The 119659-nt window shown below is 41.1% G+C and overlaps 3 protein-coding genes across 10 annotated transcripts; 1 reads left to right on the forward strand and 2 right to left on the reverse strand.

The window, feature by feature from the left end:
- Positions 1 to 24858: 24858 nt before the first annotated feature.
- Positions 24859 to 41568, reverse strand: MEIG1 (meiosis/spermiogenesis associated 1). Of its 2 annotated transcripts, none has more exons than XM_006065996.3 (3): positions 41341 to 41568; positions 29331 to 29497; positions 24859 to 25177 (listed from the first exon to the last, which is right to left on the reverse strand). In XM_006065996.3, exons 1-3 carry the CDS (start codon positions 41378 to 41380, stop codon positions 25049 to 25051), a joined length of 336 nt encoding a protein of 111 aa, XP_006066058.1. In that variant the 5' UTR covers positions 41381 to 41568; the 3' UTR covers positions 24859 to 25048. The 2 variants fall into 2 exon arrangements, with proteins under 2 accessions (XP_006066058.1, XP_044784041.1); XM_044928106.1 differs by lacking the exon at positions 41341 to 41568 and adding an exon at positions 34062 to 34118.
- A 7197-nt stretch (positions 41569 to 48765) lies between these two features.
- Positions 48766 to 85038, forward strand: DCLRE1C (DNA cross-link repair 1C). Of its 4 annotated transcripts, XM_006065997.4 has the most exons (15): positions 48767 to 49296; positions 58448 to 58499; positions 61036 to 61120; positions 63846 to 63905; positions 65597 to 65652; positions 66858 to 66959; positions 67357 to 67429; positions 67575 to 67715; positions 68134 to 68235; positions 71651 to 71752; positions 74689 to 74825; positions 75810 to 75864; positions 79194 to 79282; positions 79772 to 79866; positions 82155 to 85038. In XM_006065997.4, the coding sequence occupies exons 1-15, from the start codon at positions 49188 to 49190 to the stop codon at positions 83129 to 83131; spliced, it is 2235 nt and encodes a 744-aa protein (XP_006066059.3). In that variant the 5' UTR covers positions 48767 to 49187; the 3' UTR covers positions 83132 to 85038. The 4 variants fall into 4 exon arrangements, with proteins under 4 accessions (XP_006066060.3, XP_006066059.3, XP_006066061.3 ...); XM_006065998.4 differs by lacking the exon at positions 63846 to 63905 and having other exon boundaries at positions 48766 to 49296; XM_006065999.4 differs by lacking the exon at positions 68134 to 68235 and having other exon boundaries at positions 48769 to 49296.
- Positions 85039 to 87637: 2599 nt separating this feature from the next.
- On the reverse strand, positions 87638 to 110389 carry SUV39H2 (SUV39H2 histone lysine methyltransferase). Of its 4 annotated transcripts, none has more exons than XM_006066001.3 (6): positions 110191 to 110389; positions 107353 to 107498; positions 92981 to 93652; positions 90926 to 91072; positions 89139 to 89268; positions 87638 to 88312 (listed from the first exon to the last, which is right to left on the reverse strand). In XM_006066001.3, the coding sequence occupies exons 1-6, from the start codon at positions 110219 to 110221 to the stop codon at positions 88206 to 88208; spliced, it is 1233 nt and encodes a 410-aa protein (XP_006066063.1). In that variant the 5' UTR covers positions 110222 to 110389; the 3' UTR covers positions 87638 to 88205. The 4 variants fall into 4 exon arrangements, with proteins under 4 accessions (XP_006066063.1, XP_006066067.1, XP_006066064.1 ...); XM_006066005.3 differs by lacking the exon at positions 110191 to 110389 and adding an exon at positions 109804 to 110169; XM_006066002.3 differs by lacking the exon at positions 107353 to 107498 and having other exon boundaries at positions 110191 to 110385.
- Between the last annotated feature and the right edge of the window lie 9270 nt (positions 110390 to 119659).

The following is a 119659-nucleotide window of genomic DNA, read 5'->3' on the forward strand; positions in this document are numbered from 1 at the left end:
CCCACACACAGCAACAAAGACCCACTGTAATCAAAAATAAATAAAAATTAAAAACTTACTCAATAGACATTTTTTTGACATGTCAATTGAGTAAATGTCAATTTACTCAGTTGACATTTTACTTTGATAGATATCACTGACGTCCTGGGTCATTTCTCAACATTTGGAGTTATCCTCAGACAAAAGTAATAGTGACTCTGTCCTCAAGAAAAAACAATAGAAGCATCTATTTGACTGAAATCCTGGAGGAGAGAAGAGAGGGATGAGGTAGGGACAATATTCAAGAGACAGTGGCTTAGATTTTCCCAGAACTGATACATAATACCAGTCCAAAGAGTAAAGATGCCCAGCACATTCTGAGCAGAATAGACTACAAAGAAAGAAATGTATGTAATGATGAAACTGGAAAACAAAGACAAGGGGCAAATATTAAAATCCCAGAGGATGAGGGGATGGACTATAATCTGGAAGGAACAGCAGAGTGAAAAGCTAGAAGAGAGCCTAATCTCAAGTGCTAAAAGAAAAATTGCTCAATTGGGATTTTCAGAACAACTCTCAAGCAGGGAAAATCATAAGAATCAGGCTTGAGAGAGATCAAAATGTGGAGCAGAGGGATGTAAAACTCACCTACCCCCAAGTCTACACAATGTTGGAAAGACGGTCTCTGCAATGAGAAAACTGAACAACTACATGTAAAGAAATGAAACTAGATCATTCTTTAACTCCATACACAAAAATATGCTCAAAATGGATTCAAGGCCTAAATGTGAGACTGAACACTATAAAACTCCTGGAGGAAAACATAGGCAAAACACTTTGACATAAAGTGTAGCAACATCTTTTTTGACCTGTCTTCCAGAATAATGGAAATAAAAAACAAAAATAAACAAATAGGATCTACTTAAAACCTTTTGCACAACAACTCAAACAATAAATAGAATAGAAAAACAACCCACAGATTGGAAGAAAGTATTTGCAAATGATGCAACCAGTAAGGGATTAGTCTCCAAAATCTGCCAACAGCTCCAAGCCAGGCTTCAGCAATATGTGAACTGTGAACTTCCACATTTTCAAGCTGGTTTTAGAAAAGGCAGAGGAACCAGAGATCAAATTGCCAACATCCATTAGATTATCAAAAAAGCAAGAGAGTTCCAGAAAAAGATTTATTTCTGCTTTATTGACTATGCCAAAGCCTTTGACTGTGTGGATCACAATAAACTGTGGAAAATTCTGAAAGAGTTGGGCATACCAGACCACCTGACCTGCCTCTTGAGAAAGCAACAGTTAGAACTGGACATGGAACAACAGACTGGTTCCAAATAGGAAAAGGAGTATGTCAAGGCTGTATATTGCCACCCTACTTATTTAACTTATATGCAGAGTACATCATGAGAAATGCTGGGCTGGAGGAAGCACAAGCTGGAATCAAGATTGCTGGGAGAAATATCAGTAACTTCAGCTATGCAGATGACAACACCCTTATGGCAGAAAGTGAAAAAGAACCAAAGAGCCTCTTGATGGAGGTGAAGAGGAGAGTGAAAAAGTTGGCTTAAAGCTCAACATCCAGAAAACTAAGATCATGGCATCCGGTCCCATCACATCATGGTAAATAGATGGGGAAACAGTGGAAACAGTGGTTGACTTTATTTTTCTGGGCTCCAAAATCACTGCAGGTGGTGACTGCAGCCATGAAATTAAAAGACGCTTACTCCTTGGAAGGAAAGTTATGACCAACTTAGACAGCATATTCAAAAGCAGAGACATTACTTTGCTAACAAAGGTCCATCTAGTTAAGGCTTTGGTTTTTCCAGTAGTCATGTATGGATGTGGGAGTTGGACTATAAAGAAAGCTGAGCGCAGAAGAATTGATGCTTTTGAACTGTGGTGTTGGAGAGGACTCTTGAGAGTCCCTTGGACTGCAAGGAGATCCAACCAGTCCATCCTAAAGGAAATCAGTCCTGAATATTCATTGGAAGGACTGATGCTGAAGCTGAAACTGCAATACTTTGGCTACCTGATGCAAAGAGCTGACTCATTTGAAAAGACCCTGATGCTGGGAAAGATTGAGGGCAGGAGGAGAAGGGGATGACAGAGGATAAGATGGTTGGATGGCATCACTGACTCAGTGGACATGGGTTTGGGTGGACTCCGGGAGTTGTTGATGGAGAGGGAGGCCTGGCGTGCTGCAGTTCATGGGGTCACAAAGAGTCAAACACAACTGAGCAACTGAACTCAACATGATACTTAACAGCCTCAAAAGAAACAACCCACTCAAAAAATGAGCAGAAAGCATAAATAGACAACATTTCTCCAGAGAAGATATACAGATGGCCAATAGCACGTGAAAAGACGTTCAAGATCACTAATTATTAGAGAAAAGTAAATCAAAACTACAATGAGATATCACCTCACACCAGCCAGAAAGGCTATCATCAAAAAAGCCACCATCAATCAATGCTAGAGAGGGTATGGAGAAAAGGGAGCCCTCCTACACTTTTGTAAATTGCCAGTTTCCAGTTTAGCAAGTTGCATAGCATGGCCAAAACAAACAAACAAACAAACAAATAATGATAGCAAAACCCAGATGTGGAACAATTCCTATTGAAAGCTAACTAGAAACTAGAAGGACTCCTGTAACAAGGCTGTAAGAAAGATACACACATAACTGGGTAAAACAGGAAGAAAAGCATTGGGTCAGGACCTGTGCCCCTTGAAGGGGGTAAGAGGAAAAGGGGGATTGGACGTGTGGACGCTGCCCCAGGGAGTGAGCAGGTCGAGGCTCAGACTGAGCATCCCAGTCCTGAGGTCCTATGTGGAGAAGACAAGTCCCCTTGCCTGGTTGCAGAATTGCTGGCACAGGTTAAAAGGCTGGAGCAGCCCAGACACCACTCAATAGTGCACAGGTGCTGGCTGGCGCCCAGGTAAGGTGGGGAGAGGTCTTCCCCAACTACCTCGCTGTGTTCCCCAGCCTGCATGGAGCAAGTGTAACAACACGCATATCAGGCAAAATAGACTAAAACAAAATCTATAACAAAAGGCAAAGAAAGGCATTATAAGAAAATCAATACAAGAAGAGGATATTACACTCCTTTACATATACACACCTAATACAGGAGCACCTAGCATATAAAGCAAATACTAACAGACATGAAGGGAGAAATTAACAATAGCATAGTAATAGTAGTGTGTTATTAGTATATCATTATAATAATACAATGGTAGTATATTATTATAAAAACACAATAGTAGCATGTTAGTAGTATAGTATTATTGTAATAATGCAATAATACCCTCTGACATCAATGAACAGATCGTCCAGACAGAAAATCAGGCAACAGTAGTCTTAAGTGACACGGTACAGCAGTTGGACTTGATCTATAGGATATTGCATCCAAAATCAGCAGAAAACATATTCTTCTCTTTTTTTTTTCTAAAATTTTATTTATTTATTTTTGGCCTGTGTGGGGCTTTCTTTAGTTGTGGTGAGCAGGGGCTACTTCCTAGTTGCAGTGCGTAGGCTTCAGTAGTTGCGGCATCCATGCTCTAGAGCACAGGTTCAATAGTTTCAGTGTGTAGGCTTCTGTAGTTGTGGCATCTGTGCTCTAGAGCACAGGTTCAATAGTTTCAGTGTGTAGGCTTAAGTTGTTCCACAGCAAATGGGATCTTCCTAGATCAGGGACTGTACCCATGTCTCCTGCATTGGCAGGCAGATTCTTTATCACTGAGCCACCAGGCAAGTCCTCAACACTACTAATAACTGCTGCTGCTGCTGCTGCTAAGTCGCTTCAGTCATGTCTGACTCTGTGCAGCCCCATAGACGGCAGCCCACCAGGCTCCTCTGTCCCTGGGATTCTCCAGGCAAGAATACTGAGTGGGTTGCCATTTCCTTATCCAATGCATGCATGCATGCAAAGTCGCTTCAGTCATGTCCGACTCTGTGCAACCCCATGGACAGCAGCCCCCAGGCTCCTCTGTCTAGAGACATGCAAACCAAAGCAACAGCGCAATACCACCTCATACCTGTTAGTATGGCTGTCATCAAAAAGTCTACACATAATAAATGTCAGTGAGGACGTGGAGAAAAGGGATCCCTTGTACACTGTTGGTGGAAATGTAAATTGGCGCAACCACAGTGGAAAACAGTACAGAGTTTTGTCCATAGAGCTACCATATGATCCAGTGTATATATTTAGAAAAAATGAAAACACTAATATGAAAAGCTGCATCCAACCCAGTGCTTATAGCAGTACTGTTTACAGTATCCAAGACATGGGGGCAACCTAAGTGCCCATCAACAGATGAATGGATAAAGAAGGTATAATGTAGAGCTAGATGGGCTTCCCTGGTGACTCAGACAGTAAAGAATCTGCCTGCAATGCAGGAGACCTGGGTTTGATTTCTGGGTTGGAAAGATCCCCTGAAAAAGGGAATACTTACTCCAGTATTCTTGCCTGGAGAATTCCGTGGACAGAGGAACCTGGCAGGCTACAGTCCATGGGGTCCCAAAGAGTTGGACATGACTGAGCAACTAACAGTTTGACTTCATATATATAGATATCACAATGGAATATTACTTAGCCATAAAGATGAATGAAATTCATGTTGCAATTTGCAGCAACACAAGTAGACCTAAAGATTATAAAATAAGTCAGACAGAAAAAGAAAAATACTGTATGATATCACTTATATTATAGAATCTAAAAAATAATACAAATGAGTGTATATTCAAAACAGAAATAGACCCATACATATAGAAAAAACTTGGGGTTACCAAAGGGAGAGGAAAAGGAGGGGAACAAATTAAGGGTCTAGTGTTAAGAGGGAGAAGGCAATGGCACCCCACTCCAGTACACTTGCCTGGAAAATCCCATGGATGGAGGAGCCTGGTAGGCTGCAGTCCATGGGGTCACTAGGAGTCAGACACGACTGAGCGACTTCCCTTTCACTTTTCACTTTCATGCATTGGAGAAGGAAATGGCAACCCACTCCAGTGTCCTTGCCTGGAGAATCCCAGGAACAGGGGAGCCTGGTGGGCTGCCTCTCTGGGGTCTCACAGAGTCGGACACGACTGAAGCGACTTAGCAGCAGCAGTAGCAGCAGTGTTAAGAGATACAGACAACTAAGTATAAAGTAGAAAGCAACAAGGATGTATTGTATAGCAGAGGGGATTATAGCCATGGTCTTGTGCTAAAAATGGAGTATAATCTGCAAAAATACTGAATCACTCAACTGTACACCTGAAAATAATATAATATTGTAAATCAACTATACTTCAATAAGCAAAAGAAGCAGGGCAAAATAAAAACATTTTCAAGTGTCTTTTCTCAGTTTGCCACCCAGAAAACATTCTCTAAATGAAACTTTAAAGAAAATATATACTTTGTGCGGAAAGTAAGTGACTGCAGATGGGAGAGTTGAGATGCAAAAAGAAATTTTAAAAGACAATGGTAAATAAGTGAGCCAAGGTAAATAAATATTAGTTGCATAAGACAGTAACTAATTTCTAATTGGCCTTAAATATATATGGAATTAAAATATTGAGCAAAAATAATGTATATGTCAGGAGCAAGTAAAGGGATTTCTTTTTATCTTTGAGGTTTTATTAAATTTAAACTGCATGTTTTAATTTCTAAGGCAAGTTTCTTAAAAGAATAGAAACATACCATATGCCACCCAAACTGGAAGAGAGGAATGTTTACTGAATCAAAAAGAGAAAAGTGAGGAAAAACATAGAACAGGTAAAACAAAGAGAAAACACAATACAGGATAGCAGATTTAAACCCCAAATATCACTGACTGTGTTTTTAGAAATATTTTTACTTGTTTGACTGTGCCAGGTTTTAGTTGTAGCACACAGGATCTTTAGTTGTGGCATGCGAACTCTTAGTTGAGGTATGTGAGATCTAGTTCCACCATCACCCTGCACTGGGGGCGAGAAGTCTTGGCCATTAAACCACCAGAGAAGTCCCAGTTTTATATTACATATTAATGAGCTAAATTCTCTAAGTATGATGCAAAATTGTCAGGTTGGATGAAAAAGTACTCCAGCTATAATGCTGGGTATATAAGATGTATCTAAGAAGATATCATTCTTAAGATTTTAAAATAATTTCAAGTGTAAAATAGTCAATGCCAGGCTCTGCCACAGAGGAAACAAGTTCTGAAACATATTGGCTACCAGCTAGGCAATGGAAAAGAAGGCATGGGGAAAGGAGTGACGGAGAACAAGGCAGAAAGACCAACAGGTGCCTTATCCCCAGAGGTGAGGTGGTGCACGGTCATTCAGAAATCGAAAGGATTTGTGCATGGATGGAAAGCGGAGCATGGATGGAAGGTGGAGACAGGTTGTGGCCAACCTTGTGAGCAAGAAATCTAAGGAATCTGGGACTTGGTCTTAAGAACAAAGAGAATGCATGAGAAGATACAGTGATCTGCGTCACTGCTCAGGATGATGGCTCTGGTAACAAGAGAATGTTATCACAGCAAAGAGAATGTTAGGAGGCCCTTGTAATAATCCAGGAGAGAAAGGATGATGACTTGGGCTAACATCCTGACATTAAGAAACACAGAACAGTTATTAAGGGCCAGGCATCACTCATACTTGTAGTGTCTTTTATTGTATTTGTTAATTTATTTATTTGTCTGTGCCGGGTCTTAGTTGCAGCACATGGGATTTTTTTTTTTTTTTTTTAGTAATTTTATTTATTTAGCTTAGGCTCTGTTGGGTCTTCATTGCTGCGAGGGCTTTTCTCTAGTTCTGGTGAGCAGGGGCTACTCTCTAGTTGCGGCGCACAGGCTTCTCATTGTGGTGGCTTCTCTGGTTGCACAGCACAGGCACGGGCTCTAGGTGCATGGGCTCAGAGTCACAGCTCCCTGGCTCTAGAGCACAAGCTCAGTAGTTGTGGCACATGGGATTAGTTGCTCCGTGGCAAGCGGGATCTTCCTGGATCAGGTATCAAACCTGTGTCTCCTACATTGGCAGGCAGATTCTTTACCACTGAGCCACCAGGTAAGCCCAGCACACAGGATCTTAATTGGAGTTTGCAGGATCTAGATCCTTGACTGGGGATTGAACCTGGGCCCCCTGCATTAGAAGCTCAAAGTCTTAGCTACCAGACCATCAGGGACATCCTGTATTAAGTCTTTTAATTTTTAAAATTATGTGAACATTCTTCCCCCCACATGATGAAGGTATTATTATTATAAAACATTATTTTCATTATCATAAAGTATAATATAAACTTATTTATAAATTTATTATATAAATTTATTTATATATTTATTATAACACATCTATATTATTATATATTTCTTATTTATTATATAATTTATTATACAAATTTATTTTATATAATATGAGTACAAATACAATAATATATAAATATAAATATGTATATAAATATATATTTATTATTATATATTTGTACATTATTATTTATTATATAAATTTATAATATATTATAAAATATATTTGTTTTTATGTTTGCATATATGTCTCTACACACACACACACACACACACACACATATACATATAGTCCCCAACCAGGGATTGAACCCACACCCCGCATTAGAAGCACAGAGCCCTAACTCACTGGACCACCAGGGAATTCTGAAGGTATTATTATTACCTATATTTTGAAGATAAAGAAACTAAAGCACAGAGAGGTTCAGTGACTAGAAGACATATGTTGGCAAGGAGTAGACCCAGCTAGTCTGGCTTGAGAAGCTCTTAAAGCCCAGTGCCTGCCACCACTGTGGGTTGTGCGCCATGGCAGCCTCCTTCCCTGGCATCTGTGGGATCTGGTGCTTTATTAGACATGGTGAGTGTGGAAGAGCTATAAATAGCATGACTCCCAGCTTTCTGACTTAGGCAATGGATAGGGTATGTGGCAGTCTTGAGATGGAAAACAGGAGGGGAGGACTGTGGGGAAAGGCAAGGTGTTTAGTTTCAGATTGTTAAGGTTAAGTGTTAGTCGCTCAGTCGTGTCTGACTCTTTGTGACCCCATGGGCTGTAGCTCACCAGGCTCCTCTGTCCATAGGATTCTCCAGGCAAGAATGCTGGAGTGGGTTGCCATGCCCTCTTCCAGGGGATCTTCATGACTCAGAGATCAAACCTGGGTCCTGCATTGCCATTCCCAAGGTGGACTCCAGTAGGGCCAGAGGAGCCTGGCAGACTATAATCCATGGGGTCTCAAAGACTCTAAACGGACTCAACAGCAACATCTGTGAGGCACCCATGGAGGGATTTCCAGAGAGTATTCGGCCACAGGGATCTGGATCTCAGGAGTGTGTCTGGGAGTAGATTTGGGGATTGTCTGCATCCAGGGGAGGGCAAGAGAAGGCCTGGGAGAGGACGGAAAACGGGTCTCCACCGGGAGTGGAGATGGGGGAGGGGTCAGAGGCTGCCCCTCAAATCAGACATGTACTGCAGACCCTCTTTCTAGAAGATATGCCCCTGCCTATTTTTTCTCATGCCTATTCATTGTATTGGTGCCTGGTGCCCTTGTGGGAGTGGGGGATGGGGTGTGGACCCCTCCGTCAAGCATTCAGAGATTCTCAGAGGGTCAGTGGGTTTCAGGTTAAGAGTAACAAGAACATGGGTGAGGACAGAGCCCTGGCTGTACTTGTGTTGAAGTGGCTGGCAGACAGAGAAGCCTGGATGGGGAAACCAGGAAAATGGGAGAGAAAGTGAGCAAGAAGTCACTCAGGCAGAGATACAGTAGCCTGGGCCCAGCCTCTGGTCAGTGTGTGGGCACAATCTCAGAAGGAATATGTAGGCCAAAAGTCTCAAAAAAAAAAACACACACACACACACACACCTACAAGCCCAGATTTATAGGGAGATATTTAAGACTCCAGCTTTTTTTCTTTTTTTTTTTAATGAGCTGCCCATTTTGCCAGAGTGTGGAGGTGAGCGGGGGAGGGGAGTCATGCTACAGACATTTGGCAAATTCTCTAAAAATCTGACCTTCAAAGTCATCACCACATTCCCTCTTAGTTACTGTTAGTACTTCCTGTGTTTTCTCCTGAAATCTCTCCAATTCAAGTCAGGTTGCCAGAGCTTCACACCTGTTTGCACCAAAGGGCTAGGGTGTCCGTCTCCTGATCCATCCAAACCACAGATTTGGACTTTGGCTCTCTGCCTTGGCTGTACAGAGGACATCTCCAAGAAGTCTTGTTCCCAGGCAAAGTTGCTGTCAGAGTAAAGACCAGCACATACACTGAAGAGGCCACTGAAGTTCAGTGCCTCCCAAATGCAGAGACTCAGCTCAGGAGCTTCGGGCTTGCAGGACTCTCATACCATTTCTTTGCCCCACTCAGCTTCTCCACTGTCTGTGGAGAGCTCAGGAGAAATGAGTTGTGTCTTGTTGAAGAGGCCACCAGGGTATGACATCTTCCTGTGTAGAACTCCCTGCCCAAACAGTCACAATGACAGCTAGTAATGTATCACTTTTTCTTTCTCTTTTAAAAAATATTTATTTTTATTTATCTATTTATTTGGCTGCAGTGGGTCTTAGTTACAACACGTATAGGATCTTTTAGTTGTGGCTCTAATTCCCTGACCAGGGATTGAACCCCGGGCTCCCTGCGTTGGGAGCACAGAGTCTTAGCCACTGGACTGTGAAGGAAGTCCCATGTATCCACTTTTTCTAATCATAATTCTTAGGGGATCTGACATCTCAGGAAATAGCTGAGACCATAATTAAATAGACAGGAATGTGACTTAAATGTACAGTTAATGAGCCTCTGGACCAGCCTCTAAAAAGGTCCACCTGCAGTGTTTCCTAGTGGCCTCCTCCTTCCAGCCGACACCACTGTGGTGAGTAGGAGTTTCAGCTTCTTGTAGCATCTAGGCCACCCTGAGGCCATGGGCAAACCACATACTTCTGTGGGCCTGAATTCCTCCCACTGCCTTACTTGGATGGGTGTGAGATCTGAGGATGGTGTGAACAGGAAAGGAAGGGGTGCTGGGCCATGTGTTCTCCGAGGCTTGTGTTAGTCCTAACATTCTTTGATTTGATGACTTTCCAAGTTGGAAAATGGTATGCATGTGTGCATGCTAAGTTGCTGCAGTTGTGTCCTACTCTTTGTGACCCTATGGACTGTAGCCCTCCAGGCTCCTCTGTCCATGGGATTCTCCATGCAAGAATATTGGAGTGAGTTGCCATGCCCTCTTCCCGGGGATCTTCCTGACCCAGAGACTGAACCTGCGGCTCTTAAGTCTCCTGCATTGGCAGATGGGTTCTTTACCACTAGTGCCATCTGGGATGCAAAGTGCTTGTGTTTCTTCCATCTCACAGGGGCAGTTCTACCTCTGCACTTCCTCCTGGGGTCCCAACACAGCCCCACAGAAAGAAAGGATGAGACACTTTTGAAGGGAAAGAAAAAGTGGGCACCAAAGATGATGCTGTTCCCAGGATTTGGAATGTCACAGACCTAAGAGACCATGCTTTCTCTGGTCTGTGGCTTTTTTTTCTCTCCTGTTGCTTTTCCACGTTCCCAGGCTGGTGCCTTCCCCTGCTGCTTTTCCTCCTGGCTCCTGCTGCTGCTGCGTCACTTCAGTCGTGTCCGACTCTTTGTGACTCCATGGACGGCAGCCCACCAGGCTCCTCCATCCCTGGGATTCTCCAGGCAAGAACACTGGAGTGGGTTGCCATTTCCTTCTCCAATGCATGAAAGTGAAAAGTGAAAGTGAAGTCGCTCAGTCGTGTCTGACTCTTCATGACCCCATGGACTGCAGTCTACCAGGCTCCTCCATCCATGGGATTTCTGGCTCCTACTCAACTACTACTTTTGGGAAGTTCGGTGAAGGACCTTAGCTTTTTATCTTTCAGGGCTTCCCACTGGGAAACTGATTCTGCAGTCTCAGATACCCTGCGATTTCAGCAATGGCCAAAGTGGACTCCCAAGATGATGACTCATTAGTCTATGGTGGATAGTATCTGCAAGACCAAGACGGCAGGTCCACAGACTGCTTCCAGCCTCAGTGCACTCTGCCAGGGGCTAGTTTTCCTTTGTCACCCTTAGACCCCAGAATGGCCTTGACTTTCTCCCCTCACTGCATCTTCTTTTGGAATCCCTTGCCCATCACAGAAGTTCTAATAATGTTGAACTTCAAAAAGGGTGCACTAAGTGCGGGCGGCTGCGACCGGCTCACTAAGCGCGGCCGAGAGGAGCTACCCCACATCCGAGGTCAGGGGCAGAAGCCGGGAGACCCATACCCGAAGGGTGGCAGCCAAGAGGAGTTACCCCACGTCCGAGGTCAGGGGCAGCGGCCGAGAGTGCCAGGCTGCGACGGCGCGGGAACGGCCGAGAGGAGCTACCCAAGTCTGAGGTCAGGGGTGGCGGCCAGGAGGAGCAACCCCATGATGTCCAAGGAGCGGTGGCTGCGCGGGCGCAGGAGGGCCTAGAGGAGCTATCCCATGTTGAAGGTCAGGAAGGGCGGCAGTGAGGAGATACCCCTCCTTCAAGGTAAGGAGCAGCAGCTGCGAGTATGAAACCATACTCACAGAAAACTAGTCAATCTAATCACACTAGGACCACAGCCTTGTCTAACTCAATGAAACTAAGCCATGCCTGTGGGGCAACCCAAGACAGGCGGGGTCATGGTGGAGAGATCTGACAGAATGTGGTCCACTGGAGAAGAGAATGGCAAACCACTTCACTATTCTTGCCTTGAGAACCCCATGAACAGTATGAAAAGGCAAAATGATAGGATACTGAAAGAGGAACTCCCCAGGTCAGTAGGTGCCCAATATGCTACTGGAGATCAGTGGAGAAATAACTCCAGAAAGAATGAAGGGATGGAGCCAAACAAAAAGAATACCCAGCTGTGGATGTGACTGGTGATAGCAGCAAGGTCTGATGCTGTAAACAGCAATATTGCATAGGAACCTGGAATGTCAGGTCCATGAATCAAGGCAAATTGGAAGTGGTCAAACAAGAGATGGCAAGGGTGAATGTCCACATTCTAGGAATCAGCGAACTAAAATGGACTGGAATGGGTGAATTTAACTCAAATGACCATTATATCTACTACTGTGGGCAGCAATCCCTCAGAAGAAATGGAGTGGCCATCATGGTCAACAAAAGAGTCCAAAATGCAGTACTTGGATGCCATCTCAAAAACGACAGAATGAATCTGTTCGTTTCCAAGGCAAACCATTCAATATCACAGTAATCCAAGTCTATGCCCCAACCAGTAATGCTGAAGAAGCTGAAGTGGAACAGTTCTATGAAGACCTACAAGACCTTTCAGAACTAACACCCAAAAAAGATGTCCTTTTCATTATAGAGGACTGGAATGCAAAAGTAGGAAGTCAAGAAACACCTGGAGTAACAGGCAAATTTGGCCTTGGAATATGGAATGAAGCAGGGCAAAGACTGATAGAGTTTTGCCAAGAAAATGCACTAGTTATAGCAAACACCCTCTTCCAACAACACAAGAGAAGACTCTACACATGGACATCACCAGATGGTCAACACTGAAATCAGATTGATTATATTCTTTGCAGCCAAAGATGGAAAAGCTCTATACAGTCAACAAAACAAGACCAGGAGCTGACTGTGGCTCAGATCATGAACTCCTTATTACCAAATTCAGACTTAAATTGAAGAAAGTAGGGAAAACCACTAGACCATTCAGGTATGATCTAAATCAAATCCCTTATGATTATACAGTGGAAGTGAGAAGTAGATTTAAGGGACTAGGTCTGATAGATAGAGTGCCTGATGAACTATGGAATGAGGTTCATGACACTGTACAGGAGACAGGGATCAAGACCATCCCCATGGAAAAGAAATACAAAAAAGCAAAATGGCTGTCTGGGGAGGCCTTACAAATAGCTGTGAAAAGAAGAGAAGTGAAAAGCAAAGGAGAAAAGGAAAGATATGAACATCTGAATTTAGAGTTCCAAAGAATAGCAAGAAGAGATAACAAAGCCTTCTTCAACGATCAATGCAAAGAAATAGAGGAAAACAACAGAATGGGAAAGACTAGAGATCTCTTCAAGAAAATTAGAGATACCAAGGGAACATTTCATGCAAAGATGGGCTCGATAAAGGACAGAAATGGTATGGACCTAACAGAAGCAAAAGATACTAAGAAGAGGTGGCAAGATTACACAGAAGAACTGTTCAAAAAAGATCTTCACGACCCAGATAATCACGATGGTGTGATCACTCATCTAGAGCCAGACATCCTGGAATGTGAAGTCAAGTGGGCCTTAGAAAACATCACTATGAACAAAGCTAGTGGAGGTGATGGAATTCCAGTTGAGCTATTCCAAATCCCGAAAGATGATGCTGTGAAAGTGCCACACTCAATATGCCAGCAAATCTGGAAAACTCAGCAGTGGCCACAGGACTGGAAAAGGTCAGTTTTCATTCCAATCCCAAAGAAAAGCAATGCCAAAGAATGCTCAAACTACTGCACAATTGCACTCATCTCACATGCTAGTAAAGTAATGCTCAAAATTCTCCAAGCCAGGCTTCAGCAATATGTGAACCGTAAACTTCCTGATGTTCAAGCTGGTTTTAGAAAAGGCAGAGGTGACAAGTCTTGGTTTAATGTATGGTTATTTTCATGGGGAGGGAAATAACTCAGAGTAGAATTTCTGGGTCATGTAATATGTATTTAATTTTATTTGAAACTGCTGGACTGTTTTCCAAAGTTGTTGTACCATTTTCCCTTTTAATCAGTGATATATGAGAATATAAGTTGATGCACATCTTTGGCCATAAAAAAAAAAAAAAAAGAAAAGGCAGAGGAACCAGAGATCAAATTGCCGACATCTGCTGGATCATGGAAAAAGCAAGAGAGTTCCAGAAAAACATCTATTTCTGCTTTCTTGACTATGCCAAAGCCTTTGACTGTGTGGATCACAATAAACTGTGGAAAATTCTGAAAAAGATGGGAATACCAGACCACCTGACCTGCCTCTTGAGAAACCAGTATGCAGGTCAGGAAGCAACAGTTAGAACTGGACATGAAACAACAGATTGGTTCCAAATAGGAAAAGGAGTACGTCAAGGCTGTATATTGTCACCCTGCTTATTTAACTTATATGCAGAGTACATCATGAGAAATGCTGGACTGGAAGAAACACAAGCTGGAATCAAGATTGCCAAGAGAAATCTCAATAACCTCAGATATGCAGATGACACCACCCTTATGGCAGAAAGTGAAGAGGAACTAAAAAGCCTCTTGATGAAAGTGAAAGTGGAGAGTGAAAAAGTTGGCTTAAAGCTCAACATTCAGAAAACGAAGATCATGGCATCTGGTCCCATCACTTCATGGGAAATAGATGGGGAAACTGTGGAAACAGGTCAGACTTTATTTTGGGGGGCTCCAAAATCCCTGCAGATGGTGATTGCAGCCATGAAATTAAAAGATGCTTACTCCTTGGAAGGAAAGTTATGACCAACCTAGATAGCATATTCAAAAGCAGAGACATTACTTTGCCAACAAAGGTTCGTCTAGTCAAGGCTATGGTTTTTGTGGTCATGTATGGATGCGAGAGTTGGACTGTGAAGAAAACTGAGTGCCGAAGAATCGATGCTTTTGAACTGTGGCGTTGGAGAAGACTCTTGAGAGTCCCTTGGACTGCAAGGAGATCCAACCAGTCCATTCTGAAGGAGATCAGCCCTGGAATTTCTTTGGAAGGAATGATGCTAAAGCTGAAACTCCAGTACTTTGGCCACCTCGTGCGAAGAGTTGACTCATTGGAAAAGACTCTGATGCTGGGAGGGATTGGGGGCAGGAGGAGAAGGGGATGACAGAGGATGAGATGGCTGGATGGCATCACTGACTCGATGGACGTGAGTCTGGGTGAACTCCAGGAGTTGGTGATGGACAGGGAGGCCTGGCGTGCAGCAATTCATGGGGTCGCAAAGAGTTGGACACGACTGAGCGACTGAACTGAACTGAACTTCCCTCTCTTCCTAAATGCTTCTTTGGCTCCTGTAAAAATGTCTTCACCTCTTTCTCCACTAGCAGTTCCAGGTAAGGATTAGTGGGAGAGACAACCTTCTTTGAGTTAGAAATCGTAACTAACAGGGAGGGCTGTTCATGGGCTTTGTTAAAGAGCCAGCAGGCTCCCACCTCCAGTAGCTTTCTTCAAGCATCCACCTTACCAGTCCCTGTCTGTCTGTCTTTCTCCTTTACTATCTCCACACCTCTCCCTTCCCCCAACCTTCTCTTCTTTTCTTCCTCATTCTCTACCTCTTTCTTTCTATGCATATGTATTGATAAAGAAAGGAGACTGCCATGCCTCTATAAACCTAGATTTTTACTCATGAAAGGATTTGGCCTTTTCCATCACCCATTATCTTGATTAAGCATGTCTAGAAATCTGAATTTACGGACCTTAAAAATTAAGGAACCACAGAGTTCTAGCAGTTATTCTTGCTAAATCCGAAATCCAAAGTCATGAAAATTGCTCAACGAATCAGTATGTTCCTTCCTTGATAGATCAGAATGAAGAAATCTGTTTTTCACACAAGATAGAGAGGGAGAGCAGGATTTAGTTTCTGCTTCTCTGAATTTAAGAATATACTGACCTTATACCTTCTGAGAACTACTTCAAAAATCCCTTCTTCTGCCAGAAATGTCAATAGTGAGAAGCCTAATGCATCTGGCATTTGAACAGCAAGTCATAAATTTCTCTGTTAGGATTGTTTCACTTGCAGAGTATATTTGTGTTCTTGTCGCGCATCATGCTAAGATTTCCGCAAACTGCCTGTTAATGTCTGGTCAATAAGGCAACACAGGAAAGATGCTGCTGCTGCTGCTAAGTCGCTTCAGTCGTGTCCGATTCTTCGCGACCCCATTGACTGCAGCCTACCAGGCTCCTCCGTCCATGGGATTTTCCAGGCAAGAGTATCGGAGTGGGGTGCCATTGCCTTCTCCGAAAGATGCTAAGCAGTATCTATATGGCCCTCACGGCAGTTTTCATTCAACTGTTTTCATCCTTGTTTTATAGATTATGTGCAATAACAAAAGGAACTTTGTAAACTAAATCATCCTGTGAAAGATATAACGAGGTAACCAAACTTAAAATACCTTTTCTTCAATTGTAAAGGTCTAGGTAGCTATCGTTTAGAATGAATAGAAAGGTATGGTGAGGGCTTTGAAGCCAAGGTTCCTGGTTCATGTTCTTACTCTATCCTTTAACCAGCTCTGTGACATGGAGCCAGTTACTGCATCTCTCTGTGCCATACAGGGTTATAATGAGAATTTGTGAGTCTCAAATTTTATCTGTTGTCCTTTTGATTAGAAAGAAATACCATATATTATGAACCTTGTAAGATATCTTGTATTTGAGCTCAAAAACATAGGTGACTTAACTTTTCCTACTCAAAATAATTTCCTAAATGTTGTTTATTTTTTATATTATTTCTTTATTTGTGGCTGTGCTGGGTCTCTGTTGCCGCGTGCGGGTGTTCTCTAGCTGCAGAGAGCAGGGACTACTATCTTATTGTGGTGCATGGCTTCTCACTGTGGTTACCTTCTCTTGTTGCAGCTCAGGCTTTAGAACGCATGAGGTCAATAGTTGTGGCACACAGCCTTAGTTGCCCCACAGCATGTGAGATCTTCCCAGACCAGGGATTGAACCCATGTTCTCTACATTGGCAGATGGATTCTTAACCACTGGACCATCGGGGAAGTCCCTAAATATTGTTTAATAAACATGAATCGGTTTCAAATGAAAAAAAGAAAAATAAATGTATTGCAAGTTTCCATTTCAGATTCCACTCGCATTCCATTTTCCAATGGATCCAGTTTATTCTGGTAATAAATTATTCCTACCTTTGTATCATAGGGCTCTATTTAAGTTGTAACAACTTTTGTTAGTTATTAGTCATTAGTAGTAGTCTTAGCAGTTTGTTTAGTATTCATATTATTCATTCATTTGTCCACTAGTGGCTCAGTTGGTAAAGAATTTGCCTGAAGTACAGGTGACCTGGGCTTGACCCCTGAGTCAGAAGATCCCCTGGAGAAGGAAATGGCAACCCACTCCAGTACTCTTGCCTGGAGAATTCTATGGACAGAGGTGCCTGGTGGGCTACAGCCCATGGGATTGCAAAAAGCTGGACATGAGTATGCAATTAACTTTCACTTTTACCCATCCTTACTAGAACTTCAATGCGAAGACACACAAAGATGGATGAACACTGGCAGTTCTGCCTCCTTGAGCTCATGTCTTGTAGAGCAGCAAGAGGAGTGAAAAAACAGACCTTTTGCAACAGTGTGTGACAAGTGCTAAAATAAAAGATGTCTGTTACTTAGGTGTCAGGGAAAGGACACCTACCCCAGACTGAGGGGAGTGGGAACTATGAGAAGAGGCTTCCTCTGAAATGTGACCCAGTTGAGCAAAGAGAGAAGAGTGGAAGCCAGCTAGGAAAAAAGCATCAGTCTAGCTTGTGGGGAGAGCAGCAGGCAGCCAATGAGATGCCTTAACAGTCTGAAAAAAAGGTCAATTAGGTGTGGAAATTGGAAGCTTTCAGAGAAGATGCCCAGGGAATAAGCAGTAACAAGGTTATGAAGGTCCATGGAGAACTTTGAGTAGCATTTATACTTCATCTTAAGAATGATAGAGAATTTCCAAGTGTTTGTGGTTTAGAAAGTTCACTCTGGCTATGGTAAGGATGATGGGCTGGAACGGGCAAGAGTGGAGGCTGGGAAATCAGTATGGAAGTTGTTGTGATGATGCAGAAAGAGTAGGTGCCTAGGGTGGCAACATGGACACAGAACTTCTAGGGAGCTCAGAGAAATGTCTTGTTTGGGAAGAATCCATAGGACCTGGGGGCCAAGGAAGATCATAGAATCTAAATTGACTTTCAAAACTCTCCTACATTGTTGGTGCAGCCACAATGGAGAACAGAATGGAGGCTCCTCAAAACACTAAAACACTAAAAATCGAGCTACCATATGATCCAGCAACCCCACTCCTAGGCATATATCCGGACAAAACTGTAATTCAAAAAGGTACATGCACCCCAATACCCAAGACATGGAAACAATCTATACATCCATTGACAGATGAAGGGATAAATATGTGGTCCATATATGCAGTGGAATACTACTCAGTCATTAAAAGAATGAGATAAGGCCATTTGCAGCAACACGGATACAACTAGAGATTCCCATGCTAAGTGAGGTAGTCAGGAAGAAAAAGACAAATATCGTGTGATATCACTTACATATGAAATCTAAAATATGGTGCAAATGAACCTGTCTATAAAACAGAAATAGACTTACAGACATAGAAAACAGATGTGTGGTTGCCAAGGCAGGGAGGAAAAGAGAGAGGGATGGAGTGCAAGTTTGAGGCTGGTAGATGCAAACTATTACATTTAGATAAATGACAAGATCCTACTGTATAGAACAGGGAACTATATCTAGTTTCCTGGGGTAAACCATAGTGGGAAAGAATTTTTTAAATGTATGTATGTGTATAACTGAGTCACTTTGCTGTACAGTGAAGATTGACATATTATTGTAAATCAATTATATTTCAATTTAAAAAATACATTTTTGAGCTTAAAATATAAATTAAAATAAACTGATCCTCAACTGTGGGACCTGGACAAATGAATGTTTCTGAGAGGAAAGCAGGAACACATTTTTGAAGTAACATTCAAATGATGTATTAATAAGTCCCTGAAGAGCCACTCATACCAAAGCAAAAGAAGGTGGGCTTGTTTTTGATTCCCTTTCAATTAAGATAATCACAAGGAAACAAGTCCGTAAATAAACCATAGGAAGACTCTTTGGGTCACCCAATGATCCTTCCTGTCTGTCTTTAGGATTTTTCTTGTGCCCCTGATAAAACTTCGGGGTGATCCACACTGCCGATGAGTCTCAGAGCTCCTCTGAGAGCTTGTGAGCCCAACTCCTAGAACTACAAAGAAGGGAGGAACCATGTCTCAACACTGGGTTCAGCAAAGCCTGCGGGCAGGGCTGAGGTTGTGAGGATGTGCACAGACCCTGGGATGGAAGAAGGGCACTTGGTCCAGGTGGCAGGGTTGCCAACATAGCCTAAAAGCCACATTTACAAGTGCTCTAGGAAGATGAGGCTGGAGACAAAGAGAATGACCCTCCTCCATACTCATGGTGATCCTCAGCTTCTCAAGTATTATCATCCATAGCTGAGTGCTTGCTGGAGTCACCTTTAGCCCAGAAAGGTGTCTGCCAGTTGTAGGCCCATCACGGCTGTACAACCTGGTTGCATGTTCTCCTGTAGAGAAATGAACCCTGTTGGATTTACTTACATCATCTTTGTCCACCTAAATCTCTCATCAGTGGCATTTCTCAGTATGGTAATTGTTGGCACCATCCTTTCTTTATTCATTTAATAAATATTAACTGAGTACTTATCACATATCAGTGCTTCGGGTACAAACACAAGCTGTTATTGTTGCTCCCCAAGGAGCCACCTAACCCAATTTGAAATTTATTTGGCAAGACACATGCAGGTACAGGGAGTACCTATTACAGGTTTGGGCATTCTGTACCTATGACTAGATCTATTCTGATCAGATTTTAGTCCTTCAAGATTCAGCTCATGTCCCAAACTCTCTAAAATAGCTTCTCCTAATTTCTGCAGCCCACAGTATTTTTTTTTTTTCCTACCCATGCTTTGGCATCAAATGATGTGCTGCTGGGCCCTGTTACTCGGTTCATCATGAGTTTATCTCCTTGACTGGATGGTGGGTCCCTGGTGGGAAGGTTGTATTAGTCAGGGTTCTTCGAAGAAATAGGACCAACAGGAAATATAAAGAATATCCTATATGGGGTTGACTCAGGTGTCTATGGACCCTGACAAGTCCCAAGCTCTACAGTCCGCAAGCTGGAAACCCAGGAAAGTGAATGGTATAACTTTCAATCTGAAAACCAGCAGGTTCAGGGTCTAAGAAGAGCTGAAATTTCACTTCAAGTCAGGACAGAAAAAGACCATTGTCCCAACTCACGTGGTTAGGCAGAAGGAGTTTCCCTGTCATGCCAGAGAGAGTCAGCCTTTTGGTTCTATTCTATTTTATCCCATTCTATAAAAGTAGGGCATGGAGGTCGCAGTTAAGAGTTCCAAGCATCTGCTCTAATTGGCCTGATGGGGGCATGTCTGGGAATCTGGGCCCCAGATGGTGATCTCTCTGGAGGACCCTGATTAAAATTGGAGTGTGGCTGACTGGGCCCAAGCAGTGGTTTCCAGCATTTTTGACTTGATACATAGGTCAGGAAGAAGTACATTTCATACTGTAACTCATCCATGTGTGCTCTTTAATTTTTAAAACTTTATTTTTATTGGAGGATAATTGCTTTACAATGTTGTGTTGGTTTCTGCTGTACAACAAAGTGAATCAGCTATATGTATACATCTATCCCCTCCCTCTCTCACCCTCCCTCTCACCATCCCCCCATCCCAATCCCTCTAGGTTGCCACACAACACTGGGCTGAGCTCCCTGTGCTATCATCAGCTTACTAGCTATCTATTTGTGCATGGCAGTGTCCATATGTCAATCCCAGTCTATCAATTCATCCCACCCTCCCCTTCCCCCACCATGGCCACGTGTCCATTTTCTATGTCTGTGTCTCTGTTCCTGCCCTGCAAATAGGTTCATCTGTACCATTTTTCTAGATGCCACCTTTATGTGTTAATATTAATATATGGTATTTGGTTTTCTCTTTATTTATTTTTTGATTGGAGGATAGTTGCTTTACAATATGCTGGTTTCTGCCAAAAAACAATGCAAATGAGTCATAATTATATATATATACACCCCCTCCCTTTTGAGCCTCCCTCCCCTCCCCAATACCCCCCCTCCAGATCATCACAAGACACCAGGCTGGGCTCCCTGTTTTATATAGCAGATCCCCACTGCTGTTGTTTAGCCACTAAGTTGTGTCCTACTCTTTGCCACCCTAGGACTGTAGCCCACCAGACTCCTCTGTCCATGGATTTTCCAGGCAAGTATACTGAAGTGGGTTGCCATTTTCTTCTCCAGAGGATCTTCCTGACCCAGGGACCAAATCCAAGTCTCCTTGCATCATCTGCATTGCAGGTGGATTCTTTACCACTGAGCCACATGTGATATTGGTCCTGAGAAAAAAGTCAGTTGGCCTAGTGTTCAACCAACATAATGCCACAAAAAAGCCTGAAAACCTTAAATTCATACTCTACTACTATTTTAAATGACCCAAGTTTGTTCCCTTTTATGGCTGAGTAATATTCCAACCAGCAGCTTCTTGACAGGCATCACCGAGTACAATTTAATGGCAGAAACCAAACAGTTCTCTGGTTCCCAAGAAAGATCCCCCGACAGTACTCATTCCTACCGGAGATGCTGGACCACAGCTGCACCATCTGGCCCTCTTGCAGCTTCAGGCTGAAACTGGCAATTGTGTGTTAGAAAAGCTATTCCCCACTGTCCATTATGAAACAGGACTGGGCTTCTCTTGGCAGGGAGGCAGTTTCCACCACGGACCAAGGTGTGTGGGCTGAGTCCCACTACAGAACAGGTACCCTACTACGAGTAATTGTGAATGCTGCTCTCTAGCACCATGGTGGTAAGCTGGCACCAGCACTTATGAAGTGACCAAGAAGAAAGTGGCTTTTGCATTTGTTAAGATTGGCACCATCTTGAGCTTACCATAAGGCATATGCAGAAAGTGCCAGCCATGTGGACTCTGTGAACCAAAACTGCATGTCATAGTCCCTAGGGCCATGTTTGTAAAGTGAGTCTTGTGGCAGAGGTCCTGTAGCAGTTAGAACCTTCAAGCTAATTACTAAGAGGATTCCAGACAAAACCTGCCGGAGCAACTTCTTTGGATTGAATTTTTTTTTAAAGTCTGGCCTCACTCCAAACTTTTTGAAGTCATGTGGGATCTTAGTTCTCCAACCAGGGATTGAACCAACGACCCCTACACTGAAAGGTAGAGCCTTAACACCTGGACCACCAGGGAAGTCCCCCTTGGATTGAACCTTAACCTGAAACAAAATGTCAGAAATGGCAGGCCATGGATGGTTCAAGACTATGGATGTTACTGGCTTTATCTATGCTGTGTCAATGTCTGTTTCCTGATGCTGCTGTAATAAATCACCATAAACTGGTGTGTAGAACAACATGAGTTTATTCTCTTACAGGACTAGAAACCAGAAGTCTAAAAGGGGTCTTATTTGGCAAAACCAAGTGGTTTGCAGAGCTGTGTTTCTTTTGGAGACTCTAGGAGGGGAGAATCAATTTTTGGCCTTTTCTAGCTTCTAGGGGCTTGAGAATCCCAGGGACGGGGGAGCCTGGTGGGCTGCCATCTATGGGGTCACACCGAGTCGGACACGACTGAAGCGACTTAGCAGCAGCAGCAGGGCCTTTATGTGGTTTTGGGGGGGCTTTTGGCTTCTGCCTTCTCTCTCTCAGACCTCTGCTTCTTTCATCACATCTCCTCTGACTCTGCGGAGAAGGCAATGGCACCCCACTCCAGGACTCTTGCTTGGAAAATCCCATGGATGGAGGAGCCTGGTAGGCTGCAGTCCATGGGGTTGCTAAGAGTCGGACACGACTGAGCGACTTCACTTTTAATTTTCACTTTCCTGCATTGGAGAAGGAAATGGCAACCCACTCCAGTGTTCTTGCCTTGAGAATCCCAGGGATGGGGGAGCCTGGTGGGCTGCCATCTATGGGGTCACACAGAGTCAGACACGACTGAAGTGACTTAGCAGCAGCAGCAGCCTCTGACTCTGACTTGCCTGTCTGCCCTCTTTAAGGACCTGGGTGATTTCATGGGGTCTGCTGAGGTTTTCCAGGTTAATGTCCCTATATCAAGTCCTCTATTTAATCACATCTGCAGGGTTTCTTTAGCCAGGTAAGGTGCTATACCCACAGGTTCCAGGGTTAAGGATGTGGCTGTCTTTGGGGTCAATTATTCTACTGGTAAAGTTTTTAAAAAGCATGATCAGGTTCAGAAGACCTCCTATGCTCAGCACCTAGTGGTCTGTCAAATCTGGAAAATGATAGCCTGTGATCCTAACCAGAGAGGTACAGAAACATGACTTGAAACAAGTGGTAAATAAGATGACACCAGGCAGCATGTGAAAGGCATACAAGAGGCTTGCTCGTCTGTTTATCCTTTCCATCATGTATTTGTTCTGAAAAGGCACAACTTTGAGGAAAACTAATGGAGCTTCATGAGGAAACATAATTCTGCAAAAGGGGACCTGGAGTTGAATGAATTGATAAATATGAGCTTAAGAGAGTCAGTTCCTGGGTAGGTTGATAAGAAGTCTGGGGTCCCCAAGGAGGAGATAGGAGTCTGAAGTTCTCAAGGAGGAGAAAAGGACACATTTTTTTTCTATATTGCTTTGTCATAGTTAATATAACATTGTATCCTGCTTGAGGACATGTTTCTCCTTCTTGAGAACGTTCTGACTAATTCTGTCATCATAAAATGTATATTATGGGAGTGGGTCTGATAAGACCTTTACAACCTTGAGACATTCTTTTCATTTACAGTAATAACCAATTGAAAAATTATATAGCTCCCTTGCTAAGACTAGCAAGGGGACCACTCTCTGTCCCTCTTCTGATGTCTATGTCAGAAGCTTTCTCTGTCCCCTTTTATACTTTAAGAAAACTGCTACATATAAGCTCTTGAGTGATCAAGCCTGGTCCCTGGTCCCAAGCTAAATCTTCTTCAGAGATCCAACGTATCCAACATTGTTCACCGGTAAGCTATCAAGCTCATGACGTGAAATCTATTTAATGGTCAGAACTTATCAATGGGGACACATAAAGCTAAGTTGCTTTATTTGTGTCTGACTCTTCCGCAACCCCGTGGACTGTAGCCCACCAGGCTCCTCCGTCCAGGGGATCCCAGGCAAGAATACTGGAGTGGGTTGCGATGCCCTGCTTCAGGGTATCTTCCCAATCCCAGAATTGAACCCAGGTGTCCTGCATTTCAGGTGGATTCTTTACCATCTGAGCCACTAGGGAAGCCCAGTGACAAAAATTTACAATAAAAGGCTATCTTTCATCTATTTAAATTCAAAGTCCTCAGGACTCACTGATGTGGGGGCACTTCTTAAGTCTCCCAGGATGATAGCCTTCCTTGTACTTGGGCTGTTTCTGCAGTGATTAAAGGAAGCACTGGAACATATTTTCTGTGGTGGTGATTCAAGGGTGACCCAGAAGCTGACCCAGGACAAGGTTTCAAGTCCAAGGAAGTGACTCAGATTCCTCAGATCCAGGACCAGCAGGGCAGTGGGAGAAGGGGTGAGGAAGGGAGATAACCAATTGCCTATGTCATCCAGTGAGATACTGTGGCATGTGACTGGAGATTAACCTCAGGAGATTAACGTTCCTCTAGAGGAAGCAGGTGGCTGGCACCTGTCTGCCCCAGGCACCATCATTTCTTGGCAATTCAGTGAAAAGCAAAGGAATCTAGAGGCAAGAGAAAGCTCCTGGGCCACAAAATGCAGATCTGGCAGTTCAAAGTGATGGTCTAGTGAAGTGGTAAAGGCTGGGGCGCTGGGGGTGGGCCTAACCTCTACACAACCACTTGAGTGGTTTCCTGGGGGGGGAGGTGCTTTCTCTTCCCCTGCACAGCTGTTAACATTACCACAGTTAAAACAGGAAGAACCACGATGCACGATACTGGATGCTTGGGGCTGGTGCACTGGGACGACCCAGAGGGATGGAATGGGGAGGGAGGAGGGAGGGGGGTTCGGGATGGGGAACACATATATACCTGTGGCGGATTCATTTTGATATTTGGCAAAACTAATACAGTTATGTAAAGTCTAAAAATAAAATAAAATTAAAAAAAAAAAAACACAGGAAGAACCAGACTGAGGCAGGCATCAGTGGCATGCTACTGCAGTTATATTTTAGAACAAAAGGTGATGATTACCAGAGACCAACTTTTGGTGTCTCAAAACATTCCATCGGAGTCTGCACTTGGGGGTATTTTGTAAAGTGACACTTACATGATGTCAAATGAAACAACAGATTTTTTTAAAAGATCACGGCAAGTAATACTGAGAAGAAAGTCTAGTAAGCATAAATTTTCACTTTGTGGACTTCCTTGTCATCGCACTCCCTCTGTTTGTTGTAGTAATAGAAAGTATTGTCCCTTCTCTGAAGCTTCTTCACATATCCTGTCTCTGGCCAACGATCTACCTGTACATCCAAAACCAAAACACAAATATTGTAATGGTCCTTCCATATAATTGTTCACTATCAAACATTTAAAAGTGCAAGTCACATCAAACACAGCTCTTAGTGATGTCTTACACTTGTAGACACATAGACACACACACATAAAAAACACATATACAACACACTTGTCTTACATTGTAACCTTATACTGAAGGACAACTAGTTCAAAGCTTCTCCTAGATCCCAATTTCTAGATTTAAGTTTCTACTCTGCAGCCAAGATAAAACATTCAGAATAGTCTAAACTTTATTCTTATATATACAAATGATTTTAGGCATTATTACTTACTAACTTCTGAAAATAATACCTAAGGAGGGAATTAGGGCTAGGCCCAGGCAACAGGAAGAAGCTAGACTGGATGTCTCTAAAGGTGAATGTGTATTTCATGTCCATATTTCACATGCACACCTTGAAGCTCATTTTCATAGAAATTTGAGGTCATGAACAGAGTCTTCAGCAACCTCTTCTTAGCTTCTCCACCTTAGTCTTTCTCATTTGCCATATTAGTTTGCTTACTTGATTGTTTGGCTTGATTCAGTTTGGACCTTTTTTTCCCCTTCCTCTGTGAATTCACATTATACCTTCTTGCTCAGGCCAGTGCATTTCTGCTCTGGTTAAATATGTTGCTTCTGGATGGTGTGATGTCTACTCCATCACTGTCAAAACCCAATTATTTGGATTTTGTGTTCATGGCATTCAAAACCAAGTCTTGTTCTTCAACATCATCTCTACTGGCAGCCACTCATTCTCCAGACTTATAAATCACAACTTCCAAACTGGAGTACAAAAGCTCCATGAATATAAATAAATATACATCTTTTATTTTCTAACAATGTATTTTTGCTTTCTCCTGTCATCTCATTTATTTAGGAGTTAGCAAGAATGGGTAGCAGCCTATCTGATGAACCCTGGCAGGCTCTCTGACAGGTACAGCACAGAGAAAAGCAATGCTTTCCATCACTTAGGTCAAGCCTGCTTGACTTCGTGGTTTCCATTACCCTCAGTGGAGAAAGAAAGAAGTTCTCAAGACATCATTGCGGCTCTCTTTCTCTTGAGGCCAACAGCAGGTTCTCTCATTTACTAGGGTCCCCCAACCACCTCATTCAGTGAAGCGGTAGACTGCCACTGCTTTAGAATTACCCACTGCACTTCATGTGGAGTGAGGAAGGGGGGCCCAGGCTGAGCAGCTGTGGCCACTTCTCCCGCTGACACTTTGAGGTAAGACCAGCAGGACAAGAGCCCTGACTGGGGCAGAAGACAAAGCGACCCCATTTTTCTCATTCTTGTGGTCAAGGGGATTTCCCAGCTGGACACATGTACAGAGGAGGTCATCAGTCTCAGAAGGAGACAGAAGAGGGAGGAGCCACCAGCTCACAGTATGTCCTGCCAACCTCTCAGACATCTTTGCACTGGAATCCATCTTGAGTGAGAGATGCACACACATCTACCACGAAGGACCTTGAGTCAGACCAAATGTGGGCACAAAAAAGGTGGCTAGTCAGAGATAACCCAGGCGACTGCCCCCCATATCAGCGATCTAAGCCACCCCTATTGGGTACAGCTCACTCTGAGCCCGCCTGGGTGTTCCTCTACAGGTTCTTTGCTTCCAATAAACACTTTATGTGCTTCACAGTCTCTGTGCTGAATTTTTCTTCAAGGAAGACAAGGACCAAGGTCCTGCTTCCAGCTGCCTTGTCCTTGGAAATCAGGAGGGGTCTCCAAGTAGCTATATTGGTTTTGTCTCATCAACCTCTAGGCTTTTTTCCCTTCTATAACCCTTTGCTCTTTCATAATTTTTCCTTCTTGGTTTTCTACCCATCACTCCCATTCAACCTAGGAAAACTTCATTCCTTAGAGAGTGGTGGTTGGGGATGGGGTTGGGGGGTTGATATAGTCTTCAAGTCAGCTCTCCTTGGGCAGGAAATCAGTCAGTACTGATAGTGTCTATAAGGACATGTACTTCAGATAAGAACAAAGACCACCACTCAAGCCCTTCAGACCACTGCCAATCAAAGCAAGCCTTTGGGTATCATCCTGTCCATCCTCTACAGCCCACTGCAAATGACTCTTGAGGAACAAAGCCCTTTTGGAAGATTGTCTCTAAAGGAAGAAATTTTTATCTTCCTCTAATTTTGGGGGGAGGGGCATATATTTTCACTCACGTAGGTTTTCACTATTTGTCACTCTTAATCTTCCACTCCAAGATACAAGAATAATAAGAGCTATCATTCACCAAACACCATTCATTCAATTAATGAATGAGCACCACAAAATCAGGTATTTCCAATGCTTGATTTCATTTAATTTCTGAGACATTTTTCCAAAGCAGGCCCTTTTACACTTGAGCTCAGCAAGGTAAGCATTAACCTTGTTCAGGGTTACACAGCCAAGGAGGAGAGCCAGGATGCAAAGCCTGGGCAGACTGATCTCACAGTCTGTACTCTTTCCACTTACCCACTAAATTTCCTGAGGTCAGGCACTTGATTTTATCTTTATCTTTTTAAAGCTTCTGGCACAGAAACTGGTACAAGGCAGGTACCCAAAAAATATACACAGAAGTGAAATACAAAATGTCTCTGTAATTGTCAAGTCATTCAATGGCTAAAGGTGCTCTTCCCTTCATTATACCCACATACACACACAAATCCCTCAGGTGCTTTTCGGGGACTTCCTCTTGGAAGGCGTTCTTCATATTCCCTTAAATCTGATCTTATCTCTGAGCTCAGTCCCAACAGTTTCTGGAATGGTGGTGTAGGTGCGGGAGTGCCTGTATGTCCCTGGGTCTTATGTACCTTTCAGGGGCATCCCAGTGTGAAGGCAAGGTATATGGAGCTTATTTCTGACCTACAGTAAAATGTTAATGCTTGTGCTTTGCCTATTTAAAAGCCACAGATAATAAAGTAATGAAAACTCCCTTTTGGTAATGTGGACCAAAGTGTAAAATGCTACTAGAATTGAAAAAAAATGGATATGGGATGGTCACAGTCATCAGTCAAATCCTCATTTGGTCAGTATTTTAAATTTTATACCTCATCACTGCTAATACTCTCTATTAAGTTAATATCCATTAAACAAAAGAGTCTATTACACTTTAGCTCTGTGTCGCCTTCATCGTTTTTTTCTGTCTAGTTTTTTAGGAAATGTGGAGTGTAGATCAACAAGTAGAATGAAGAAAGAAAAAGAATAAGGGGATCTGAAAAACCTGCCCATGAATGAGTCTCTGAAAAATAGTTAATAATAATAAAACAATTTGAAAATAAACAATAAACACTTTGTGGTAATATCAACTCCAAAACCTAATATACATTTATGAATACTATATCATATTCTATAATATTCCTCAAAACTCAGTCTCCCCATATTCAGTAGAATAAATGAATTTTTAAAAACACATAATAAACTAGGGCCATATCTAGATTTTGTCTAGTCTTTGAAAAGCAAAACCATGTCTCCACTCTCTCAAGAAAGCCTGGAGTATACAGCCAAAGTCAGGAGATTTTGTTGCCTAAGACAGAATTTGGTAGATCAACTGATAAAGAATCTACCTGCAATGCAAGAGAACCAGTTTGATCCCTGGATTGGGAAGATCCCCTGGAGGAGGGCATGGCAACCTACTCCAGTATTCTTGCCTGGAGAATTGCCATGGACAGAAAGGCTGGCAGGCTACAGTCCATGGTGTTGCAAAGAGTCAGATATGACTGAGCGACTAAGCATATAATTTGCAGTTGAAATAAAAAAATACAGAAAGGAAAAAAACCTGAATATCTGATAAGAGAACTTATCTTATCAGAGCCCTCACCATAGTGAGAGAAAGAGACTCTGGCTTTTATGGCCTACCATAAAGGATTTGTCTGTCACAGCACAGTTGCTCAGTAAAAGCTAGAAAATTCTTAATGTTTCTGTGCTGAGACCGCTTGCTGCAGTCTACCTGACAATCATTCTTCTGAACCTTAGTCTCTTTATCAATAAAATCAAGGGGTTGGGGTAGAATTCCCTTTCAGTATTCTCTAGTGCTTTATTGGTGGTGGGTTTTCTGTTTGTTTTTATTTTTTAGTGCTTTTCACCCTCTAACAAATTCATCTGGGGTTCAGATTTGTAGAGGCATAAATCTTACCATAGAAACTTGCTTCACTTGTTTATATTCAATTTCATCTCGATATCCTGCTTGTTGAAATCTGTACAGATTTTCTATCTCTTCTGACCATTTTTTGGCACGACTTATTGATTTTGGTTTCACGTCAGAATTAGCCATGGCTACACAGGTCTTCTTACTAAGTATTTCTGAAGGATGTTAAAAAAAAAGTTTATTAGATAACACAGTAGTGACAGTTTGGGAAACCCCTTTAAGAATGAACCAAACCAGATTTTTTAAAAATTAGAGTTAAGAATCCCATTAAATATGTTAGCTTTTTGAACATTCAATTCAAAAAGTAAGAAGGATTCATGTTCTATTTTGGAAATAAAGTCAATCCTGGAGTGATGTCTTAAATGGTGCAGACTGATTCTGGCATTTCAAGTAATAGTTTACACATTTCTGAAATCCTTTTCTTATTTTTGTTTTTAATTTTATTTATTTATGTTTTTGGCTGTGCTAGGTCTTCTTTGCTGCGCGGGCTTTTCTCTAGTTGCAGTGCAGGCTTCTCATTGCTGGGGCATCTTTTATTGTAGAGCATGGTCTCTAGGGTGTACAGGCTTCAGTAGCTGCAGCACGTAGGTTTAGTAATTGTGGCTCCCAGGTGACTCAATAGCTGTGGTGCACCAGATTAGCTGCTCCGAGGCACATGGAATCTTCCCAGATTAGGGATTGAACCTGTGTCTCCTGCACAGACAAGTGGATTCTTACCACTGAGCCACCAGGGAAGCCACCCCTCACTCTCTTATTTTTAACTGCTCAGGAGATTGCCAAAGTATCCTACCATCATTTCATTTAATCATATTCAAATTTTTATCTCCCTCTTTTTCCCTAAAGAGGGAATGTAAGATCAGTCTTCCTTTTCTTCTTATGGGGAAGCAATGGTTTCCTCCTTTTTCTTTTCTTAACTGTTCGGAAACATGCCACTCACTGCAGGCCAGTAACTCAGGTCACTGTGCTCTGGTGTGAGAAGATGGACTATCTATGCAGTTGGTAAAAGCTATCTCTCTGTCCTGGTACTGAGATCACTGAGTTTAAAACAACTTAGGAGCAAGACAGCTAATATGGCAGAGGGATAGGAAGGGGGAGACCACTTTCTCCCCCACAAATTCATAGAAAGAACATTTGAACGCTGAGCAAATTCCACAAAACAACTTATGAATGCTGGCAGAGGACATTAGGCACCCAGAAAGGCAGCCCGTTGTCTTCGAAAGGAGGTAGAAAAAAATATAAAAGATAAAAAGAGAGACAAAAGAGGTAGGAACGGAGATCCGTCCAGGAAGGGAGTCTTAAAAAAGAGAGAAGTTTCCAAACACCAGTAAACATTCTCACCAGGGAGTCTGTGGCGAGCCTTGGAACCTCAGAGGGCAACATAACCGGAAGGAAAAATAAATAAATAATTAAAACCCACAGATTACATGCCTAACGGCAACTACCAGCAGAGAAGCAGCGCAGACACCCCCATCTGCCACTAGCAAGTGGGGACTGGACAGGGAGGTGGGGGCTGCATTGCTTAGGGTAAGGACTGGGCCTGAGTGCCCCAAGGGCAATCTGAGAGAACTAACTAGAGATAGCAACCCAAACTGTGGGATAGCTATCCCGTGAAAAGCCCTAACCTAAGACACTGCCAGGCCTGCTCACAGAACAAAGGACTGAGCAGAGCTAGCCCACTGTGGACCAGCCCATCCCCCACCGGAGACAAGCAGGCGAGGGCAGCCAGAGCTGGAAGAGGGCAATCGTGGCCCCAGAGAGGCATCATCTACCAACCTACAAGCAGGCTTCGTTGCTAACCAACACTTCTTGGGATTCTGGATGGTCGACATCCACCGGGAGGGTCGCAGCCAGAGATCAGCTCCCCAGAAGAGACACATGGCACACCTGAGAAGGCGCGCCAGTTGTACACCCAGGAAACTGAGCAGCAGGGATGGGGGAGGCAATAAGTCAAAGCCCCCAATTGGGGCAACTGCGCTCACCAAGCACCTGGTTACCTGAGCTGCTCAGACCTGGGAAGGACACAAAATGAAGGCTCAACCAAGTCTGTGCCTTTGTGGAGTACCCAAGAACCTATTTCTGAGCAGCTTAGACCTGGAAAATGCATGCAACCCAGGGCCTGCCTCAGACAGTTCCCAGCAGAGCAACCTAGAGCCTGAACGGTATAGACTGGGAAAGCTCACATGCTATGAGCGGGGGCAAAGCCAGTGTGGCCGAGACACTGTGAGCACTCCTCACACATGCCAGTGGTATTTGTTTGCAGTGTTCCTCTCTCCCTGCAGCACGACTGAACAAGTGAGACTAAATAAGTGACCACCACCGCCCCCTTGTGTCAGGGTGTAAATTAGACACTGAAGAGGCCAGCAAACAGAAGAAGCTAAAATGAACAGAGGGAATCGCTTTGGAAGTGACAGGTGCAATAGATTAAAACCCTGCAGTTAGCAACGACTACGTAGGAAGGGGCCTATAGATCTTGAGAAGTATAAGCTGGGTCAAGGAACTATCAATAACCTCAGATATGCAGATGACACCACCCTTATGGCAGAAAGTGAAGAGGAACTAAAAAGCCTCTTGATGAAAGTGAAAGTGGAGAGTGAAAAAGTTGGCTTAAAGCTCAACATTCAGAAAACGAAGATCATGGCATCTGGCCCCATCACTTCATGGGAAATAGATGGGGAAACAGTGGAAACAGTGTCAGACTTTATTTTTCGGGGCTCCAGAATCACTGCAGATGGTGACTGCAGCCATGAAATTAAAAGACGCTTACTCCTTGGAAGGAAAGTTATGACCAACCTAGACAACATATTCAAAAGCAGAGACATTACTTTGCCAACAAAGGTTCGTCTAGTCAAGGCTATGGTTTTTCCTGTGGTCATGTATGGATGTGAGAGTTGGACTGTGAAGAAGGCTGAGCGCCAAAGACTTGATGCTTTTGAACTGTGGTGTTGGAGAAGACTCTTGAGAGTCCCTTGGACTGCAAGGGGATCCAACCAGTCCATTCTGAAGGAGATCAGCCCTGGGATTTCTTTGGAAGGAATGATGCTAAAGCTGAAACTCCAGTACTTTGGCCACCTCATGTGAAGAGTTGACTCATTGGAAAAGACTCTGATGCTGGGAGGGATTGGGGGCAGGAGGAGAAGGGGATGACAGAGGATGAGATGGCTGGATGGCATCTGACTTGATGGACGTGAGTCTGAGTGAACTTTGGGAGTTGGTGATGGACAGGGAGGCCTGGCGTTCTGTGATTCATGGGGTCGCAAAGAGTCGGACACGACTGAGTGACTGAACTAAACTGAACTGAACTGAAGGAATTATCTGAAAATGAACTGACCCCACACTGTCCACAACACCACCAGAGAAAGTTCTAGATATATTTTTACTACTATCATTTTTTAATTAAAACTTTTTTTTTACTTTTTAAGTCCTCTATTACTCCTTTAATTTTCATTTTTATAACCTACTATTACTTTGCAAAAAAAGACCCTATTTTTAAAGCAAACTTCATATATATATATATATTTTATAATTTCTGTGACTTTGTTTTTTTTCTTTAATATTGTATTTTTGAGAATCTAACCTCTACTCTAGATTTTTAATCTTTGCTTTTGGTATTTGTTATCAATTTTGTACCTCTAAGAACCCAATCTTCAGTACCCATTTTTACTTGGGAGCAAGATTACTGGCTGGATTGCTCTCTCCCCCTTTGGACTCTTCTTTTTCTCCACCAGGTCGCCTCTATCTCTTCCCTCCCCCTTCTTTTCTGTACTCAACTCTGTGAATCTCGTTGTGTGTTCTGGGCTGTGGAGAACACTTAGGGAACTGATTACTGCCTAGATCTCTCTCCTTTTGATTCCCCCTTTTATCCTCCTGGCCACCTCTGTCTCCTTCCTCTCTCTTCTTTTCTCTTTGTATAACGCCGTGAACATCTCTGAGGGGGTCCAGATTGTGGAAAGCACATAGGGAAGTGATTACTGGCTAGCTTGCTCCCACCCTTTTTGATTCCCCCTCTTCTCCTCCTGGCCACCTCCATCTCCCTCCTCCCTCCTCTCTTCCCCATGTAACTCTGTGTGCCTCTCCGGGTGTCCCTCACTGTGGAGAAACTTCTCATCATTAACCTGGATGTTTTACCATCGGTGCTGTATAGATGGAGACGTCTTGAGGCTACTGTAAGAATAAGACTGAAAACCAGAGGCAGGAGGCTTAAGTCCAAATCCTGAGAACACCAGAGAATTCCTGACTCCAGGGAACATTAATCAATAGGAGCTCATCAAACACCTCCATACCTACACTGAAACGAAGCACCACCCCAAGGGCCAAACAAGTTCCAGAGAAAGACACACCACACAAATTCTCCAGCAACACAGGAACATAGCCCTGAGCTTCAATATACAGGATTCCCAAAGGCACACCAAACCCACTGACATCTCATAACTCATTACTGGACACTTCATTGCACTCCAGAGAGAAGAAATCCAGCTCCACCCACCAGAACACTGACACAAGCTTCCCTAACCAGGAAACCTTGACAAGCTACCTGTCCAACTCCACCCACAGTGAGGAATCTCCAAAAAAAAGAGGAACCACAAACTGCCAGGATACAGAAAGGCCACCCCAAACACAGCAATATAAACAAGATGAAAAGGCAGAGAAATATCCAGCAGGTAATGGAACAGGATAAATGCCCACCAAACCAAACAAAAGAGGAAGAGATAGGGAATCTACCTGATAAAGAATTCCAAATAATGATAGTGAAAATGATCCAAAATCTTGAAAACAAAATGGAGTTACAGATAAACAGCCTGGAGACAAGGATCCAGAAGATGCAAGAAAGGTTTAACAGGGACCTAGAAGAAATAAAAAAGAGTCAATATATAGTGAATAATGCAATAAATGAGATCAAAAACACTCTGGAGTGAACCAACAGTAGAATAATGGAGGCATAAGATAGGATAAGTGAGGTAGAAGATCGAATGGTAGAAATAAAGGAAACAGAGAGGAAAAAAAAGAATTAAAAGAAATGAGGACAACCTCAGAGACCTCTGGGACAATGTTAAATGCTCCAACATTCAAGTCATAGGAGTCCCAGAAGAAGACAAAAAGAAAGACCATGAGAAAATACTTGAGGAGATAATAGTTGAAAACTTCCCTAAAATGGGGAAGGAAATAATCACCCAAGTCCAAGAAACCCAGAGAGTCACAAACAGGATAAACTCAAGGTGAAACACTTCAAGACATATATTAATCAAATTAACAAAGATCAAACACAAAGAACAAATATTAAAAGCAGCAAGGGAAAAACAACAAATAACACACAAGGGGATTCCCATAAGGATAACAGCTGATCTTTCAATAGAAACTCTTCAGGCCAGAAGGGAATGGCAGGACATACTTAAAGTGATGAAAGAAAATAACCTACAGTCCAGATTACTGTACTCAGCAAAGATCTCATAGAAATATGAAGGAGAAATCAAAAGCTTTACAGACAAGCAAAAGCTGAGAGAATTCAACACCACCAAACCAGCTATCCAACAAATGCTAAAGGATCTTCTCTAGACAGGAAACACAGAAAGGGTGTATAAACTTCGAACCCCAAACAATAAAGTAAGTGGCAATGGGATCATGCTTATCAATAATTACTTTAAATGTAAATGGGTTGAATGCCCCAACCAAAAGACAAAGACTGGCTGAATGGATACAAAACAAGACCCCGATATATGTTGTCTACAAGAGATCCACCTCGAAACAAGGGACACAGAGACTGAAAGTGAAGGGCTGGAAAAAGATATTTCACACAAATAGAGACCAAAAGAAAGCAGGAATAGCAATACTCATATCAGATAAAATAGACTTTAAAACAAAGGCTGTGAAAAGAGACAAAGAAGGACACTACCTAACGATCAAAGGATCGATCAGTCCAAGAAGAATATATAACAATTATAAATATATATATGCACCCAACATAAGAGCACCACAATATGTAAGACAAATGCTAACAAGTATGAAAGGGGAAATTAACAATAACACAATAGTAGTGGGAGACTTTAATACCCCACTCACATCTATGGATAGATCAACTAAACAGAAAATTAACAAGGAAACACAGACTTTAAATGATACAATAGACCAGTAAGACCTAATTGATATCTATAGGACATCTCACCCCAAAACAATGAATTTCACCTTTTTCTCAAGCGCACATGGAACATTCTCCAGGATAGATCATATCCTGGGCCATAAATCTAGCCTTGGTAGATTAAAAAAAATACTGAAATCATTCCAAGCATCTTTTCTGACCACAATGCAGTAAGATTAGATGTCAATTACAGAAGAAAAAGTATTAAAAATTCCAACATATGGAGGCTGAACAACACGCTGCTGAATAACCAACAAATCATAGAAGAAATAAAGAAATCAAAATATGCATAGAAATGAATGAAAATGAAAACACAACAACCCAAAACCTATGGGACACTGCAAAAGCAGTGCTAAGGGGAAGGTTCATAGCAATACAGGCTTACCGCAAAAAAAAAAAAAAAAAAAAAAAGTCAAATAAATAACCTAACTCTACACCTAAAGCAACTAGAAAAGAAAGAAATGAAGAACCCCAGGGTTAGTAGAAGGAAAGAAATCTTAAAAATTAGGGCAAAAATAAATGCAAAAGAAACAAAAGAGACCATAGCAAAAATCAACAAAGCTGATTCTTTGAGAAGATAAATAAAATTGACAAACCATTAGCCAGACTCATCAAGAAACAAAGGGAGAAAAATCAACTCAACAAAATTAAAAGTGAAATGGGGAGATCACAACAGACAACACAGAAATACAAAGGATCATAAGAGACTACTATCAGCAACTATATGCCAATAAAATGGACAACTTGGAAGAAATGGACAAATTATTAGAAAAGTACAACTTTCCAAAACTGAACCAGGAGGAAATAGAAAATCTTAACAGACCCATCACAAGCATGGAAATTGAAACTGTAATCAGAAATCTTCCAGCAAACAAAAGTCCAGGACCAGACAGCTTCACATATGAATTCTACCAAAAATTTAGAGAAGAGCTAACACCTATCCTACTCAAACTCTTCCAGAAAACTGCAGAGGAAGGTAAACTTCCAAACTCATTCTATGAGGCCACCATCACCCTAATACCAAAACTTGACAAAGATGCCACAAAAAAAGAAAACTACAGGCCAATATCACTGATGAACATAGATGCAAAAATCCTTAACAAAATTCTAGCAAACAGAATCCAACAATATATTTAAAAGATCATTCATCATGACCAAGTGGGCTTTATCCCAGGGATGCAAGGATTCTTCAATATCCACAAATCAATCAATGTAACACACTACATTAACAAATTGAAAAATAAAAGCCATATGATTATCTCAATAGATACAGAGAAAGCCTTTGACAAAACTCAACATCCATTTATGAGAAAAACTCTCCAGAAAGCAGGAATAGAAGGAACATACCTCAACATAATAAAAGCTATATATGACAAACCCTCAGCAAACATTATCCTCAATGGTGAAAAATTGAAAGCATTTCCCCTAAAGTCAGGAACAAGACAAGGGTGCCCACTCTCACCACTACTATTCAACATAGTTTTGGAAGTTTTGGCCACAACCATCAGAGAAGAAAAAGAAATAAAAGGAATCCAGATTGGAAAAGAAGAAATAAAACTCTCACTGTTTGCAGATGACATGATCCTCTACATAGAAAACCCTAAAGACTCCACCAGAAAATTACTAGAGCTAATCAATGAATATAGTAGATTTGCAGGGTATAAAATCAACACACAGAAATCCCTTGCATTCCTACACACTAACAATGAAAAAACAAAGAGAAATTAAGGAAACAATTCCATTCACCATTGCAACAAAAAGAATAAAATACTTAGGAATATATCTACCTAAAGAAACAAAAGACCTATATATAGAAAACTATAAAACACTGGTGAAATAAATCAAAGAGGACACAAATAGATGGAGAAATATACCATGTTCATGGATTGGAAGAATCAATATAGTGAAAATGAGTATACTACCCAAAGCAATCTATACATTCAATGCAATCCCTATCAAGCTACCAACAGTATTTTTCACAGAGCTAGAACAAATAATTTCACAATTTGTATGGAAATACAAAAAACCTTGAATAGCCAAAGCAATCTTGAGAAAGAAGAATGGAACTGGAGCAATCAAATTGCCTGACCTCAGGCTCTACTACAAAGCCATAGTCATCAAGACAGTATGGTACTGGCACAAAGACAGAAATATCGATCAATGGAACAAAATAGAAAGCCCAGAGATAAATCCACACACCTATGGGCACCTTATCTTTGACAAAGGAGGCAAGAATATACAATGGAGAAAAGACAATCTCTTTAACAAGTGGTGCTGGGAAAACTGGTCAACCACTTGTAAAAGAATGAAACTAGAACACTTTCTAACACCATACACAAAAATAAACCCAAAATGATTAAAGATCTAAACGTAAGACCAGAAACTATAAAACTCCTAGAGGAAAACATAGGCAAAACACTCTCCCACATAAATCACAGCAGGATCCCCTATGACCCACCTCCCAGAATATTGGAAATAAAAGCAGCAATAAACAAATGGGACCTAATTAAACTTAAAAGCTTCTGCACAACAAAGGAAACTATAAGCACGGTGAAAAGACAGCCTTCAGAATGGGAGAAAATAATAGCAAACAAAGTAACTGACAAAGAATTAATCTCAAAAATATACAAGCGACTCCTACAGCTCAATTCCAGAAAAATAAAAGACCTAATCAAAAAATGAGCCAAAGAACTAAACAGACATTTCTCCAAAGAAGACATACAGAGGGCTAACAAACACATGAAAAGATGCTCAGCATCGCTCATTATCAGAGAAATGCAAATCAAAACCACAATGAGGTACCATTTCACACCAGTCAGAATGGCTGCTATCCAAAAGTCTACAAGCAATAAATGCTGGAGAGGGTGTGCAGAAAAGGGAACCCTCTTACGCTGTTGGTGGGAATGAAATCTCGTACAGCCACTATGGAGAACAGTGTGGAGATTCCTTAAAAAACTGGAAATAGAACTTCCATATGACACAGCAATCCCACTGCTGGCCATACACACTGAGGAAACCAAAATTGAAAGAGACACATGTACCCCACTGTTCATCGCAGCACTGTTTATAATAGCCAGGACATGGAAGCAACCTAGATGTCCATCAGCAGATGAATGGATAAGAAAGCTGTGGTACATATACACAATGGAGCATTACTCAGCCATTAAAAAGAATACATTTGAATCAGTTCTAATGAGGTGGATGAAACTGGAGCCTATTATACAGAGTGAAGTAAGCCAGAAAGAAAAACACCAATACAGTATACTAATGCACATATATGGAATTTATAAAGATGGTAACGATAACCCTGTATGTGAGACAGCAAAAGAGACACAGATGTATAGAACAGTCTTTTGGACTCTGTGGGGGAGGATGAGGGTGGGATGGTTTGGGAGAATGGCATTGAAACATGTATAATATCATATGTGAAACGAATCACCAGTCCAGGTTCGAAGCATGATACAGGGTACTCGGGGCTAGTGCATTGGGATGACCCAGAGGGATGGGATGGGGAGGGAGGTGAGAGGGGAGTTCAGGATGGGGAACACATGTACACCCGTGGTGGATTCATGTCAGTATATGGCAAAACCAATACAATATTGTAAAGTAATTAGCCTCCAATTAAAATAAATAAATTTATATTAAAAATTTTTTAAATAAAAAAACAGTTTCTGAAATTAAATTTTCAACTCGTTTAAGTAACTGTATAGTCATCAAACTTGTATAGCCAATTTTTCAAAGACATAATCTTGCACTTGTTTTCTCAGCTACTTCTTATTACCCAAAAATATCATTCATTTAATATTTATTATATATAAGATGAGAGTGAAAAAGCTGGGTTAAAATTCAACATTCAAAAAACCAAGATCATGGCATCCAGTCCCATCACTTCATGGCAAAAAGATAGTGAAAAATCGAAAGAGTGGCAGATTTTATTTTAGTGGGCTCCAAAATTACTGCAGCCTGAAGTTAAAAGTCGCTTGCTTCTTGGAAGAAAAGCTATGACCAACCTAGACAGCATATTAAAAAGCAGAGGCGTCACAAAGGTCCATATAGTCAAAGTTATGTATGGTTCTTCCAGTAGTCATGTGCGCATGTGAGAGTTGGACCATAAAGAAAGTTGAATGCCCAAGAATTAATGCTTTCGAACTGTGGTGCTGGAGAAGACTCTTGAGAGCCCCTTGGACAGCAAGGAGATCAAACCAGTCAATCAATCCTAAAGGAAATCAACCCTGAATACTCATTGGAAGGACTGAAGCGGAAGCTCCAATACTTTGGCTGCCTGATGTGAAGAGCTGACTCATTGGAAAAGACCCTGATGCTGGGAAAGATTGAGGGCAGGTGGAGAAGGGGGCAACAAAGGATGAAATGGTTGGATGTCATCACTGATTCAATGGACATGAGTTTGAGCAAACTCTGGGAGATAGAGAAGGACAGAGAAGCCTGGTGTGCGGCAAACCACAGGGCATAAAGAGTCAGACATGACTTAGTGACCAAACAGTGAACAGTAATATTTTATAGTACATATTATATATGTATATTACATTTTAATATAATTATTATGTATCAGTATATATTATAGTCATTTATGAAAATAGTGCCCAGAATTTTCACCATGATTCCTTGAATTCATTTTTCTATTTCAGTATGGTTCTATTAGCTGAAATACATTAAAATCAGACCTAATAAAGTAGATCCTGTAAGTGAATTTGTATTTCAGTTATAATAATGAATGCTTATGATGTTAAAGCCAAGTGGAGTCTTTACCACTGTGCCACCTGCAAAACCTTCTTACAGCTTTCTATTTACTAAAAACAGAATGAAACTAAAAATAGGAAAAAATCAACTTAAAATTCCTTAAAGATTTCAGTGATTCTCAGAAATTCAGTGACTGCACTAATTCTGCTGGTAACTTTAGCACTTTGTAAGTTTTAATGATAGCTGTAGCAAAAAATTACTGATATGAAGTACTTTTTACCTCTGTAATACTAAGTTGTATCTGTAGACACAGGAAATGGCAATGCCTCCCTACTATGCAAAGATCAGGTTTTATTAAACAGTATTAGGATTTACATGGGTATTGAAAAATCCAACTGATATTAATTCCCTGACAATCTGAGGCTCAGATCTAACAGAAGAAGCATTTGATGTACTGTCAAACTCCTTTCTGTGCAAACATCTGTCACCTTCTTCTCGCTTTTAAAAGTGCTTTTACTTTTCAAACTCCAAGAGTCATCAGTAAGGCTAATCTCCCATTTTTTTTTTTTTTGCCCATTTTATTTTTTTCTGTTCCTAGACAAGGCAGGATACGGCAGAAGGGCCCTTTAACTAGTAAGTCACTTGATAACCTCTAAATTTCTCACAGTTCCCAAAGTTGTTGGTGTTCAGTTGAACAACAAAACTGGTTCCCAGAGTCCAAGCCTTGGTGGTCCATCGTCCAGGTGTGCTGTGTACCTCTTCAGCATAAAGCCCCTCCTTTCGGGGACCCTGCAAGGTGACTAATGTGACTTCTCTGGTCCCTCAAACTTTTTTTTTTTCCCTGCCAGAAATCAGCAATCACGTCTGTAAGGCAAAATCTGCCTAGAGAAGGCTGGGATGGAGAAAGTGTCCTCAACACTGGGGATCAAATGGTCGCCCTGCAGGAGGAACTCAGAAAGGAGCCCCAGAATCGCGACCCCTAAAGACAAAGGGGGCACAGGGCCGCCTGGAAACCACGGAGAGTTGAAATTAAAGACCCTTCCATAAAAAGAGGAAACGAGAAAATAGAGGAGGGAGGCGGACAAATCTCAGGTACCCTGAAGAAGAAGGGGTGGACTCTGGATGGCTTCGGAGAGGGCGCACCCATCCCTCCGCAATGGGGCCTCTCACCCTTGGGTCCTGCTCGCAGGGGTAACCCTCGCTCAGCCATCCTTGAGAGGCCGGGGCGCCCCGCCCAGGGGCTTGCAAGCGAGCCCAGCTGTGCTCGTGCTCTCCACTCGGGATCCGGGATCCGTGGCCAGGGCTGGGCCAGCCAGAGGCCAACTGTCACGGCCTTGGCAACGCTTCCTTTACTTGGCAACGCCTTTAGCAGCTTACTTAGGCCCCTTTGTACTCACTCAGGCCCCACCCACTGTGAACGGGCCTGTGTGCGCAAGCGCGTGGGGGCGGGGCCCAGTTTGGAGCTTGAAAGCGGGTCTCTGGATGGAGCCTTACAGTTGTCTCAACCCCCCTTAGAGGTGGAGAGAGGACTGTGTCACTTGCCACTGCATCAGTCACAGATAGCATTCCCTTAAAAAGCTGATCAAGGTATAGAGGCCACTGGGCTTCAGGTCCCTGATGCTAAATATCTCCTATCTGTCCCACCTCTTAAATTAACCAATCCATAGAGCTGAGCATAGAAGTGAAATCGCTCAGTCGTGTCTGACTCTTTGTGACCCCATGGACTGTAGCCTATCAGGCTCTTCCGTTCATGGGATTTTCCAGGCAAGAGTGCTGGAGTGGATTGCCATTTCCTTCTCCAGGGGATCTTCCCAACCCAGGAATCGAACCCAGGTCTCCTGCATTGCAGGCAGACGCTTTACCATCTGAGCCACCAGTAAACCTATGATAAATGACATCTATAGCTTTAATTATTTTTTCCAACATTACCTTCATTATTGTATTTAAAATACTGCCTCTTTACTTACAGCTCTCAAATTTATTTCCTTAATCCAGATCTCTAAACTCCAAGGTATATATGGCATCCATGTGTGTGAAAGTCGCTCAGTTGTGTCTGACTCTTTGCTACCCCATGGCCTATACAGTTCATGGAATTCTCTAGGCTAGAATACTGGAGTGGGTAGCCTTTCCCTTCTCCAGGGGATCTTCCCAACCCAGGGATCAAACCCAGGTCTCCCACATGGCAGGCGGATTCTTTACCAGCTGAGCCACAAGAAAAGCTCTATTCAACATCCATATGGTTGTCCAAAACTACTACCCTCCAAACACCCATGCTTAATTCTTCCCCTTCCATGGTCTCCCACTTTCAGTAAGTGGTCACTAGAGTCCATTTTCTCTTGCTATTTGTCAGCAACATATCCATCCATCTGCAAAATCTGTTGGCTTTACTGCTTCCATCCAGCCCAAGCAACCATCACTTTTACCCTTCTGGTTATTACAGTAGTGCCCAACAGGATTCTCTTGTCCTCTGCAGTCTATTCTCGGCAAAACAATAGACTTGATCTTATAAAATTATGTCATTTCTCTTCTCCTAATCCTGCAATGATTTCCCATTTTTCAGAGTAAAAACCACCAAAGCCCAGCAAGATTTGCACTCAATCACTCCTCCCTTGTTCTGTAGCTCTGGATCACACTGCTCAGCACCAGTGACCTGGCTGTTCATCTCCTAGCCCCCACAGTAAGGATTTAGTCGTAGCTGCCTCCTTCCATTTATCCCCTTGGCTCACTTCCTTGTCTTCAGTTGTTAATATCTCAATTCACCCATTTTCATCCAGCTAGCTCTCTCTTTCCATCGTGTTCTCTAGTCCTCTTACTATGTTCTAGTGTTTCTTTTTTCTGCAAGTCTGATCACCTCCTAATATACTATTTTTATATTGCTTCTTTTTTCCTTTTCTTAGCGTAATGTTTTTTATATTGGTTGTTTCTTTTAAAAAAAGTATTGAAGTATAGTTGCTTTACAATATTGTGTTAGTTTTTACTGTACAGCAAAGTGAACCAGCTATGAAAGTGAAAGTGTTAGTCTCTCAGTCATGTCTGACCCTTTGTGACCCCATGGAATGTAACCCACCAGGCTCCTCTGTCCGTGGAATTCTCCAGGCAAGACTACTGAAATGGGTTGACATTCCCTTCTCCAGGGGGTCTTCCCAACCCAGAGTTGAATCCAGGTCTCCTGCCTTGCAGGCAGATTCTTGACCATCTGATCCACCAGAGAACATATACATATATCTCCTCATTTTTGGATTTCCTTCCCATTTAGGTCACCTTGGAGCACTGAGCAGAATTTCCTGTGCTATACAGTAGGTTCTTGTTAGTTATCTATTTTTCACATTGTATCAGTAGTGTATATGTGTCAATCCCAATCTCCCAATTCATTCCACCCCCATTGCCTGTTTATATTTTAGTATTTATCTTTCACCCAAATGTAGTTTCCATCGAGAGAGATATTGTTAACTAAATTCCAAGAACAGTGCCTAGCACTAAGTAGGTACTAAAACAGCATATTCGGAATAAATGTATTTCACCACCACTGCTACTGTGTGGAAGCAGTATAGCATGGTGGCTAGGAGATACATTCATCTGTTGATTCCATGTCTTGGCAATTGTAAATAATGCTGCTGGATGCTTATTCCTTTGAAGAAAAGCTATGACCAACCTAGATAGCATGTTAAAAAGGAGAGACATTACTTTGTCAACAAAGGTCCATCTAGTCAAAGCTATGGTTTTTCCAGTCGTCATGTATGGTTGTGAGAGTTGGTCCATAAAGATGACTGAGCACTGAAGAACTGATGCTTTTGAACTGTGGTGTTGGCGAAGACTCTTGAGAGTCCCTTGGACTGCAAGGAGATAAAACCAGTCAATCCTAAAGAAAATCAATCCTGAATATTCATTGAAAGGACTGATGCTGAAGCTCCAATACTTTGGCCGATTTGAAGAGCTGACTCATTGGAAAAGACCCTGATGCTGGGAAATATGGAAGGCAGGAGAAGGGGACAACAGAGGATGAGATGTTTGGATGGATCACCAACTTGATGTACATGAGTTTGAGTAAGGTCTGGGAGATGGTGAAGGACAGTATGCTACAGTCCATGGGGTCACAGTGAGTTGGACACAACTGAGCGGCTGAATGACAACAATGAACATTGGTTAATTCTTTTTGAATTAATGGGTTTCTTTTTTGATATGTACCCACGAGTGGAACTGATGGGTCATATGGTATTTTGGATATTGAGAAACTTCCATACTGTTTTACACAGTGGCTACACCAACTTGTATTTCCATCAATAGTGTACAAGGGGTCTCTGTTCTCTACGTCTTCACCAGTATTTGTTATTTGTGTTCTTTTTGATGATAGTCATCCTGACAGGTGTAAGGTGCTATCTCATTTTAGTATTAATTTGCATTTCTCTGTTGATTAGTGATGCTGAGTATCTTTTCAAGTCCCTGTTGGTCATCTGTATGTCTTCTTTGGAAGAATGTCTATTCAGGTCTTCTACCCATTTTTAAACTGGGTTGTTTGGGGGAGGTTGCTGTTAATTGTATGAGCTGTTTATGTATTTTGGATATTAACCCCTTATGTTGTTGTTTAGTCTCTAAGTCATGTTTGACTCTTTTGAGATTACCATGGGCTGTATAAGTCATATTACTTGCAAATATTTTCTCCCATTTGGTAGGTTATCTTTTGGTCTTGTCACTGGCTATCTTTGCTGTGCAATAGTTTTTAAGTTTAATTAGGTGCCATATGTTTATTTTGCTTTTATTTCCTTTGCTTTAGGAGCAGACCTCCAAAAAAATATTGCTATAATTTATGTCAGAGTATTACACCTGTGTTTTCTTCTAAGAGTTTTATGGTTTCTGTTCTTACATTTAGGTCCTTAATCCATATTGAGTTATCTTTGTATATGACATTGTAAAAGAATGAAATTAGAACCTTTTCTATGTAGCTGTCTGGTTTTTCCAATACCACTTTTGAAGAGACTGTCTTTTCTCCATTAGATATACTTGCTTCCCTTGCTGTAGATTAATTGACCATACGTGCATGGGTTTATTTCTGGGATTTCTATCCTGTTGCACTGATGTATGAGTCTGTTCTTGTGCCAGTGTCATATTGTTTTGATGATTGTAGCTTTGTAGTCCAGTCTGAAGTCAGGAAGTGTTATTCCTCCAACTCTGTTCTTTTTTCCTCAATATTGTTGGCTATCAGAGTCTTTTGTGTTTCCATATACATTTTAAAATTATTTGTTATAGTTCTGTGAAAAATGCTCTTGTTATTTTGATAGGATTGTGTTGAATCTTACATTGGAAATGTGGAATCTTAACCACTGGACCACCAGGGAAACCTCATAGCTAGGTAGTGTCTTCTTAATCAGTCGGCTCCTATAGAGAAGGAATATCCCTACCAATCTTGTTTACATTCTCCTATGTGAGTGAGTGAAAGTCACTCAGTTGTGTCGGACTCTTTGCTACCCCATAGACTATACAGTCCATGGAATTCTCCAGGCCAGGATTCTGGAGTGAGTAGCTAGCTGTTCCCTTCTCCAGGGGATCTTCCCAATGCAGGGATAGAACCCAGGTCTCTCACATTGCAGGTGGATTCTTTACCAGCTGAGCCACCAGGGAAGCCCTATATACTCTCTAATTTTTTTTTCAAATCTATTGAGCTATAATTGAAATGCAATAAATAGCACATATTTAGCAGCATGTAATTCAATAGGTTTTGGCATATATATATATATATACCCTTGAAATCATGACCACATTGAGTTAATGAACTTGTTTCCTTGTGTACAAAGTTGACTGTTGATTGCTTTCTGTCACTTTAGATCAGTTTACATTTTTCTATAATTTTATATAAATAGCATAATGTAGTATGTACTCTTCTTTTGTCTGGCTTCCTTTGCTCAGCAAAATTATTTTGAGACTCATCCCTTTTGTTTTGTTGTATTAATAGCTCATTCTTTTTCTCTTCCAATTGTATTGTGATATAATTTATATATAACATTGCATAAGTTTAAGGTGAACAACATAATGTCTTGAAACATGTGTATGCTGCACCAACATGATCACTACAATAAATCTAGCTAACCATCCATCACCTCATATAGTTAGTTTTTTTTCTTGTGATGAAAACTTTTAATATCCACTTCTTCAGTAACTCTCAAGTATACACTGGGCTTCCCTGGTGCCTCAGATGCTAAAGAATCTGCTTGCAATGCGGTAGACCTGGGTTTGATCCCTGGGTTGTGAAGATCCCCTGGAAGTGGGCATGGCAACCCACTCCAGTATTCTTGCCTGAAGAATCCCCATGGATAGAGGAGCCTGGTGGGCAGGCTACAGTCCATGGGGTCGCAAAGAGCTGGACACGACTGAGCAACTAAGCACAAGTATCCACTACAGTATTGTCAATTGTAGTTGCTATGCTGCACATTCCATTCCATGACTTTTTCATCTTATAACTGGAAGTTTGTAGCTTTTGACCACTTTCACTTATCTCTCCCACACCCTTCACCCTTCTCTGGCAACCACCAATCTGTTCTTTGTTTCCAAGAGTTGGATTTCTTTAGATTCCACATATCAGTGAGATCATATAGTAGTAGATGCCCACTAAATAATAATGGCTAATATTTATTGGAAGCTTCCCTCGTAGCTCAGATGGTAAAGAATCTGCCTGCAATGGAGACCCAGGTTGGATCTCTGAGTCAGGAAGATCCTCTGGAGAAGGGAATGGCAGCCCACTCCAGTATTCTTGCCTGGAGAATCCCATGGACAGAAGAGCTTGGTGGGCTACAGTCCATGGGGTCGCACAGAGTTGGATACGACTGAGTGTCTATTATTTATTGAGCTCTTAGCATTTTCCAGGGCCTTGTGTGGGCTTTATTGTTATCTCCATTTTAAGATGATAAAACTGAGTTTCAGAGACGTTACCTTAACCAGGATTACATAAATAGTAGTGACTCAGATGAAATGCTAATCAGGGCCTGTATTTTCTTTTCTAAGAATAGCATAGAACATAGTATGTGTATAATGCAAGTTATTTATATTGTCAGCTGAAAAAAAAGCACAACATAAATATATGGCTCGCTCATCTTAAGAGTACACATTACATGCCTCTGGGCTATGCTTATCCATCTTCACTATTTTCTATCCTATCCTCTTTTTATTCTCTCTATTTGTCTTTATTCTCTTGTACTGTATCCATTGTTGAAAGAGAATAGGATAAACAAAGGGACAAATAAAAAAATAAGAATATGAGCCATATCAAGACCTGTGGTCAGGAGCTTCATTCTCAGAAGTAAACACACTGGATTCTGCATATATCAGGCTCAGTGCAAGATCTGGTTTTAGGTATAGACAGCCTAGCCACAGTGACACCCTCTTTTATCCTATGACAAGCCATCTCATACCAAATCAAATGTGTTGGTAATATATACTAGCAGAGTATTTTACTCAGAGTAGTGACAATGGTGTGTACTCCTCCCCCCTCCTCTCCCCTTTCTCTTCTTACTCTTCCTCTCCTCCTCCTCCTCCTCAGCACTTCATCAGAATCTGTATTTGAATAGAACTGACTGCCAGGGCTGCAGAAATATGCTAATATTCCCTGCGGGTGACATTCTGATTCTTGATTTCCCTGGTTAGAACGAATTGTTACTGGAATTACTCCTACGTTACCTTGTGTCTCTGTGGAAGCATTTATGTACCATGTTCTACAAAGGTCTATCTCCAAATTGATTGAAAATGACTCGTAGGCACATCTTAGTCATCTCTGTCATCATGGCAGGGCTTGTACGGTGCTAGCACAAAGTAGTAGCTTGCACAACGCTGAGCACAACTCACAGGTGTTGGAGTTGTGATTAAAATAATACTGTGGTGTCTAAGGAGACTTGCTACAAAGGGGGTGCAGGTAATGCTATTGCGACTATTTGGTGAATGTTAATATTTTCACAAGACTTCTCTAATGGCTCAGCGATAAAGAATCCACCTGCAGTGCAGGAGACAAAAGAGTCATGGGTTCCATCCCTGGTTCGGGAAGATCCCCTGGAGGAGGAAATGGCAACCCACTCCAGTATTCTTGCCTGGAAAATCCTATGGACAGAGGAGCCTGGTGGGCTACAGTCCATAGAGTTACAAAGAGTCAGACACGACTGAGCATGTAGGCCCACACAATACTTTAGCAAACCTTTCCATAAAGTTGCTTTGATGTTTAAAAACTTATACCTTTCATCTATCACCCTACCATTGTTTTTCTTTTATACATCTTTCTAACTTCCAGAAAACAATAACAACAACAAAACACCTCAGAAGAGTTGGAGGTTGGGGAGGCTAGCAGCTAAACTCTCCCTGAGATCGTTACTTATCTACCCTAAGATCATGCATCTGAGCTTGATTGTCAGAGATTGTGTATTTTACTCAGTTTGTAGATTATAAATGGAAACGGGGACTAATAGTTTTCGAATATACCACAAGACTGATACCATTTTCTCACACAGTCTTCACGATTATCCCATAAAGAAGACAGTGGGAAGGGACAGAAAGAAGAGAAGCCAAAGCAAGCTTTCAGGAACACAGTGGACAAGAAGGAAGCAGAATGCAGTCTGATTTCAAAGCCAAGCTCCGCATCCCGCTTCGCATCCTTGGATGTAGTCGCCTGCTCTGGACGTTGTCTCCCTTCGCATTCTTGTTCCTGCACAGACTCAGGCAAGGCGACAATGTGTTGTGCCAAGGTATCCGGGAGGAGGCCCACTGCTCGCGTTACAGCCTAGATTCCACCCAGCCTCTCAGCTGTGGACACAGAGCAGCCCAGGTGGTTGGTTTTAACCCACAGGTGACGGGAGGCAGGAAATGACAGAAAGCTCGTTGGCACCGCCCACCCCGGAAGCAGAGCTGCTCTGATTGGACTTTGCTGGGCCCGGCTGGCCAATGGTGAGGCGGTGGCAAGTTCCCGGAAGTAGCGGCGCCGGCGGAGGCTGGGGCTTACGCGGCTCACTCGCTAGGCGATTAGTCCGCCAAGGTTGACCGACGCTATGAGCTGCTTCGAGGGTCAGATGGCAGAGTATCCAACCATCTCCATAGACCGCTTCGACAGGGAGAACCTGAGGGCCCGTGCCTACTTCCTGTCCCACTGCCACAAAGGTGAGTGAGCGCAGCGCGTCGCCTCCTCCCGGGGACCCGGGCTACGCGGGATCGGGCCCCTGGAGGAGGTCACCCATGTCTGGAGAGAGGGAAGGCGAGGGTCTTGCAGGAGGGAGTGCAGGCTTTGGGAGACTATGCGAGAAACTAGCTTGGACCTTGTCCAGCCGAGCTCTTCAGTCTATCCGAGGCTTTATCTTCTCATCCCTCATACTGCGGGATAGAACAGCAACTACCAGTTGCCACTGACCCACGCCACTTTGATCTGCCACAACTGTTCGGTTCTTTTGAAAGCTCTCCCAGTGCCCAGTAATCAGAGGTTGACGGGTATTACTTAGTTCTTCCCCCACATCCTCGGGATTATGCCATACAGTTCAGTTTAGTCGCTCAGTCGTGACCGACTCTTTGCGACCCCATGGACTGCAGCATGCCAAGCTTCCCTGTCCATCACCAACTCCTGGAGCTTGTTCAAACTCATGTCCATCGAGTCGGTGATGCCATCCAACCATCCCATCCGCTGTCGTCCTCTTCTCCTCTTGCCTTCAATCTTTCCCATCATCAGGGTCTTTTCCAATGAGTCAGTTCTAAGCATCAGGTGGCCAAAGTATTGGTGCTTCAACTTCAGCAACAGTCCTTCCAATGAATATTCAGGACTGATTTCCTTTAGAATGGACTGATTGGATATCCTTGCAGTCCAAGGGACTCTCAAGAGTCTTCTCCAGCACCACAGTTCAGAAGCATCAATTTTTCTGTGCTTAGCTTTCTTTATAGTCCAACTCTCACATCCATACAGGACTACTGGAAAAACCATAGCTTTGACTGGACAGACCTTTCTCGGCAAAGTAATGTCTCTGCTTTTTAACATGCTGTCTAGGTTTGTCATAGCTTTTCTTCCGAGGAGAAGCGTCTTGTGCCATACTCCTACACACAGATAAGCAAGCATGCAGGCACTGAAAAGTCCTGTCTGTAAGCTCAACGAAGTGCAAGCTCCCCTCCCTTATAGATGTTCTCTCTAGAGGTGGGATGCAGGTTTCTTTTCTAGAGGGCCAGGTCAGGCAACTAGAATACAAATGTTTCACAGCTGGAAGCTGTTAGGAATTAAGCCTGGCATCACCCTCTAACCATAGGGTCCCAAGGCTAACTGCTCCAGGCAAGGCTGGAGCATCTCTAAAACGTTTTAGCCAGTCTCCAGGGCTGAGGTACCTGCTGATTTCACAACCACTTTCCATTTTAACATCTGACATACTGACTGATAGGTCACTAACTTTACCTATGAAAACAGGCTCCATATTCATTGTGCTAATTAGCACAGCCTTGGGCATTGACCAGAGATGAAGCTTAACTAGAGCGGTCTGGAAGCTGCCTCTTGAGTGTGGACTTCCAGAGTAGCTTAAGTAGGATCCGCAACCCTATTTTGAGGAGTGACTCAGATACTTATTCATGTACAAACCACACCGTGTGATATTAAAGTAAACTGCAAATACCAAAACTTGCCTCTCGTCGTGCGGTTGGTGTGAAGACCAGCTGTTGTCTTGTGTGTGGAATCAGTCACTTTAAGGTAGTGTAAATTGATGAAATTTCTGCTTTGGGGAAATGCCTCTGCTTTCCAGCTCTCAGCTCCTTTTTTTTTTTTCCTCTCTTTAATGAGAAAAATCTGGACCTCCTTTTTCCTGATTCACTGAAGAGCATAGGAGCCTCTGTACAGTCTTTCTGTGACTTGATAACATTTCTGTTTTTGCCTTGTTTTTCATTGGGAATTTACTGCTGGGTGAGAATATTTTTACCCTTTCTGTTGAGTCTCCACAGGAGGTGTCTGAACTCACATGTGGTGGCCACAATGAAAGAATGGATTCAGGGCTTGGCTTTCATATTTTGCAGTAGTGAGTTTGGAGAAAGAGTTCATATTCATCTAACGGAATTTGTGTGTTTGCTTGTTTTTGTATTTATATGTGTATTTATATTTTTACTTATTTTTTTAAATTGAGGAATAGTTGTGAAATCATCATCATTAATTTGTACATTAACGAAGACTCTCCTGTCCAGCACTTTATAATAACTTTTCCTGTTCTCTGATCCCATGTGGGTCTGTTTTCCCAATAAGGATGTAGACTCATCAAGGGCAAGAACTCTCCTTCTGCTTTCTGAGGTTTGCCACATTGCCCACTGGTGGTTTATGGGAAACAGATTTCTTTGGATGTGTTATGCAGTGACTTGTACACCACACCCCCCAAACCCAAATTCAGATACTGAGTCCCTAACTCCCAGTGTGACTGCATTTGGAAAAGGGACTTTTAGGAGGTGATTAACTCCACTGTTCTGGAAAATTCCATGGACAGAGGAGCCTGGTGGGCTACACTGAATGGGGTCGCAAAGAGTCAGACACAAATGAGTAAATAACACCTGAAGGTTAAATGAGATTGTAAGGGTGAGGTTCTAATTTGATAGGATTGGTGGCCTTAGAAGAAAAGGAGGAGAGCTCACTCCCTCCATTTGCACAGTGAAGAAAGGTGTGAGCACATAGCAAGAACATGGCTGTTTGTAAGGCAGGAGGAGAGGCATCCCCAGAAACCAGTCTTGTCACCTTAATCTTGAACTTTTGCTGCCAGCAGTGCTAGAAATGCATTTCTGTTTAAGCCACACAGACTCTGATATTTTGTTACTGCAGTCTGAGCTGAGGGACACAGGATGTCTGACAAGATCTATGGCCTCTTGTTAACACATGCACATACACTCTTAGCATCACATCTTGATGAAAGTTAAGGTGGGCCATGGACCTGCTTGACGCTTGCTTATGGCCCATCTGGAATCCAGTGCTGTGCTCAGGGCAGACTTGACTAAGCACCAGTGAGGCCTGGAGGACAAGAGGGGACCCATAGCCTTAAGACAGTGGCCCAGAGCCGGGGAGGACCCCTTCTGGAGACAACTTAAGATAATTTATTCTGGTCAAGGAGAACAAAAAAGGCCCTGGAAGAGAGACTCTGGGTGCAGTCCTTGTTGTTGTTGAGTCACTCAGTCGCGTCCAACTATTGTGACCCCATGGACTGTAGCCCACCAGGCTCCTCTGTCCATAGGATTTCCCAGGCAAGAACACTGAAGTGGGTTTCCATTTCCTCCTCCAGGGAATCTTCCTGACTCAGGGGTCAAACCTGGGTCTCCTGCACTGCATGCAGATTTTTTACCACTGAGCCACTAGCATCACAAAGTAAAGGCATCCAGGTTCCCTTGACTACCCATGAGGAAGGAGCCTGGGGTGGTGGGCTGGACTGTCTTGATGGAACAGGGTGCTGCCCACTGAATTGGTTTGGGAACATGGAGCAGAGTCCTGAGTCAGCCTTCTATTTGTCATGACTCAAACAGTTTAGAAACTACATAACAGAGAGTCCTGCTCTGGGATGTGCTCATTGTCCTGAAAAGCCTGGACCAGCAGTGACGTGAAGAGATGCACCCTCTGAGGGGGCAGGTGGACTGTCCTGTAGAGGCATGTGTTTGGTCAGTGTCGGCCACGTGAGGTGTGGTGATGGCCTTATTTTCATTAGTTAAGGATCATTACATACAAATTTGAGGATGTGTGTGTTGGTAGTTCAGTTGCTCTGTTGTGTCTGACTCCTTGAGACCCCATGGATTGCATCATGCCAGGCTTCCCTGTCGATCACCAACTCCCAGAGCTTGCTCAAACTCATGTCCATCGAGTCACTGATGCCATTCAACCATCTCATCCTCTGTCGTCCGCTTCTCCTCCTGCCCCCAATCCCTCCCAGTATCAGAGTCTTTTCCAATGAGTCAACTCTTCACATGAGGTGGCCAAAGTACTGGAGTTTCAGTTTTAGCATCATTCCTTGCAAAGAAATCCCAGAGCTGATCTCCTTCAGAATGGACTGGTTGGATTTCCTTGCAGTCCAAGGGACTCTCAAGAGTCTTCTCCAACGCCACAGTTCAAAAGCATCAATTCTTTGGCGCTCAGCCTTCTTCACAGTCCAACTCTCACATCCATACATGACCACAGGAAAAACCATAGCCTTGACTAGACGGACCTTTGTTGGCAAAGTAGTGTCTCTGCTTTTTAATATGCTGTCTAGGTTGGTCATACTTTCTTCCAAGGAGCAAGTGTCTTTTAATTTCATGGCTGCAGTCACCACCTGCAGTGATTTTGGAGCCCAGGAAAATAAAGTCTGTCACTGTTTCCAGTTTCCCCATCTTTTTGCCATGAAATGATAGGACTGGGTGCCATGATCTTAGTTTTTTGAATGTTGAGTTTTAAGCCAACTTTTTCACTCTCTTCTTTCACTTTCATCAAGAGACTCTTTAGTTCTTTGCTTTCTGCCATACGGATGGTATCATCTGCATATCTGAGGTTATTGATATTTCTCCCAGCAGTCTTAATTCCAGCTTGTGCTTCATCCAGCCTGGCATTTTGCATGATGTACTCTGCATATAAGTTAAATAAGCAGGGTGACAATATACAGCATTGATGTACTCCTTTCCCAATTTGGAACCAGTCTGTTGTTCCATATTCAGTTCTAACTGTTGCTTTTTGACCTGCGTACAGATTTCTCAGGAAGCAGGTAAGATGATCTCATATTCCCATCTCTTTAAGAATTTTCCAGTTTGTTGTGATCCACACAACAAAGGCTTTGATATAGTCAATAAAGCAGAAGTAGATGTTTTTCTGGAACTCTCTTGCTGTTTTGATGATCCAGTGGATGTTGGCAATTTGATCTCTGGTTCCTCTGCCTTTTCTAAAACCAGCTTGAACATCTGGAAGTTCACGGTTCATGTACTGTTGAAGCCTGGCTTGGAGAAGTTTGAGCAATACTTTGCTAGTGTGTGAGATGAGTGCAATTGTGGGGTAGTTTGAACATCCTTTGGCATTGTCTTTCTTTGGAATTGGAATGAAAACTGACCTTTTCCAGTGTTGGTAGTGAATAGGGTAATTAGATATTTGTCTTGTGGGTTATTGCCACGCTATTTAACATTGTCTCCCCAACAACCAAGCTTGACTGTCTTTGCTTTCATCAGGGGTGATAATGGGCAGTGTTTACATAAATGCAAATGAAAGTCAGTTTTGGTAAATGATTTGAGGAGGGAATAACTTTCAAAATAACCAACTTAGTTATAGTTTTAAGTAAAATTAATTTCCAGCAGCATTTATGTATTAACCTTAAAAGAGCTGAAAAAAAAGTTATATAGAGAGAATACTTTTGTTTTAATTAGCTTTAAACTTACTAAACTTATTATCAGCTTTTAGAAAACTTATAATGAAGGTTGTTAATTTGTGGTTAGACAGCAATTTTATGGCTGAATAATATCCTTCGTGCATGTAAACCACAGTTTTCTTTATACATTCATCCACTGATGGACACTTAGGTTGTTTCCATGTCTTGGCTGTTGTAAATAACAGTGCAATGAACCTGGGGTGCAGATGCCTTTCTTCAGATAAATACACAGATTTGGAATTGCCAGATCATATGATAGTTCTATATTTTAATTTTTTGAGGAAATTCCATATTGTTTTCTATAAAATGGGCTGCACTAATTTACATTCCCACCAACAGTGCACAAGGGCTTCCATTTCTCTACATCCTTTTCAACATTTGTTATTTTTCTTTTTGATAATAACCATTCTAATGGGTATGAGGTAATATCTTATACTGGGTTTGATTTACATTTCACTGGTGATTAGTGCGGAGAAGGCAATGGCACCCCACTTCAGTACTCTTGCCTGGAAAATCCCATGGACAGAGGAGCCTGGTGGGCTGCAGTCCATGGGGTCGCTAAGAGTCAGACACGACTCAACGACTTCACTTTCACTTTTCACTTTCATGCATTGGAGAAGGAAATGGCAACCCACTCCAGTGTTCTTGCCTGGAGAATCCCAGGGACGGGGGAGCCTGGTGGGCTGCTGTCTATGGGGTCACACAGAGTCGGACACGACTGAAGCGACTTAGCAGCAGCAGCAGGTGATTAGTGATGTGGAACATCTTTTGATGTGCCTGTTGACCATCTGTATGTCTTAGGGAAAATGTATATTTAGATCTGCCCATTAAAAAAAATCACTTTGTATTGATCATTTGTTTATTTTTGCTTTTGGTATCAGATTAAAAAAAATCATCATCAAGACCCATATCAAGTAGCTTACTGCCTGTGTTTTCATCTAGAAATTTTATAGTTTCAGATCTTACATTCAAGTCTTTAATCTGTTTTGAGTTAATTCTTATGTATAGTATAAGATAGTGGTTAGGTTTCATTCTGAGCATAGCAACAAAGACCCAGCACAGCCAAAAATAAAAAAGTAAAGATTTTATATATATATATATATATATATATATATAAACAACAATGGATTTGGGAGTAATTAGTCTTAAATTTTGGAGAAGGCAATGGCACCCCACTCTACCAGTACTCTTGCCTGGAAAATCCCATGGATGGAGGAGCCTGGTGGGCTGCAGTCCATGGGGTCGCTAAGAGTCGGACACAACTGAGCGACTTCCCTTTCACTTTTCACTTTCATTCATTGGAGAAGGAAATGGCAACTCACTCCAGTGTTCTTGCCTGGAGAATCCCAAGGACGGGGGAGCCTGGTGGGCTTCTGTCTCTGGGGTCGCACAGAGTCGGACACGACTGAAGCGACTTAGCAGCAGCAGCAGCAGTCTTAAATTTTGAGGTGGGCGTGGTAACCCACTCCAGTATTCTTGCCTGGAGAATTCCATGGACAGGGAAGCATGCTGGCTACAGTCCATGGGGTCACAGAGAGTCGGACACAAATGCGTGCCTAACATTTTCACTTTTTATCATAAATTGACACTATATATGTGGGTTTATTTCTGGGCTTATTATTGTTTTGTTGATCTATCTATGTGTTTTTATGCCAGTACCATACTGTTTTAATTACTATAGCTTTGAAATACATTTTGTAATCAGAAAACATATCTCCAGTTTTGTTTTTTCAAGACTACTTTGGCTATTTGGAGTCTTTTGTGGTTCTATACAAATTTTATGATTATTCGAACTTTTTATATGGATAATGTCAATGGAATTTTGATATTGGTTACATTGAGCCTGTTGATTGCTTTGTGTGGTATGGACAATTTAACAATATTGATTCTTTCAGTCTATGAACATGGAATAGCTTTCTATTTGTGTCATCTTCGATTTGTTTTATTAATGTCTTATAGTTTTAAATATACAAGCCTTCATTTCCTTGGTTAAGTTTATTCTTAGGCATTTTATTCTTTTTGATGTAGTTGTGAATGTTTGCTGAGAGATTGTTACATATGGCTTTATTATATTAAGATATGTTCCATCTGTACCTGGTTTATTGAGATTTTTTGTCATAAATGTATATTGAGTTTTGTCCAGTGCTTTTGTGCATCTGTTGAGATGATTATATGATTTTTATCCTTCATTTTTTTAATGAGAGTATCACATTGATTGATTTGTGGATGTTGAACCAAGTTTGCATCCCTGGAATAAATCCCACGTAACCATGATATATGATCCTTTTAATATATTGTTGAATTCTGTTTGCTAATATTTTGTTGAGGATTTTTTAGTCTATGTACACCAGGGATATTGGGCTGTATTTTCTTTTTTTGTGTGTGGTGTCCTTGTCTGGTTTTAGTATCAGGGTAATACTAGCTTCATAAAATGAGTTCTTTGAATGTTTGTAGAATTCAGCAGCAAAGTCATCAGGTCTGGGACTTTTGTTTGTTGGATTTTTTAAAATTACTGATATTAGAAAGGATATTTGATATCCTTACTAGTAATCAGTCTGCTCAGACTTTCTGTTTCATCATGATTGAGTCCTTCTAGGTTGTATGTTTCTAAGACTATCAATTTCTTCTAGGCCGTCTGCTTTGTTGGTGTATAATTGTTCATAATAGTCTCTTACTCTTTCTTTTCTGTGGCAACAGTTGTAATAACTCTTCTTTTATTTCTGATTTTATTCATTTGAGTCCTATGTGTCTCTCTCTTTTTTGTTGGTGAGTCTAGCAAAGACTCGCCAATTTTGTTTATCTTTTTAAAGAACCAGCTGTTATTGATTTTTCTCTGTTGCCTTTTTAGTCTCTATTTCTTTGTTTTTGTTCTAATTTTTGTTATTTCCTTCCTTCTAATAGTTTTGGGCTTTGTTATTTTTCTAGTTCCTTAAAGTGTAAAATTAGGTTGATTTTTCTTATTTTTTGAGGTAGAGATTTATCACTTGCATTTCCCCCTTAGAACTGTTTTTGTGCATCCCACATATTTTGGTATGTTTTATTTCCATTTTCATTTGTTTCAAGGTATTTTGGAATTTCTCTTTTGATTTCTTCTTTGGCCCATTGGTTGTTCAGTAGTGTGTTGTTTAATCTCCATATATTTGTGAATTTTCCAGTTTTCTTATAATTAATTTTCTTTCTAGTTTTATACCATTGTAGTTGGAAAAGATGCTTGATATAATTTTAATCTTCTTAAATATATCGAGACTCATTTTGTGGCCTAATATGTGTATGTCTTGGACAGTGTTCCCTGTGCATTTGAGAAGAATGTGTGTTCTATTGCTTTTGCATGGAACGTTCTGTATATATTTGTGAAGTTCATCTACTCTAATGTTTGTTTAAGTCCAGTGTCTCTTTAATGATTTTCAACCCAGCAGTCACAGTTGGCTGAGAAGTTAATGAAACTCTTCTTATTCTGGCCTAAGCCTGAATGGTTTCCTCAAGGATTCCATGGAAGCAAACTTGAATTTCCAGATGGACTAACTTAGTGACTGGAATTGAAGGGGTTAGCGAGAGCATGGTCTGAAGATGGTTGGATTGAAATAAAAGAGAGTAGAGGAAAATGATGGAAGCAGTTCCAAATGAGACCCTGGTCATGCATTCTTCTGTGGGTACTCCAAGTGATTTAGACTCTGCCCTAAAATACAGAGGCTCATTCTCCTTTTAAATGGCTTCTCTTGGCTCAGAGATGGTCAACTTTGGTGGTTTTGTCCTGTTTTCGGTGGATTCTTCACTTGCAGAAGCAAGAGCTCATACAAATCAATGCTCCTATAAAAGTGAAACTCTCATTTATTTTCTCTTAAAAGGAAATCTATAAACAACAGACAACTCAGTTTCCCTGGGTCAAGGAATCCTCTGAAAAAATAATGTATTTATGATATCTGATTCTTTTATGTTTTCAGATCATATGAAAGGATTAAGAGCCCCTAGCTTGAAAAGAAGGTTGGAATGCAGGTAATTTTTTATTGCTATTTATTTGTGTGGGCTTTTTTAAGTAAAGATTTTAATTGAGCTGTAACATCTACATAGGAAAGTACTTACATCATAAGGAAACAGTCTGATGAACTTTCACAAGTAAACACATGTGCAGCTTCTGCCCAGCCTGAGAAACAGAACAGCACTCACCTGGTACAGAACTCTGTCCCTCCCCCACTCAGTCTTTCCCACTCACAGATAACCTGTCTTCTGACTTCTGTCATCATTGTTTAGCTTTTGGTTGTAAAATCAATTCTATCTTATAGATGAGGAAATTGAGGAACCAGAGGGGTTAGATTAGTTGCCCAAGGCCACACAGCTAGTAATGTGGCAGGACCAGGATTCCTACCAGGTTTGTTTGATTTTAAAGCCGGTATATTAGTTATCTATTGCTGTGTAACAAACTACCCACAAGCTCAGTGGCTTAAAATAACCCTAATCATGTATTCTGTCTCTATTCTGTTTCTGAGGGTCAGGAGCTCTGACAGGGCATAGTGGGGATGGCTGGTTTCTGCCTGACTGGGTATTATATGGGGCTGGCATTACGTCGTGGAGGCTTATTCATTCAATGTCTGACACCTGAGTTAGGCAGACTCAAACAGTTGGGGCCCTTTGGGTATCTCCACCTCTAAAAATATCTCTTCAGCATAGTGGTTTCAGGATAGCTGGAGTTTTTAAAGGGAAAAAAAAAGTGTACATCCCAAATGAGAGCTGTGTTAGTTGCTCAATTGTGTCTGACTCAATTTTGCGACCCCCATGGACATAGCCCACCACATTCCTCTGTCCTTGGGATTCTCCAGTCAAGAATACTTCAGTGGGTTGCCAGTTCCTTCTCCAAGGTATCAATCCACCCAGGGATTGAACCTAGGTCTCCTGCATTGCAGGCGAATTCTTGACCATCTGGCCACCTGAGACCTATAAAAGAGATCTAGAGGCAGCCATATTGTCCAGAGATCTAGACTCGGAAGCCCTACAGTATTACTTCCATTACATTCTGTTGGTTCAGATTCAAGGGGAGGTCAACACAGACCCCTCCTGTCAGTGGAAGTTCCATGACCATTTTGTTAAGAAGGCCGTGTGTAGTTGGGGGGATATATGGTTAACATGGCCGTCTTTGGAAAGTATGATCTGCCATAGACTGCATTCCTAACCTCTAAATTGCAGTGTCCCAACTCTTTGCAACCCCATGGACTAATACAGTCCATGGAATTCTCCAGAGCCAGAATACTGGAGAGGGTAGCCTTTCCCTTCTCCAGCGGATCTTCCCAATTCGGGAATTGAACCGGGGTCTCCTGCATTGAAGGCTGATTCCTTATGGCAGAAAGTGAAGAACTAAAGAGCCTCTTGATGAAAGTGCAAGAAGAGAGTAAAAAAGTTGGCTTACAACTCAACGTTCATAAAACTAAGATCATGGCATCTGGTCCCATCACTTCATGGCAAATAGATGGGGAAACAGTGACAGACTTTATTTTTTTTGGACTCCAAAATCACTGCAGATAGTGACTGCAGCCATGAAATTAAAAGACACTTGCTCCTTGGAAGAGAAGTTATGACCAACCTAGCATATTAAACCTCAGCATATTAAAAAGCAGAGATAGTACTTTGCCAACAAAGGTCCGTCTAGTCAAAGCTATGGTTTTTCCAGTAGTCATGTATGGATGTGAGAGTTGGACCATAAAGAAAGCTGAGTGCCGAAGAATTGATGCTTTTGAACTGTGGTGTTGGAGAAGACTCTTGAGAGTCCTTTGGACAGCAAGGAGATCCAAACAGTCCATCCTAGGCGAAATCAGTCCTGAATATTCATTGGAAGGGGTGATATTGAATCTGAAACTCCAATACTTTGGCCACCTGATGTGAAGAAAGACCCTAATGCTGGGAAAGATTGAAGGCGGGAGGAGAAGAAAACGACAGAGAATGAGATGGTTGGATGGCATCACCGACTCAGTGGACATGAGTTTGAGTAAACTCCAGGAGTTAGTGATGGACAGGGAAGCCTGGCGTACTGCTGTCCATGGGGTCGCAAAGAGTCGGACACAACTGAGCAACTGAACTGAACTGAAACTGGAGTGTTGAAGTTTTAAAGTTTGTCATGAAATTGATTTCTACCAACTAAAAACATAAATGGAATAGATTTGTATGAAGTACAAGGCAGATGTCTTCTGTCCCCTTGCCCCTTCTGCAGAGGTAGTTTACTCACGTATCTCTCCAGACACAGCTGATCCTGTAAAATTCCTGTCTTTAAGATGAGAATGGTGAGGACCAGCCTTTGAGGAGGTCAGAGGGCCCCGTCTGATCTGTCCTCTGCTGCTTGCCTGTCCCTTTACACCATCATGGGACTGAAGTGGTCACTGGACTGTTGGCCTGCTGGGAGCTATTCTAATACGTTTGTGTCAGTGCAGTTTCTGATTTATTCGAGACAACTGACACACATTGAAACATATTTCCTAGTCACCCAGATGGCGGCTCATTTTGAATTGCACTCAAATGACTTTTTTCTTTTGTCTTTTTTCCCCAGCTTGAAGGTTTGCTTATACTGTTCACCTGTTACTAAAGAGTTGTTGTTAACAAGCCCGAAGTACAGGTTTTGGGAGAAACGAATTGTAAGTTTTATTTTTTGAATGATACTAATTCTTTTTTTCAAGTGGAAAATATTTTTTGAGGTGTATTGAACAAAATATTGTCGTTATTCAAAGCCCACTTCCTCACAATGTATTTATCCACAGTAACCACCATGTCAATATTCAGCCTTTGCAATTCATTAGTTTAGAAGAAGTTGACATTTTATTGTTGATTTTTCTTTCTTGTCCCCCAACATGATGACCTAGATGCTTAGTTTTGTCTAATCTCACAAGGTGTCTTTCTGAGTTGCATTTTAATGCTTTAAAGTGTAAACTGTTTATTGACAGAACTAATAAACCTTTTATTTAGATCATGGAATAGATTAGGAAAAATAATAAGAAAAATAAACATAACATTATTTATAATAAAGAACCGAAATAAAAGTAGAATGGATAATTTTGAATCTGGCCAAATAAAATGGATAGCTCCAATAGAAAGTTATAGTAAAGGGGAGAAAAACAAAGCATGGTATGAAAATGTGAAGATGGCAGGCAAGGTTATGTCATAACAGTAATTGCTCTAAATATAAATGGATTTATTTCAACTTTTGATCAGAAGACAAATTCTTGATTTAGGTTAAAAAAAATAGATCCCCAAGTTTTGGTCTACAAGACACATAGATAACACTAAAGGAAAAGTTCAGGTTGAAGTGGGAGAAAAAAAAAAGGGGGAAAGATATATTGAAAAGTAGAAACTAAAAATGCCAGGGTAGCAACTATTATATCACGCAGAGAGTTGAAGGCAAAAAAAATATCATTAATTTCAAAGACTGTGTTTTTACTATTCAAAGGGACAACCTCTTAAAAGTATCAAGAAGATGCCACTTTGTGGTTGGGGAACTAAGATCCTGCAAGCTGCAAAGTGCAGCCAAAAAAAGAGAGAAAAGATATCAACATATATGCAACTAACAAAATAGCTTCAAACCAGATATAGTAGTCCCTGATGACTCAGTGATTGATCAGAGAAACAACCACAATGAGTAGATAGAATTAGGGGTTGTTATATGGATTAAACCATCAATAATTAGGGGAGCTAGCAGAGAGTTCCAGAGAAGGCAATGGCACCCCACTCCAGTACACTTGCCTGGAAAACCCCATGGACGGAGGAGCCTGGTGGGCTGCAGTCCATGGGGTTGCGGAGAGTCAGACACGACTGAGTGACTTGACTTTCACTTTTCACTTTCATGCATTGGAGAAGGAAATGGCAACCCACTCCAGTGTTCTTGCCTGGAGAATCCCAGGGACGGGGGAGCCTGGTGGGCTGCCGTCTATGGGGTCGCACAGAGTCGGACACAACTGAAGCGACTTAGCAGCAGCAGCAGCAGCAGAGAGTTCTGAACAAGAGTCTGTTTGATGTCTGACTGCTGGCAACTTTCAGCTCCCATGTCCACCTTTCCCTTCTGCCCTACCTGTGTGCAAACTGATTTTTAAAAAAGTTTACACCTTCCTTGGCACCTACATGGCATTCCAAGATGCAATCCCAGGCCCACCCTGTAACCACAGTAAAAACCAGGACCACTCACTCCCATTTTCTCAGGCCACACAAGCCACTTTGTCCCTGCCTGGGTTCTACCCTACCTACCATAGAAAATAAACTACCACAGAAAATAAAAAGGAAGATGAATAAAAGTAAAAGCTGGTCTGTAGAGAAATAAACTTCTGCCAAGACTGAAAAAAACAAAGATGCATATAAAAATAACAAATGATATAAAGGAAAATAACTTAATGAACAGCAGTGCCTTGTTTTGAAAATTAATATAGTATATTTGATAATTTAGCTAGAGTGGATAAATACCAGGAAAAGTAGGAAAATCCCAAATTGGGGCAAGAAAAGTAGACAACTTGAATAAAGAAGTAACCATCAAAGACATTAAAGCAGTTTTCAAAGATCTCTTCTTCAAAAAAAGCCTCGGGCCCAGATGGTTTTATCTTGCCTTTTGCCAAATATTCGAAGAACAAATAATCCCTACTGTAGGAAAGAATAAAAAGATAAGCTGCTCAACCTCACTGTCAAATGGATAATGATAATACATGGGGAAAAAAGGCCATTTCTATATGAGCACATTTGAACATCCTAATACTGAATCTAACAGTATTAAAAAAATAGTACATCATGAATACTGTGTGTTTAATCCAAAAATGAAAGTTATTTTCACACCTGAACCTCACTGAAGGTATTATGACATCAGTGGACTAAAAAGATGAAAAATTATCTTCATTCATCAACTACTTACTGAATGCCTCTCTGTGCTGGTTGCCATTCTATAAAGTGTGCGGATAGCTTCTTGAATCTGTGAATTAGGCCAACACATCACAGACTGATGGCAGACTGTGTTCTGCAGCAGAAAATCTACAAAGAACATGTGACTACATGTTGTACAAAGACTCAAGTTCAATGGGAATGGGAGGGTTGGGGAGGTGAAGGGGGGAAATTGAATTCATAGTAGAAATGCTGTGTCAGAGGATGTACAGGTTTGTAAGGCATCCAATATATATACATATTGCCATATCAACCTCAAGAAAGGTGTAATTTTAACTTTATCATGTTTTCAAGCTGTAAAACTGTTTTTATAGTGAAATCAGAAATTGTTCCACTGAGAGTCTGTAATATCTCTTAGTTCCCTTTCTGTGTTTAGATGGCAAAGGCATATAAAGTCATGAAAGACTGTGTACAATATGATATATACCTGATGTCTTATTTTAATAGGTATCAATTGAAATTGAAACTCCTACCCAGATATCTTTAGTCGATGAAGCATCAGGCGAGGTAACTAAATATTAAATATTGTATTTCTAAATATTGTTATTTAGCATTAAATGATTATCTTTCTCCTTGATTTTGAATGCTCATTTAGCCAGAAATAAAATTTATAGTAAATGAATGAGTTTGTAAGGAAAAAAAAAGTTTGTGATGTATTTATTTTCTACATCTAAGGGACTGAACGTTGCTTCTATCCAATTCTAAGAACAGAATTGCTTCCATTAGTGTCACATGCTAGTTATAGGAGTGCCATAGTAATGGTATGATTACTATGTAGTATGACTGTCACATGTATTAAGTTTATTATAATGTTAGGTATATAAAACAGTGTTTAATGTTTTTGCAGCAAATTTATGTATATTGTGATTTTTTTTTTTCTGAATCATTTTCTTATTCAAGAAAAAGACATGTTCAAGTGGATCTAGTTTATTTTTTTGTCCTTAAATTCAGATGCAGGTACTTTTGTGTTGTGCATTCAAAAAAAATTTTTTTTAATTGTAGCTAGGATTGCAGACCCACCATTTATGTATGTATTTATTTTTACGTCAAATTATACATCGGACTGGGAGGTGTTTTCCTGTCTTACAGCAAATCCAGTTAACATTTGTTACGTAGCCCAATTAGAACCTGCTTTGTTGACACGTTTAAATCTGAAGAGTGTCCTTGGTGGTGTGGCTGTCATGGGACAGGGACGGAGTTTTCACATGTCCTCCCTGGAGGAGATCAGACATTGAAGTACTTTTACAGTAACTGTTCCGAGGGAGAGGGAAGGGATGGCCTGGAACCTTCCTGAATGCCATCCTGAGCTCCGTTAGCTGACACTTTTGGGAGATGCTCTCAGTCGCTGGCGGCCTGTGTTAGTGAGTGGCTTTCTCAGAATTGGACAGCAGGCAGCAGGTGGCCCTCAGTGGTCAGAGTCCTGCCGCCCCACTCTGGTCCTTTCTGTTTCTTCTCACACACTGAAGCTTGTGTGTTTGTCTCCAGCTCCAACCAGTGGGAGAGCCTGTTTTAAAGGGGCCTGGGGAATGAACAATGTGAAACATAACTGGAGGGGTTGCCATGATGGAGCATAGCCGATTAACAATGTTGTGATGGTTTCAGGTGAACAGCGAAAGGACTCAGCCATACATACACATGTATCCATTCTCCCCCAGACTCCCCTCCCATCCAGGCTGCCACATAACGTTGAGCAGAGTTCCCTGTGCTGTACAGCAGGACCTTGTTGGTTATCCATTTTAAATACAGCATTGTGTTGATGTCCATCCAAACTTCCTAACTATCCCTTCCCTTCCCCCCATTCTTCCCCGCTGGTAACTATAAGTTCATTCTTTAAGTCTCTGAGTCTGCTTCTGTTTTGTAAATAAGTTCATTTTTATCATTTCTTTTTAGATCCTGCATGTAAGGGATGTGATATTTCTTCTCCGCCTGACTTCCTCACTCAGTATGACAATCTCTAGGCCCGTCACTTCATTTCTTTCCTCCCAAGAGTGGAAATGCTGTTTTGCATTGGAACTCTACTTTTAACCATTTGTTTTGTGAATGAGGAGTCCACTTGTTTCCAGGATTTGGAGAGTGGGGAAAGGAGCAAGATATTGCACGTTCTTGAGAAGTACTTGTGTACGTTCTACTCAGGAGGGCTTTGTTTAGCTGGGTCCTAATGATAACTTCTATTATTATTTTTTTTTCTTTCTTTTTAGAAGGAAGAGATTGTTGTGACTCTTTTACCTGCTGGTCATTGCCCAGGATCAGTTATGTAAGGGGGATCATTTATTTTACCCATTTATTTTGTGTTGATATGTATTACATTTGTAGAAATAAACTTGTAGGGTCTAGAAAATAACATGTACCAGGAGATTTGCTTCTTGTGATAGCAATTCTTTTAACCTTCATTTCCAGGGTTAAACTAGGGGGGACTGGGGCACAGGTCAAGTTCGAAATGTGGCTTTCTTACAATGGAAGACTTCAGTAGCAATCTTTCCATGGGCTTTGCATTTTCTTGTCATATGGATCTTTTTCTCCATGAGCAGGAGAAAAAGATTTCTCCTGTATACAGTCAAAGGTGCTGATGCATTTTAGGGGACATCTCTTGCAAACTCAGCAATATCTCCACCATGTTATGTTTTCCCTCTTTGGCAAGACATGGCAGCTGAGGGTTCAGTGTGGTTTAACAGTTTGGGAATTACATCAGCACCGTATCACAGCAGCTGCGTTTGGCAGGCAACATGGGCTATGGATTTAGTATATATTTGTATTTAGTATATATTTAGTGGGCTTCCCTGGTAGCTTAGCTGGTAAAGAATTCACCTGCAGGGCTTCCCTGGTGGCTCAGTGGTAAAGAATCTGCCTGCCAATGCAGGGGACACAGGTTCAATCCCCGGTCTGGGAAGATCCCACATGCTGCGGGACAACTAAGCCCATGCACCACGACTACTAAGCCTGTGCTCTGCAACAAGAGAAGTCACCTCAATGAGAAGCCTGCGAACTGAAACTAGAGAAAGCCCATGCAGCAAGGAAGATCCAGCACAGACAAAAACAAATAAATAAAAAAATTATGAGAAAAAAAAAAAAAAAGAATTCACCTATAATGCAGGAGACCCTGGTTTGATTCCTGGGTTGGGAAGATCCCCTGGATAAGGGATAGACTACCCATTCCAGTATTCTTGGGCTTCCCTGGTGGCTCAGATGGTAAAGAATCTGCCTGTCATATGACAGACCTGGGTTCAGTCCCTGGGCTGGGAAGATCCCCTGGAGGAGGGCATGGTAACCCACTCTAGTATTCTTGCCTGGAGAATACCCATGGACAGAGGAGCCTGGAGAGCTACAGTCTATGGGGTCGCAAAGAGTCAGAGATGACTGAGTGACTAAGCACAGCACATATATTTAGTATATGGATTTAGAATAAATTTACTAGAATTTTGTATGAGACTTAGAAGCCACTGAGATCTATTTTCTTTCCAGGTTTTTATTTCAGGGCAACAATGGAACTGTCTTGTACACAGGAGACTTCAGATTGGCTAAAGGAGAAGCTGCCAGAATGGAGCTTCTGCACTCTGGGGGCAGGTACTGGGCTTTGTGGAGTTCTGGAACCTAATGACTGCATTGTTTTAAAGGTTTTATTGTTCATTTCTCCCCACTAAATACCAGGCTTTGTTTCTCTTAGAAATCTAGCTGGATTATAATAATATTTGTAACAGAAAGGCACCTTTTTCCTCTTGAAATGAGGGGATGGTAACATTCCATGTGTTGATCAAGGTGGTAATTACATGAATTGGTCTAAATTCACTGAACTATATATGCAAGAGCTGTATTATTTCATCATATGGAAATCATTTCCCAACAAAGTTGATGTAAGAAAAAAATCCAAATGACAGAACAAACTGTAAAATAACTGAAAGTGTAGGCTTCGTATTTTATTTCCCGTGAAATGAGTCACACCCCTTGTTTGAACTGTTTTCAGAGTGAAAGACATCCAGAGTGTGTACTTAGACACAACTTTCTGCGACCCAAAATACTATCAAATTCCTAGTCGGGTACGTCTCCTTGGAGCACAGCTGTATTTCTTAAGAGGGTGGTTTGGGGTGTAACAGATGGGATGTTAATTGTTCCTGTTGCCGTGGGTGTCTGGGAAGCCCGGGCGTGGAGCAGTGTTAACTGCCTTTGAACCCTCCTGCCCAGGAGGAGTGTCTGCGTGGAATCATGGAGCTGGTCCGAAGCTGGATCTCACGGAGCCGCTACCACGTGGTGTGGCTGAACTGCAAGGCTGCCTATGGTTACGAGTATCTCTTCACCAACCTCAGCGAGGAGTTTGGACTCCAGGTACCTGACGACTCTTTTCTTTTCTGTTGCTCTGAGCTTCCATCCTCCCCTCTCGTCTCCTCCCCTTCCTCATGCCCGCTCCCAGCATCCCCCAGACTGAAAACCATAACAGATGAATGCAGTCTTTAATTATTTAATTTATTTTTGGTTGTGCTGGGTCTTGGTTGCTGTGTGGGGTTTTCTCTAGTTGTGGCAGGCTGGGGCTACTCTTCACTGCGGTGCACGGGCCTCTCCTTGCAGAGGTTCCTCTTGCTGTGGCGCGCAGGCTCCGGGGCACGCAGCCTTCAGTAGTTGTGGCACCTGGGCTCAGCAGTTGTGCTGCACAGGCCCAATAGTTGTGGCGAATGGGCTTAATTGCTCCGTGACATGTGGAATCTTCTTGGATCAGGGATCAAACATGTGTCTCCTGCATTGGCAGGTGGATTCTTCACCACTGAGCCAGCGGGGAAGCCCTGAGCACAGCCTTTGTCATCTTTATTTGCTTCCTCTTGGGAGAATGGACAGTGGGAAGAGCCCTTTGGTGAGAAGTCCCCTAAAGGACGTATTTTTTTCAAAATCGCGGGTCATGAAATTTAGTGTTTGTGACCAGCAATGAGAATACATTTGAACTAGGAAATATCTGAGGGGGTTGCTTACAGTTAAGAGTAATGACTGTCTTGTGAAAATTTACGTCAGGAATCAGACACATGCCTATCTAGACCTTCCTCAAGTTAACCACAGGGCTTTGTCCTGCTAAGTCCATTGCTTACCATTAAGTCAAAAATTCCTTTAATAGCCAAGACCCACTGAACATCATAGCTTAGCCTCATCTACCTGAAATGTGCTCCGAACATAGATTAGCCTACAGTTGGACAAAACCGTCTAACACAAAGCCTATTTTAAATGAAGTGTTGGGAGTCTCGTGTAACTTATTGAATGCTGTAAGTGAAAACCAGAATGGTTGTGTGTTCTGGACATACAACCATTCTGGTTTTCACTTATAGCATACAATAAGTGTGTGAGCTGTTCACCCTCATGATTGCATGCCTGGCCAGGGGCTGCGGCTCTGCCTCTGCCCAGTATCCTGAGAAAGGAGTGTGCCACAAATCGCCAGCTTGGGAAAAGATCACAATTCAAAAAATATTTTTTACTGGAGATCATGGTCAAAAGTGTATGGAGAATACTGTCCTAGGGCACTAAGCCTCTTCCCCTTGAAGGAAACATGTCAGGTTAGGCTGGGAGTCAATATTCACCTGTCCCTTCCATGGGAGCTGAGTGCTGGGCTTTTGGGAACCCCGGCAACAAGGTGAGCAGAGTGCTTCTGGCAGTGCCCACGGCCCCTGAGAGAAGATGGATTTTTGGTGGTGGCTCTGAACAAAACAAATGCTGGAACGAGTTGGACGTTTAAATTCTGCTTCATTTGGCACCTTTTATTGATCCTCTGGTTAACAGACTTCTGCCATGAACTTAACTTATATACAACACAATTTAGTAAAACTAAAAAGGTTTGAGTCTTATATTTGAAATTTAAACAATTTCTGCCACTCTCCATAAGCCTTACTTCCTAAGTCCTTCTTTCCTTAATTTCTTCCTTCCTTAAGTTTTCCTGTCCAAATATTTTTGGCATAAAGCTCCCAATTCTCCATTTTGGGACAGATTTGCTTTCATTCTGAGATTGTGGTTCGTATGTGTTTTTGGTGTTAAAATGGCCTTTTAAATAAAAATCACAGTAATTATATGTTGTGTGTGTGCACAAACTTGCATATTTTACAGTCTGCTTTTTTTCCCCCTCATGTCCTTTCTTGGCAAAATATAAAGCTAGCCACCAGTTGTCAATCCTGAATTTATTTTGTAAATTTCAGCGGTGTGTGAAATCTACAAGACTGGAACTCCAGCTCTGAGGCCTGGCAGGGAGAAACCCTGGGCCTAGGAAGTGCCCAGGGATGGTGGAGAGGAGGCAGGTCCTAGGAAAGTGACCCTGGAGTGAGCCCTCTTGCCAGTCTCTTAATCCCTCTGTAGGGAACAGAAACAACTTTAGAGACAAGGGAGTATAGGGACTTCCCTGGCAGTCCAGTGGTTAAGACTCTGCACTCCTGGTGCAGGGGGCACAGGTTCGATCCCTGGTTGAGGAACTAAGATCCTACATGCCTGGTGGGAAAAGAGCACACAGAAAAGGGGAGAAAAGTGAGGTTTTTTTGTCAGAGGGATCTGAGAGATGAGATCTGAGGGTTGATTTATAGCAACCTCTTCAAGCACCTTCATTTTCGTGCGGATGAAAATTTCCCTGTCTCTCTGTACATCTCAGAATTTACCTCTTTTTATCTTCTTAGGCCAGAAAAATCCATTTGTTGTTTCTTCTTGTTAGTCATTAGGAAAACAGGCAGCGAGAGGAATAAGGCTAAGTCACAGTCAGGCTTGGATTCTTTCTACACCTGTCTGGGTATTTAATTTCCACACTGATTTAACATTAGTCTAATCTGTTTTGTTATTCAGACTTCAAAATTAGAATGCTTTGGGGAGGGTGCCATTTCATTATATCAATTTAGGTACTTGTTGTTTACTCTAAAATACCCAGAAGATTTAAGTAAAACCGACATGTTGGTTTTAACAATTTAAAATGTATTAGCTTTAAAATTCTGAAGGTGGCTGAGCTTTGTTCTGTTTTGCTTTGTTGCATCTGCCAGAGTCCTCCTTTCACCCAATAAAGAAGAGTGTGGAAAGGGAGGATCTGGGTCTCTGCTTCCTCTTCCTGCTGGCCTCCCCTCCTGCCAGCTGCCGGTATACAGCATGTTGTGTGTGTTTTGTGAGCAAGTGAGTCCTTTTCTAAACATTTTATTTACTTATTCATTGGTCATGCCTCACTGCTTGCAGACTCTTAATTCCCTGACCAGGAATCGAACCTGGGCCCTGGCAGTGAAAGCACCAAGTCCTACAGACTAAACCTGCTAAGGAATTCCATGAGCAAGTGACTCTTTTTTAAAAATTATTATTAAATTATTTATTTATTTAATTTTTTGTTTAACTGGTTCTTCATTGCTGCTCTCAGGATTTCTTTTTTGCGATAAGTAGGGTTAACCTTGGAGAAGGCAATGGCAACCCACTCCAGTACTCTTGCCTGGAAAATCCCATGGATGGAGGGACCTGGTGGGCTGCAGTCCATGGGGTCGCTAGGAGTCGGACATGACTAAGCAACTTCACTTTCACTTATCACTTTCATGCATTGGAGAAGGAAATGGCAACCCACTCCAGTGTTCTTGCCTGGACAATCCCAGGGACGGGGGAGCCTGGTGGGCTGCTGTCTATGGGGTCGCACAGAGTCGGACACGACTGAAGCGACTTAGCAGCAGCAGCAGGGTTACCCTTCATTGCAGTGTGCGGGCTTCTTATTGTGGTGCCTCTCTTGTTACAGAGCACAGGCTTTAGGCAGGCTTCGGTAGTTGAAGCCCTCGGGCTCAGGTGTTGTGGCACACAGACTTAGCTGGTCCGCTGGATGTGAGATCTTCCTGGATCAGGGATCAAACCCTTTTCCCCTGCATTGGAAGACAGATTTTTATCCACTGTACCACTAGGGAAGTCCAGCAAGTGATTCTTGATTGTTTTCGTCTGCTATGTACACTGCAATAAACCCAATATTTAGAATACAGCATGATGTAGAACAGATGTACAAGAAATATGAATTGAATGACTTGATGGACGGATCCAATGAAATCCACCAGCCAAGTCACCACACTTTTCACCGCCACCCACAATGGGCAGTAATGCTGATTGCACAGCATGGGTTCTCGATGTCCTGGCAGATACTAAAAGGCATTGAAAGAGTTGAAAACTAGGCTTTGAGGAAGAAGAAAGAGTTATTTTCTAACTGGATGATTTACCCCTGCCCAATTTACCCTTGAATACTTTATTTACAGGAAATACAATTCCAATAACGTGCTTATTTGTGTTGTTTTCCTCAGGTTCATGTGGATAAACTAGACATGTTTCGAAACATGCCTGACATTCTCCATCATCTGACAACAGACCGTGACACTCAGATCCACGCGTGTCGACATCCAAAGGTACATGGTGAACTCTTTTTCTTACTGTTTGTATGATTCACAGAAACCAGAATTTTAGATTCAGAAGGAACCTCAGAAATTCCATTTTCTAGGCTCTTCAATTTCCAAATGTGAAAAGTGAGGCTGAGATCCCAGTATTAGATCAGGGTCATGCAGCATTACATCACTATATTCCATTATCATAAACCTAATTAGTAAATAGACACAGATACTTGTAATTTCTAATGAAATATATTTATACAATTGATATATGTTTATTTGTAATGAATTATGTAACGAACAATTTATTTGTAAGGAAAGTAGTAACATTAGAGCTTATAATTGAAAATTTAACAAAAGGTAATCACCATCCATTGTGGTTTACTTTTGAAACTCATGACACATGCATATTTATAAACTTTATTTTTTTATCATTTGAGGTAAATATCTAAATATAACTTTGCTTTGATTTTTTTTTTTTTTTTTTAATTTTTTGGCCACACCACACGGTATACAGGATCTTAGTTCCCCAACCTGGGATCAAACCCTTGCCCCCTGGATTGGAAGTGTGGTGTCTTAATCACTGGAGCATCAGGGAAGTCCCTTAAATTTGGAAGTAGTTACGTGTATTGGTGATCCAGTTTCAAATGAATATTTTTAGTGTCTTTCAAACTCACTGGTAATTGACTTTCTGATGCCATCATAGAACTTCCTTCTCTTATTAACTGCCAGGGATTCAATTTTGAATTTGGCTTTAACAGTTCCATTTTAATTTATATAGTCATTCAGTGTAACTCAACTACTAATTAGTGACCGTCAAATGCAGGGGGTTTGTGTGATCATAATTTTTCTCTAAATTTTTAATCTTGGCATTCAAATGCTGAGTAATTTTTATTTTAGTAAATAGCACATTTATACATTTGGATAATCACTGTAGTAGTAATACTATGTAACTCCATCAGCCAAAATCCTAAAGTTTCTTTGCCCTAAAGTAAAGCAAAATTTAAAAAAAAGATTGTTATTCATACCATGGAGTATTCTATTTCAAACCACCTTAGGGGAGAGATACGAGCTAAGAAATTCTTTTGATGATTGTTCAGCTGCATATTATAATTTACATCATGAATTTACTTCATCATTTTGTTTATGTATATATACACACAAACACAGACACACACCATGCAGTTATTTAATGGATGGATAAAAATAATGTTGATACCAAGTAGAAACTGTTTTGTCCTTTTTCTGTGGGACTTGTAGTCTTTTCCCCACCAACACCCCATAAATGTCTTAATTGGCAGATTTCTTTTTGCTTGGTATAGAAAATGTCAACCCACTCCGGTATTCTTGTCTGGAAAACTTCATGGTTGGAGGAGCCTGGTGAGCTACAGACCATGGGGCTATAGAGTCAGACGTGACTGAGCAACTGAGTGCTACACTTTGTATAGTTGATGTACAATATTACATGTTGCAGGTGTACAATATAGTGATTCACAGTTTTTAGAGGCTGCACTCCATTTATAGTTATTATAAAATATTGGCTCTGTTTCCCCATGCTGTACAGTATGTCCTTGTAGCTCATTTTATACCTAATAGTTTATACGTCTTAATCCTCTACTCCTGTCTGCCCCTCCCCCTCCCCTCTCCCCACTGTTAACACTAGTTTGTTCTCTGTGTCTGTGAGTCTGCTTGTTTTTTGTTATGTTCATTAGTTTGTTGTATTTTTTACATTCTACAAATAAGTGATATCATATAGTATTTGTCTTTCTGTCTGACTTATTTCACTTAATACCCTACGAGTCCATGCACATTGTTGCAAATGGCAAAATTTCATTCTTTTCTTACGGCACATTATCAGCATTAGTTGAGGTGATAATGCTCATTTTGTATTATTTTTTTCTTGTCTAACTTTCTATTTTGTATTGGGGTATAACCAGTTAACAGCGTTGTGATAGTTTCAGGTGAACTGTGAAGGGACTCAGCCATACATATACATGTATCCATCCTCCCCCAAACTTCCCTCTCATAGCTCATGGTGTATATATGTACCACATCTTGTTGCTTCCACATGTTGGCAATTATAAGTAATGCTGCTGTGATCACTGGGGTGCATATATCTTTTCAAATTAGTGTTCTTGTTTTTTTTTTTCCCGGATGTATACCCTGGAGTGGAATCACTGAGTCATATGAGCACCTCGTCCTCTTCATCCGGATTCCACTGTGTTAACACCCCCATGCCTTCTTCCTGGCAGCCTCATCTCTCTCTCCTGTGTGTGTGTAACCAGCACGCCACTCCCCCCCAACTCCCCACCAACCCATCTGAGTCATGACACTTCACTATAAACAAGGACATTCTCCTATATGACCACAGTACAGTTCTCACACTCAGGAAATTCAGCATTGATACAACACTGTTGGATGTGATGTCGTCCATATTCAAATATCCAGTTGTCCCAATTGTGTCCTTTATGGCTTGTGGAGGGAGAAGCAAGGCTGTCCAGGATTTAAAGAAATATATATTTATTTATTTGGATGCACCGGATCTTAGCATGGCATATGACCTCTCAGTTACGGCATGTAGGAACCAGTTCCCTGACCAGGTATGGAACCTGGGCCCCCTGCATTGGGAGTGTAGAGTATTGGCCACTAGACCACCAGAGAAGTCCCCAGGATATTATTTAGAATCATGTGTTGCATTCACTCAGATCTCCTTAGTTTCTTTTGATGTAAATCAAGTAAATCTCCAGTCTTTTGCTTTTCTTTCATTACAGCGACATTTTTGAAGAGCCCAGGCCAGTTATTGTATGGAATGTTCCTCACTTTGGACTTACCTGTTTCCTCATGTCTCTCTGTCTATTATCTATGTCTGAAAATCCATCTATGTTTGTTTTTGAGACCCTGCCTACAAACAGATTTGTTGAAAATGTTAAAACTGATTTTTTAAAAAATGTTTTTAGGCAGAGGAATATTTTCAGTGGAATAAGTTACCATGTGGCATTACTTCCAAAAATAGAATTCCACTCCACACAATCAGCATTAAGCCATCTACCATGTGGTTTGGAGAAAGAACCAGAAAAACCAACATCATTATGAGGTAAGCAAGCAGTGTCTTTGGAGAGAAACCTTGTTGTTCAGTCACTAAGTCATTTCTGACTCTTTGTGACACCATGGACTGCAGAACACCAGACTTCCCTGTCCTTCATCATCTCCCAGAGCTTGCTCAAACTCATGTCCATTGAGTTGATGATGCCATCCAAACCATTTCATCCTCTGTTGCTCCCTTCTCCTCTTGCCTTCAACCTTTCCTAGCCTCAATGTCTCTTCCAGTGAGTTGCCTCTTCATATCAGGTGGCCAAAGGATTGGAGCTTCAGCTTCAGCATGAGTCCTTCCAATGAATATTCAGTCAGGATTGACTGGTTTGAACTCCTTGCAGTCCAAGTGACTCTCGAGTCTTCTCCAGCACCACAATTTGAAGGCATCAATTAAATCAATGGTTTAAATGCAGTCTAGCCTAAACCCACTCCAGTATTCTTGCCTGGAGAATCCCAGGGACAGAGGAGCCTAGTGGGCTGCCATCTATGGGGTCGCACAGAGTCGGACACGACTGAAGCAACTTAGCAGCAGCAGCAGCAGCCTAAGCCCAAGAAGAGAATACATTACAATTGTGGAAAATAACCTCTGAAATTTAAACTCTGTTTGAACTAAAGAAATGCTGCTTCCAAACCTATCTATTGGCCAGTATCTCCCAGGGTCTACCTGCATTAGACAGACAAGAGGGTTAGATTTGAGGTGTCTTGCTTGGCGGGGAGTCATGAATGGATGTTGTAGGAAGTAGAGCCCTTGGTGGAGTAGAGGAGCCCCACACTGATCATTGTGTTTTAGCACATTTCCTTAATGTTCGCTCCTCAGAATGTCTACAAAAATTTATATTTCTGGAAAGGATTCTCCCCTGTGCCAGGAAGAAATTACTGATGATAGGATGATTTCACACTGCAGTAGCCTACATGAAAATACTTGAAGTTTAGAACTTAGTTTTGATCAAGTGACCTTTAATTTTGTGTTTGCATCTCCCACCAGGACTGGAGAGAGTTCCTACAGAGCCTGCTTTTCTTTTCATTCCTCCTACAGTGAGGTAAGAGAATCCCATAGGCTCAGAACCTCGGCAGCCTTCATGGCTTCTGGGGGCATCTCTTTTTCTACTGCTCAAGGTGGGCTGTGGCTTTTCCTAAAGAAATGCAGGGAAGACATCTCAGTGTATGAGGTATGTCACTAAGTCTAAAGGAAATTGCTGATCATCACCATTTTCAACCTAAACATTAAAGAAAACATACGATTAAGGTGTTCTCTCTGCCTTGCTTTCTAAATTTATTTGAAATACCCCACTTCAGTTCTGTTTGTCATAAAAGCATCGTAAATCTTACACAGCACATGGGACTATATTCACTGACTTGTGATGACCTATAATGGAAAAGAATCTGAAGCTGTACACCTGAAGTGAACACAATACTGTAAATCAGCTATAGTTTAATAAATAAAATTCAAAGGCTAACAGACAAAAAAAAAGTGTCCCTAATGAAGTCATAGTTAAGGTAAAATACTCCATTATACAACACAAGGAATATAGTCAGTACTGTATAAGTGGAGTATAACCTGTTATGAATCACTACATTGTATACCTATGACATATAATACTGTACATAAACTATACTTCAATAAAAAAATTGAAAAAAAATCTTAAATCTTCTTTGAAGGAGTACTTCAATAAAAAGAAAGACTGAAAAAATATCTTAAATCTTATTTGAAGGAGCACTGCAGATAAAACCTCATGATAAGCTGCCTGGTACTGGCCAGATTCTTGGCCCCTTCTGGATTTTGATGGTACTGAAAAGCCATTTACAAAATAGTCCTCAATATTCAGAAGTGTGGAAGAACAAAGCTGATTTGGGTATACACTCTGTCCTGAGTAAGGATCAGTATAGCAGAATTACTCAGTTGAAGAGGACTTAATATGGTTATGTGAGGATACTTTTTATATAGGATATTGACCTACTAGGATGGAAGCCTGACATATGTAATTTATTTGCAAAATTCTCAAGCATTTCCAAAGTAAATGCTAGCATCTTACAAGTGCAGGGGTTCAGTAATTTCATATATGGGAGAAAAAGCGAGATCAAAGCTGGCTTTTTATGATACTTTGTCATATATGATTGTAGTTTTGCCACTGCTGCACTTAATGCATTTCCCTGATAATGGTTATTTTTCGTATTGGAGCTACACAGATACAGCTCTGCAGCAGTGAGCTGTGGGCATGGTAGTGATTTGAACAGCTCCAGGCAATGACATTCTTAAAAAAAAAAAAAAATTTATTGAAGTATAGTTAGTTTACAATGTTGTGTTAGTTTCTAATGTATAGCAAATTCACTAATGTTTAGTGATTGTTATTTGACACACATACATTCTTTTTCAGATTCTTCTCCCTTAATAGGTTATTACAAAATACTGGATATAGTTCCCTGTGCTACAGCAAGTCCTTGTTTATCTATTTAATACATTATAGTGTGTATCTGTTAATCCCAAATTCATAATTTATACCTCTGCCGCCCCCTTTCCCCTTTGGTAACCATAGGTTTGTTTTCTATATCCTTTCTCCCTCCCCCCGCCCCCAAGTATTATTGATTCTCATTATTCGTAGATTCCTTATTACAAACCCGCCTGTTTACTGACACTTGTATGAACCCTTACATCAGTGTGCATGGTGCTCTGTGGTCCTTTGCACACATGTACACCCGGGAAGCAAAGGATTGGACTCGCCTGACACGCACATTCCTGACTCAGGTTACACATGGTGGTCTCCTGCCTTCATGTTTCAGCTCGTAGACTGTAAACAAGTGTCCTTTAAACTATTTACTGCTACATTTTCCATATTTTTGTGCTTTTGGGGTGATTTTGTTGTTTGAAAGAGCCCCCAGGTGTAATGCTGAAGTGCTGGCAAGTGTTCCTAAGCGCAAGGAGGCTGCAGTGTGCCTTATGGAGGAGGTACCTGTTTGATTTTTGTTCAGTTGTGACTTACAGAGCCACTGGCCATGAGTTCAGTGTCCATGGACCAAAAGTATATATTATGTAAGATATCTTTAAAGAGAAACTCACATAAAGCAAGACTGTGTATTTGATTGGTTGACAAAGTGCTGTGACTAGAGGCTCACAAGAACCCTGTAGTTACTCCACCAGGAACAGCGGTCCACTGTTTGCAGTGACTTTATGGACAAGCAGGAGAGTGTACTGGGTGTCTGTCTCCCTGAACTGTTTCTGGTGTGTAGGTTTGACCTTCCTTTCCTCATTCTTATTCCCTTCAAAAGCCTCAGATTTCTACCAGCCTCAACTTTGGACAATTGTACAAATCATATAGGTTGTGGGCAGGTAACAATGGTTTTTCATTGCATGCCTGCTCTCAAAGTGCAAATGAAATTGTTTATGAAAAGTAGCCAAAGAATGGATCTTTGTCTTTCCCCCAGGCTTAATTAAGGTTCCCGTTTTGTTTTAAACCAGTTATTAATAATTGCTGAGTTCCCTACTTCTTGTGGTGCTTTACTTGAAAAAGTTGAGTGCTAATACTTACTTTGTGCCTCAGTCTCCCCATGTGCAGAAAGAAAAAAAAAAAAATCTTTGTGTTGCCATGACGACCAACTCCTAATAGTTTTATTGAATATTTAACCATGTGCTAGGTATCAGGCTAAGCACATCACACGCGTTATGCCATTTATATGCTTAGATGAAGAATCGAAGAGACATGAGGTAACTTGACTGAGATCAATCACAAGCTCACCAAGATCTAGTAAGTGACAAAGCAGAAGCCTGTCTGGGTTGTTAAGAGATGTTTTGAGGAGGTTCTTGTTTAGCATTCCGAGCTTTGCAGAGGGTATTCATGACATGACATGTTTGCATGTCATTGTCCTTGTTTAGAATAAATCCTGAGAACAAATTAGGCAATCTCAAAGGTGTAGTTCCTCTTGGTGTATTCCTAACAATTTCATGTCAGAGGAAAGGAATGGAGTTTGAAGACCTTGTTTCCTTGTGCATATTAAATACTCAGCTAAATTCCAGCTTCCTGGAAGGAGAGGTATTTACTATGGGTGAGTGACCTAATGGGTCACTATGGGTAAGGAAACTAATGTCATGTGAAGGACAGAATCTCTGAATCCCAGTCATCAGTTTCTCACACCTTACTGGCAGCCGAATCACTGCTTCCCAGGCCCCATGCAGCTTGGTGTTAGGGGATCTTTGGGGGATAGGGCCTGCACTTTGTGCATCTCTTCTTGAAACGGCCCAGACACTCCCCGGGTGCAGCCGACATTGGGAGCCACAGTCTTGAGAGACTTTAGCTTCTCCTTGCTTCGCTCTTCTTTAACAGCCAGGGTTTTCATGGGAAAGATAACTTGATGCATTTTGTTTTCCTTCTTCCAGATTAAAGATTTCTTGAGCTACATCTGTCCCGTGAATGTCTATCCAAATGTCATCCCGTTGGGCACAACTATGGATAAAGTTAAAGAAATGTGAGTGGACTACCTGGGGCATTTATGTTGTTGAATGGGATGGACCTAGAGAATAGTTTTGGGCTGAAAGTGGGAGCAAGGATGTGAAACAGGCTAGTTTAGGGGCACATGGGCTTTCTTCAAGCAAGTGTGTTCTACATAATCCTAAAGGCTTCTGGGAATCTGGCAGAAGGAAGCTGTTGCAATACTGAAATTCCCTGAATGCCAGAAGGTGTTCCTCTATAAAGACCTGCTTTTCTGCAGTGCAAGAACAAAGAGAAAAGTTTTGCTCTCCCCAGTCCTACAATTAGAGATGGAGGTCTACTAGGTTGTTTAAATGCTCGTATTTACCACTTTGTTATAGGAAAGTAATTTTTGATTATTAAACATTGCTTTTCTGCTTTTAACAGTAGTGGCTCCCGCCCCCCAGTCAGGTTTTCATAACCTCTGTAACACTTACATTCCAGCAGCTTTTCCAACAGGAAAAATAACATGTTTGTATTATTTCAGCTTAAAGCCTTTATGCCGATCTTCCCAAAGGACTGAGCCCAAGTACAAACCACTTGGAAAACTGAAGAGAGCTAGAACAATCCACCTAGACCCAGGTAGGAAGAATGACCCTGGCATCATGGATATGGGTTTCCCTGCAAGGCTGCTTTTCAGGGTGTTCTGGTCTGGGGAAAGCTGTCTTTGTGGTGTCTTCTGAAGTGTAAAAATTTAACTGTTAATGAAGTCCAATTTATCTAATTCCTTTTATAGCTTTTGCTTTTGGTGTCATATCTAAGAAAAACTATTGCTTAATCCAAGATCATGAGGATTTACTATCATATTTTATCATTTCTGGGTCAATTTTGACTTTTCCTTATTATAGGTTTTATTTTCTCACCTTTCTACACACCTATTGGGTGCCATAACTACATAATGGTATATCTGATGTTTGTCATTGTACATTTATTTTGAACTTTTCAGTTGTATAAATATTGTGATGAACATTATATGTTAAATCTATTTCACAGCTCTCATTATTATTGGGTTAAATTGAATTGTAGAAATTACAGTGTTTATATTGTCATAGCATAGAATAATATCAAAATAAACTTCTAATAGCATAGAAATTTTACTTTTTTTCAGACACATACAGGTGAGTTAATGTGAAAATGTTCTGACAGATTAGAGTTGAAACATACCACGATACTGTTATAGTCACTGATTCAGAACATGAAGCTGTCCAGCTTTAGAGGTGATACAAACACATTCCACAGAAAGGTAACTTTGGCACACTGTGAAGGAGCTGTAACAAATGTATTAATCCCTGGCTTAAAATAAAGCCATAACTTGGACATTAGGATGACTACAGATACAGCAGCTAGACATCTTACGTCACCCTGAGTCCTTTAGAAGATGAGAAGATATAAACAGTTGCTTGTTTGAACAATTATCAGTTCTAACAGAACCCTGGACTTTAAGAGCTGGGTTTCGTCCCTCAATCTGCCGGTCTGGTTTCTTGACCTTCGCGTTGTCACACACCTCCAGGCCTGTCTCCTCAGTGCTAAGATGGGAAGCTCGATGATGGTTCCTATACCTGCCCCCCTACCCCATTAAAGCAGCTTTAAAAAATGTAGTTTTAAGCTATACCCTTTGTCACTGGGAAAATAGTTAACTTATAATTACCTGCGTCTTAACACCAGCTTCAGCACTAGAATAGTAAGTTACCCTATCCAGTAAGCAGTCTCATGAGCATTCCGTTTCATTCTTCAAACTTAGGTACCATCTTCCCTAATTCCCTGCCTTGTCATTTTCACTTATGTAAAGTACATTCTCTATGTAAGATTTCCTCATTTTCAGGATGTAAGTGGACAAGGCTCACTTCAGGCAAGTGCAGCATGCTTGAGACAGTAACGTGACACCAGACGTGGCTTATTCGGCATTTTGGTTAAAGTCTCCTGTTCCTCCCGCCCCCTGGTGTGTCTAGTGGCCTTGTGCACTTGGCACAGGCTGCATGGCAACGAGCAGACACTGGGTGCTACTCACGGTCCTGGGGGCCGCTGGGATGGCAGGATCAAGGTGCTGGCAGGTCTGGGTCTTGGTGGGGGCCCACTTCCTGGCTTGTACCACCTTCTCACTGTGCACACACATGGCCTTTCCTTTGTACATGGGCCTAGAGAAAGTGAGAAATCTGCTTCCTCTCCTCACAAAGACACCAATCCCATCGTATGTGTCCCCCCTCCCCCACCATGAGCTAATTAGCTTCTAAAGGTCCCACCTCCAAATACCATTGTGGAGTTAGAAATTAAGAATTTTGAAAGGACCACAGACATTTAGCCTGTAACATGCATGAATTAACAGATATCAAAAAATTTTCATAGAAGGAAAACTTTAGAAAAAAATTGTCTTTTTATTAAATCAGCCAATGCATTGAACATCTACTGGCTGCAGAGCACAAAGAGTTTGCAAATGTCTCTCCTAGTGTAGATGGTTTCAAAGCCGAACTGATGTAGAGAATCAGCTGTAGAACTTAAAAAATAAATTATTCGGCCCTACTTTCAGGGAGTGAGTAGGTCTGAAATGAAACATAGAAAGCTATTTTGTTTAAAAAGCTTTCCAGGTAAGAACCACTGATTAAGACTCTGTGGTCTTATTTGGGGCACGCAGATCTCTAGTCTCAACTCCCTGCCTGGCTTTATGACAAGCTAAAGGCTGGTAGTCAGGTCAGACTGTTCAGAATAATAAGCGGCCTTTTAACTTCTCCTGGAAGAAGAGTGAATTCCCATTATTTGCAATTCTACAAATTTAAAAATGCAGCTAAGTGCTGCAAATTGGATTTTTAATTAAAAGCATGAATTGGTTCCTTCTGCATTCTGTCACCTACACACCTGTTCTGTTTGTCTCACAGAGGAGGAAGACGACGATGGTCTCTTTGATGATCTTCTGCTGGCACCTTTAAGGCACAAGGTTCCAAACCAGCAGACTCTTCACCCTGAGGTATTTCCCACGCCTGCTATATCACAAAACCAGCCTGAGAAAAGGAGAGAAAGCACAGGGTGCTTCAAAGCAGAGAGTATGCCAACGTTCCTTTGGGCAAACTTTATAGATTGTGAGGAATCCAACAGTGAAAGTGAAGAATCAGAAGTTCTAGGATCAGCTCAAGGAGACACGGGTCCTGTCTTCCAGCCCCAGCAGAGGGCTGATGGGGAAGTACCGCAGTGGGAAGTGTTCTTTAAAAGAGATGCCGAAGGCACAGACGACTGTTTGGAAAACCTCCCATCTTCCACAGAGGCGGGGAGCTCCCAGTCCCCAAAGCTTTTCAGCGATTCTGATGGGGAATCAACGCACATTTCTTCCCAGGCCTCCTCTCAGTCAACACACATATCAGAACAAGGAAGTCAAGGCTGGGACAGCCAATCGGACACTGTTTTGTTATCTTCCCAGGACAGAAACAGTGGGGATGTTAGCTCCTTGAACAAAGGGGTCTATAGGCCAGGAATCAAAGAGAATATTCCTGCCCCTCAGCCAGCACAAGATGTGCTTTGCCTAAAGGCCACTTACTCGGATTCCAAAAGCGGAGATCAAGACGTAAATATGCTTCCTAGTGCTGGAGAAACCACCACTCTAAGTGGTAGCAAACAGATGCTTCAGGAGAAAAGGCCATTGACTCTTAGCAGCAGTGCAGATTCACAAAGCTCCTCTGATTTTGAAATTCCCTGCACTCCAGAAGCTGAGCTTCCTAAACAAGAACATTTACAGTATTTATATGAGAAGTTGGCAACAGGGGAGAGTATAGTCGTTGAAAAAAGAAAAGGCTTACTTCATTCTAGAGCAACCACTAAAAAATCTATACTAACAGATACCAGTCAAAATCATAATAGGTAAAAATGGAATACTTAGAAATGATCCTATTACCTAAAAGGTGGCAGTAAAGAGGAAATGGATGACCGAAAAAGCAGCACCCCATGCTTCCCTGTCTTTCACTACCTCCCAGAGTTTGCTCAAACTCATGTCCAAAACATATCAATAATTACATGGGAATAGGGGAAAAAAGTAAACCAACTATATACTACCTATAGGAAACTGACTTCAAAAGACTTGGGTAGGTGTACCAGTGAAAGAATGGGAAACTTTACCCTGTAAACATTACATAAAGATGCAGTGTCTATATTCTAATGTTAAAAGGTCCAGTTCACTGAGACAGAATCGAATCCTAAATGAGTAAGTACCTAACAACATTTAAATACACAAAGCGAAAACAACTGAAAGAAGACAAACTAATGCACGATTACAACTATAACAGAATAAGTTTAGAAAAATAAGGATATGGAAGAACAGAATGGCACCCTCAACCAACTGGATTTAACTGATAAAAGTACACTTCACGGCAGAATACAAGCTTTTCAAGTTCACACAGGACGATGTTCACTGATGGATCATATCCTAGGTCATAAACACACTTCAAACTTAAATAAGCTTGAATCTATTATTATAAATTGATGGCTACAGAAGAAAGTCAGCCCTTTACCTACCTCAGGTGTTCCATCATCTTTAAGAATATTGGGGGAAGACAGTGGTAAAATTAAAACCTAAAGAAAATACTTAAAAGGCATTCAACCTCTTTAAAATCCACCAGTAGGTTATGTATGTGCATTTAATATACTCATTCACAGATATTCATAAACACTTTGGTTTGCTGATATTTCATATTAAGAAAGCAAAAGCAGAGCTTTGACTTAAGTGGAGTCTTTAAAAATCAATTTGCAGATCAGTGAAACTGAAATGCATTATCACCATGCTGCATTGTAGATAAACCAAAAATAAGTACTGAATCCACAAGACTCATTAAGGTTATAGGACAGAATCAGTGGGAGAGGAGAATAAACTGGGTGTTCAGAGGAGCCAATACCAATGGACCTGGGAAGCCAGCCCTCTCACTTGTCCAGAAGGGAATTTTCCATTCCCAAGTGTTGGGAGAAGGATAAATCAGCCCATGTCCATTTACATGGGAGGAAACCTGGACAGTGACTTTTAAGTTTCAGCTAAGAAACTGGCACCAGAGAGGGGTAACCCAACATGATAAGGCTCAGGGCTGAGGGTTGGGGGCCTGGCGCTACTCCTTTCTGTTCTTTGAGGAATATGTTGAATCATAATTTACAGCAAGTGTCTCTGTCCTAAATTACTCAACAATTAGTTTGTTAATACATACACCAACAGAAACTGGGCTGAGCATCATCATATAGCTGCTGGCGAAGGAGCTGAAGAATGCAGAGTTTTAAGGGGACACGGAACCTTTTTTCTAGTTCAGATGCTACCCTGAGTTTTTGATAAAATACACTCTACAGACTCAGTGTGACTGGGGAAGAATTATATATTATTCTATTTTGCACAGCTCCCCTGTGAGTACCATTACCTAAATTCAACGTGAATATAAAGTCACTAGAGACTACCAGTGGCAACTACAAAATGTTTAACTCTCATAACTACAACCGGCCTATTACAGGAACCCAGAGACTTCCTTTTTAATTTTTAGCTCTAAAAATTAATTATACTTCATTATCATAAGTCACATAATCAAATGTAACTACTGTATACATTTGTACATACTCACTGACCATAAAGACTTCATCTTAACAGCTTATGATCCAAGGTGGGTGTTCAAAACATGCCTGTAAACATTCTTCTGAATATACTTGTAGTATTTTATGATCACCATCAATTTAATATTCCATATGGCCATATTTTTATTGTTTTATATGTCATTCTAGCATAATAAATGCTGGCTGAATGTATTTAATGGCTAAGAGTACTACAACAGACTTTGATCAAAAACCCTGCAGTGATCACCAAATATTTTACAGTACAGAATAATTACAGCTAATACTGATATATGGTACTTCCTTTGTAACAAGGCTTAATTCTTTCACATCCTTTTTACTCCTTACAACCACCCTATGAGGTAGGCACACTTACCATCTGCATTCACAAAGGATGAGGCTAAGGCAGAGGGGTTAGTTCATTAGTAAGATGTGAAGCCAGAACTCAAACAAGACACTCAGGCACCCCAAGCCATGCTCTTAACCACTGTGCACTAAAGCCTCTCAAAAAGAACACTGGCTGTTTGAGTTTTACTTCAAGAACTGTGATGTATAAGTGAAAAAAGTTTCAAAATGCCAAGCTATATTATCACAAAAGAAACCCATGGCTAGCCACATTTCTTTAGGAATCCAGGACTCTGCAGTTTGTTTAAACTAACAGTAGAAACTGATTAAAAAAAAAAAAAAAGTCTGCCTGAAGCTGGTCAAATACGTTAAAAGCAGTCAAGTGTAGTTTCTGATTGGGGGATGTTAATGTTAACCGCGGCAGTCTAAGCCCATTTCTTCAGTGTGTTTAGGGAAGACAGCACCAACCTCCTCGACTCATGAGAAGCACAGGAGGACACACATAGGGCCTAAGACTTGCTCAAAGGTTATCAGCTCTAATTCTAAAATTCCTCTGTACTTCCAGGCAGAACTTAGCAAAATTGTTTAAGTACTTGGTGACTAATGCTCAAAAAATTTAAGCATCCATCTACCTTATGCTAAGCACAAAATGGTACTTTAATATTCAAATGCATGAGCCATGACAATAAAAAAACTTTCTTAAAAGTAATATTTAAAAGAATGGTATAAACCTTTGGTTAATCTCAGTAACAGGTACTCAGGAATGCATCAATAATTTTCTGCCCCTTTAGCTTTACTGAAAATGACAGTAAAATATTCAGAAATACAGCTAAGGCATAATAAAAGAAAACCAAATGCTAAACTACATTTATTTTAAGAGAAACTGCTTAACTATGAGTAAGTGCAGTCTAGATTTTGTGCATATGTGGGGAAAACCCTGAGCTTACCGACTGTGTGTCAGAATCCTTTTCTGTAGATACTGAAAACAGTGCCATCAATACAACTTGAACAGTGGATTAATTTACAGCGTTAACTTGATCTAAACATTGTAAACTTGACCTAAATATTACCCTTGCATATTTGCTTGATATTGAGAGAAGAAATTCTGACAACTTAGGAAACAAGAAGCTAGATGTTGACTTAAAATAGTTAAAGCTCCTAACAGCTTCATTTAGTTTCTATTATTTTACTGCTTAAGTTCAGCTTTTTTAACGACTCACGGTTAATGCGGGTATTTAAAATGTCAAAAGCTCATTACATTTCTATTATAATAAGGACCAAATGCGAGTTTACCGAAAATAGTCATTTTTCCCTTTGTTCTCCAGCTTTACATTTCTTTAACAGAGTAGACAAGATCAAATAACTAGACAGTAAAACACTGACCAATGTTACATCTTGAACCTGTGAGAATTATAATTCAAAGTGAGTCTGGCCCCTGGGGGCAGCTGTAAATTTGTGACTTTTTTTTTAAAAATCACTGACACCTTGTGACTATTTTTTTTTTAAATCAAGAAATGGCACTAAAAAAATATTTTTTTCTTTGACGCCTCCAATTTTGGTAAGCAGATATACTCCGAGGCTCCAAACATGTAAACAATTCACCCTGTACTATGAAAAAGCAAAGTCCTGTGACAGCAATACTAACAAAGTGCAGCTTCTCCCAAGAAGAGAGGTTAGGGATTAAGATGTGAAGTGCTGCATCCCTGAAGTCAGTTCAGTTTTACCCAAGGGCTCTGCGGGTCAGGAATACCAACAGCCAGACTCAGCTGCTGTCGCTGTCACATTGTCCCAGGATCTGAGGGAGATGAAAATAGTTTTTTTCCCAACTTAGGTTTCACTATGTAGGAAAAAACAAAACAACCCCCTCGCCCCAAACAATAAATATAGTCACTTCAGTCTTCAGAGTTCAAGTAATAAATGGTCTCATAATTCAGACACACTTTGGCCAAGCCAAGTTTAGCTTTATCACATTAAAAAAATTCACGTATAAAATAAGTATCCATTCAAAATATACATCACTTCTTAAGAAAGGCATGCAGGCCCTTTATTAATTATAAAAATAATTAAATTTAGTGACAAGGAAATGTTAAAACTACCTGAAATTCAGAAGATGCAATGTTAATTATTGTGTGGAACATTATCATTACATACAGCTGCTCTAAAGAGATATTGTTTTTACTGTGGAGACCAGAGGTATTCAGCAGAGATCGCCTGATTCATATTATCAAGAGGGTCCTATAAAGTGCTCCATCTCCCCTGCTTGGCACTCCAAAAGACCCTCATGACCCCATGCCCCATCCTTTCTAAGAAGTGCATCAGCCAGCCATTCTAGAATTTTAGGTAAACTTCAGATACCTTTCCTCTATAAGATTAAAAAATCTTTTACTGGTTTAGATATCCACTCCTCCTACTGGTCTAGATTGCTTCAAAGTATTAAATCAAGCTGTAATTAAATTTTTTTACATTTAATTTTAGACCTTAAATTTCTATATCATTAAGATACCAATGTTTTAATGAAAGTAGAAAATAGAGTATAATTCAGTATCACCTATTTGTCTCAAATACAAGTACAAACAGTTGTTAAGTAGGTAAACAGGAATGACAATAACAAAAATAGAACTTGTGTATTTGTCCAATTCTAAATTCAAGGTGTATGGCAAATTGAATGTTCAATCTTAGCAACTGTTACATCATCAGTTTAACACTTAAACACTGAAGGAGGCATTTCTCTATAGTCACATAGACTTCCTGTTAAGTATATAGCTGTTGATTTGCAAACAGTTTTCCCTTCACGTTTGGTATCTAACCACTGAATATGTATATGTAGAATTAGTCTATGTGACCCTACGTTCCTCTCTTCAAAAGGATCAGTAACGCATTTGGTCAATAGTCTGAAAGGTGAATTGTAAATCATCGTAGTGTATAATCTTGATAATATGAAAAGAGTCCAAAATACTTTTAAAATGTTAACATTAGAAAAAACACTATAATCGTCATAAGTTCTATTTCCTGAAAATTCAGTTGAGGTAACCTCTGCAAGTCACAGCTCCACATTTGCACACAGTTCTGGCCCTCTTTTTGGCTGGGCTGTGGTCAATAGAATCTGAAGATACATCTCCAGAACCTGGATATATAGAAAAAGAAATACAGGAGAAAGAGTCAAGACAATTCATAAAGAGTTTCAAATTTTGTATCAGTTACAAGTAAGTGTGAATATTCAGAGACAAATCATTATGAAATGTCATGAAAGGATGGTGTAGGCTAGTCAGAGGTAAAGTGTTTGTTATTACCCGATATTTATGAGGATGGATTTGTGAAATGATGAAACTTACTCGTAAAATTCAATATACAAGCATTCATTTCATAAATTTCTTAAGAGCCACAAAGCAAGGTCAAATAGTAACAATATGTAAAGGGCATCATACTTAGAAAAACAGTATGTGTTTTCTTTCCTAAGCAAAGAAAACAGTAAAGCACATAAAATTAAGTGTTCACAGGAAAGCAAAGAGAATTCAATGTTCTTTTTAAAAGCCAGATTCAAGTAGAAATGGAATAAGCTCATATATGATTTACATCATATTTTCAATCTTTTGAATATACATCTTAGTAAACATTCAGAAATGTAAGGCTGAAAATTTTTTTAATTCAAGTAATATTGAAAAAATCTTATAATAAATAAGCTTCTATGTGGAAGTTCTGAAAAAAGCAGGCAGCAATGTGATATAAAGAAATAGCATTACTCAGCCCCCAAGGTCAGGCAGACCTGGATTCTAGCATTAGCTCTACCAGATTAGCTTTGTGCCCTTGATTGAAAAGACAAACTCTTATAGCCTTTTTTGCCCCTTTCTATTTAGTTAGTATTTAGTTTGGTTCAGATGTTCTAAAGTCTTCTATTCTAATTAGATTTTTCACACTGAAGTTCCATCAAAGAAACTATTTGAAAATCATACCTTTCATTTGATAATCAAAAGTGAGCTCTTCTCCAGCATTGATAGTTCTCGTGGAAAATAATGCTATTCGGGGAAGACGGGTATCGAGGTTATCAATGAAAACATTGAACACCTGAAGGTTTGGGTCACACTAAAAAGGAACATGAGATCCCACTTAAGTAAAAATGACATGAATAAGCTCATGAAATCAATGAATAAGACATGAAATCATTAATTTCCCAAAGTATTAGTGTTAAATTCTATGAGAAATTAAGTGGCTTACTGTTTAGAGGGTTTTGAGGCATGCACACTGAAAAAGTGTTCCCTTACAGAAAATTTCAGACATAAACCTAGAGAAAGTAAGTTCACATACATCCACTATGCAGCTTCAAGGACTCAACATTTTTGTCATTCTAGTTTCATCTAATCCCAACTTCTTAATTGTTTCTGGAGAATTTTAATGCAAGTATTAGATAATATCATTTCACCTGTAAATATTTTAGTAAGGCATCTATATATTTTCTGCTTGTTTCTAAAATTTTTAATATTTTTGGAGAATGTTTGACAGCAGTAACTAAAATCATGGGAAGTAAAACTGCAGATAAACAGGGACTACTGTATCAAAAGTTTATTGAAAAGCCTAGAAACAGTCAAAAAAGGCCCACACAGAACATCTAGAAATAGATTATTAAAAGTAAAAGATGCTCTAGTAAGGCTTAAAGAACTGCAAGTAATTGTTATTAAAAAATCAAATCATGCAATTTCATATTGCATGGAGTTTCATTTCTTAAAATTTTTGATTGGAATTATTCATCATTTTGAGAACTCTACACTAAATTCTATAATATGCAAGAAAGATCCAGTGAATCATACTAAGAAATAAAAATGACTGTTTAATTATCCTTGAATAGAGTAACTATTTTGAAAGCATTTTATCATTAAGAAAAAATTAAATGTTTAAGTAAACCAGAAAACTAAAATGTCAGAAAGTCTCTGATATTTCATTACTCATCATAAACTAGTTTCTTGGTATAAAACCCAATAAAAGATTATCATGGGCTACCTTCCTTCTATGGCCAACTATAAGACTTACTCTGTGAGATACATTTTCCTTATATCTATAAAATGGAGACAATGCCAATCTCACAAGCCTAAAACTTTGTTATCCATCGAGCACTAAATAGGTGTCTAATAACTCCTAACCTCCCTTATAGTTTTTATAGAGTGTAGTTTTTTAGAGTGTAAGTTTCTGAAGTTAAAGTTCTAACTGTATTCTAAATTTGTTTCAAATAGAAATTAAGAATACTAATCCATAATTTGGAAAAGTAGCCCTAAATACTTCAGTACTCTAGAAATCCTAAAATTTTATAAAAATGTTAACATGTTTACATTTTAAGAGAACACAGCAGTCTTTCTTTAGTCATGCATCCTGAATTTAGCTGTGTTAACTTCTGTAACTTATAAAGCTTTGTTAATTCTTCAACATTTTACCTCTTAACTCCTCTGGTGATTAATTTCCTTCTCTATATGAGGATAATACCTATCTTATAAAGTTGTTGGAAAGTTTAAATGAAGTAATACATGTAAAGATTCTTAAAATGGATAGTATTTGGTATGCACCTTGATGAATTTTCCTAAAAGAGCAGTAATACCAGGAATTAACAGAAAAGGCCCTTGTATAAAAATACTTTGGAAATAATGAAAAAGTATATAATTATCCCTCAAGTACAGAAAATCTTTTAAAACAGTACTAATTGTCCTGTCTGTAGTAAGTGGTCCTAGTCCTGTCTATAATAAGTATCTCTTACACTGTGATTCACAAAATGAGACACATTTCCGTATCGAGCTGCATCCACTGTGAATTCATCAGATTCATAGTCCAGATCAAAGAGATACGTGATTCCTTTGTTGTCATATAACTGGCCACGTCTCTCGGCTTCCTCACTGGTGATCACCTAAAAAGAAAAAACTGTATTATATAGCTGTTGCTGAACTGAAGAAACATTCATCCATAAATCTATTAATATATTAATGGCCTTCAAGTACATAAAAAGAAATAAAAGTGCCATCAAAATAAACATTTACCATAAACTATTCTAGAAAAACTAGATGAAAAGAGGTGGGGAAACAAGAGGAGAAAATGAGGGTGCCAAGTATGACTACTTAAATGAGAATTAGGACAACCCAACAATTATCAAGCTGAAATAGTATACTACTTTGGTTCTAATTTATTGATATGTTCACTATGTCAATACAGGAGCTACACGATAGCTCTCTGTAGAACACACCAGAATGTAAAGAACTAAGTTTACAAGTAAGTATCTGTGCTCTAAAGCATAATTTTCCTATAATTAATCTGTGTGTAGTTACAAACGGAAATTAGTTGCAAATACAGGAGAGAAGGTATGTTAAATCCACAGTTAACTGTATGGCAAGTTTAGTTTTGTAGAACAGGTGGTTTTCATGAAATTCTGCAACTCACGATCATCATCTATACAGTTCCGCTCTGAAGAACACAGCTTCACCACATGCTCAGATTAAGAAACCAAAAATGTCTCAAGTGATTCATGGTGGCAACCAAATTCAGCTGCATTTATTAAACTCAAAAAGAGAATGATTTGATTATACGAGATCCAGTCTCCTGAATAGTGATTTATAATAATCTGCCACTGTCTAAAAATTTAAGGATCAAAATAGGGATGCAATTTAACCTGAGAATTCTGGGTGAATGCAGATACTTAAAGGTGATCCAATTCCAAACAACTTCTAAAATACTGAGTTGACAACCCCAGATATGCAGTCACACTTGTATTTTTCTAGCCACAGCCTCTCCCACCATTCAGTATGGGGAAGAATGGTGCAGGGGTCAAGATTCTAGAGCCTTGGTTTTGAATCTTGGTTCTTTGTTACTATTAAGTGACCCCGGATGAGTTGCTTATTTTTCTCTGTGCCTCAGTTTCCTCCTGTGTAATAACGGAGAGAATGCTACCATGTCATAGAGTTGTTGACAGAATTCATAAGTTAAAACACAAGGTGCTTAGAATAGTATGCGGTAAATACTATCTTCTGTAGATCTACACTGCATATATAAAAACAAATTTGCTTAGTATTTGGTAATTTAGAGAACAGTCTTTGTAGCTGAGTTACAAAGGATTTGGACGTTCCTTGCTGGCGGGTGCAATACATGTTTTTATGTGTATTTTACAGTGCTTGCTCATAAAACATCCATTTACTCTACAGTCTTTCCTACTGATACAAAACTGAGTTTTGCCAACTACACATAATCATATTTGGTCAAATGGATGAAGTGAATTACAATTTAACAGTTTCCGGAGCCCAGCCTGGTACTCTGTGATGACCTAGAGGGGTGGGATGTGGGGAGGGAACCGCAAGAGGGAGGGGGTAGGGATACATATATATATGACGGATTTGCGTTGTTGTACAGCAGAAACCAACACAACATGGTAAAGCAATTTTCCTCCAATTAAAAAGTAACCATCCCTCTGCCCCCAAAGTTTCCAAGTCAGGATGTTTTTAGATCTGATTTTCAAAATTGTCTTAGGACTCTTGTGTAAAATAGCTGTCATAGTTTCAAATTTACAAATGCCAGTTCAGTGACTATGACTGGGTGTTTGTTGAAAGATGACTACTACATTTGTCATTATATATAATTTTTTGATTCATATTCAAGTTTATATTTTTAATGATGCCAGTGAACCCTTCTTTCAAACCTGAAATTTGTACATATAGGCAACGATAATATCAAAACATATCAAATGTTTGTCACGGAGGTTAAAAAGGCAACTTTTCAAAAGCATAAACCTTCCTTGTACATTATCTGCTATGAGAGAAGGTGAACGTACCTCTCCAACATATTCCATGACAAAACTCATTCTTTTAATCTTCACAAGGGTTTTTACACCCCAGCCACAGCCATTGCTAGTTCGAAAGATGCAAAGTGAATACTGTGTGCCTTTTTGTACGATCCTGTTGGGACAGTCGGGTCCACATTGACACCTTGAGTTGCACTCGTAAATGGGGGTACCAGGTGGGATTTTAATTTGTTGATTTTTATTATAAGCCAAAAGAACTCCAGCTTCAGCAGGACAACATTTTTCAAAGAAGCAATCTGTGCATGAACAACCAAAGGTAGCTTCATTTACTAAGCTGATTCCAGGAGCTGGTTTGTATTCATTAATGTAGTAGAAGTCTGAAGGGGGCCCCTCTAAGTCCACAGTATTTTCAACAAAAATCATTCCTTTGTGAGTCTTCCTTCTGTTGAGTTCATCCTGCCATCTCTGCAGGGCTATCCTTTGTTTAGCCTTCTTTACAATATATTCAGCAACAGCAGGTTTCAAGGCTCTGTGATTTTCTTTTAGAGTTATTGCTTTGCCTTTCTTTACCTGAGATAAATAATTATGCTTGTCATTAAAGAACTGCTGAAGTAGTAATGGGCACTTGAGATTTTGCAAAGGTTCCCAAGTATTTGTAGAATCTGGCCATCCTTTCCATTTTACAAGATAATATTCCATATCCTTAAAATATAAAAGAAAATGCAAATCAGATTATGACATATCCATTTATTGAAAATAATTTAATATCTTGAAGGGTATTATTATTTTTCTTAATAAAGTTCATAATACACAGTTACAGATTACTAGCAGATAAAATACAAATCATAAAATAAACCTGTTTTTCTTTATATTACATAAAATATGTACAGAAAACTTAGATATAGCATTATGTTTGACCGCAGGCAAAAGAGTCACACCTGGAGAAAGATAAAAGTAATGAAATTCATGAATATGTTACCAGTGATCAAGTTAAACAAAACAGTATTTATCTTTATATGGAAATAAATTGTACCAAAACGAATTTATGACATAGGTCAGTGGCTTGCTTGGCCAGCACAGCTGCAAGCACCACCCTCTAAGACCTGTAATAACCGATTCAATGGACATGAACTTGGGCAAACTCCAGGAGATAGTGAGGGACAGGGAGGCCTGGAGTGCTTCAGTCCATGGGATCACAAAGAGTTGGACACGACTTGGTGACTGAACAAGGTCTATAATTTAATATTTTACACTGGATATGAGGGTAGTTCTTTTTCATTAATGTCCAGGACACACCTCCCTAGATCTTCTAGAGTGAACTGTCTCCGTCATGCCGGGCCGGAGGTCACTACTGAATGTGGCTGGTCCAAACTGAGATGTGCTCTGTGTGTGATAAACACTGCACTTCAAAGACGCAGCACAAAAATAATGTACACTATTAATTTAAAAACATTGATTATACATGGAAATAATATTTGGGGTTAAATTAAATGTATTATTAAAAGAAGTTTCACCTGGTTCTTTCCATTTTGTTTAACACAGTTACGAGAAAATGCTTTTTAAATTACAGTTGTCCTTTGGTACTCACCAGAGGATTGGTTTCAGGACCCCTCTCAGATAATAAAATCCACTATGCTCAAGTCCCAGATTAAAATGGCATAGTATTTGCATACAACCTACTTGTACACTTTAAATCATCTCTGCTACTGCTGCTGCTAAGTCGCTTCAGTCGTGTCCGACTCTGTGCGACCCCATAGACGGCAGCCCACCAGGCTCCCCCGTCCCTGGGATTCTCCAGGCAAGAACACTGGAGTGGGTTGCCATTTCCTTCTCCAAAGAAATCATCTCTAGATCTAATATAATGTGAATGCTATATAAATAGTTGCCAGCGCACGGCAAATCCAAGTTTTGCTTTGCAACTTTCTCTTTTTCAAATATTTTCTCTCTGAGGTTAGTTGCATCCTGTAGTGCAGAACCTGGGGATACAGAGGGCCGAGTGTATACACCTGTAGTTTGCATCATATTTCTATTGAACAGCACAATTCCAGAGACACTTGCCTGTGGCTGGATTAGGTGACAGGCCCTCAAAGCACCAAAGATCAAATATTTTGATTTATCCTTCAGTCTGCTGTTGGCCACCATGGTACCTGAAATCCTGCTTTCTCACCCCAGGAGTCAGGCTGTGTCTTCTTCCCAACGCTATATTACGTTTCTCTTTAGAAACGTAGTCTAGTGTACATGCACGTGTGCTAAGTCGCTTCCACTATGTCCGACTCTGTGCGACCCCATGGACTGTGGCCCGCCAGGCTCCTCTGTCCATGGGATTCTCCAGGCAAGAGTACTGGAGTGGGTTGCCATTTCCTCCTCCAGGGGATCTTCACAACCCAGGGATCGAACCTGGGTCTCTTATATCTATCTGCACTGGCAGGCAGAAGTCTAGTGTACATACTGTACGTAATAAATTATTCAAGTAAAGTCTCAATTTTCTTTGTTCTCTAGAATAGCGAACATATACCTGTGAGTGCTAGGGTAAAATGTCTTCTGAAATATAAAGTAATTAAACTGCATTCTATGGTTTTTAGTTAGCATTTTAATTCATAGATATTGATAAAAAATTAACTGGGATACATTTGATTTCGCCTGGAATTTTAAATAGAGGTTTTATTATAAAATAAGGGTGTCTACTAGTTCTAGTTTATATGACCTGGCAGTTCCAGAAAATGTATTGAGGCACGATGGGGTAAGGAGCATTAAGGCAGCCTTGCAGGAGCTCACCTGGCTAGTCAGGGAGCTTATCTCCATGTTTTACTATATTCTACTCAATACACAATAATGCTTGTTAATGAAAAGAGCTCTACTTCTTTGTGAAATTGGTAAAAATGTTTAGTCAAAAAAAAAAAAGATTAAATTATGGCATGAACATATGCACAAAAACTGTACTTCTATGAAAATATATACTATGATTCCAGGGAAGAAAAAGCCTAGACATATATTGAAGTGTTCGTCAAACTGGCTCACTAAAACATAACATGGGTTTCTCCCTCCTGTCAGGTGACTACAATTTGCAACTGTTGTTAGCAGATATAGGCTCAATAACAATGAGGACGGTTTGGCACCGTGTAACATTACCTATTCCCCTTAATTATAAATAAAAGTTACTTTTTTCTGATTCCAAAATAAAACAGTGCAACCCTGGTCCTCTTTTTTTTTCCTACCATAGCCCTGAGTTATACACCAAAAGTTGCCAGCAAACAATGAAAGAAACACTAAAAACACTAAGCCACTGAAGTCCGCTTTCAAAAGAATATATTGTTCAATGATGAGTCATTTGCATTTTTAGTGATTATTTTGTATGTTAATTACATTGTATCTACTTAACTTACAGGATGGTAAAGGTGCTTCTAAAGTATGAGTGCAATGTAAATATAAGTAACATTTTATTTCTACTCTGTAGATTTCTTTCATTTTATAAGAATGAAAATTTTACTTTTTATATATCTGTCTCATTTTACTTTTTATATAAAAAATTTTCCTTTTTAAAAAATAAGATAATTTTATACAGAAATCAGTTTGACTTAAATGCAATGACTTCAATACCCTAAACTCTCAAATAAAAGTCAAAAATTTCTTAAGTCTCACAGGATGTCAATTATCTTATTCAGACATGCAGTCAACTCTTGATTACCTATAAAAATGGAATGGAGTCATAAAAATGATCCATTAATCACTCCTGTATAATTTGGAATGCATCACATGAAATTTTTTCTTCAAGACATTTTCCCCCACTATGTTTGGCTTAGGTTAAATTCATTCAAATATTTTAGTGTCTATAATGAGCATATGGAAGTTCAGTCACTAGGGGGCGGGATGAGATGTAAGATAATATTAGCCTTTAAGTGTAAAATCTCATTGGGAAAGGAAGGCAGTAGTATGTAAAATAAAGAGCAATGCGAGGTGGTACAACTTTAAAGGCCAAAAAAAGTAAGACAATAAATACCACTAAAACATAAAGAAGGAAATCAATATAGGTCAATGAGAAAAAGGCACAGGAAGCAGAACAAACTACGCTGTGAAAGACTGATAGCGTTTGTTGGGCAGGGCACAGGGCAGGCAGGATGAGAAACACAAGCGAAGCTTGGAGCTAAGATTTGCATGAAGTATCCAGAAAACAGTGAAGAGACAGATTTAGCTAGCTTTGAGGTTGAGAACACTGAAGCGAGAGATTAAACTGCAACAGCAAGGGAAGAGCAAATTTGGGATAGCCTTGAACACCTGACTGAGGCATCAGAGCTTTATTGTAGGCTAATGGTTTTAACAACACTTAGAAACCACGGTGTTTCTGTAGGAAGTGTCATTCAAAATAAATACATTTAATTTTATCTTGTCTATTAGAACATTTTACCAATCTTCCAACTGTCAAGCCAATTCAGTCCTCATCTGACCATTCCTTAGGCTTTGATATCATAGTTCTCTCTCCATTTTTGTTCCTTCTCTGCCTTCTTTGCTGAGATCTCTGCTCATCACTTAAAACAATGTAGTCACTCAGGATTCTGTCCTTGGTCCCTTTTCACACTAAACAAGTGTTTGTCTCTTTTGAGAATCTCCAGAGAGCTACAGACTTTCCCCTATCAAAAGTTACATGTATGATACAATGGGTAATTTCAGGATATTTGGATTCTAGTCTAAGAATTCTTCCTCTAAACGTTCTCTCTGGGCAACCTCATTACTCCAATGGTTTTAACTGTATGCTGACACTCCCAGAATTTGAGCTGCAACCCCATGGAGTCACTGACCTACTAGATGTCCCGTAGGTTCTTCATCTACCCACAGGGAACTCACCACTGCTGTTCCTAAGCAGTTCCCCTCTGTATTCTCCTCAAAGCAGCCTTACCCTCCTCTACCTGGTCACACAAGCTGCAAATCAGGAGGTCAATCTCATGTCTTTCTTCCCTTCAATCCCCCATCAGCAAGCTTCCTTAGATCCTTTCACCCATCTCTATTAACATAATGCTATTTACTTCAAGCCTTCAGTCTTGCCCAGATTATGGCACTGATCTCCTACTGTTTTCCCTGCCTCCAGACTAACAACAATCCATCTATCCTTCTCTACTGTGTAGATTTTTAATAAAAACAAAAAGCACCCCCCCACCACAGTACCAGTCATTCTGTTATTTTCTTGCTAAAAAATTTTAATGGCTTCCCCACTGCCTAAAGAATTAACTCAAACTTCCAATTATAACAAAGATTATTCTTGATTGGGTCTTTGATGCTCCCCTGACTCAGTGTTCCAATATGGCCCCATTCACATACCACCCTCTAGCCACACTGAACTGCTGTCTTCCTACCTTTATGTTGCTCTGCTCACAGTTATTTCTAGTTAGAATGTCTGCTTCCATTTGTCTATTGAACACCTATTTCAGTCTCATCTTTTCTGTGCAGAAAAACTCACCCATTTTTAAAACTCAGCTCAAATGTCCTCTCTCCTGTGGAGTCTTCCTTGCCACTCTTGCCCAAGGAGGACTGATTATTGCCAACTTGTGTTCCCATTTCTAATAGAAACTGTTCGGTTAGCCAAAAAGTTCGTTTGGGTTTTCTGTACAATCTGATGGAAGAACCCAAACAAATATTTTGGCCAAATCAATACTGGCCAACTCATTTGCAGGAGGGAAGCAATCTTATTCCTGGTAGCCCTAGCACCAAGCAGAATTCCCCACTATATCCTAGGCACTTACTAAACATTTCTGAATGTGTAACAAAAACTGTGACTACCAATATGTACGCAATATTAAAAAATCACAATAGTAACCATATGAATCCTTAAAAGAAATACAAGCTGTTCAATTTAACCTGAAGATAACAATTCATGGTGTTTTTTTTTAAATGTCTGTTAGTATCTGTTACCTGTTGCTTGTAGCCCGTAAGAGGTAGCAAGCACAAACTCTTTAAAATGCATATATGTGGGAGCACAAAAAAGAAAAACAATTAAAATCTACCTCTCATTAGCTAATTTTCCCCTGCAAGTTTTGAGATCATAATATTCAATATTAATGGTAGAAGAGCTGCTGCTGCTAAGTCGCTTCAGTCGTATCCGACTCTGTGGGACCCCACAGACGGCAGCCCACCAGGCTCCCCCGTCCCTGGGATTCTCCAGGCAAGAACACTGGAGTGGGTTGCCATTTCCTTCTCCAATGCATGAAAGTGAAAAGTGAAAGTGAAGTCGCTCAGTCATGTCCGACTCTTAGTGACCCCATGGACTGCAGCCCACCAGGCTCCTCTATCCATGGGATTTTCCAGGCAAGAACACTGGAGTGGGGTGCCACTGGTACAAGAGCATGAATCTGAATATGAAAATCACACTGTTACATGGGAACACAGTTTGAGAATTATTCTGGTCAATGGAAAGTCACTGGATTTTCGCACCACTAATTGAGAAAGTATACATATTGTGAGGATTGGGTTAGAGGCCCAAAACTGACACAAATGAACAACATGACCCTGGAAAAGTCCTTCTTGGAGTTCTGTTTTCCTGACCTCTACAATTTGGGTTTTAGTCTAATGATTTCTATTATTCCATTTCTTAACAAACCACCCTAATTGCAGTTGTCTTTAAGGAATATGACTATGGTGAAATGTGGATATTTTGTTAATATGTGTCATTCAGTCTAGTGCTAGTCCTAGAGACAGAGAATGACCTGGAAACTTTAAGAAGTCAAACCTTTAGGTAATATTTCTTTAATATTTGATTCCTAAGGACTTCTTCACTGATGAGCTGAGTTTGTCAATAAAGAGCACCCAGTTTTGTCACAAATTTTTCTGCATGAAGGGGCAACAATGGCAAACATGTGGCATTAAAAAAAAAAAAAAATCACATAGCACCGAGACTCCAGTTCACATCCTTTGAGTTCCACTGGACCCCAACAGGAGCCCATCATGGTAACCGTCCCGTTGTTCCCCCAGTTGGTATTCCTTCCCCGTCCTGAGTTGGCTATTCCAGACCTTCACCATTTTCTTCCGGGTCCCTATCCCCCGCCTCCCCCTATTATTTTCGGGAGCACATAGCCCTGACTTTCGACTTTCCATCCTTCCATGGACATGGAACTAGAGACGAAGGGGACCAAGGATACGGCAGGAGAGATGCCCTTCCTCCATCAATTCCTTCCCTCTCCTGTCTCTTCAGTTTCTTGCTCTCTCCTGATTTTCACTAGCATCTGACTCTCCCCTAATTTTTTAAAAGCAAAATTAAACTAAACCTCCTTTGAGATATAAATGCTTGAATAAAGAAGGGACCTCTAAAAGATATGATAAATTACTAAAAGTGTAGAGATCAGAGACTAAGGTCAAGGAATGGAAGATTTTTTTTCAGTATAAAATGCTTTATAACATTCAATTTTAAAATTCACATTATCTAGTCAGATTTTTTTTAAATTAAATTATCAATACTCTTAGACCCTACACATCCATATTTGAAAGTGAGAGTTCTTGAAGAGTTGCCCACGCTACTTGACCTTACTTTCTCATTTCCAACTTATTCTTTAATTCATTCTATTTTGGCTTCTTCTATCCAAACCACAGAAATGCTCTCAGGACATCAGTGTCCACTACTCAGTCCAGAGGGTAACGTTTTACTTCTGCTTTGACCCCGCTGGTCATCACTCTGTCTTGCTGACAAGAACTGCTCCTCAGGCTTCCGTGGTTTACTCTTCTGATTCTCCTACCTTTCTTGCCAGGTTGTGCCTGTCCTTGGACAGTTCTTCCCTGTGAGTACCCCTTCCTGTTCCTCGATCTTGGCTCATCTCCCATTTTTTTTGCGTGGATTACTGTAATGGGCCTCTTATCCTTTCAATCCACTCATGGTGCAACAGCCCCCTTCCTGACCCCTCTCTCCCATGTTACTCCCCTGATCAGAACTTAGAGTCAAAAATTCCTCTCTCTGCCTACAAGAAGTGGCACTTTCTGGGCCCTGCCCTATCCTTCCAGCCGCATTTCAATCCTTCTGGCTTATTATGTTCCATCCGTACTTCAAAGTCTTTGCAGGAGTCAGGCTCTCTTCTGACTCAAGACCTTTCCCCATTATCTCTACACCCTTTAGTACTAAGTCTGAAATCAGTTCCTCATGGACAACTGCCTACTCTCTCCAGGATGAGTTACCGCCTTCTGTTACACTAGCCTCATCTCAACTATTATTCAGTTCTTGGTACAGTGATAGTTAAGGTTTTTCTACATTCACCAAAAGGCAAACTCCATGACATCAGGGACCATACTTCTGTGTCATTCACCACTGAGATTGCTAGTGCCCAGGGTGTGACATGATAGGTGGTAGAAGACTGGAGAAATATCTGTGGGTTAATGAAGGGGTAAGTGTACCCAGTCCCGGGGCTTCAGTCCCCATTCTTCCACCAATCACTTCAAGGGCCATGGCACCAGTCAGTTCTCACTCTTGATTTAAAGCCACATTTCCAACCACCTGTTTTCTTCAAGTTGGCTTAGAGGGTCAAGAGTCTGCCAGCAATGTGGGACACCTGGGCCTGATCCCGGAGTTGGGAAGATCCCCTGGAGAAGGAAATGACAACCCACTCCAGTACTCTTGCCTGGAAAATCCTGTGGTCAGAGGAGCCTGGTAGGCTACAGTCCATGGGGTTGCAGAGTTGGACACGACTGAGCGACTTCACTTCACTTCACTTCACTTCCAACCACCTACTGGTTCAGCTCACATTTAAATGTTCTCAACCTTCTTCTCCAACCTCAATCTGGCCCCCTATCCTACTCCTCCTTATATTAAGCCTCATCTTCCTGTATTCCTGGGTCTTGGTGAACAGGACTACTACCAACACCACTGCAAGCTTTCCAGTGCTGGATCCCCAGCCAACACCCTGACTGCTAAACCACAGACTGAAATTTTACATCCTTGATAATTAAGCAAATCATCTACTTCTTTTCATCTTGATTGTTAGTACTTTAGTTCAAACACAATCACTTCTCGCCTACATTACAACAGCCTTTCAGAACATGTAAGTTGTACATGTGTCATTTCCCTTCCTGCTAATCCGCTCTCTCCCTCACTGAGAAGAGAAAACCCTCTGAATATAGTGTCACACTTTTTAGAACCAGATGATGCTCTCTGCAGTAGGATGGCTGGAGTTCCTTCACTTGTCTCTCACCATCTCCAAATCCCAGATCCTTCCCCTCCATTCTCTGTGCTAAAGCCTTAAGGAAAGACTCCATTCGTGTTACGAGGTCCCAGCTGGGTGTTATCTTTTCCAGGAAGCCTTCTCTGAGTCAGCCTAGGCCTTCCTCCCATCAATCATGTCAGGATGTCTGTCCTAGTGCTTACTAGTCTATACAGCCTTGGATGGTTTACTCATCAATCTTGTTCACTGGGCTGTGAGTTCCTTAAGGTTCAGGACCATTTCTCATTAATCTTTATGTTCCCATTGCCTAATGTAGCACCTGATACAAAGAAGAATCTCAAATGTTTACTGAGTGAGACTACAGAAAGATGAATCGGCAGACATCAGTCAGTAAATTGGTGCTGTCATTTAAGCATGAAGCTATGAAGACATGGTCCAAAGGTCATTGTGAGGACTGGAGAAACCACTGACATAAAAAACCAATTCATCAACCATGAACTAAATACCCACTGTATACTATGGTTTATAGTAAGACATAGTCTTGGCCCTCAAATCGTTGATAGTTAAGCAGGGAAGGTATGAAACAAAGCCACAAAATGGGAAAAGTTTTAGAATAATGACAAGAACAGTGCTTATCCTGAACATAAAGTAATTTTGCTGAGATGAGCAAGGAAGGAGCCTCTGTGGTTGGTGTAACCTTTCAGCTGAACTTTGCAGGCATGCAGGATTTTGCAAAGGAGAGAAGAAAAACAATGTTTCAGAGAGAAGTGGATGAGAAAAGTCAAAAGGCACCAAGGTGTATGATGTGTTCAGGAATTAGAATATAAGCTCTGTCTGTTGTTAAGCTAAATTCTCAATGCTCAGAAGACTGCTCAGCCCATACTACACATTCAGTAAGCCTTAGCTACATGGAAGAACTTTCTAGAATATCAGTGTGGTTGGGAAGTAGGATATGTTATAGGAGATGAAGCTGGAAAGGGGTTTGGAGGCCCAATGACAGAAAACATCAGTCCAAAAGGACTCAGCTTAGATTGGCAGACACCAGGGAGCCACTGAAAGGGCTAAAGGAAGGTCCTAGTGCAATCAGAAGGTGCAATTAGTTTCTGTGTTTCAGAAACTAATGACTCTGAAGAATATGGTGCTGAACAATCTCTTTTATGAGTTAAATGGGGGGGAATATTTAAGAAAAGGACAGGGTCATAAGATCTCTCACCTGCCCTGACTATAAGACAGAGAGACACAGACAGAAAAGGTAGACATATACTGAAGTAATACTGGCTTACAGACTCAATAACCTGTGTTAGGCAGAAGAAGTGAGGGATATAAGTGGGTTGTCGAGGACATACGTGCGGGAAGCATGCTTATTCCAAAGTAAGAAACCAAAAGGAGAAGGTTGAAGGACAGCAAAAGTTACCCAAACTGAACTGTAAGACTAAGAATTCTGAATAAGAAAAAAGATTGGCAGCTCCTTCAATGTAAGCACAGATTCCTTGGTAATTAACTCTCTATTAAAGTGGATCAGGAATTAACAGCAAACAACAGAGACATATGGTCTCTAAGAGGTAGAGACCATATAATCAGATGACCTATTAGATTTAGAGGGTAGGGAGGAAAGAAGAATTTATAAGGATAGGTCACTGTGAAGATTATAATTCGATGAAGCTAGATAGGGGACACTAGATCAGGATGCAGGTTTGATGGGGAAAATGGGTACAGTTTTGAATATGTTCAGTGTGGTTACCTACAGGGTGCCCAGTTTGAAATGAAGCTCAAAAAGAACACAATGCTTCACAGAGATTTGAGGGTCACTAGTACTCTTGCCTGGAAAATCTCATGGACGGAGGAGCCTGATAGGCTGCAGTCCATGGGGTCGCGAAGAGTCAGACATGACTGAGCGACTTCACTTTCACTTTCCACTTTCATGCACTGGAGAAGGAAATGGCAACCCCCTCCAGTGTTCTTGCCTGGAGAATCCCAGGGAAAGGAGCCTGGTGGGCTGCCGTCTCTGGGGTTCCACAGAGTCGGACACGACTGAAGCGACTTAGCAGCAGCAGCAGCCAAATCAATGTAAGTAGAGACCACCAAGAAGAGGCCGTCCACAGAGCAGATTCCAGGTGAGAAGAGGGCCGAGGAGAGCGCCTTGACAAGTACGTATCGACATTTCAGAGGAAGGACAGGCAAGAGACACCAAAGGAGCTTCAGATAGAACGTTAAGAGAAACTGGTGGTGGAAAGAGTGGAGATTGAGGTGAGAAACAATGACAGCACATGCTGCTCCCACATGACCACCACGGGTCAGTCTGCTAACAGAAATCCTATGAGGTGGTACTGTCCATTCATCTCAGGGAAGAAACCAAAGGAAAGAGAACCAGGTAATATATTGAAGGTCATGCAACTAGTACATGGAAGAGGCGGAATCTCCAGGACAAGAGGTTCAAGGAAGAAAGAGTAGCCAACACGGTAGGATGTTGCAAAGAAGGAGAACAGATCTGAGGTCCTCAAATGTGGCAATCAGGAGGTCACTGATAGGAGCATAAATCAAACTGGAGTGGGTTAAAAAGTAAGACGAGAAACTACAAGCAAGCTACAGCACAAACTTTTTGCAATCTGTGTATCTGATAAGGGACTATCTAGAATATACAAAGAACTAGTACAACTCAGTAAGAAAAAGACAACCCAATTCAAAAAAAATAGGTAGGGACCTCCTTGGTGATACGGTGGTAAAGAATCAGCCTACCAATGAAAGGAACACAGATTCCATCCCTGGTCCAAGAAGACCCTACATACATGGGGCCACTAAGCCCGTGCACCATTAACCCTGAACCTGTGCCCTAGAGCCTGGCTCCGCAACGAGAGAAGCCACCACAGTGAGAAGCCTGTGCACCACAACTAGAGAGTAGCCCCTGCTTACCACAACTAGAGAAAGCCTGCACAGCAACGAAGACTCAGTGCAGCCAAAAATAAATAATAAATTTTAAAAAACTTTAAAAAATAGGTAAAGGATCTGCATAGATAGTTCTCTAAAGAAGATACACAAATGGCTATAAGCACTGGAGCAGATGTTCAGCATCATTAGCCATCAGAGAAATGCAAATCGAAAGAATGAGATGTTCCACACCCAGTAGGACAGCTATAATCAAAGTCAGATAACAGGTATTGGTGAAGATGTGGAGAAATCAAAACCTTCATACACTGGTGGTGGGAATGTAAAATGGTGAGGTCACTTTGGAAAACAGTTTGGCAGTTCCTCAGATGGTTAAACCACACAGGTACCATATGACCCAACAGCTCATCTCCTAGGTATATATCCAAGAGAAATGAAAACATGCCCACACCATGACTTGCACGTGAATGTTCATAACATTATCTATAACAGCCCCCAGAGAGAAACAACCCAAATGTCCATGAAGTAATAAACAGATGAATCAAATGTGCTATGTCCATATAATGACATATTTGGCAATAAAAAAGGTACTGATATCTAGTACAGTATGAATGAACCTTGAAAATATTATGCTAAGTGCAAGAAGCCAATCATAAAGGACCACATACATACTACATGATTCCATGTACATGAAATGTCCAAATAGGGACATCTATTGAGACAGAAAGTAGACTAGTGGTTGCTGAGGGTTAATGGGAAAAAGATCTGGAGAGGTTTGGGGGGTGATGGCTAAGCAGTACGGGGTTTCTTTTTAGGTTAATGAAAATGTGCAACCACTGCTACAACCAATTTTAGAATAATTCTGTGAGTGTGCAAAAAGCTTTGAACTGTACAGCTTCAACTGGTGAATTGTAGGGTATGTGAATCATATGTCAATAAAGCTGTATTTAAAAGTTGATGGGAAATGAGGAAGAAGGAAAAGATAGGAAATGCTTGAGTGGGGATGCAAGATCAAAGAAAGATTAGGGAAAATCTGATTTATCAATTAAGATAAACCAGTGGAAAAATAGCACTTGATTAAAAAAAAGACATCAAAGATTAAGCAAAGTTCTAAAGGGGATGGGCAGGGGAAAAAAAAGAAAAATAGGTGCAACCTCTGAACAAAGATACAGATAACTGGTGTGAAGTAAGTTGAGAGGTCATACTTGAAGGATCCAAAGAGGTAGAAGTCTGCAGCTGAGAGGGTGAGGGACAGAGTAAGAAGTCCAGAAAAGTTATAATTGGGAAAACTGATGACAAGAATGGAAGAAGCAAGAGAAAGATAAAAAGCTTGTCCAGTGGAACTGAGCAGTGTGAGAACAGAAAGAATATATAATGGAGCCAAGAAGTGTGATTATATGACCCCTGCAGCTATACTAGCCAGCCAAGAGTTTAGAAACTGAAATGGCAGAGGACTGGGCTGTCTGCGGGTTGAAGACTACTACCCTGAGTACAGAGAGTGCTGACAGTGTAGGTAAAATTTTGTTGTTTAGTTGCTAGGTAGGTGAAATGCTTCATCACAACATTCCACTGAGTGAGGAAGCCAGTGAGACCAAAAGAAGATGGATGTTTCAAAAGAAGAATTTGATTTAATGGCAGAATCCATATGGAAGATGAAAGAGAAGGAAAACAAGGAAACAGGATTTGATTCATTCATCCAGAAGAACTGACAGATGAACAACCAGAGTTCTTACAGAATAGGTAGGCAATGGAGAAATGAATTACTCAAAAGTATATGGTAAAGTTTAGATTCTAAGAGCTTCTTGAAGAACCCTGTCATTTTCAAGAGAAACAGAAACACAGGGAGGCCCAGGGAAGTTAAATGACTTTTCTGGAATCACAAGGTACTAGACAAAGGCTAGAAATGACTGAACTCCAGGCTGTCCTACTGCACAACAAAACCTCATTGCTATCTGGAGTTTGACAGGACGGCAGGAAATACAAATGGTGATGCTTCTTGAGATTTGGTAACATTAAAATTGGCTTGAATTTCTAGGTTAATCTCAGGTGATAGTGGGGAAATATGATTCAGGAACAAAACGAATGACAGGAGAAGCCAATCTGAGCTAAAACATTTGCTCTGGTAATCCACATGGAGATAATCAAGAGTTGGATGTACAATGACATAAGTACCTTGAAATATTTGAATGTAAGAACATTTTATGCTTCAAAATCCTTTCAATGTTAGTTGGCAAAACAGATGACAGGACATATAAATTTATCATGGCTAAGAACTGTAACCATTAAGAAGAGCTTTGCTTACTTTTAAGGTTATTTTTATGTTACAGAAATATGAAATTCTAAAGGGAGGTCTGATTAGGTCTTTTTTAAGGGTCTAGATATTTGCCTTACCTTTACTACCTTGTAGTCACACAAGTATTCCACCTCATAATTGTTTAGATTCCTTTTGGTGATTCCAATCGATTTACATGTGAGTTTTTCTTTTCTACATAATTCCTGAAGAGTATCAAGTGAAACTAGGCAAGGCACACACCAAGCTACAATAAGAAAATAGAATTCTTTACTAATGAAATAGCTACTCAATTAAAATAAAACAAAACAAAAAAATCTTGATTTCTATATCCCCACCCTTCAACTGGCAATTTTATAAGACTAAAAATTCAAGAAACCATTTACATGTCTAAGAAAATTTAACCACTGAAGAACTATTTTAGTAAATATTTCTTCCTGGATTTTCTCATGTGTGTCTGCCCTACTATATCAATTTCCACTAGGCCACCTGAACAAAATGTTTCATGTCTATAAGCTTTCATAAGATTACACATAGATAGGCTGGGATAGTATTTTTAACTTTTTCATTGTATTCTATATAGAACTGCTGTTTTAGTCAAATGTAGACCTCAAGCACAAAATTATTAGTTAGAGATACATCTTAAATATATTCAAAAATAATCTTACATTGTTAAAAAGTAATTTTCCCTTTCTCTTTGTCCAGCAATAAGAACTGAAATCTAATTCTATAGTTATATACTCGTGACATCATATGATCCACTTTTCCTATTTGAGAAGGTTGTATGAAATTTTAACTTCAATTTTGCCCATGCAGCAATGTAGTTTAGCAAGGTAAATTAACCCAAGGGCTACAATAAAATAATGAAGAGTATATTGAGTTTTGTAATACTCACTTCCTGTATTGTTTTCAAAGCCAAGGATGACAATACAGAGTATTCAATTTACACCACGCCTGAAGAAAATTAGATACTCTCATCATCAACCTTCTAGAAGCCAGTAACAGTGCTGTGGAAGAGTCTACCCTCAAATTCCTGTGAAGAGTATGCCACCACACTGCATTAAAAACAGGTTAACACAGGGTGGTGATCCAGCGGCTAAGACTCCAAGCTCCCAATACAGGGGCCCAGATTCACTCCTGGTCAGGGAACTAGATCCCATACTCTGCATCTAAGACAAAAGATACGGTGTACCTCCAACTAAGACCTGGCGCAGCCAAATTAAGTAAATAAATATATTTTTTTTAAATAGGTTAACACAAACTGACGTTTAGAAACACAGAATAAACTTGGCTTTCCGGCTAGTGCCACGAGAAGCCCCAGAGAGGATCAAGGGTCCTCTGTTCCAGCCCCCGCGAGGCCCCCTAGCTACATGACTTGAGGGAGGTTTCCATCTTTCCGCGTTTCAGCTTCACTGAAAAAAAATGTGAGGGCTGAAGTAAACTGGGAGTAAACCAAACAAAACCCATCAGTAAACGCACGCTTTACTTGGCAGCTCTCCAAGGTAGTTGTGATAACCTTTTGGGTTTGGAGGTAATTTCCCAGGAAGAGAGAAGAGCTGTTCCTAGTATACCCGTTCCTCGCCCTCCCAAACTCACTCAGGGGTCTCATGGTCAGAAAACCTGAAATATGATTTCCAGCCGCCCCACCCCCCAAAAAAGAACTCAGTTCTAGATCAAGAAAGTGAAATGTATTTTCCCCTAAAAAATTTGAGGGGTGGTTTGAGGGTAGGGGAGTAGTGGAAATACAACCCCCCCCTCCCTTATATCCATCCCTTCCATTTAAAAAGCCTCAGGATGTTTTGTGTAGAGTTAACCTCGTTATCCTGATCACCTGGACTTTCTACCCAAGGTGTATGTCTGCTTAGACATTTTCACTTAGTGCAAGTAACAGAAGAATTCAAGACGCAACCCTCCACGGAAATGCTAGTTTTGAGAGTAAGAAAACTTGGAACACACGACACCGCAACCCCCATGGTAACCAATCTGACTGTCTCTAATAACGTAGAAAGAGAATTCATTGGTAAGAGTAAACATTTCATGACCACCACAAAAACTTGACACTAGAAGTTCACACTAACCCCTAGCGGAGGAAAAGTTGGGCGATAATGAGTCCATAATCCATGCGGAGAGGCGCAGTGCTGGAAAACACCTTTCCGTTTCAGAAGGCATTGAAAGTTCCAGTCTTGGAGCGCGCGCACAAACACACGTTCAGTACCGAATTCTTTGGCGACCACAGAAATAGCACGCAAGTTCCCTCCCGGCGGGGATGACGATTCCCGTGAGCCAGGGGCTAACGCCTCCAGTACCCACTTAGTGGGACTTCCTCCAAAGGGGAACCGGTCCTCCCCGTGCGTACGAATCGGGGTACATCCTCACTCATTTCCTTTCTTAGCCTTCACACGTCTCAGCCCCGACCTCTCTCTGTTCCTCCGACACTGAGGTCACACCCACACCACCGGGATCCTACCGCTCCCAGTTCCAAAACCAGCCCGACCGCAAACGTCCCGCTCAAACCATCACAAAGGAGTCGCGCCCCCCTCGTGTCCACGGACCTCGAGGCGCCCAAGGATCCGCCGTAGCCACCCGGATGCCCCCAAACAGCGGTCGGGAGGGGTGGGGTTTCTGGGCCGGCCAGCGGCGGGGGCTGGGCCGCCGGGTCCGTGGGACGGCAGCGGAGGGCGGGGGCCGGGCCTCGCGAGGGCCGGGCGCGGGAAGAGATTGCGGGCAGCGGGCGGGCCGAGCCGCGAGGAGGGTCAGGGGCCGGGGGCAGGGAGGAGCCCTCGGCGCGCGTCTGGGGGCCGCAGTGTCAGCCGCGCGGAAGGCGGTGTCTCGCCGCGTCGAGTTGCGGCCGGCCCGCGCGTTCCGACCCCGCTTCCCGGGCCTCGGGAGTTTGCCCGGCGGACAGGGGACAGTGCGGGGCGCCGCTCTCCAGCCCTCACCTCCTGGCGCCTCGGCCCCGGCCGCCGCCATCTTGAGGAGCTTTCATTCAAACTGGCGCGGTCTGACGGGATAGCTCAGTTGGCCCAACGCCCCGCCCCCGCACAGCCCGCGCGGAACTCGGGAGCCCGGGCGGGGGCCTAGAACCCGCGAGGCGTCCTGACGTCAGCGGCGGCCGTCCCAGCCGCGGCGGCAAGTGCGCCTGCGCCCCAAGTCTTTCGCTGGGATCAAGCGGACGGAGGCGGGGCGAGCAGTCGGAATCTGGGAGCGCTCGCTTAGGTGAGCGGCCACCTGCCCTGGCCTGGTTGGCTGACCGCCTAGTTCAGGGAACGGGCATCAGTCAGGCTTTCCTACAGTAATTATTCTGCCTGGGCGCTGGGTGTGCAATGTGCAGAATTCCAAGCGCAATGTACGTTTTCCCCCCTCATAATTGTTCCTCAGCCACCTTGAGCCCAACAAACCCTTGTTTCCTTCTAGGCTCTGCCTCTAGATCACACGTTCCCAAAATTGGCTATACATGGGGACCCCTTGGAGGTTTTGTTTTTTGTTTCACTCTCGGAGATTCAATAGGAATGGGGTGTAACGGGGACGTTGGAATTTTTAAAGCTCCCCAGGTGATTCTCAGTGTGCAATTTGAAACCACTGGTCTAGATCAGTGCTTCTCACACCTGAAAGGGCATAGGAGTCATCTGGACATCTTGTTAACATGCAGATTCGAATTGGCTGGGGGAGGCGGGGGGCGGGGGGCGGGTGGGCGGTGAGCTGAGCTGAGATCTGGAGTTCTGTTTCTGACTAGCTCCCGGGCTAAGCCCCACGCCTGGGGGTGGCGCCCATCCTTGTAGCCGGGCTGCAGGACGCCCAGGTACTCATACCTGGACCACACAGGTGTCCACTCCCACCCCGTCCTCATCCATCCATCACACCGCATCCATGGTGACTGTTGTAAACAATCTGAAGCAGAATCTTCCAAGAGTAAATCGCAGAAGTTCGGTAGAAAGCCGTTTGACGTCTACCAAGGATTTTTAAAAGCAATTTATGTAAAATACGAAAAGATTTTAAAGCATCCTATGTAAGTTTGCGATGTTGGGAATAAACACAGAACATTAAAGGAATTAATTTGTTTTGATTACATTATGAAATACTGTCAAGCCATTAAAGATGTTTATGAAGCCTTTGGTGTCATGGAGAAGTGTTGAACAAAACTTCCTAAAACATAAAACAAACAAAAGCTATAAAATATACAGTTTCAACTATGTAAGGAAATGTATAGGAAAATAGATATAAAGTCTCAGGGAAGTGGTTTCCTTTTTGACTTCTTGTTTTTACGAATTTTCTATAATGAGCATCTTGTAATGGTTTAGTCGCTAAGTTGTGTCCAACTCTTGTGACCCGATGGACTCTAGCCAGCCAGGCTTCTCTGTCCATAGGGTTTCCCAGGCAAAAATACTGGAGTGGGTTGCTATTTCCTTCTTCAGGGGATCTTCCCAACCCAGGAATCGAACTGGGGTCTCCTGCATTGCAGGTGGACTCTGCAGGCAGACTCCTCCTGCATTGCAGGTGGATTCTACAAGGTTATGACCATCTTATTACCTTGATAATAAGGAATAGAAGGTCCTATCCAACCCTGCTACATGGAGGGCCCTTTGTGATATGGTGGTTCCTGCCCACTTCTCAAGCCTCACTGCTCATTTCCTCCTGTTCTGATTGTAACTTCCTGGAATATCCAATCTCCTGCTCCTTGTCTGCAGGACTTCGGTCAAACCTGTTCTCTCTGCTTAGAAAATGCCAACCCTCCCCCTACCTATGCTAGGATGATTCCTACAGATCCTTTAAGACCTGGATAGCACCTCACCTACTTCCCAGGGCTACCCCCACCCCGCCCCCCCCCACCCTCGTGTACTCTCTGCTTCTGTTTTCAGAGCACCCCTACTCAACAGCATCCAGCCTCACTCAACTGCCTTCTACTTCCCTCTTGGTTTTCCCCCACCTCACTGACCACTCTTCAGTCCTATGTTGGCTCCCTTTCCTCTATCCAGCCTAAATGCTGGGGTTCAAGATTTTGCCTTGAGACATTTCTCTTACGCTCTTTTCCTAAGTGACTGCCTCAATTTCTATGGATTTAAATATCTTTTCTAGTTAAGAGTCTCAACTTTCTGTCTCCAGTCCTGACCTCTATTCTCAATTCCAGACTTGAATATCCACAGTGCCTAGCTGACATATCCATTTAGGTGTTTAAACCAACATATCAAATTGTATATATCCCCTTATTTGCCTGGAGTATGTTCCAAGACTCCCAGTGGATGCCTGAGACCACAGATAGTACTGAACCCTATATATACTATGGTTTTCCCTAAACATACATCTATGATGAAGATTTAATTTACAAATTAGGCACAGCACCATCACTTCATGGCAAATAGATGGCGAAACAGTGGAAACAGTGCCAGACTTTATTTTGAGGGCTCCAAAATCACTGCAGATGGTGACTGTAGCCATGAAATTAAAAGACGCTTACTCCTTGGAGGAAAAGCTATGACAAACCTAGACAGCATGTTAAAAAGCAGAGACCTTACTTTGCCAACAAAGGTCTGTCCAGTCAAGGCTATGGTTTTTCCAGTGGTCATGTATGGATGTGAGAGTTGGACTGTGAAGAAAGCTGAGTGCTGAAGAATTGCTGCTTTTGAACTGTGGTGTTGGAGAAGACTCTTGAGAGTCCCTTGGACTGCAAGGAGATCCAACCAGTCCATCCAAAAGAAAATCAGTCCTGAATATTCATTGGAAGGACTGATGTTGAAGCTGAAACTCCAATACTTTGTCCCCCTGATGCAAAGAACTGACTCATTTGAAAAGACCTTGATGCTGGGAAAGATTGAAGGTGGGAGGAGAAGGGGACAGCAGAGGATGAGATGGTTGGATGGCATCACCTACTCAATGGACATAAGTTTGAGTTAACTCCGGGAGTTGGTGATGGACAGGGAGGCCTGGCGTGCTCCAGTCCACGGGGTTGCAAAGAGTCAGATGCGACTGAGCAACTGAACTGAACTGAAGGGATTAACAACAATAAATAATAACAGCAGGACAGTTATATAGTAATGAAAGTTATGTGACTGTGGTCTCTTTCAAAATACTGTGTAGAAATTGGATATTTTTCATCTTAATGAAGCACTTATCACTTGCTGTGGTGGTAACTTTTTCAGTTTGAGATGTGACAGCAAAACTTGCACAAATTTTTTTCCTTCTTCACAATTTTATAGAACATTTGTTTTTACCGAAGATCATGGGAATCTCAGCAGATGACTTTTTCCCTTTCCTTACTAAGTCGAGAACTTTTACTCTTTCACTTAAATGAAGTACTTTATGTCTTATCTTTGGCATATCTGAATTGCCACATCACTCCTTGTGTGCTTTGGGGTCATTATTAAGGGTGTTGTTGTTCAGTCAGTAAGTCATGTTGGACTGTTTGCGACCCCATGAACCATAGCACACCAGGCTTCCCTGTCCTTCACCATCTCCCTGAGTTTGCTCAAACTCATGTCCATTGAGTCAGTGATGCCATCCAACCATCTCATCCTCTACTACCGCCTTCTCCTCTTGCCCTCAATCTTTCCCAGAATCAGGGTCTTTTCCAATGAATTGGCTCTTACCATCAGGTGGCCCAAGTATTTGAGCTTCAGCTTTACCATCAGTCTTTCCAATGAACATTCAGGGTTCATTTCCTTTAGGATTGACAGGTTTGATCTCTTTGCTGTCCAAGAGACTCTTGAAAGAGTCTTCTCCAGCACCACAGTTTGAAAGCATCAATTCTTTGGTGCTCAGCCTTCTTTATGGCCTCTCACATCCGTACATGCCTACTGGAAAAACCATAGCTTTGACTATATGGACCTTTGTCAGCAAAGTAATATCTCTGCTTTTTAATATGCTGTCTAGATTTATCATAGCTTTTCTTCCAAGGAGTAAGTGCCTTTTATTTTGGTGGCTGCAGTCACCATCTGCAGTGATTTTGGAGCCCCAGAAAATAAAATGTCACGGTTTCCACTTTTTCCTATTTCCTATTGTTGTGAAGTGACAGAACTAGATACCATGATCTTTATTTTTTGAATGCTGAGTTTTAAGCCAGTTTTTACACTCTCCTCTTTCACCTTCATCAAGAGGTTCTTTAGTTCCTCTTCACTTTCTGCCATTAAAGTGGTATCATCTGCATATCTGCGGTTGTTGGTATTTCTCCTGGCAATCCTGATTCTAGCTTGTGCTTTGTCCAGCCTGGCATTTTGCATGATGTACTCTGCATATAAGTTAAATAAGCAGGGTGATAATATACAGCCTTGATGTACTCCTTTCCCAATTTTTAACCAGTCCCTTGTTCTATGTTGGGTTCTGTTGCTTCTTGTCCTGCATAAAAGTTTCTCAGGAGGCAGGTAAGGTGGTCTAGTATTCCCATCTCTTTTAACAGTTTTCCAGTTTGTTGTGATCCTGACAGTCAAAGGCTTTCACATAGCTGGGTCATAGAAAAAGCAAGGGAGTTAGAAAAAAAATCTCCTTTTGCTTCATTGACTACGCTAAAGCCTTTGACTGTGTGGATCGCAAGATAAGGGTGACCTGAACACAAGCACTGTGATACCATGACAATCTGATGATGATTACTAAGTGACTGAGGGGCGAGATAGATACATTGGACAAGGATGATTCAGTCCCAGGGCAGCCAAGATGCCATCACACTATGCTGAACAGTGTGCAATTTAAAGCTTATTGCTTATTTCTGGAATTTTCCATTTATGGAATTCAGTGTAGGTGACTGAAACTTTGGAAAGTGAAAGCCTGTGTAAGAGGGGACTGACTGTACTCAGAAAAGTACCCTTGATTTTTGCCTTCCAGCCTGGTCTTCTCCACTGCAGCCCCATGAACTATTTCATCTCCATATGCTGGACCACCTGTTCAGGTGTCTAATAAGTAATTCTGGCATCATCTTGATTCACCCTATCCTTATTCTCCAAATTAACTCCATCCGCAAGTCATGTTAGTTATAGGTCTAAAATATACCTTGCTTCTGCCTCTTCTCTCCATCACTGTTGCTATTAGTCCAGGCCATCATTTCACAACCAGACTTGCAAAAAGCCTACCTGATGTCACTCCACTATTGCTCCCCTCCAGTCCATCTTCCATACAGCTGAAAATGTGGACTCAAACCTAAGTGGAACATGGCCTCCTTCTGCTTTAAATATCTCCCAATGTGTCTGGAATACAGTCCCAACCTTCTAATAGCCCACACATCTTAGTGGGACTGGAATCCTGTCTTCTGAATTGCTGTGTCTCTCTCCTGCTCACTATTCTTTAGGACTTGTTTTACTCATTCAGAAACCTGTCATTATGGAACTCCATTGGTGGTCCAGTGGTTAGGACTCTATGCTTCCAATGTAAGGGGAACGGGTTTGATTCCTGGTCAGGGAACTAAGAGGGCTTTCCAGGTGACTCAGTGGTAAAGAATCTGCCTGCCAAGCAGGAGACGTGGGTTCAATCACTGGATCAGGAAGATCCCCTGGAGAAGGAAATGGCAATCCACTCCAGTACTCTTGCCTAGGAAATCCCATGAACAGAGGAGGCTGGTTGGCTACAGTCCATGGGGTTACAGTCAGACAAGACTTAGCAACTAAATAACAACAGGGAACTGAGATCCCACATGCTGTGTGGTGCTGACAAAAACAAACAAACAAACAAAAAACCTGTCAATGTGTATATCCTACATGCCAGGTTCTGTATGAGGTGCTGGGAATGTAACAAAGGACAAGAAAGAGAAAGACCCTGTCCTCCTTGTGGGAGGAGCAGATAATAAACAAGGAAATAATGTAAGGTAGCCCAAATTACTTCCTAGTTCAGAGGACATGGTCCTCCCTCTCTTCACATTGCTGGGTCTCAGCTTAAATGTCACTTCTTCCGAGACCTCTCCTGGTCACCCTGTCTGAAACAGATTCTCTCTTCCTTGCACTCTTAAGTGTACTTATCAAACCATTATTTTGTCTGTTTTGGGGGTCTTGATCAGTTTCAGTAGTAATTTATAGAATGTATTAGGCTCTTTTATAAATTAACTGTTTCTTTTGTTTCTTTGGTCTTGCTGCTGCTGCTGCTGCTAAGTCTCTTCAGTCGTGTCTGACTCTTTGTGACGCCATAGATGGCAGCCCACCAGGCTCCCCGTCCCTGGGATTCTCCAGGCAAGAACACTGGAGTAGCTTGCCATTTCCTTCTCCAAGGAATGAAAGTGAAAAGTGAAAGTGAAGTTGCTCAGTCGTGTCTGACTCTTAGCGACCCCATGGACTGCAGCCCACCAGGCTCCTCTGCCCATAGGATTTTCCCGGCAAGAGTACTGGAGTGGGGTGCCATTGCCTTCTCTTTAGTCTTGGATAGCATTAATTCCAGGGGACAGATTAGGCCTTGTGTCTTCAACACACATTACTGTGTCTACTGTCTAGAGCAGCAATTCTCAAAGTAAAGTAAAAGGACCTCAAGATCCTTCCAGGGGGTCCTAAGTTCAAACTACTTCATGATAATACCAAGATGTTATCTGCCTTCTTCACTTTCCTCTCATCAGTAAACGACAAAGTTTTCCAGAGGTTACACAACTTGGACCCTGGAACAGACTGAATGAAGGAACAGATAATAAAATAGAGCTATCTTTTTAAGGCAGAAATTAAAAAGATTGAAAAATATAAAACAATACCACTCTTGCCACTAAATTTGTTATTTTCAAAAATGTTACTTGTGCTAATGTCAATTTACAAATGAATGATTATTTTAAAAATATCTTGGCTTTAATTTCTATATGGTAAATAACACTATGAGGGAAGTTCGTGTGGCTCAGCGTTAAAGAATTTGCCTGCTAATGCAATCCCTGGGTTGGGAAGATCTCCTAGAGAAGGAAATTGCAACCCACTTCAGTATTCTTGCCAGAATAATCCCATGGACAAAGGAGTCTGATGGGTTACAGTCCAGGGGATCGCAAAGAGTCAGAAATGACTTAGCAACTGAACACAATAACAACAAATAACTATATATATATATATAACAAGTACAAACAAAAATTCCTTAGGTTTTCAATAATTTCAAAGAGTAAAAAGGAATCATGAGACTAAAAAGTTTGAGATGTTGGTAAATCCTGGCTGTAGATGAAGAGGGAAATAAAGTCACTAAACTTAGTGACTAAACAACAAACATACACCAGTGTCCTCAAGAAAAACAAATACAGAATTATGCCACCACCTCCCAATTTTTCTTTACAAAAACCACAGAAAACATATTTTTGAAGATCCATGGAACGTCTCCTTTTCCATTTACATAAATTTTCTTCTTTGAGAGTTATAGAATAGTAGCAGAATGGACACCAGTAATGTGAATTTAAATGAAAACAAATGCACATAATGTGCTTAGAACAGTAAGAAATCAAGAAAAATTAAGTATACCAAAAAAGCACTTGAATATTAGTTCAAAACCCCTTTATTTGCTCTGAGACCTTGGGAAATTATTTAACTTCTCTGAATCTATTTCCACATCTAGAACACAAAAATAATACATGCCATATTACTCTCCATATATTGCAAGTACTCACATGGTGAGATCACAATTCAAAAAGGAAATAACGAATTAAAGCAAATAAAGAGCAATATTATTATAAATGTTACATGATAACTGTTATTTTAGAAATTCTGGCATTTCCCTCTAGTTTTGTGCTCTGACACTGTTTCCTCAATTTTTAAAAACTGTGATGAAATAGTTTGTGACCTCCTAAGACTTTCACAGTATTATATATACTATGAATATATATACAATATTATATATACTGTGAGTGTAGTATTAGGTATCATACTGTATACAGGCATTTCTTTTTGTATTTGGCTCTGTCCTTTAGACAATGTCAATGTCAGCAGGCAAAATTATAATCTGACATAATCTTCTGCTGATAAAAGTGCTCAAGTGTTTTAACATACATGAGACACTGCAAAAATGGTTGTTAAGTGAATGAAAAGATTATCAAGATGTTCACCAAAAATAACTTAACATTTGTTACTCAAGGTGCTAGAGTACAGGATGTTTTATGTTTGCTTCTTTAATTTTAATTTATAATGAGTATGTGTCATTTTATAATCAGAAAAATGTTAAAGGTATTTTCACCTTGAAAAATTAAAAGAAAAAGAAAAAACACTATGAAGTTTAATTGGTAAATCTTCCAGTTGTGGATGTAAGAAAATTTGGGAGTACAGTAGACTCTTGAGAACATAGTTCAGGGACTATTCTGGGGGTTGGGATACAATGGTATCTTAGACTTAGAGTCTCCTGCTCTCACAATGCTTAACAATCCAGTGGAGAAAGCAGTCAAATATTAAAGTGTTACCTGGATATGGAAGGAAAGAAAACTCTTGGATAAATGCTTATGACATTTTACTCTGTAAATTTCACTAATCTATTTCAGGGGTTGACAAACATTTTCTGTAAAGGGCTAGACAGTAAATATTTAAAGCTTTGTGGGTCATACAGTCCCTGCTATAACTACTCAACGCTCCCATTACAGTGAGAAACGGCCGCAGACAATACATACACGATTGAGTGTGGCTATGTTCTAATAAAATTGTTATTGACAAAAACAGGTGTAGGGTAGGACACATTGCCAATAGTTTGCCAACCCCTGGTCTAAACAGCTAATTATAGCTACAAAATAAAGCCCTGCAGCACTTTTCCAAAGCATAACTGAAAGCAGATGTAGCAGTTCAACTAGTTCAGCTGGTATTTTCCTAAATTCTAGAAACACTTAATAGCTTATATATAATCATTTTATTTCAAAATCTTTAAAAAAGTTTTATTTATTTATTTATGGCTGCACTGAGTCTTCACTGTTGCTCATGGACTCTAGATTGTGGGCTCAATGGTTGTGATGTATGGGCTTAGTTGCTCTGTGGCATGTGGGATCTTCCCAGACCAAGGGTAGAACCCACGTCCCCTGCATTGACAGGAGGATTCTTAATCACTGGAGGATCCGGGAAGTCCTTATTTCAAAGTTTTTAAAACTTGGGACAAGATAATAAAAGATAACTAAGTACTTAGCCTTTAATCAAAGGACAGACCTTTGAGGCTGCCTCTTTGTAGACTTATTAGACTCATACCTGAATTTTCCTTGGTGCTTCTGTCCATAATTTGATGCAGAATAATAGATTTAAGTTTAGTTTCTCCATTTAAGAAATAGAAGATTACTGCCATCTGTCTCCATAAAAATCAACGGTAATAATAAATCACATTTCAAAGTCTTGAACAGGTGAAAAAACAGCAGAGTTTTAAAATTTTACTGGGTAAAGATATTTCTCCTTTTCAAGTCCACTGGGAACCAAGGAAAGAAACGAGTGGAAAATCCTCCCTTGGTAATGAAATCTAGAGTCTGATGCACATGGCTCACCTTCAAGCCCTCTCTTCAATACAGGCAGATTAGCTGTCTTG

Source organism: Bubalus bubalis, chromosome 14 (assembly GCF_019923935.1).
Source record: "Bubalus bubalis isolate 160015118507 breed Murrah chromosome 14, NDDB_SH_1, whole genome shotgun sequence".
In the NCBI taxonomy this organism is placed as follows: domain Eukaryota; kingdom Metazoa; phylum Chordata; class Mammalia; order Artiodactyla; family Bovidae; genus Bubalus; species Bubalus bubalis.

Excerpts from the sequence above, each read along its gene's own strand:
- MEIG1 (XM_006065996.3), bottom strand. The coding sequence starts at position 41,380 with ATGGCTGAGCGAGGGTTACCCCTGCGAGCAGGACCCAAGG. Across the intron at positions 29,498-41,340 it reads CCTGCGAGCAGGACCCAAGG|AAATACTTAGTAAGAAGACC; the intron begins GTGAGAGGCCCC and ends AACATCCTTCAG. Across the intron at positions 25,178-29,330 it reads AAGTGAAGCAAGTTTCTATG|GTAGATCGTTGGCCAGAGAC; the intron begins GTAAGATTTATG and ends TTGGATGTACAG.
- DCLRE1C (XM_006065997.4), top strand. The coding sequence starts at position 49,188 with ATGAGCTGCTTCGAGGGTCAGATGGCAGAGTATCCAACCATCTCCATA. Across the intron at positions 61,121-63,845 it reads GGTTTTGGGAGAAACGAATT|GTATCAATTGAAATTGAAAC; the intron begins GTAAGTTTTATT and ends TTATTTTAATAG. Across the intron at positions 67,716-68,133 it reads GCGAGGAGTTTGGACTCCAG|GTGGATTCTTCACCACTGAG; the intron begins GTACCTGACGAC and ends CTGCATTGGCAG.
- SUV39H2 (XM_006066001.3), bottom strand. The coding sequence starts at position 110,221 with ATGGCGGCGGCCGGGGCCGAGGCGCCAGGAG. Across the intron at positions 107,499-110,190 it reads CGGGGCCGAGGCGCCAGGAG|CTTGGTGTGTGCCTTGCCTA; the intron begins GTGAGGGCTGGA and ends TTCTTATTGTAG. Across the intron at positions 89,269-90,925 it reads CTCATTTTGTGAATCACAGT|TGTGACCCAAACCTTCAGGT; the intron begins GTAAGAGATACT and ends GTTCCTTTTTAG.